The sequence below is a fragment of the Xiphophorus hellerii genome, chromosome 12 (assembly GCF_003331165.1).
Source record: "Xiphophorus hellerii strain 12219 chromosome 12, Xiphophorus_hellerii-4.1, whole genome shotgun sequence".
NCBI classification, from domain to species: Eukaryota; Metazoa; Chordata; class Actinopteri; order Cyprinodontiformes; family Poeciliidae; genus Xiphophorus; species Xiphophorus hellerii.
In genome coordinates, this window is record NC_045683.1 from 33940539 (window position 1) to 34084717 (window position 144179).

At 42.2% G+C, this 144179-nt stretch overlaps 5 protein-coding genes and 3 long non-coding RNA genes across 15 annotated transcripts in view; 5 read left to right on the top strand and 3 right to left on the bottom strand.

The window, feature by feature from the left end:
- Positions 1-17168: 17168 nt before the first annotated feature.
- LOC116729486 (uncharacterized) lies at positions 17169-17979 on the top strand. The gene is made up of 2 exons (XR_004341164.1): positions 17169-17414; positions 17497-17979. It is a non-coding gene; the product is annotated as an uncharacterized LOC116729486 (long non-coding RNA).
- Positions 17980-30591: 12612 nt separating this feature from the next.
- ydjc (YdjC chitooligosaccharide deacetylase homolog) lies at positions 30592-76715 on the bottom strand. The gene is made up of 6 exons (XM_032578635.1): positions 76600-76715; positions 75924-76100; positions 69775-69934; positions 42582-42681; positions 41336-41513; positions 30592-32274 (listed from the first exon to the last, which is right to left on the bottom strand). The coding sequence occupies exons 2-6, from the start codon at positions 76085-76087 to the stop codon at positions 31944-31946; spliced, it is 933 nt and encodes a 310-aa protein (XP_032434526.1). The 5' UTR covers positions 76088-76100; positions 76600-76715; the 3' UTR covers positions 30592-31943.
- On the top strand, positions 57284-58666 carry LOC116729834 (uncharacterized). Its single transcript, XM_032578637.1, has 2 exons — positions 57284-58318; positions 58400-58666. The coding sequence occupies exons 1-2, from the start codon at positions 57790-57792 to the stop codon at positions 58528-58530; spliced, it is 660 nt and encodes a 219-aa protein (XP_032434528.1). The 5' UTR covers positions 57284-57789; the 3' UTR covers positions 58531-58666.
- Positions 76716-77997: 1282 nt separating the features above from the next.
- Positions 77998-79398, top strand: LOC116729216 (uncharacterized). 2 transcript variants are annotated; one of them, XR_004341108.1, is made up of 5 exons: positions 77998-78263; positions 78569-78766; positions 78890-79027; positions 79134-79239; positions 79331-79398. It is a non-coding gene; the product is annotated as an uncharacterized LOC116729216 (long non-coding RNA). The 2 variants fall into 2 exon arrangements; XR_004341109.1 differs by having other exon boundaries at positions 79134-79215; positions 79331-79372.
- A 1288-nt stretch (positions 79399-80686) lies between these two features.
- Positions 80687-110437, top strand: LOC116729163 (neural proliferation differentiation and control protein 1). 2 transcript variants are annotated; one of them, XM_032577531.1, is made up of 10 exons: positions 80687-81042; positions 97314-97481; positions 104836-104925; positions 105013-105210; positions 105692-105758; positions 105863-105938; positions 106396-106475; positions 106595-106691; positions 107428-107531; positions 109938-110099. In XM_032577531.1, the coding sequence occupies exons 1-9, from the start codon at positions 80973-80975 to the stop codon at positions 107497-107499; spliced, it is 918 nt and encodes a 305-aa protein (XP_032433422.1). In that variant the 5' UTR covers positions 80687-80972; the 3' UTR covers positions 107500-107531; positions 109938-110099. The 2 variants fall into 2 exon arrangements, with proteins under 2 accessions (XP_032433422.1, XP_032433421.1); XM_032577530.1 differs by having other exon boundaries at positions 80691-81042; positions 107428-107495; positions 109938-110437.
- An 11433-nt stretch (positions 110438-121870) lies between these two features.
- LOC116729164 (alpha-(1,3)-fucosyltransferase 7) lies at positions 121871-122920 on the bottom strand. The gene has a single exon (XM_032577532.1). It carries the CDS (start codon positions 122918-122920, stop codon positions 121871-121873), a length of 1050 nt encoding a protein of 349 aa, XP_032433423.1.
- A 9930-nt stretch (positions 122921-132850) lies between these two features.
- Positions 132851-134762, bottom strand: LOC116729168 (uncharacterized). Its single transcript, XR_004341096.1, has 2 exons — positions 134363-134762; positions 132851-133398 (listed from the first exon to the last, which is right to left on the bottom strand). It is a non-coding gene; the product is annotated as an uncharacterized LOC116729168 (long non-coding RNA).
- Positions 134763-134786: 24 nt separating this feature from the next.
- Positions 134787-144179, top strand: part of abca2 (ATP-binding cassette, sub-family A (ABC1), member 2) — a 180724-nt gene continuing 171331 nt past the window's right edge. For 4 of the 6 annotated variants that reach the window (XM_032577521.1, XM_032577517.1, XM_032577519.1 and 1 more), the window contains exon 1: positions 134787-135105. In XM_032577521.1, coding sequence (XP_032433412.1) covers positions 135040-135105 — 66 coding nt within the window. In that variant the 5' untranslated portion in view covers positions 134787-135039. The remainder of the gene's footprint in view (positions 135106-144179) is intronic. The other 2 variants (XM_032577520.1, XM_032577522.1) reach the window with 1 other exon arrangement.

Genomic DNA, 144179 nt, shown 5'->3' on the forward strand with positions numbered 1-144179 from the left:
ATGACAACAGCGTCAGTCTTGGGGTCCTATTTAGGTCCCACAACGACAATTTAGCTGACCCTAATATTTCCCGTGTTTTGTTTTGGTCATTATTATTACACTTATTGTTGAGATGTGTGTGATAGGTGTGAGTATCAGACATTATAGCAATACGGAATAAATCGCGTCCCGTATTGGACAACAACAACCGCCTGTCGTTTTAGGGTTACAACCCTCTTGTTGATATACTGACATTACTTACCTTCTGTCTTTCAACCACTTTGAAAAGCTTTTATTTGTCTCTCCAACATCTTTATCCCTCCCCCTCTTCAGTTTGCTGTTTGTGCCAAAATGCGCCTCAGCACGTTCTCGAAGGGCCGCTGCCCAAGCTACCTGTAGAGGAGGGGAGAGCGGCTGGCAGGGAGGGGTCGCCTAATCAGTGCTGTTCCTCTGTTATTGATCATTTCATACACAAACAGCTGTTAAGTACATAAAATGCTGACTAGAAAAAAAAATTCCCCACATCGTTTTTGCGCCCCCTCTAGTGCAGCGCCCCTATGCGTTGCATACACTGCATAGCCACCTTTGCGCCACTGTCTACCATAACTAACTGACACCTGCTGGCCTCAGGTTTGCAACCAGCTTGTGACTGGTTTAAATACACAGGAAGACAATCAGGGGAAACAAGAACCGTAGTAATATGAAAATGAAATTTGATATTGTTGATTTACTGCAAAAGGACTCGGGAAGCAGAGGATATCAGGCTATATTTGATTTTTTGAAACAGAGTAAGTTAGGATATAATAGGATAATAGGATGTAGTTTTGTTTTTTTGTCATGTGGTCCACACTCCTTACCAGTTGGTGGCGGTAATGCTCACCTAACGTTTTTTGCCAACCGCCAATAAATTTCAAGAAGAAGAACTAATGAAGGGGTAGACCAGACAGCACAGAGACTCCACAGAACACAGAAACCTAAACAAACACACGGAAAAACTCAAATCCTCACATTATTTACTTATATAGCTACAAGGTCATAGAAATAACACGGGTTAGTTCATTGTTAGTGATAGCATTGCTATCATAGATTAATTACTTAAGAGAGCACAATTCACTATTTACCCGGCAGAAACAAGTCGTCAGCCATTTAATGCTTCTTCTGATCCTAAATGCTTGACCCAACTTGAAACTAAATGATTGTATTCTCCAGGCTTTTGAAAACTTTCTTCTGGCTCGTCGTATACTATGAACTCTGCAGCTCCAGATAGTTAGTTATGTGGATCGCCTCGATGTCGGGTAAATCCTCAAGATTATAAGACAAGTCTTTTTTACCGAGATAATACTGATCATATTCTAAATATATGCGTAAATTTTCGAGATGCCTTATCTGTTCCAGCCTATTTAGGGCATTAGCGTACTCGTGATCAATTTTGCTTTGTTTTGAACGGGAGAAATCCACTTCCGGACCTCCATCTGAATTTCGCGCGTCATCTGGGTCACGTGTCTGAAACCCAGCAATTACTGGCACAGAGAAGAGGCAGGGGGACTTGATTTTTTTTTTTGGCCTATTATCTCTCTCATCTTCTATTTTCATGACATAGTGAAAATAACACATCCTCAAAAAAGTTACATACTGCAGCTTTAAGGAACTGCTTAGTTTATCTATGCCATGGGCCAGTCGTAAATCTGATCAGCATTACATTGTGTTTTTAGATAGAATAGAATAGAAGTACTTTATTCATCCCTGCAGGGAAATTACTTCGCAGTTACAGCATAGAGACAAGACACAATAACAACTACCACTGAGTAGTAGTTGTAGATAAAATAAAAAATAAAATATAAAATGCTATAAATTGTAAAATATAAAATGCTGTTAATATAAAAAGCAACTTAAGAGCAGTCCTTGCAAAGATTCAAAAAATGCAGATATATATATGTAAATATATGTACAGCAAGTGTGCCACAGTGCAGTTGTGCGAAATCGGACTGATTAGTGCAGAACACTGATTTAGCTTTTATTGTACAGTGAGATGGCATGTGGCAGGAAGGATTTCCTGTATCTGTCCCTACGACAGCGGAGCTGGAGCAGCCTATGTGAGAAGGTGCTCCGCTGTCTGTCCACTATGTGGTGGAGAGGGTGCTGTTTATTGTCCATAATAGACAGAACCTTCTTCAGTGTCCTCCTCTCCACCACAGTTTCCAGGGACTCCAGCCTTAGTCCCAGTACAGAGCCAGCTTTCCTGATGATCCCCTAACTACTGACTTAATTCGGATTAAACAGAAGTGCAAATAGTTGATATGAATTTTAATTGTATTTTTTTGATTTGTTGTTTTTATGATTCTATAGTTGTGGGTTTAAATAACATTACACTGGCGATGTCTTCCCGTAACATATATTTACCCAGTAATATTTTTATATTTCCTGTCAACTTATCTTATAATGCAAAAACACGATGGACCGCCTTGGTGCCTCGACCACAGGCCTTAGCAAGTTTTCTGGGGGAAACCCTGGGTACATCTCAAATGTACACTTCAGGCTTTTTGGATAGCTCAAATTAAGTGCATAGATCAACCCATAAAGCATCACACATGCATGGTTGACTCACTGCAGGTTATGGAGAACTTCCAGCACAACACCAAGTCAGCAAAGTGTCCGTTACCTGGACCATCAGGACCATGATCCTCTGCTTAGACAGTGTAGATGTCCTTGGTTTTCTCTGCCTCTCTGGATTTAATGTTGTGAAATAGAAAGAGAACAGAATGATGGATTGTGTAATCCTAACCATGACACCCAAAATCTAAGCAGCTCATCCTTAGGCCAACTGAGTTAATTTGAAGATATTTCTTTAAAGTCAGCATATATGCATCCATGAGATGGATGCAAGTTCATCCACTAAACTTAAGACCTCTGATCACCTCCTTAAAACCTGAAAAAAAGAAAGAAAAAGTCACAAGGATGCACTTTGTGTTCCTGTTAACATGAGATTATACACAGCATGCTATCAAATTGTTCACTCTTCTATCAAAATGACAACAATAACAAACTGACAATTAGACTTTACTGTAGCAGTCTTGTTCTCACTCGTTTATGGGTTGATCCACCACTGATGGTAAGGTTTTGTGCATGGAAGAATTTCTGGGGAGACTGCAGAGACTGCTCTTTTCCCAATGAAGCCGCTGACCTGCCAGAAAAAATGAATTCAACAAAACACCACCTAATAAAAAGAAACAGGCATATAACAATATCTTGTGGACAAAGCTAAAACTATCCGGCTTGCTTACTAGTTATTTCACAAGTGTTCTGCAAGAGCCAACTCCTATGGAAGAATTTCGGCTCTGAAAAGAGATGAAAGTCCCAGTTCCATTTTTGTCTTCATTGTCAAGAAACGGTGTGAGGTGGAGTGGTGAGGCAGATGCAGCGGACCCAGGTATGAAGAATATGAAGATTTAATGAAGAAAAACCAGGCAAAACTACGAACAGCAGGCACATGGAAACACTGACGACACAGAAGCTAACATTGACGAAAAATTGACGAGGACCCGACGAGGAACAAGGAACACAGGTGGAGTTAAATACATGGGAGGGTAATGACAGAACGAGACACACCTGGGAACAATCAAGGGAAGGACAGGACAACGAAGAGACTTAAGGACACAGAAAACTCTAACTAAACACAGAAAAACACAGATCCTGACAGTACCCCCCCCTCAAGGGCAGCTACCAGACGCCCACAAAACAAAAACACAACAAGGGTGGGTGGAGGGGCGCCGGACGGCGGGCTAGAGTCCAAAATAACACAAAACAACCCACCGTTGTGGGCGGAAACCCAGGGAGGGCCAAGAGTCCAAAAACAACAAAAAACTACCCACAGGGTGGGCGGAGGCAAAGGAGGCGGGAACCACGGAGGTGGTCTGGCGGTCGTCCGCGGCGGCGGGAACCACGGAGGCGGTCCGGCGGTCGTCCGCGGCGCTGGAGGCGGGAACCACAGAGGCGGTCCGGCGGCCGTCCGCGGCGCTGGAGGCGGGAACCACAGAGGCGGTCCGGCGGCGGTCCGGCGGCCGTCCGCGGCGCTGGAGGCGGGAACCCCGGAGGCGGTCCGGCGGCTGTCCGCGGCGCTGGAGGTGGCGATGAGTCCCGGGGGCCGCCCACAGACGGCGACGACGAGCCCCCCGAGGCAGGGTCTCTGGTGGAGCACAGGGGGTCTCGGTCGGAGCACAAGGGGTCTCGGTCGGAACGCTGGGGGTCTGGGTCTCGGGTGGAACGCTGGGGGTCTCGGTCTCGGGTGGAACGCTGGGGGTCTCGGGTGGAACGCTGGGGGTCTCGGTCTCGGGTGGAACGCTGGGGGTCTCGGGTGGAACACTGGGGGTCTCGGTCTCGGACGGAACGCAGAGGGTCAGGGTCTCGGGTGGAACGCAGGGAGTCTCGGTAGGAACGCAGGGAGTCTCGGTAGGAACACTGGGAGTCTCGGTCGGAACACTGGGAGTCTCGGTCGGAACACTGGGAGTCTCGGTCGGAACACTGGGAGTCTCGGTCTCGGTCGGAACACTGGGAGTCTCTGGAGGAACGCAGGGAGTCAGGGTCGGAACGCAGGGAGTCAGGGTCGGAACGCAGAGGGTCAGAGTCGGAATGCAGGGAGTCTCAGAAGGAACGCTGGGGGTCTGGGTCTCGGAAGGAACACTGGGAGTCTCGGAAGGAACACTGGGAGTCTCGGAAGGAACACTGGGAGTCTCGGAAGGTGCGCCGGCTGGAACGCCGGCTGATTCGGCCTCGGGTGCGCCGGCTGGAACGCCGGCTGATTCGGCCTCGGGTGCGCCGGCTGGAACGCCGGCTGATTCGGCCTCGGGTGCGCCGGCTGGAACGCCGGCTGATTCGGCCTCGGGTGCGCCGGCTGGAGGTGAGCCGGAGCGGAGCCTCGGGGCCGGCTGCGGGGGCGAGCCGGAGCGGAGCCTGGGAACCGGCTGCGGGGGCGAGCCGGAGCGGAGCCTGGGAACCGGCTGCGGGGGCGAGCCGCAGCGAAGCCTGGGAAACGGCTGCGGGGGCGAGCCGCAGCGAAGCCTTGGAAACGGCTGCGGGGGCGAGCTGCAGCGGAGCCTGGGAACCGGCTGCGGGGGCAAGCTGCAGCGGAGCCTGGGAACCGGCTGCGGGGGCGAGCCGGAGCGGAGCCTGGGAACCGGCAGCGGAGGTGACAGCTCCGGAAGGCGACGAGGGGCCGGGTCCACCGGCGGCTCACGTCGCTGTCTCCGGGCTGACAGCGGAGGTGACGGATCCGGAAGGCGACGAGGGGCCGGGTCCACCGGCGGCTCACGTCGCTGTCTCCGGGCTGACCGTGGAGGTGGCGGCTCCGGAAAGCGACGAGGGGCCGGGTCTGCCGGCGGCTCACGTCGCTGTCTCCGGGCAGACAGCGGAGGTGGCGGCTCCGGAAAGCGACGAGGGGCCGGCTCCACCGGCGGCTCAGGTCGCTGGCTTCCCGGACGGAGGTATCGACGGGGGCCGTATCCGGGGGGTGCCAACACCAGTCTTGTCCCCCGGAATAGCTCCCGCTGCAGGTCGGCGAGGGCTTCAGTCAGCTCCCTCTCCTCCCTGCCGGATCTCCGCCTCGGTCCGCTCCGCCTTTTGGGAGGGAACCTCACTCCAGCTGCGTCCATTTTGCGCAGCCTCACCGTTCGGTCTGGTCGGGTCCTTCTGTCAAGAAACGGTGTGAGGTGGAGTGGTGAGGCAGATGCAGCGGACCCAGGTATGAAGAATATGAAGATTTAATGAAGAAAAACCAGGCAAAACTACGAACAGCAGGCACATGGAAACACTGACGACACAGAAGCTAACATTGACGAAAAATTGACGAGGACCCGACGAGGAACAAGGAACACAGGTGGAGTTAAATACATGGGAGGGTAATGACAGAACGAGACACACCTGGGAACAATCAAGGGAAGGACAGGACAACGAAGAGACTTAAGGACACAGAAAACTCTAACTAAACACAGAAAAACACAGATCCTGACATTCATGTTAGATTTCACTTAGTCTTTGTAAGTTTTATTTTGTATCTTATTGTCATTTTATTTGTCAGTTTTTGGTAACTGAGTTTTTTGTTTTGTTTCGTTTTTGTAATGGGGATGTCATATTTTTTCCATGTTCTTTCTCATGTTTGTTTGTTTGTTGGTTGTTCTGTTAAAAAAAACAATAAAAAAGAAAGTTGCAAAAAAGAAAAAAAACCTCATGGCATTCTTGTTCAGATTAAGCAAATGATTTTAATGTTATTTCATTCTTTTCATACGTTTTGCAGCTCAGTGTTTCCAAGCCAGAGGTAATGGTTTACTATTTGTTAGCGACAACAATTCAGCTACTGTCAGAAATGCATTATATGTTTCCTGATTGTGTGAAGTATGGTCAGATTTAAGTAAAATATTTTCCTAAAATAAAAGGAGTTAGTTGAAACATTGTCCATCTGTTGACCAGTATGAATTTGCAGTATTTGCATCTGTTGCGATTTAAACTCGACTGACCAAAACGTGTGAGCGCACGAACAGGAAATCAGCCAACACAGAATAACCAGAGTTTACTTTTTTTATTCTTTTTTAGCGCTAAAAAAGAAAGAGACGCTTACCCTTACAGGCTAATTTGTTGTAAAATGAATATGACCGAATTTACACAGCATCTGATCAAAAACGGAAGAATCACTGGTTATATCTAAAAACACGCCCAGTGGTTGCCTGATGTCGTACGTCAGCTAAGTTGCTATTTCTACAAAGGCCTTTGTGTAAAAGTGAAGAATTCCATGTGTGTAACATACTGTGTGTGCGTGTCCTTGATAAGCGTCTCAACACATCCTATTACAAAGATTAAAATAGTGTCACCTAAATTGTGTAGCAACACAGAACCAAAATCTTTGAACATCTTACGGTTTTGGAAGAAATCATTGCACTTGAAGAAAACCTGTACCTGTACATTATTGCTGTAAGGCATCAATACCAATGTTATAACACTTTGATCTATGAGACAGATTGTCTGTTCTGGAATTTAAATGATTTGTTTTGCTGCTATTGTGCTAAGTTTTTTTTTATTCTTAAATGAATAATGATGTATGCAACTTTGCACCTTTTGTGGATTTGGATTGAAAGTACAGGAGGACTTCAGCCTTGGTTAATAAAATCGTATTCTTTAACTTCCCATCACAGTAAAACAAAGCTACAATTACTGGGTGTAATTGATGCAATTGTACCACCGTAGACAATTCCTCAGTGCTTTCTTCTCTCTGGAAAGGGACATGCTGCCGTTTGCACTATTTTCCTGCCTTATATTGATTGCTATTATGGTCAATCCAATGGGCACAATGGAATTCTGTCAGCAAATGCAGGTTAATTATCTCAGGGTCAGCTACTATAGAATTGTCACAAAAACCTTGTTCTTCTCTTTATGTGTGGCACTAAACTGCAAACTTAATATATTAGACCATCTTTATTTGACAAATAGTCTTTTGTATCTGTAAAGTTAAAGATTCTTTAACTTACATTAATACATTTCCAACAGCCCCAATAACACAAAGTTTGTCTGTCATTTTAAATTTTTAGTGCATCAAATATGAACAGTAGACAATGTGATAACATAAAAATACAAACTGATAAAATGCTAAAAACTTTTAAAAGCTATATCCTTTTCATTTAACACAACTGTCAGATATTTGACTGGCTTAAGATAAATTGGCCTTATAAGAAGATGCAGAGGCCTATTGATGGGAGGAACCAAGGTAATAGAATTGATCCTGGATATTGTGTTTACTTTCTGCAGGGACTCCAGTGAATCGAATTCCTATCATGGCAAAGCAGGTGCTGGATCTCTACATGCTCTACAAGCTCGTCACAGAAAAAGGCGGCTTAGTGGAAGTCATCAATAAAAAGATATGGCGTGAGATTACCAAAGGCCTCCATCTCCCAACCTCTATTACTAGTGCAGCATTTACTCTCCGAACACAGTAAGTATGACTAGTTTTAGATAAGCTTCAACAAGAATATTTTTAAGACTAGATGTGTTATTCATATGTGAGACATCCTTTTTATTTACAGTCTGTAAAAAGAAAGAACATTCCTTTCAAATACTAAAATTGTACATAATGCTGTATTTTGTGTTGTAATATAACAGCTAATGGCAACTGGAATCTGTCAGACATTCCTCAGTGCTTTCTTGTTTGTGTTTAAATCTAAATTAATTTAGAATCAGGACAGATCATTGCATTTCTATTTAACAGCATCTGTAGAAAGTATTCACCCCCTTGGATCTCTTACTTTTTTATTGCTTAAACAAATCAATCATGATAAACAAACTTTTCCGTTTTTAACAAAAGAAACTACAAAAATTCCATTAATGTTAAAGTGAAAACAAATTTCTACAAAGTACAGACTGTTAAATAAAGATATGTGACAAACAATAAGTGATTGGATAAATGTTAACACCCTTCAAGTCAATATCTAGTAGCTGCACCTTACCTGCAGTCACAACAGTTTTTCTGGCTAGGTCTCAATCAGGTTTCACATCTGGATGGTGCAATTTTACCCCTTCTTTGCAAAACTGTTCCAGCTCTTTCAGGTTGCGTGGTGAACTTTTAAAGTTCAGCCACAAATTCTATTTCAGATTCAGGTCTGGGTTTTGACTCAGAAAAAATCCACCTTATAGTCAGCATCTATAATTTCTGTGTAAACTAAGTAAAATGAGGAAGGGAGGGGGTTAGTGGAGAGCACCGGAGTTGAGCCTTTTTTCATTCGGTGTCATCAACAGAAAGAGAAAAAGGCCGGAAGAGACGATAATGCTGATAATTAAAATGACGTCGATAGTTTTAATTTATCGTACGATTAATCGATTTACTGTTTATCGCGACAGGCCTATGTGTGACATGTTGCTTGATCCAGGCAAATATATCTAATATATCAAATATATTTATAACTGTAACTGAATTTCATGCAATGTCCACTACCATAGAAATTTTCTTTCACTTTACACTGACTTGGAATGGGTGGTGGTGTGTGATTCTGTGCTCACCACTGGTTTGTTCAAAATAGAGCTGACTACCTAGTTAGGGTAGGGTAGAGTAGTTACCCTAACCCATCCTTCTATTACCTCCACAACCGATTCAGTAAGGGGAGTGGGAGAATCCTTTTTATATTACAAGTAAATTTTAACACTCAGATAGTATTTTGACACTACAAACTAATATTGAAAGATGCCTCATTGTTCAAAGGAAATTGTGTACTGTTTGATGCAGGTATATGAAGTACCTCTATCCATATGAATGTGAAAAGCAGGGACTGAGCTCTCCTGGTGAACTTCAAGCAGCAATAGACAGCAACCGTCGGGAGAGCCGTAGGCAGAACTACAGTTCTACCATCTTCAGCTATTCTGTCGCAGGCCCACAGACTTCTCTCCCAACAACAAAAATACAGCCACATGTACCAATGCTTTCTCACCAAAGCAACGTTATCACCCAGGCTCCTTCTGTCAAAAGAGGTAAGATACTTGTTACCAACTTGAGACCAGATTAAGACAGATACTTGTGCTAAAACATTTCAACTAATTTTAAAGAGCCAGTATTATCCAGGCACCTAGTGCCAACTGATAGCACAATCAAGTGACTATAGGCGCTTTTCCACCAGCAAGTGGCGCTCTAGCCAGTTAGTGTGTGGTTTGGTTCTACTGCAGGTAGTGAGCTTTTCCATTATCTGCTCTGTTTCTCAGTATCGTAGACTGGCTGTGAGCAGCAACTCTCATCAATGGAGAACCTCGAGGTTGTGGTTCAGATGGACTGAACCACAACCTCATTTTGTCTTATAGAAATTCATTGTGACATAATGATAAAGACTCAGATCAGCTGATTATTTCGAAACACATATACATAAAATTACATTCTGGCACTTTATTTTTAAAATGCAATGTAAAGGTTTAGCCATGCATGAACTTTTATTATTATTATTATTATTATTATTATTATTATTATTATTATTATTATTATTATTATTATTATTATTATTATCCAGGAAGGAAAAGTTCACATCACAAGCTAATGTAAATAAATTGGTTAATAAATTGGTTTTGCGGCTTGGTCGCCCTTGAGTTGTGACACTAGCAGCTTACCAGGCTTATCTCCAAGCTTAAAATTCCTTTGCAAATATGTTCAAAGTGAGTTACTAACCTGTCTGCTCACAATTCAATTCATTACATTCATACAGGGGCGCTGTCAGGAATCTTGGGCCCCATGACAAAAAATTAAATTGGGCCCCCCCACGCAGCTGCTGTTACAATTTTTTATAATATTCTTTAATTTTTTTTAGAAATAGTCTATCTGACCTATCAAAAGCGTCACAATTTTAAAGGCTTGCCTTGCTTTCTTTGGTCCAATACTGATAACTAGCACAATATTTACTGCTCGTGAATTTTACATGCAACAGTCCACATACAGTGTGCAAGTAGGTTGCTTAAATTTTTTCTATCAGTTTTAGATTACTGAAATGTCTCTCCCCACGAGCAACAGTAAAAGGCAACATGCAAAATATACATGAAGCAATACAGACTTCTCAAAAATGCTATGTAGTTGCATTTTATTCAAGCCTCAATATATAACTTTAATAAAAAATGTTTTCTTCATATTTGTTAAAGCTGGCACCATTACAGATAATCTGTGAATAGATCAATCTCCTCCACCTGCTCCCTGAGCTGCTATTCCTGGCTAAAGTAATGCAACGTTCTGAAACAAAACAACCAATCAGAACCAGGAGGAGGGTCTTAGCACTGTCAATTAACCTCATTCACTCACTGCTAAATGTGCTAATGGTGGAAAAACAACTTATCATTACATAAAAAATTTTTATCTGCTGTCATTGCTAACTAGACTGAGCATTCACAACAGGCTGTGCTAGCTACAGCATAGCACAGAGCGAGGGGGAGAAAGGATGAGCAGCCACATGAGATTGTGATTGACAGCACTAAAATTCTCCTGCCTCTGATTGGTTGTTTCTAGAACGCACTGGGACACGGCAGAGGAAATAATTTTTTCACAAATGATCTCTCATGCCATACTGTCACAACATAATGAGTTTTAACAAATATGTAAAAAAATTTTTTTTATAAAAGTTACATACTGCAGCTTTAATTCCACTTAGGAGAGGACGGGTCAGGAGGGACGTGGGTTAGAGCTGCTGCTGACTGACTCATCTGTTGTTAAGTGGTAAAAGGTACAGGTACATGTTCAATATATGAATATGTTGGTAATTCCTTTCCTTAATTCATTAAATGCTAGTGAAAAGGAGGCAAACAGTCTGTAGCTAAGCTAACTATGCTGAATGGTTGATAATCTCACACAGTCTACCCACCACTCAGAGAAACACTGGGTTACAAATTGACACTTTACCCCTTTCTCTCTCTGTCTCTCTAATTTTTTTTTAAACCTAACTTTATTAGTTTTCTTAGCAGCACAGTAACAACCACAGTAGTTCTTGTCGTCTACTGACTGCTGCTGAACATGTCACCATCAAGCGCTCCAAGCAGGAACGAACCATTTCATGCAGATCCAGGGGGGTTCAGGGCAAATGTGTTCTTTTTGGTCTGGGAGGGAGAACATTTGATTTTTACTGCTAAAAACAATTTTAGAAAACACAGTATAATTAATTTTGTAATTGACAGGGACCCATTTTTTTACTTTCTATGAAAAAAAAATTGTGGAGGGCCCCCTGTTGGTCAGGGGCCCTTGGAATTGTCATAACTTTCCCCCCCTATGTGGCACCCTTGCATTCATATCTAAGTTGAAGTATTTCATGAAAAGTATTGTTTAGGGGAGAGAGGAAGCTTCAGTAATGAATACAGAGAATGATGATGGTTTACATGCATTCAGTTCTAATTGGCACCAGCCAGCATCTGGTTGGTGAAGCAAAAAACTACTTTGTGAAAGTTTTCTGCCCAGTAATAATGCATTAGATTGGGTAGAGCCAGAGACACCCTTTTTCTGTCTCAGATGGAACCTCATACAGATTCTGGGGTGTACATCACCCCAGGTGAACAAAGACTGGAATACTCTGAAAGAGATATATAAATCTTGGCAATATACTCATTTTAATATGCTACTATGTATTACAATTTAAATTCTGTTCTAAAGAAAGGGAAGGGCCAATCATTTTCTGTAATTTGGAGTGCAGTTATTAATAGGAAAACATTCACTCTTTAGGAAGTTCAACTTATATCTTGAAAATTTACTAAAACTGTGAGGATTTGGTTTTCTGTGTGTCAATTTAGTTCATATGTTGTCTCATCTGCCCCTGATTGATCCCAGCGGTGCCTTGTTTCCCCTGATTACCTTCCCTGTGTATTTAATCCCACCTATGTCTGTGTTGTTCTGCTGAGGGACTTTCAATGCTCATGTGGGCAATGTCAGTGAGACCTGGAGGGGTGTGGCTGGGCAGAATGGGCCCCCCTGATCTGAATCCGAGTGGTGTTCTGTTGTTGGACTTCTGTGCTCATCATGGATTGTCTATAACGAACACCATGTTCAGGCATAAGGGAGTCCATATGTGCACTTGGCAACAGGATACCCTAGGCTGCAGTTTGGTGATCGACTTTGTTGTCGTTTCGTCGAATCTGCGGCCGTATATCTTGGACACTCGGGTGAAGAGAGGTGCGGAGCTGTCCACTGACCACTACCTGGTGGTGGGGAAGGATGCCAATCAGATCTGGCCTCAACAAACGTGTTGTGAGGGTCTGCTGGGAACGTCTGGCAGAAACTCCCGTGAGACGGCGGTTTAACTCCCATCTCCGGCAGAACTTTGAACACGTTCCGGGGGAAGTATTGAGTCTGAGCGGATCATTATTCCGCATCTCCATTGTCGAGGCGGTTTATCGGAGCTGTTGGTTGCCGCCTGTCGCGGCGGCAATCTTTGAATCCGCTGGTGGGCACCAAAGGTGAGAGATGGAGTCCTATCGGGCGTTTTGGCCTGTGGGACTCCAGAAGCAGCCGATGGGTACTGACAGCCCAAGTGGCATGCAGCTCGGGTGGTTGCTTAGGCAAATACTTGGGCATGAGAGGAGTTTGGAGAGGCCATGGAGAAAGACTTCTGCACAACTTCGAGGCAATTCTGGTCCACTATCTGGAGTCTCAGAAGGGGAAAGAAGTACAGAACCAACACAGTTTATAGTGGGGATGGTGTGCTGCTGACCTCAACTCAGGACATTGTGTTCTGGTGGGCAGAATACTTCCCACCAACATGCCTTCCATTTAGAAAGCAGAGCCTGGGGTCTGTGGGTCGGGCGCTCCTATCTCTGGGGATGAGATTGCCGAGGTGTTAAAGAGCTCCTCAGTGGCAAGGACCTGGGGGTGGATGAGATTTGCTGCGACTCTGCAATATTGCATGGACATAGGGGGTAGTTCCCCTGGATTAGAAGGACAGGATAGTGATCCCCCTTTTCAAAAAGGCGGCTGTCCCACCTACAGAGGGTTCACACTCTTAAGCTTTCCCTGGTAAAGTCTATTCAGGGGTCCTGGAGAGGAGGGTCTGTTGGATAGTTGAACTTCGGATTCAGGAAGAGCAGTGTGGTCATGGAACACTGGACCAGCTCTACACCCTCAGCAGGTTGTAGAGAACACACATATATATGTGTGGGGGTGGGCGTGTGTGTGTGTGGGCGTGTGTGTGGACATATCTCTTATCCTGTCACTGTGTGTGTCAGCATAACATAAAGCCCTGTCTGTCATACAACAATCATCAGGTTGTATGATTTGGATGATAAATTCAAGTTGTCTTGCTAGGAATGCTATGAGTATGCATAGATCTCAGCAGTGATCCAGGTCTGGCAGTCAGTGGGATCCTGACTTCTTTGTGAATTACTGGCTTCTGACCAGGGTGGTGCCATAGTTTTGGATTCTAAAGGTCCCAATATACTTGAGCATACTAGGGCATTCAAAGAGGTCGGCATGTAGTTGAAGTGGACTCAACGCGGACATCAGCGCAAAGGTTAATTTTTATGACACCATACGAGTGCTCTGTGTCACACAGTAAACTTCTCAACGGGAAACAGTGTTTACAAGCCCATAACCCTTCACTACACATAACAATATGTAACAAAATATGATGCTAACTTATAACAATTATACATAACAACATGAACCTAAAAAAGGACTAAAACACAGAATCATTACATTTTGTATGGAAAAGCAATTTCTGGACTGAGCTAAGCTCTTGAATCCTAAAAATCACTCCCTTTAGTTTTTTTTTTGGGGGGGGGGGGGTGTCTTGGAAGAAAATATTAACCATTTGTGACTGTATTTGTAATGGTTCTCAGTTGTGTGCTATGATAGAGGTCTTCCATAACTCATATCTTTTTATAATTGTGTCTCCAGAACACTTAATAAATTTATTATCCTGTCACTCTCCAAATTCTCGCAATACTGCTCTTGCTTTTTCTATTTCTTTTCTAAATGCTCATATTGAGTTTTCCTCTCTGCCCCTGTGCTTTCTCTCTTGACAGATGATAGACAAGAGTCCATATTGAACCTGTCTACCAACGGCATTAACAGCATCAACATGTCAATAGAAATAAATGGAGTTGTCTACACAGGTAAATAGAGGAGTCTTTTGCTGGTGTAATTGCAGTGAGGAAACTCAATAAGTTATAGCAGCACCCTAGTGTTGAGTCCTTTACACAATTTGATGTCTTTTCTATAAAATCCAGCCTGATGAAGCAGCAGCCCTACAGAGTTTAAAAAGTTAGAAATCTTGAAAAGGGACCTTTGGATTTCAGGTCGAAGGAGCTTGGTGTGTGTGTGTCTGTGGGAGAGAGAGCGTAAAACATTTGGCAGCCTTCATATCCATTGTATGTCTTCTTTTTAAACGGGGTATTATGCATTTATGACGATAGGAAATGTATAACACTGCATTCACATATGTATACATATGCATATACGTACATATGCATATATATATATATATATATATATATATATACAGTACAGACCAAAAGTTTGGACACACCTTCTAATTCAATGGGTTTTCTTTATTTTCATGACCATTTATAAGGCAAGAAATCCCACTTATTAACCTGACAGGGCACACCTATGAAGTGAAAACCATTTCAGGTGACTACCTCTTGAAGCTCATCAAGAAAATGCAGAGTGTGTGCAAAGCAGTAATCACAGCAAAAGGTTGCTACTTTGAAGAAACTAGAATATAAGGGCTATTTTCAGTTGTTTTACACTTTTTTGTTTAGTGCATATTTCCACATGTGTTATTCATAGTTTTGATGCCTTCAGTGTGAATCTACAATGTCAATAGTTATGAAAATAAAGGAAACTCATTGAATTAAAAGGTGTGTCCAAACTTTTGGTCTGTACTGTATATATATATATATATATATATATATATATATATATATATATATATATATATTGGGCACACTCATGAATAATGATATCTATCTATCTATCTATCTATCTATCGCCTCAGACCGTAAGCCATCACCAGGTAAATGAAGTAGTTGTTGCTTGCCTTCGAGTCCTGCTAACCCCTCAACATGACAGAACCATCTGGCCAATCGGACTCTGCAGCACAACTACGGACCGTGCTGTCCGAACAGGGTGTCCTCTTGGGCAGGCATGATGCCACCAATAATGTCGTGTTGCATCAGCTGAACTCCATGCTTCAGTATTTACATCAAATGGCTAATCAAATCCAGACTTTACAGGACAGGTTTCCTCCAGCTAACCCTGCTCCGGCTCCTGTTCCAGCCCCCACTCTGGCTTCAACTTCAGCTGCTTCTGCGCCACCTCTGTCCTGTGACGTCATCACGCCCACTCCTGAACATTACTCAGGTGAGCTAGAGAAAAGCAAGGGTTTCCTGCTTCAATGTACGTTAGCTTTTCGCCGCTCCCCACACTCATTTCCCGATGACGCCAGCAAGATTTCTTTTATTTTCTGTTACTAAGGGATCGAGCGCTTAGATGGGCGGAGACCGTAGTTGATGAAGAGAACCTCATATATTGAGGAATTTATTGAGCTCTTCAAACAAACATTCTGTCCCAAGGTTGGTGAAGAAGCTGCCTCAAAAAGAATCTGGAATTTAAGACAAGGGAATAGATCAGTGGCTGATTTTGCCATTGATTTTCGCACCATTGGAACAGAATCAGGTTGGAATGAACCAGCTCTTACAGGAGCTTTCCAACATGCCCTGAACGACAAACTGAAAGATGAGCAGGCATGCCGAGATGAACCTGGCTGTCTAGACGAACTAATTAACCTGGCCATCAAGATAGATAACAGGATTAGAGATAGATCCCGACCCTCAAATCCCCGGCCTTCTCTGCCTCCCATTAGGAGAGGTTCTCCCAGCCCTGACTCGCCCAATCCTCCAATCCAGAACCCACCAGAACCCATGCAGGTAGGCCGAGCCCGGCTAAGTCCAGAGGAATGGCAGCGTCGTATATCCTCAGGTTGTTGTCTTTACTGCGAGTCCTCTCAACATTTCATCTCCTCTTGTCCAGTACACAAAAAAAAGCCCTAGCCCGCCAGTAGGTCTGGGGGTCCTGGCGGGCGGATCTAAAGAGAATGATTACCTCCAGCTAAGTCTTCCTGCTGTTCTCACTATCCAGCATGATTCCTACCCCTTCCAAGCCTTAGTAGACTCAGGTTCTGAGCAAAATCTCATACACCCTGATCTAGAATTTGATCTGAATATCAAATTCCGGTCCAGGCATGACCTTCCCCCCTGCAGGTGGCTGCCTTGGACTGTAGTCCTATGGCCAACATAACCCACCAAACTGACCCAGTTTCCCTCCACATCTCTGGCACTCACCAAGAATACATTAAATGCTTTGCGTTTCCCATTAAGGGTGCCCCTCTGGTTCTTGGATTCTCCTGGCTCTGCAAACACAACCCCCACATTAACTGGGCCGATGCTCGCATTGACTCATGGAGCCCTTATTGTCTCAACCAATGCTGCAATCTGCTAAGCCATCTCTGCCTTCAGAGCCGCCCCAGCCCATTGGTGAACCTGATCTAACTAATGTTCCTAAAGAATACAATGACCTCCACCGGGTATTCAGTAAAGATCTCGCCCAGTCTCTCCCTCCTCATCGCCCCTATGACTGCTGCATAGACCTTCTTCCTGGAGCCCCACTTCCTTCCAGCCGTTTGTTTAATATCTCTAAGCAAGAGAGGCAAACTATGGAATAGTATTAAAATGACTCACTTAAAGCAGGTCTCTGTTGGATTCCGGGGTTTTTGGGGGTTTTTCGTGTCTGGGTCCTTTTTCGGCTAGTCACTAGCCTTCCACCAGATGGTGCCACAGACTGCTTTTCTTGGCGGGGCGTGCCGACCTCCAACACACCTGTTCGGCATCTCCTCATCATCTCTGGAGCTCAAGAGGAGCTGACTGCCGGTTCTTCGATGCCTGAGTGTTTGCCAGCAATGGTAGTCAGAGCCCTCCAGCGAAAGTTCTTTGTTCACTTGAGTAACTTCCCGAGTAATTCCTCTCATTGTTCTCCTCCTCCAGGTGTCCTCCTCGAGACGCTGAGTTCCTTTGTTAAGGGATTATTTCCCCCTGGTTTTCCGGAACCCATTCCCTCGTGACGCCGTGGAGACTACCCACTGGTTGCCCGAGTCCCCGCACCTTCCCTTGGAAACGCCGTTCGTCAGTCGGAACACTCCTCTGTCTCCAGCCCGCCAGATCCTGCCTGTCCGCCTTCTGCCGCCAGCTCCTGGACCCAGCTGGTTCTCAGACAAGCCCGGATCCATTGAGAAGACCCTTTGGACTAAACGACCTCGATCCAACAGTTAAACCCTCCCGGACTTTCACCATCTACTCTGCAAGTAAGATCAGTCCGTTTCTCATTCCCTCACTCCCTTTTCCGACGCCCTCGAACTCACCTTCTCTCTGTTGCCTCCATAGTGTGCCGCATTTCCCGAGAGCCGTATTTCCTGGAGCAGACACACCTCTGCTGATTTTCTGATTATTCAATAAACCATTTTTACTGATTATCCGTTTCCCTGTGGTGTTCTGCATGTGGGCTAGAAAAGTAGACCCCAACATGACAGTCTCATCCGTCCCTCTTCTTGCCCCCTTGGTACAGGATTCTTCTTTGTGACTGTAAAAGATAATACTCTCCCGCCGTGTATCGATTATAGAGGGCTCAACCAAATCACTGTAAAGAATAAATATTCTCTCCCTCTCTTGTCCTCAGTTTTTGAACCAGTTCACCAAGCCTCCATCTTCTCCAAGCTCGATCTGCGCAACGCCTATCATCTTATTCGCATTCAAGAGGGCGACGAATGGAAAACTGCATTCAAAACCCATATTGGTCACTTTGAGTACTTGGTCATGCCCTTTTGGTCTCTGCAATGTCCCTGCCACTTTTCAGAACCTGGTCAATGAATGACTTTCTCAATGTTTTTGTTTTTGTCTACATTGACGATACTCTCATCTTCTCCAACAGCCTGGATGAACACCGCAAGCATGTCAGGTTGGTCCTCCAAAGGTTGATGGAGAACCGGCTCTTCGTCAAGGCTGAGAAGTGTCAGTTCCATGTTTCTTCCATCACCTTCCTCGGTTACGTGTTTGAGGGTGGACAGGTGAAGACGGACCCAGCTAAGATCAAGGCTATAGAGGAGTGGCCTGTTCCGAACTCCAAAAAGCAACTCCAGTGCTTTCTGGGGTTCGCTAACTTTTACCGCCGTTTCATCCGGAACTTTAGTGTCATCGCAGCTCCTCTCACTATTCTAACTTCCACCAAACAACCCTTCAGATGGATAACGGAGGCAAATCTCGCTTTTGGTGAGCTAAAAAGAAGGTTTGTGGATGCTCCAATTCTTATTCACCCTGACCCTTCTGCTCAATTCACAGTTGAAGTTGATGCATCTGAGACTGGTGTGGGAGCCATCCTGTCCCAGCGTTCTCCCAGAGATGGCAAGCTCCATCCGTGTGCCTTTTTCTCCAAGAAGTTTACCACCACAGAGAGCAGGTACGACATTGGTGATCAGGAGCTTCTTGCCATAAAGCTGGCTCTTGAGGAGTGGAGACACTGGCTTGAGGGTACAGAGCTCCCGGTCATCATCTGGACTGACCATAATAATCTGGCTCATCTTCAGTCTGCTAAACGCCTGAACCCACGCCAGTATCGTTGGTCTCTCTTCTTCTCCCGCTTCAACCTCAACATCACCTACCACCCTGGTTCCAAGAACACTAAGCCAGATGCTCTCTCCAGACTCCACTCCCCAGATGACCCTTCTGAGGCCTCTGGAGCCATACTCCCAGCCACCTGCACCACTGGGTCCCTCACCTGGGACTTGGAGAGAGCCATCCAGGAGGCCCTCACCTCTGATCCAGACCCAGGAGGAGGACTCCCCAACCGCCAGTATGTCCCAACCTCCATCCAGGCCTGTGCCATCCATTGGGCACACTCATCAGGTTTCTCTGGCCATCCTGGTATAAGCCATACCCTGCGCTGTTCATGTGCCTCCAATCCCTAATCTTGGAGTGTCCACTTACCGTGGGTGGTTTACGCCCATAACTCGCACATCTCATCTCCATCTGGGTTATCTCCATTCGAGGCCTCACAAGGATTTCAACCATCTCTTCTACCTACATCCTTCCCAGATACTGTCATTCCATCAGTCGGGCATCACATACAGAACTGTCAACATATTTGGCACCAGACTAAGGCTGCCCTTCAAAGAACTTCTGCCCAAAATAAGCATCTCGCAGATAGGAAGAGAGTTCCTGCTCCCACTTTCTCACCCGGCCAAAGAATTTGGCTATCGTCTAAAATCTTTCCACTAAAATCATGTTCCCACAAGTTATCCCCCAGGTTTCTGAGTCCGTTCATTGTTGAAATCATCATTATCCCATCTGCAGTCTGCCTTAAGTTGCCTTCTCATTTCCGTGTCCATCCAGTGTTTCATGTTTCTCAGATCAAGCCTACATCTCTAGTCCTTTGTGCCCTCCTTCCAAGCTCCCTCCACCTGCCCGGATTATTGATGGTCACCTGGCCTACTCCGTCCGTCGCATTGTAGATGTGCGTCCTCATGGGCGGGGTAGAAAGTACCTAGTTGACTGGGCGGAATATGGTCCAGAGGAGAGGTCCTGGGTCCCATTTTCCTTTATATTGGACCCATCCCTCATATCCTCTTTTGAACTCTCCGCTGCATCTTCTTCAGGTCGACCGCCAGGAGGCGTCCTTTTGGGGGGGGGTGTACTGTTGGGTTCTGCAGGGCAGGGGAGTGTACATTTACAGGGTGGCAGGCTGACGGGATCCAGCTGGTGCTCATCATCACCAATCAGCAAAGGCCTTAAATAGGAGCGGCTTCCCTGAGGCAGATGCCAGATGGTTTTGCTTCCACAGTGGTACACTCTAGCTCTCTGTGCTGCATTTACTGTGTTTAACTTGTTTCTGATTTCTCTCCCATCTATTCCTTCCTCATAGAACCAGCTCTGACCACTTCCTGGTGCTCATACTAACCCTCAGACTGTAAGCCACCACCAGGTTACACCATCATTCTCTTCATTTACTTCCCTGTTTTACTTCCCTTTTCTCAGTTCCTCCTCTGGCCCGGTTCCTCCCTGCTGCCACAGATCAACACCTCTCCATTCTCTCTCCATTGCACTTAACTAATTCAATAAATCAGTAAACTGTGTTTGGTGTCCGTAGTTGTTGCTTGCCTTCGAGTCATGCTAACCCCTCAACATGACAGATGCTGCAGTAATCAATGCAACTAAAGATAAACACATGGATGAGTTTCTCTAGATCTAGTATAGGTCTGTGCGGCCTGTAGTTCATGAGAAAAGAAGTTACAGTCACCTCTTCAAAACCTCAGTTCCTCCGTGTATTTCTGCGCTTCATCCCTTCTATGGACAAGTGAGGGAGTTAACCCCAGCAGTAATCCCTTGTCAATAATACCTTGTCTCACTCTTTAAGGGCTGTGCTGTCACCACCATCGCCATGAATCCTTGAAACAGAAGTTGCCTGTTCAATTTCTGGTCTGTTCGCCCTTGTTGTTTGTGTCCCTGAGCATCTTGCCTGCTGTTGTTGGTCAGAAGGGCCGACGGCGCAAAATTAGTCTCTCTTCTGTTAGCCTATCCCAGAGCAGCTGTAGCTGCAATCTAGTAGCTTTCCATCATCATTGTGTGAATGTTCCCCTGGAGGTTTCAATTTGGGATATAAAGAGCATTATAAATATTATTATTTCTTGTTCTAAAAATAACCATTAGGTCACTTTCTTAGGGTAAAAACTGCTGTAAGGTTAAGTAAGGTGAATTAGCCTTCTTTGTTTTCAAGCTACAAATGTTTAATAGAAAATCTTGACTGTAATGATTGTAAGTTGGAAAGTAAACAGAGTCTTATGTCAGGAGTGTATGGCATCTACAACACATGTTTCATTTTTCTTCTTTTTAGGTGTCCTCCTTTCCCAGCAGTCAACAGTGGCAGGGACTATGGAACACCGCAGGAAGCAGAGTAACACTGAGGGAAAGCCCCTGGCAACATTTTTCCAACCCTCTTGTTTCTCTTACTCTACTGTTTCTCTTCATGGACAAAGAAACTCTTCCAAGTGACCTGAATGAACCAAATTAGGATTCGCTCCTTTGTTCTTCAAGACAAAAAGACTGCCATCTGAGCAGGAACATTTCAACACCATGATATTTTTAAGCTTTTTGGCCATCTACCCCTGATTCCAGAAGGATCTTATCATACACCAATGATACTTTTACAACACCTTTGATCAATTTCTTTACTATCCTTTGAAGAAAGAAACATGAACACAAATATAGCGCAGCAAACACAGCTACACAGCAAACATCTTACAAAATGACTTTTGTAACCATTTAGTTTCATGTGCTCATTAGAAATGTTGCTCAAATTAACTGATTACAAAAATTTCTGTCAACCATGGCTTTTGCTTCAATGTTGAGACATTTTTACCACACAAAAGAGTAGTGTAGTAAAAACACATTATTCTTTGAAAGAATTGCTGTACCTGCTACTATCTCACTATAATGACATACTATATCATTATATTTGTATTTATTATCTCATTATTAAATTATTATTATTATAGCTAAGTCATCATATCAAGTCATTATGAAGAGATTTTTTTATCACAGTGGAAGAAACAGGCTTCCATACTTTACTTTACTTTCCATACTTGATTCTTTTTACTTTTCCTTATGCAGCCAAGCCATCCTCATAAATCAATTGGAATATTAACTATAAAAGTTCACAAATAAAAACCCATTATAGATTAATTACACAGATGTTTTAAAGTTTTTAGGTTTAATGATTTCTTAGTTGCAGCTAATAAAATCATGGCATTTAAGATTAGAATATTACATCAACAGTGAAGAATATGTGTGATACCTGCTTAAAGCTTATTTTCAAAAGATACTTTTAATCTAACATACAAGACTCATCGGCACTCATTCTAATTTATTAAATATTACGTACTATGAAACTTGTACATTTTGTCAGTTTTGGTCCTCCAAAGAATCTAACTTTGTACCACAGGACAAACAAAAACACTTTAGTGTGTCTTTCAGTAGTATGTCATTTTGTCAAGGACCAACAGAAATCTATGGCTTTTTAACACAGTGTTAATTTTAAGCATGACTTACCAGCAGAATGATAATCAATAGGGAAGCAATAAAACAGGGGTGGCGAACAAGTTAGACACAAAGAGCCGAAATCTTTAACTGTGAAAGTCCAAGAGCCACACCACGCGCTGACCTGCCAAGACAGACACACACACATGCGCACCAAAACACACATAATTAAAACCATATATTTTTCTAATAACACACTCCTCTTCTTACAACATAACCCTCAAGTGTCCACCCTCAACACACACATCAAATGCAGCTTAGCCAGAGGTAATACAGCAACTACCCTGGAGGTCAGACACCCCCCTCTCCACACACACACAGGCACTGCTCTCTCTATCCCTCGCTCTGACACACGCAACTAATGAACACACTTCAGATACATAGATAGGGCCTGTATAATGTAAATTGATCAATATTGAAATATTCACACAGGCATGTTTAGTCAGATGGTATTTTTTTCAAACTACATCACAGAGTTTCTTACCTTGCTGGAGGTGATGGGGTGATAATCTCAGTGGGATTTCTGGCATCTCTTGTTTCTAGTAATCCTCTGCAAATCAGGTTGGTATTCAGTTGTAGCCACTCGGAGCAGTTCCTTTACGTGAGTGTCAGTCAGAACGGACCGATGCTTGGACTTCACGTGTTTCAAGGTAGAAAACAGGGATTCGCAGACATATGTTGAGGAGAACATCGACAGCAGTTTGAGGGCGGCTCTTTTTACACACGGGTATTTTTCAGTTGGCACAACTCTCCAAAACGCAACAGGGCCTTCTTTCAAAAGAGATTTCAGTCTGTCATCCTCGCGTAGCTCAATCATCTCCAGTTCACTCGCTGCCTCATCAGTGACAAGCGGGGATTTGAGGCAGTCTGCCTCTGCATTAAAAGGGTCGATGAGAAGAGCGATCTGTGGTCTTTTCTGCTGCAGGTCCTCAAAACGCGAAGTAATGCTCCCGTACAGTTGCGCAAGCATTTTCACGTACTGACCCATATTCATTCTAATGCCAGCCTTCTGCTGGGCGCTGCGCAATGAAGGAAAATGGGACAGATTGCCATTTTGAATGTGCACTTTGAACAGCTTCACCTTGTTAACAAAGGAGAATACACTTTGTGTCAGATCAGGAAGAGTTTTTAATTTCCCCTGCAGGTCCAGGTTTAGTTTGTCCAAGTGTGAAACCATGTCCACTAAGAAAGCCAAATCCATAAGCCATTTGGGGTCTGAGAGCTGAGGGTAACTTTTGTTCTTTTCTGCCATAAACAATTTTACTGGTTCCAAAAGCTCCAAAAAGCGTGAAACCACTTTACCTCTTGAGAGCCATCTTACAGCGCAGTGCAGTGGCAAGTCACCTGGCAAGTCTCCGTCTAGGTCAGCAATGAGATTTTTGAACTGTCGGTGAGTAAGGGCATGCGTGCGGATGTAGTTCACAATCTCCATCATAGGTTTCATGACGTGGTCTAAATTCAGTGTTTTAGACACGAGTTGCTCCCGGTGGATGATGCAGTGAAAATTCCAAAAATCGGGGAAGAGGTCATCACCCTTACAAAGGCCCACAAGGCCGTTCACAGAACCAATCATCGATGGCGCTCCATCCGTGGCTATTGCGGTGAGTTTTTCTAAAGACATATTCGCTGTTTTGAATACTTCCATCATTGCTTCTTTTACGTCAGTGCCGCGAGTTCTGTCTTTTAATGGGACAATATCGAGAAGCTCTTCTTTCACCACGCAGTCCTCAGAAATCATTCGTACAAATATTGCCAACTGTGGCTTGTCCTGTATGTCGCATGACTCGTCTAATGCTACACTAAAATAAGCACATGCGTTCAGGTCTGCATGTAGATCAGATTCAAGCGCATTATTTATGTCTGATATTCTGGTTTCAACTGTGTGTCGTGACATCTGGAGATCAGTGATGGAATCTTTGAGTTGTTTGTTATCTGGAGCCAAAATGTCAATTAAATCTACAAAACACTGTTTTAAAAACTCGCCTTCGTTGTATGGTTTTTTAGCACGGGCAATATTCCATGCCACTTTATAGGATGCAAGTGTCACAGCTTCTCCACGCTTGGTCAATTGCTGAAACATTTGAGACTGTCTTTTTACCTGGCTTTTCAATGTGCTCAATTTTTGCTTCCGTAGTTCAGTACCTTTGGGGAAATCCTTGTCAATATTAGCATGGAGTGTGCTAAAATGACGCTGAAGGTTTGAAGCCTTGTAATGTGATATCGTGGTATCGCATAATAAACAGAGCGATTTGCCATTCCGTTCAATAAAAAAGTAAGCATCTTCCCATTCTTCCAGAAATGTCCTGTGTTCATCGTCATATTTTCGTTTAGCTTTGCATTTTGCCATTTTTACAAAGAAGGCAAGTCTGCGGTCTGCATGCATATAAAATGTTTACCTAATTTCCCGGCATGAGACGTAATCCGCGCATATGATTGGCGGTCACTTACGTCTTACGTCTCATAAAAAACACCCAATCTGTCAAATTAATTTATTAATTTTAAAATATTATTATTTGTTTTTAATAACCCCTGATGGATTTAAGTGTGTTTAAGATATAAAAAAAAAGAAGAAAAGAAACATGAAACGAGGAAAGAGCCACAGTATATAGAAAATATGGTAACAGGCAAAGAGCCGCATTCTTATTGGTCGAGAGCCGCATGCGGCTCGAGAGCCGCGTGTTCGCCACCCCTGCAATAAAACATGGCAAGGATTCAATCTGTGGAAAGAATTAGATGAAGTTGTTAACAGATGATGGAAAAATGTCAGTAAGTGTTTTTTGAGACAAATATCACTTGCAACAATCAAGCATGTCTTATCAGTTTTTTGTTTTGTTTTGTTTTTTTACATATATTGAATATAACAAATTGTCTAGCTGCACAGTTTGTTGTTTTATTAGTTCCTTTTGTAAACTTAATGATTTTCTTAATGATTTAAAAATAGAGAAAGTATAATACCCCAATGACCCCAATGATGAACGGCACCATTGGACTTCGTGTTCCCTCGCCCGGACGCTGGTCACCGGGGCCCCACTCTGGAGCCAGGCCTGGAGGGGGGGCACGATGGTGTGCATACATCTGCCATAGCTTTTGATTTTAAATGGGTAGAATATTCAGATGAAGTGATCTTCTTGTGGTTTCGTCGTGTATATAAATTGTTCCAATGCTATGCTAAGCATAACTCTTCAGCTTCCACTTCAGTCCTGTCACTCAAATAATATTATCCAATATATTTAACATTAACACAACCTGCTGTAGTTTTCGGTTTGTAAACATAATGGTAGCAATTTTGGACGCGTAGCACCAACAGATAGACTTAGCTATCTATCCGTGCTACGGTAGGAAAATCTGACGAGGCAGCACTGATAGTCAGAACACCAGACCCCCGCAATCTTGGGAAAGTTTAGATTTGAGCTACCTAGCTCAATTAGCTGTGGCTCTGCAGCACAAACTAAAAACCCTCCAGTAAGTAAATACTTAAAGGAAAAGACATGTAACAACTTTAATTTACTTTCACTGCTCAATAGGAAGAAACACATTAACAATAAAAATCAGACTGCAGTTCGTTATTTCATTACTTTGGCTGAATCATGATAAACTGCCTCATTATACCATAAATCAAAACTAGCTAAACTGCTACGTTGGTTTCATAGACTTGGCTCCTTTTTCTGTCGAAGGTAGCCAATATTTCAATTATATTTAGCTCTCTAACTTTAAGTTATGATACTCCCAGATATTCAATTTCTACATATTTATAGGTTCTCTGCCATCCAGGACATGGAAAAACAAACAAACAAAATATTAAAGTTTAAAGCAACTTAAGTTATAATTTAAATAACACATAACTTGTATTGAGAACCACTGCAATAAATCAATATTTATGAGGACTTTTATTAAGTCGAGTCACTCATTAAAACTTGTTTTTAGTCAGAGCCTTAAATTTTTGTAAAAGTGTAGCTGAGTCAAGATCGGTGAACCTGAACCAAACTCATATCTAATCAACATTTGAATCTTAATTTGGCTTCTATGGGTCTCAACAGGTTGTTTACTGAGAAAAACATATTTGATATGCATTGCTACATACTAGTCATTTTTGGTGGTGCAGATTGAACACAATAAAAAAACTTTAAAAAAGTTAAACCACATTTTACGTTACATTTGATTGTAACTTTGCCAACCACCCCCGCAAAAATTACTCTTAAAAAATTTCTGTTTATGGTCCCTCCCCCAATAATGAGATGGGATTTACGCCCCCATGCAAACACTGTACATTACTATATAAATAAGATAAATTATGGAAAATCAGTTCATACATTAAATGTTTTTTGGCCATTTTATTGGCGACGCACAGACAGGACGAGCATGCTACCATAGAATGGCAGCCAGTGCAGTTAGTGAGAGGCTGATCAATCCCAGGTGAGGCTCAACTCGCTGCTGCCTCACCGGCTTCGCTTCTGAGCATTTGAATGGGAAAATGGGAAAATTCAGCAATTTTGAAGAAAAAATAATCAAAATTGGTTAAGCTACATAAAAAAATAAATACTTTACAGTACAAACCACATGGTGAAAATAGCAATATAAATTATTTTATTATATATTATTTTCCAGGTTGACAGGTGAGGCTCTGCCTCCCCTGACCGCACATCACTGATGCATATATATATACATACATATATATCACAGGGTTTCCCCCAGAAAACTTGCTGAGCCCGGTGGTCGGGGCTTGGAGGCGGTCCACCATGTTTTTATATTAAAAGATGTTGACAGGAAATGTAAAAATATTACTGGGTAAATGTATGTTACTGGACAACATTGCCAGTGAAACTATTTAAACCCACAACAGAATCTTAAAACAAACAAAAAAAAATACAACTAAAATGAATATCAATTATTTGCACTTCTGTTTAATCCAAATGAAGTCAGCAGCTCCATCAGGCCCCCAGGGATTCAGGGGCCCATAATGCTAATATTTTAATACAGACCACAGATACATAAATGTAACATTTGTTTATTGAGATGATTAATGCTGCTAAATTTGATTTAATAGTTTCAGCATACATAAATTAAAAGATTTTAAATTATTTATTATTTAAATGTAAGACTTAAAGGATCTGGCAAGTTTACTTTGTAAAAGTTGAAAGAACAATATTCATATTTAGATTGTTTTGTTACCACAGCAACAATCTGATGGTCTGAGTTTAATCTTTGAGTTTGACCTCTGTTCACAAATACAAATGAGTAAACTGCAATTATAACTGATTGTTTTTACGTTGGCCGGTTAAACTACTCCCTCTCTCCCAGATGTCACTAAATCTAACACAGAAGTTGTTAGAGGTGCTGATGTTTTTAGCAGCAAGAGGGGCCCCTAAATCAAATTTTGCTCAAGGCCTCCTACAGACTTGGACCGGCTTTCCATGACGAGTTAAATGTGCTACAAACAGGAGATTTAATTTAATGATGCTAATGTGGCTTTAGTAGCTCTTCCATTTTGTGTCTGTTGAATTTTTAATAAGCGTCACAGAAATTGCTTTGGTTGCCCAAATTTAAGGGACGAGTTTCTCTGATCTTCGTGCGGCCGCGCGCATTTACTCTGGCTGACTAAGTGGACAAAGCATTTGATATGGTTTGATGCTTAGTGTAACCAGAAAAATAATACCAAAAATAATAATAAAGTAATATAAAGCCAGGGTGATGCATGACTCCTCACCAGACTGAACCTGACTCCACTGGCTAAATATATACATGTATATATATATATATATATATATATATATATATATATATATGTATATATATATACATGTATATATATATATATATATACATGTATATATATACACTGCTCAAAAAAATAAAGGGAACACTTAAACAACACAATATAACTCCAAGTAAATCAAACTTCTGTGAAATCAAACTGTCCACTTAGGAAGCAACACTGATTGACAATCAATTTCACCTGCTGTTGTGCAGATGGAATAGGCAACAGGTGGAAATTATTGGCAATTAGCAAGACACACTCAATAAAGGAGTGGTTCTGCAGTTGGGACCACAGACCACTTCTCAGTACCTATGCTGTCTGGCTGATGTTTTGGTCAGTTTTGAATGTTGGTGGTGCTTTCACACTCGTGGTAGCATGAGACGGATTCCACAACCCACACAAGTGGCTCAGGTAGTGCAGCTCATCCAGGATGGCACATCAATGTGAGCTGTGGCAAGAAGGTTTGCTGTGTCTGTCAGCGTAGTGTCCAGAGGCTGGAGGCGCTACCAGGAGACAGGCCAGTACACCAGGAGGCCGTAGGAGGGCAACAACCCAGCAGCAGGACCGCTACCTCCGCCTTTGTGCAAGAAGGAACAGGAGGAGCACTGCCAGAGCCCTGCAAAATGACCTCCAGCAGGCCACAAATGTACATGTGTCTGCACAAACGGTTAGAAACCGACTCCATGAGGATGGTATGAGGGCCCGACGTCCACAGATGGGGGTTGTGCTCACAGCCCAACACCGTGCAGGACGCTTGGCATTTGCCAGAGAACACCAGGATTGGCAAATTCGCCACTGGCGCCTTGTGCTCTTCACAGATGAAAGCAGGTTCACACTGAGCACATGTGACAGACGTGACAGAGTCTGGAGACGCCGTGGAGAGCGGTCTGCTGCCTGCAACATCCTTCAGCATGACCGGTTTGGCAGTGGGTCAGTAATGGTGTGGGGTGGCATTTCTTTGGAGGGCCGCACAGCCCTCCATGTGCTCACCAGAGGTAGCCTGACTGCCATTAGGTACCGAGATGAGATCCTCAGACCCCTTGTGAGACCATATGCTGGTGCGGTTGGCCCTGGGTTCCTCCTAATGCAGGACAATGCTAGACCTCATGTGGCTGGAGTGTGTCAGCAGTTCCTGCAAGATGAAGGCATCGAAGCTATGGACTGGCCAGCTCGTTCCCCAGACCTGAATCCGATTGAGCACCTCTGGGACATCATGTCTCGCTCCATCCACCAACGTCACGTTGCACCACAGACTGTCCAGGAGTTGGCGGATGCTTTAGTCCAGGTCTGGGAGGAGATCCCTCAGGAGACCATCCGCCACCTCATCAGGAGCATGCCCAGGCGTTGTAGGGAGGTCATACAGGCACGTGGAGGCCACACACAATACTGAGCCTCATTTTGACTTGTTTTAAGGACATTACATTAGAGTTGGATCAGCGTGTAGTGTTATTTCACTTTAATTTTGTGTGTGGCTCCAAATCCAGGCCTCCATTGGTTAATAAATTTGATTTCCATTGATGATTTTTGTGTGATTTTGTTGTCAGCACATTCAACTTTGTACAGAACAAAGTATTCAATGAGAATATTTCTTTCATTCAGATCTAGGATGTGTTATTTGAGTGTTCCCTTTATTTTTTTGAGCAGTATATATAGGGCCTGCAGTTTAAACGATTTCAAGTATTTGTTTGTTTATTGTTACATAATTTGGGCTTCCAGCTCATTAAGTCCACAAAAGCAGGAATTAAAATTTAGAATACTCTGAAGAAATCAGCCCAAATTTCACAGGGTATGAATGTTGCAAATTGAGTGTGACACACTAATCATCTACTAAAGTCAAAGCACCACCAGGTGTTATTAAATTGCTTGAGTTTGGTTCAATTGTCTCAGTTCCGTTCATTATGGAGAAGACTTGATACCCTCCATAGGATGGATAAGCCACAAAAGTTCATAGCTAAGGATGCTGGCTGTCCACAGAGAGCTGTGTCCAAGCATGTCAATGGAAATCTAGTGATACGGCAACATTTGGCAGGAGAAGTTGCAACAGCCAAAGAGATGATCGTGGATTAAATGATCAAATCGAGAAGATTCAACAATCTGGCAGAGATCCATAAAGAGTCACAACTTCAAAAACCACTGCAGAATGCTATGAGGGAGAAGAGATCAATTACTTTTTTAAGGATTATCTCTTTTATGTTAGGTCATACCAAAAGTTTTAATACATGTAAAATCTTTTTTTTTTTTTTAATTACACGCTGCAGCTTTTAGCAGACATTTGGTGAGATTTCACTGCCGAGTGGAGGTTGAGTGGCACTACGTCTGTGAAATATTATTTATCAATAGCGCATGGCGGCAGTCCAACAGCGAGAGTAGAACCAGGATTTTACACAACTATCACGATGACTCAAATTATTTTTCGGGTTATTCATTTAGCCTTCTGATTGTCATGCTCATTCAGCTGAGAGTTGGTCCAGGTGCGCTGCTTTACTTGCTGTCTGATCGCTGCAGGTGTCTTTTTTTTCTGTTTGCCTTTCTTTTTACTGTTACTAAGTGAACATGGTGGTGGTACTGACTGTATTTTATTGCAAAGTGTTATGGTTTTCAACCTCTATTTTAAAATCATTAAGAAAATCACTAAGTTTACAAAGGAAACTGATGGATACACTAAATTCAAAAATATATATTTTATAAAATAGACTACTCTGTGTTTGACCATTTTTTTGTCCTCCCAACTGACTACACTACCTCTGAGATGTGTGAGTCAAGGCACATATCTTGACTCTCAATGTGTTGAGCACTGATGATGCACATAAAATCTGATGCAGATTGGTTGATGTATGAAGGAGGTTTAGCTGTTGGAATAATCTACAGGGAGCAGTGGAGTCAAATTACAATTTAAGGCAACTGGGCTCATTAGAAGTTAAAGGTAAATCATATGAAGTTTGGTGCAAATCAGATGATGCATGTGTGATTTAGAGTCAAATGTATGTGAATGGCAACAGATTGGAATTCGCCATTAAGCCACGCCCACATGCTCCAGCCAGCAGCTCATGTTGCGAGAAGGATTTACCAACATGTTCTATTCCATTAAGTACATGTTTAAATCTGCATTAATCATAGAGTAAAAAGAAAAAAAAAACAGTAGGAAAAAGGCAACTTCCTCCTAGGGGGATAAGTGGGTGAGTTGATGTCACCAATTGATCATGTGTATGTGATAAACTTGTGATAAGTTATAACAAAGAAAGTTTGATCCAGCTGGGAGCTACCTTTTTAATGCTGTCATCATAAATAAGGAAGCATTAAAAATAATTGTAGAACATGACCTTTTAGACTGTATTCATCTAGTTTAACTTCCTAAGTTATACTTTCTTTTATATATTTAAAAGTAATTCGATTTCATCCAAACAAAATTATTTAAGAAATTCCCTCTGGTTACCTGACCTATTTTAGTAAACAAAATGTTCCACATGGTTCAGGATTTGAAGTTCTTGTAATTAAACCTTTCAGGCTCAATTAGTATTAGAAACATCTCTGATGACTCTACATATATAAACTTTATCCACAAGTGTAAAACTGTACTATTCCATGACAACAGTTGTCAAAGGTCTCTAAAACCACAGAGTTGGACTCCCTCCTGGCAGTAAAGCTCCAGGACAGATGGGCTTCTGAGCATATTCAGCTCATGTTCTCTTTCAGCAGACTGGGAGAAGTCATCTGGGCCCTCCCCACAGCCACCTTCATCAGGATGACTTGGGTAACCTGGATGAACCATAAGCTCTGCTGTGACGACTGGTTGATGAAGGCCAGGTGATCTTCTGGAGATGGTGTTAGAAGTTCTTGTTCCCAAAGCTTGCTTGAGAGCCCTCTGCAGGCTCGAAACTGACATGTTCTGACCCATGGTGGAGAGTCCCAAGTACACGTCTGGCCACCTGCAAACATTATAAAGTATTACAATATTACAACAAAAGGGGGAATAAGAGCTCTAAAAGGAAACAAATTAAATCAACCCACAACATTCAACAATATACAGTGCACCCAGAAAGTATTCTCACATTTTTCAAAAAAATAAAAAAATTATATATACAGTATATATTTGCAAAAATTAACACCAGCATATGGGTATAACAGACAAAAGAGTCATCTCTCGTTTATTCAAGAGAAGAGCTGTTGGCTCTTGGAGCTGTGGAGGAAGTATCGAGGCTGCAAGACTGAGGCTAAGCTACAGATTAGGCTTGCTGACAACCAAAAGAGTTTTAAACCATCACTTCTCTGTGTGAATGTAGGGAACATCAACTCACTACTCAGTGAGATGGATGATGGGACAGTACAGTTTTCAATCCGGTCTGCTGTCCAGGTGAGGAGAGGAAAAGCTTCCAGAAGGAAGGTAGAAACTCCACCTCTTATGATGGAAATAGTGTTTCTGGGAGTCTTCCAGTTATGGAATGTAGAGAGAGGACACAAGCGAGAGGACTCCTAGTTAACCCTATACTTCTTTCCTATTTCATTGATCCTTACTTTCCATTTTCGACTTAAGAGTTAGCATTAGTTTGTGTTAAGACTATTCCATCCAAAATGAGCAACTCTAAGAATTTTAAATCATCTACAGGTGCTTAATCTCCCCCAGCATGTGCTGCAGGGAGGCTAGCATCATCTTTTACTACACCTGGTGAGCCTGTTGTCTGCATGTCTGAAGTCTGCATGTCAGCCTTAACTATGGCTGAGCCATGCAAAATATTTGAAATAATGTGAAGGCTTATTAGCAGTGCACGTTTTAATGATTTCCTTGCTTCTTTGGATGGGTGACCCTGATATTGGTCATTTGAGGGGACCAATACCAATAATGATATTGGTCATTATCGACATATCTACATATGTAGATCTACATATGTAGATATGTAGATCTACATATCTACATATGTAGATATGTAGATATATCATATCTACATATGATATGTATGTATCATATGTAGATATGATACATACATATCATATCTACATGAATGTTTGGGTCTTTTGACACACCCAAACATTCTTTGGGTGTGTCAAAAGATTGTTCTAAGAACATTCTTTTGACACACCCACATTGTCCAGCCAGTAGACAGTGTTGACAAAATATTTCAGCATCACATTATTGTATGTCAGACACAGGATTAAATCTACATGAATCAAAGACATCCAGCAGCAAAACAGGTGGCATTCATTTCAAAGAGAGTGGGGTTAAGGTGGTGTCACCAGTTGACTAGTGCTGGTCTGTTATGACACAAAAAGTGTGATGCAGCTGGGAGATTGTATGAGGAAGTTATTCCACCTTGATGTTTTATGGCAAATGGTCAGATCTTGATGCTTGACTACGCTTGCATGCTTTGATGCAGCCAAAAGCTTTTCATAACTTTTCCTCTTCAATGCCTCAAAAATCTGCTGAGTGATTCTGAAGTCTGCATGTCAAAAGATTTGGGATGAGTTCGCTCAGATACATATGTAAAGGAGACAAAATTATGTCTTTGATAAAAATTGGCCAACCACTTGTTTGAGACTTTTTTTGTGGATTTTGACAAGTTACATGTGTTTTTATATGTTTGTGTCACGTGGTAGATATCAGATACCTGGTAAGAGAAAAAGTAACCCTTGGTCTCAAAAATGTTGGACACCCCTGATCTAATGTGTGTGCTAGGCATCTTCTTTCTGATTAAATTTACTGTTGGATTCATGTCTGAGTTTTTGGATTCCAGGTTCTATTGATAAGTGGTCTCCATTTGTACCAGTCAAATCCAAATCAAAACAAGTTCTACTGTTTGCTTAACTCTGCATGAAATAGTTTTATAGGTATATATGCAAGACAAATAAATACTGACAATATTGTTTTTATGTACCATATTGTTTATTTAATCAATGTTGGAGTAAATTAAATATCTTACTCCTTTTCACTTCTTTAAAACCCCTTAATCCTGACCCCCTAAATCACCCAAATTAAATCAGCTGCTGTTCTTGAACAATTTGGACTACATGCAAAAGCTTGGTCTCTTTATGAAGATGACAAGCTAAATTTTCTATTTTTGCAGTCAAAAATACTTTAACTGTAAGTAGTTTGTAGCTATTGTAATATAAAAGAAATTGAAAAATTTTGCTTCACCCAGATTTTTCATTTTTATTTCTTGTAAATGCACATTGAGTGTTGAATGTATGGACTGGAAAATACAATAAATCTGTAGAATAAAGTATTCTGCTCATGGATTTCAAGACTGATCAAAGTAGCACAAAAAAGAAATGTCATTTTTGACATGTTTATTTTTGAGGATGTACAGGTGTTGTCCAAGTGTGCCATTTGGAGTCTCCATTTGGAGTCTCCAGATGTCACACTTGGACAACATCTGATATACAAACTTCAAGTGACTGTAACTCCTCAGTGCTTCAACATACAGTCATCAATGAGGCTCTAAGGAAAGATAATGACCAGAGGAATCCTCTGGTAGACACAACATTACTGATAGTGGAAATTACTTATAATTATATAAATAATATAGCATATCTGGGGGGGCAGGGAAGGTTAGCGTACAGTCAGACCTCCTCCCCCTTCTTGCAATAAGGGGGGAAGGGTTCGTCTGAGCGTTTTGAGATTAGACCTCTACATTGTGTAGGAGTTTGCAAAATGATGTCCATTGGGAAAGCAAGGACTGATGTTACGAACAAAGTCTTGAATCTGGAGATATCAGAATAGTGAGGAACGCTATAAATTAAATTTAGAGGAAATAGCATCAAAGGTAGCAAAAATATCATCTATATAAAGGTCACTAAATTTACTTAAGCCTGCTCTGGCATTGGGCAAAGATAGGATTTAATATGGATAGCAGGAAAACATGGTTGTCACATATGGGACTGTAGATAGAGAAGTTTGTCATATTGAAGTGTTGTCTAAATTGTGACCATATTTTTAGGGTGGAGATTACAACTGGGCATGAAGAATGTTGCTTAGGATAGAGAGGAAGCTTTGAGGTAACTAATGCAGGGAAAGATGATGGCTTACATGGATTCAGTTCTAATTGGCGCCAGTCAACATCTGGTTGTTGGAGCAAACAGACTACTTTTTGTAGGTTTTCTGCCCAGTAATAATACAACAGGTTAGGTAGAGCCATTGGGTCTTCCTTGGGTCTCTGAAGAAATGCCTATTGATTCTGAGGTGTTTATTACTCCTCATGAACGAGGACAGCTGTTTATCAATAAATCTGAAGAACGATTTTGGGAGAAAAACTGGAATACTCTGAAAGAGCTACATAAATCTTGGCAAAATGTTCATTTTAACACATGCTACTTTGCCAGCTAGAGATAAATTTAGGACACTCAACTTCTGGAAGTCGTGTTTAAGATTATTAAGTAGAGGGGTGACATTTTTTTCAAACGGATCAGATCCTCTCGCGTCACATTGACTCCCAAATATTTGAATCCTCTTCTAGAGAGAGAGAAGGGCAAGTCAGTTTCTGTAATTTGACGTGTGGAGTTATTAATTGGAAACCATTCACTCTTTAGGAAGTTCAACTTATATCCTGAAAATTTACCAAAGCGGTTTAGCAAGCTCACAATGTTGGAGATGGATGATACTGGGTCCTAGATGTAGAGTAATAAGCGTATAAGGACAGCTGATGTTTCAGCTGTTTTCTATAAATTCCCTTAAACCCCCGTGAAGTCTTAAGCATAATTGAAAGTGGCTCAATAGCCAAAACGAAGAGGAGCGGACTGAGAGGACAACCCTGCTGGGCACCCCTGGATAAAGAAAAGGGCCTAGACCTTAGTCTGTTAGTGATTATACTTGCTTTGGGTCATGTATACAACAGTTGTACCCATGATGTAAATTTGGGCCCTAACCCAAATTTGCCAATTTGCTACCTATTTGCCAATACTGCAAATAGGTAGGGCCACTCGACCTGGTGGAATGCCTTCTCCGCATTGAAGGAGACCACAACCTCGGGGGTCTCCCCCAATGAAGGAGAATGAACAACACCAATAAGCCTGCGTATATTAGAGAAAGAGTGGCGACCCCTCATGAACCCAGTTTGATCTGAGGAGATTATGTCTGCAATCGCCGCATCCAGTCTCATAGCCAGAAGTTTAGCTAAGATTTTAACGTCTCCATTTAGGAATGAAATAGGCCTGTAGGAAGCGCAGTCTGTTGGATTTTAACCATGTTTTAGTAAGAGTATAATGTTAGCTTCTGTAAGGGTCTGTGGCAAGGTTCCCTGTGTCATGAAGTGCGGGTGTGAGGTGGTGAGGCAGAGGCAGCGGACCCAGGTTAGATGAATGATGAATTTAATGAAGAAAACTTAGTCCAAAACAACGAGCAGCAGGCACATGGAAACACTGACGACACAGAAGCTAACATTGACGAAAAATTGACGAGGACCCGACGAGGAACAAGGAACACAGGTGGAGTTAAATACATGGGAGGGTAATGACAGAACGAGACACACCTGGGAACAATCAAGGGAAGGACAGGACAACGAAGAGACGCAAGGACACAAAAAACTCTAAATGAACACAGAAAAACACAGATCCTGACAGTACCCCCCCCTCAAGGGCGGCTACCAGACGCCCACAAAACAAAAAACACAACAAGGGTGGGCGGAGGGGCGCCGGACGGGGGGCCAGAGTCCAGAAAAAACATAAAACAACCCACCGTTGTGGGCGGAAACACAGAGAGGGCCAAGAGTCCAAAAACAACAAAAAACTACCCACAAGGTGGGCGGAGGCAAAGGAGGCGGGAACCACGGAGGTGGTCCGGCGGTCGCCCGCGGCGGCGGGAACCACGGAGGCGGTCCGGCGGTCGTCCGCGGCGATGGAGGCGGGAACCACAGAGGCGGTCCGGAGGTCGTCCGCGGCGCTGGAGGCGGGAACCACAGAGGCGGTCCGGCGGCCGTCCGCGGCGCTGGAGGCGGGAACCACAGAGGCGGTCCGGCGGCCGTCCGCGGCGCTGGAGGCGGGAACCACGGAGGCGGTCCGGCGGCCGTCCGCGGCGCTGGAGGCGGGAACCACGGAGGCGGTCCGGCGGCCGTCCGCGGCGCTGGAGGCGGGAACCACGGAGGATGGGACCCCAGGAGGCGGTCCAGCGGCCGTCCGCGGCCCTGGAGGTGGCGATGATGAGCCCCGGGGGCCGCCCACAGACGGCGATGACGAGCCCCCCGAGGTCGGGTCTCTGGTGGAGCACAGGGGGTCTCGGTCGGCGCACAAGGGGTCTCGGTCGGAACGCTGGGGGTCTGAGTCTCGGGTGGAACGCTGGGGGTCTGGGTCTCGGAAGGAACACTGGGAGTCTCGGAAGGTGCGCCGGCTGGAACGCCGGCTGATTCGGCCTCGGGTGCGCCGGCTGGAGGTGAGCCGGAGCGAGCCTCGGGGCCGGCTGCGGGGGCGAGCCGGAGCGGAGCCTGGGAACCGGCTGTGGGGGCGAGCCGCAGCGAAACCTTGGAAACGGCTGCGGGGGCGAGCCGCAGCGAAGCCTGGGAACCGGCTGCGGGGGCGAGCCGCAGCGAAGCCTTGGAACCGGCTGCGGGGGCGAGCCGCAGCGAAGCCTTGGAAACGGCTGCGGGGGCGAGCCGCAGCGAAGCCTTGGAAACGGCTGCGGGGGCGAGCCGCAGCGAAGCCTGGGAACCGGCTGCGGGGGCGAGCCGGAGCGGAGCCTGGGAACCGGCAGCGGAGGTGACTGCTCCGGAAGGCGACGAGGGGCCGGGTCCACCGGCGGCTCACGTCGCTGTCTCCGGGCCGACCGTGGAGGTGGCGGCTCCGGAAAGTGACGAGGGGCCGGGTCCACCGGCGGCTCACGTCGCCGTCTGTGAGCTGGTCGCGGAGGTGGCGGCTCAGGAAAGTGACGAGGGGCCGGATCTGCCGGCGGCTCACGTCGCTGACCTCCCGGACGGAGGAATCGACGGGGGCCGTATCCGGGGGGTGCCAACACCAGTCTCGTCCCCCGGAAAAGCTCCCGCTGCAAGTCGGCAAGAGCCTCCGCCAGCTCCCTGTCCTCCCTGCCGGACCTCCGCCACAGGCCGCTCTGCCCTTTAGGCGGTAACCTCACTGCAGCTGGGTCCATCATAGCAGCCTCACCTTTCGGTCTGGTCGGGTCCTACTGTCATGAAGTGCGGGTGTGAGGTGGTGAGGCAGAGGCAGCGGACCCAGGTTAGATGAATGATGAATTTAATGAAGAAAACTTAGTCCAAAACAACGAGCAGCAGGCACATGGAAACACTGACGACACAGAAGCTAACATTGACGAAAAATTGACGAGGACCCGACGAGGAACAAGGAACACAGGTGGAGTTAAATACATGGGAGGGTAATGACAGAACGAGACACACCTGGGAACAATCAAGGGAAGGACAGGACAACGAAGAGACGCAAGGACACAAAAAACTCTAAATGAACACAGAAAAACACAGATCCTGACACCCTGATCCAGTGAGTGGTAAACATTTCAAGTAAAAGAGGTGCTAACTTGGATGAGAATTTTTTTATAGAATTCGATTTTATAGCCATCTGGTCCAGGGGCCTTGCCACTCTGCATTGCTGAGATAGAATTGATGACTTCACTAAGAGTAAGGGGCTTATCCATATCCCTCTCCCTAGCAGGGATATCCAAGCAGTCTAGAAAATTATTCATATCTGAATTATCCTCTGGGAATTGTGATGACTATAGATCAGAATCAAATTTCTCAAAGACTTGATTTATTTCAGCTGGATCAACAGTTTGCTCATCAGAGGTCTTTTGGATCTGTGATATGAGCTGCGCCGCCGACCGGCTTTTAAGTCAGTGGGCCACAATAATAGCTAATAATAATATAATAAAAATTATATAACAATAATATTTATAATAAGGGGCATGTTTGAGTACATGCATACATGCGAGAACATACTCAGGTGTATGGATATACAGTATGTCCCTTATGAGAAAAACGGTGCATCCACTTGAAACTGAAATATTATTTTATCCAGTCGTTCAGTGCAGAGTACGTAGGTGCATAACTCAGTAATTTATTAGAGTATTATCTTTTCCTCTTCCCTGAATTATTTTGCCCTCTTTTTCCATCCCCCCCCCAAACTAAGTCTACTGGCTGATGTTTGTTTATTTTGCAACGCAGCGGTCGTAGAACACCCGGGCTTCCTCCGGCGTTTCAATTAAGTGGATTTCTCCCTTAAATGTAACTTTAAGACAGGCAGGGAAAAGAAGACGAAATGACACACCTCTCTGGCAAAGAGCTCCTTTAACATCGTTGAATATCGACCTTTTCTTTGCAAGAGCGATGCTGAGATCTGGAGATATTCTCAAGGTGGTTCCCTGATGCTTCACTTCGTGCTGCCTGGACCATCTTAAAGCGACTTCCTTCTCTTGGTATCGATGGAATGCAAGGATGAAGGGTCGCGGCGGATGTCCTGCTGTGGGCTTGGGTTCAGCTGTGCGGTGAGCACGCTCCAATTCTGGGGGAGAAGGAAATATGTTGTCCCCCATAGCATCCTTTAGCAACTTGGAGATAAACGTAGTTGGATCCTGGTTGTCTTCAGGTATGTTAAGTATGCGTAGATTGGATCTGCGAGATCAATTTTCCAGGTTTTCCAGGCGTTCCAGCAAGGTTGTGTTTTGGGCCTGGAGAGTTTTAACGGCAGCTTCAGCTTCGCATATGAGTTGAAAGTTATTGCCTGCCAGGCTTTCTGCTACTACAAGGCAGCCCTGAAAAAAGCCCACTTTGTCTCACAGTCCATCTACAGATGCTTGCAGAGTCCGAATCGACTCTTGAATTAATGTGGTCACATCCTCTTTAAAGTTGTTCCACTGCTTAGATTAGTTCTGTGACCAGTTGGGACATGGAAACAAGATCTCCGCATTTACTTTCGCCAGGTGGTTCAGTGTCGGAGGAAGCCACGGCCATTGAGGCTACCTTGCTAGCTATGCTATTCATTCGCCTGGTTGAAGTAGAAAGCTTTTGTTGTTTAGGATTATCACTGGCCATTATATCGTCACAAGGGTTCAGGAACGGTGCTTCTGTCAGTCCGGTGCTTTAAAGAAATTTAAAGAAAGTTGGCCGAGAACTCCTTCACCCTGCTTCCTTCTTCTACATTGCCAAACCGGAAGTCCCCCCCCACTTCTAACGGTATGCTAAACCCCTCAGTCCCCTCCTCACCTTTCCTCCAGCGTCCCATTCCCTTGACCCTCCATTCTCGCTCTTCAGTTCGCTTTACCCCCATCACTCTGACTGTAGCAGGGGACGATTAAAAGTTTCCAGTATTCTCAAATCCAAAACTTGTCAGCACTCTTATGGCCATAATCATCCACTCCAGTGAATTGTGAAGTTCTGCTGAAGAAACACATCCGGTTTGAACACGTTCTGACAACATGTCTCTCCGTGGCTCTCTGTTGGTGAGAAAACGTCCTATAAACACAGTTACGCATGATGGCGCAGAGCCTGACTTTGACGCAGCAAAGGTGCACACATTACGCGTGTTTATGCATGCAGCTGGTGGATTCATGTCAAAACAAACCCCAAAATGCTTTGTATTCTTAAGACAGGACACGTGTTGGCTACACATCAGTGGCTTTAGATTAAGTCTCCAAGTTGACCAGTCAGAAATATTCCAGAAAGAATACAGGCATGTCAAAATGAGCTCAAGTCGCTCTCTGGATATTATTGGCTTGGAAAAAGCCATTTCATAACATTATTGGTCGAATGTGGTATCAATCAAAAGGGGGGCTCTAGGCTGTCCAATAAAAGCATCAAAATGGACACCGGCAGAGTTTAAACCCTTAAATCTCAACCCCGGAAAATACAATGGAAAAACTTGACATATGCCACATTTGATGGCTCTCCCCCCTCTTTTCTAGCATCTCTTCTCTCCAGCAATGTAAGCATGTGTGTTTTGAAACTAAGGAGAACCCAAGCTGAAAACAAAAAGCAAAAAAAAAAAAAAAGAAAAATAGCAAACCAGAAGATGCTTTATCTTTGGCTCATAAAAACACAAATATACCTGATTCCATGGTGTTTGAAGACAGGGATTGAGTCCAGGGCATCCTTTTCCACTTCCATGTAAAAAGTGTGGAGGTGTGCTGGCACCCACGGACAGTTGTGCAAACCTGGCTCCATTGGAACACGAGTGAATGGAATCCTTACGTCAGAGAGGACCTGTGCAAACACTTCACGAACATCTGGACAGTATAAACAATACAACAGAACTAAATCTTCTTGCCATCAAGTTCATTTCAAACTATTTTTGTGGCTCCTAATTACAACAAGTGGCAGCCCAAAGCACTTTACAAAATCTCCAAAAACCCAAATCATATAAATAAAATCAAATAATCTTGTTTATTCCAATTCAGTCCAATTGTGTAGTCACTTTCAGAAATGGTTACACACAGTCCAAAATTATCAATGTAAGTGACAATGTCCACTTACATAGTATCCACTTACATAATGGACATTGTCAAAATTTCCCACATTGGACAACAAGCATCTTATTTACATCTTATCGGACTTCTGCTGAGAGGCTGAGCAACGTGGTTTCATGGCCCTGTGATGTCACCGCCTTCACTTCACTCATGTCTTTGTTTTGCCCTTTGTTTTGTCTGAATGTTGCCTCCCTGTGTCCTAATGTGTCCTTTCTCTGATTTTTATTTTTTATTTTGTTACAAACTGTGGAGTACTCACTTTTTACCCAGAAAAAGAATTAGAACAAACTTAGAATCCAGAAAAAATTCTTCCAGAACAGGAACATTTAGTTTTTATTATTACTTAGAAACTGTGGAGTACTCATTACTTTTACAAATTTAGAGCACACTTAGAAAGTCCAGAGAATACTTACTTACACTTATTTAGCAAGCCAGAACAGGGATTAGAACTTGGAACCCAAAAAAACTCCCTTAGCAACTACTTTTTAGACTCCTATTCTTCTAAACCAGAAAAGGAATTAGACCAGAGGATACTTACTTATACTTATCTACCAACCCTGAATAGGAGTATCTAGTTTATTTACTTTGGATCAACATTATTAGCTTTTTCTTCTTTTGCTCTTTCCTTTGGTTTGTTATTTTTTGTATTTCCTTTTAATTAATGTAACGCACTTTGTATTGCCTTGTTGCTGAAAATATGCTATATAAATAAAATTACCCTTACTTTACCTTACTTATATCCACTCAGAAGTAGTTGGTATTTTATTGGAATGCCATTTAGATTAGTTCACACATAAAAAAACTGAAGTGCTAACCATTTTGCAATACCTGGCAGAACATGAACATGCTGGTGTCCGTCCATGTGATGAGGCAGGTGACCTGTCAGTTCTATAAAGCGCCTGACTTGGGCCCTCAGCTCCAGCTCTACCTGGGAACAAACCCAAAATAAAAATGAGAAAAACTTCAAAAGAAATCAATTTTTTTTGTATCACGTTAGTGACCCATAAACCTGAGTTACATTTACTGTCACTTACATTTTCTTCACCACAGAAGCAAATTTATATATGTTATCTTTAGATAGCAATAAGTTGATTAGGATGAGGAAAAACATGAAGAATTTGCATTCTCATTTTTCTTTGGTTGTTCTGAAAAGGGCTGTATAGAAGGAAGAAATTTAGATTTTCTGAATGTGAATTCGTTCAGAAAATGAATGAATTTTCTGAATGATGTGGATGTGTGAATACATCCACTGATGCATGTAGACACATTATCAGTGATGTTCCCGGAATCATTGGGTGTTTCGGGTCTTTCAACATCATACTCCCACTTCCATGGATGATCAGTCCACAGCTTGTTTCAAGATGGCTAACTAGCTACATTCACTCTCCAGTTCTCCTCTCTTAAGCCACAACCATCTTGAAGCCCTCTCTGCTGTTTCAGTGGTGCTAAGGACGGCTCTCCTTCTGCATTCTCCCTTGATGCCAAGTCTACTCAAGGCTCTGGCGAAAGAGTGAGCTGCAAAACCTTTGCAACTAAACTCAAGTGGTGAAGCAGCTCACTCTCCAACCTGCCCCGTTACAGTGACTGACCGACCCTACATACTTAGAGATTTTTCTTGAAGGCTTCTTTCAAGTGACATTCCCATGGGACTGTCAGCTCCAGCAGCACAACTTTTTACCTGCCATAAAAATGTGCAGCAGCCACGCAAACCTTCTTTGTGGACAATGACAAACGACAAACTACCAGAACTCACCTAAATACACTGAAACCTAAGTCCACTGTCAAGAAAACTGGCATGGGGTTGTGAGATCTTTCCAGGTACACGCAGAAAAGGTGCATAAAGGCCTGAGAGAAATAAAGCAATCTTGTGGTTTGATTAAAGTAATAATTAAGTTGAATATGTATGAATACAATTGATAATACATGTTAAGTAATCACTCAATAACTTTCTGAAATGTATTTCTGAAAGATGATCTGTAATGGTAATAACAGTGTAATGATTATGTTTGATGATTTATAATAAGTGAGAGATGTGATTGATTTATAATAAGTGAGAGATGTGATTAAGTCTTAATGAATATCAAAGCTGTGATGATTTGCAAATCGATTCAAATGGGTTTAATACAGGTTGACAGATATTATAGTGAGTTATAGAAAAAGAGAGGAAGTTATAATAAAAAAGTCAGCATGATGGGTGAGGTCCTGCTGTCAGGATATGTCGCAAGTTGGGGAAGGATGGGACTTTCCACAAGAGTCAGCGAACAGGTTGGGGACCGTCGGTGCTTTCCACGAGACTCAGCAGATGTTCAGAAAGTCACGTAGACCAAGCTCCCCATACACACATATGGGTGAAAAAAGTATAAAAGAGGACTGAAAAGAGGAAGCAACCGTTCTTAGTCCGCGGCGCTGGAGACGAGTCAACACGGAGAAGCAGATTGAGGAACAGCAGGGAACCGCACCTCGGAGCCATGGGGAAGTTGAGACTTCGCGCCGCTAAGAAGGGACAAGATCCTACCGCCCCAGCCCTGGCTCCTGACTCGATCGTCGGCCCTGCCTCAACCCAACGATCTCAAACTCTGCAGCAGACTTGGAGAAAAGACAAAGGTCCCCGAGGGACAAAGAGCTGGGTTTTCGAAGGATTTGGACCCGTTCTACTTTGCTTCTATTCTAAGGGGGATTTTTCCACAAAGGACAAAGACTCTGACCAAGGATTCTGAATGGTTCTGTTGACAAGATCCACCACCAACTGGGTGTGAGTTGAATCTGCTCCCAAAAAGTCCATCTCAGAATTTGCGACATAGGTTAGGGAAAAGAGACAGGATAGTATGGTTATACATGTTGATTTTATTATACTGCTCTTGAATTATATACAATTGATTATTGATTTGTATGTCACATATCCTTGCTTAAGCTTGCTAAATAAATTTATACTATAAAATTCTAATGAGGTTGGTGGACATTGGGATTAATTGAGTCATTTAATTATTTTTCAGTTCTTTTGATTGAGGTAAAACTAATGTACATGATTCTAGTAAATAGGTGGCTTCATAATTTCCTTTAGCGAGTGTAAATAATGACCCTGGGACTTATATCTAAGTCACTAAATTTAATCTAGCCGGTTCCAAGAGCGAGTTATATTTTAGGAAGCGAGCTACCGTTAACAGAAGTGGTTATTGGAATTATGCAGCTGCGAGGGCTACTCAGCTGATTGTTTCTTAACTGTAAAGGGTTGTAACTTCTGGATCGGAGGTAGTTAGAGCTAGACAAATCGCTTTCGCCACCAGTTTGAATAGATTATCTCTTATAGATCTCTTTTAGGGTAATACCCAGGTCTTAGAGATTTTCCGGACCTGTTAGACAGAGAACTGGTCAGTAGTCAGCCTGGGAGAGTTGTGAGGAGTGGGCGGGACTGGCTATTGCGCAATAACAGACACCACACACAAAATAAATTAACAAAAATTAAAGGATGTGAAAACCTCACTCCAATGTAAATAGTAATTTCTCTCAGTTTTTGTCACACAAAGAAATAACGAATTGGTCTGTGTGCCAAAGCGCAAATCTCAGCTGACTGCTCTGCTGTTCAAACAAGCATTTGCACTTGAATCTCTTTCTTTTTTCTATTTGGAATTTTTTCTTAATTTTTTTTTTCTTTTAGGTGACTTTATGTGCCCTGAAAGCAAGCACCTATTAATAAAACATATAACTATTTTTACAATAGTTGTAATAACAACTGTTCAGCTATCAGAGATGCGCTCTGACAGCTGAAGGAGGAACAGCTTGTCCTGCTCTCTCTCGTCTTTACTGATAACTTTGCCTGGGAGTTATTTTTAAACTGACAGTTTTTATAGTTATATTTACATTTTCGACATCATAACTGGATTACTTCAAACCTAATGACTGGGGGATTTTCTTACTTTTATTTTTATCTTACTTTTCTTCACCTCCAAATTGAACCAGGGCAAAATGCCTCCGGCCTGGCGTGCCGTGGTGGCGTAGGGGTTAGCGCGACCCACATTTGGAGGCCTCAAGTCCTTGACGCGGCTGTCGCGGGTTCGACTCCCGGATCCGGCGACGTTTACCGCATGTCTTCCCCCCTCTCCTTCCCCCTTTCCTGTCAGCCTACTTCATGAAAAAGGGACTCTAGAGCCCACAAAAAAAGACCCCCTGGAGGGGTTTAAAAAAAAAAAAAAAAAAAAATGCTTCCGGCCGACCCCAGGGACATTAGCAGTATTATACAACGACTTCAGTCTATAGAAATGAACATTCAACAGCTGGAGGTGAACTTTGAGATAAATGCTACCTGTGGAAATGAGACAACTCTTCCTCAAATCAACGAAGAGGCCGTACGCCTCGCATCAAGCAGCCCACCCTGGAACGCTCTGGGTGCCAAGCCAAAGCAAAAGTCTCACACTGCAGATCCGATGAGGCGACTGACAGGGAGAACCCCTCACCTGGACGAATCAGCGTGGCCGGCTCTGAGCCGAAACCCACCTTCAACTTCAACACCTGCTCCACCAAAGAAAAACAAACAAGCAGCTGCAACCAAAACGGTTCCACCGACCCTGCTCCCCAGGACAAAGCGACCAGCCCGAGCCTCAAAACATTCTGACTCTGTGGGAATCCCACTGAAAAACAGATTTTCTGTACTCCAGCCTGAGCCTCTGAGTGAAACCTCGCTTTCAAACATCAACAATGAGGCAAGACCAACACATCCATCCCCCAAAGCTCCAAAGGACAAAGCGACTACCAGGAAAACGAAAGGTATGCCAAAAGTGCTTATTGTTGGAGATGAGGCAGTAAATGGAATCAGTCACGTTTGCAATCCCAAGAAAACAAGAGTGATTTCTTTTCCTGGTGACACTGTATCTGATTTAACTCGTAAAGTTCTCTCTCTAACCACTGATCAGCCAGATATTGAGACTTTAGTTGTGAATGTTGGAGCCAACGATGTGTCAAAGCAGAAATCTGAGATTCTGAAAAAGGACTTTATCACTCTTTTGAACACTATGGGAAAATTAAAAATGAAGTTATTTCCAGTGGTGGGAAGTAACGAAGTACAAGTACTTCGTTACTGTACTTAAGTACAATTTTCATGTATCTGTACTTTACTTAAGTAGATTTAATAATGGGTACTTTCTACTTTTACTCCACTACATTTTACAGTAAGTATCTGTACTTTCTACTTCACTACATTTCTACAAAAGTGTCGCGTTACTCGTTACATCCAAGTCGCACTGCTCTCTTTTTGTCCGTTAAAATATGAAGTTCAGGGACTTTAAGGTGGCGCCGTAAAATCCAAGCAATAACCTGACTTAGTGTCTGTTGTCACCCATCGCCTCCCCCTTTACTAGCACGCGGAGCTCCAGACATGCGCAGTGGTTTCCTCTGAGCGGGAGAAGATGTCTAACTAATCGATAATAGCTGCATAAATCATAAGATATGACGACATGTAAAACCAGCAGCGTTTCGCTTTCACAGACGGCGGGACTTTGTCCAACTTTTAGTGTCACTTGGAAGGAAAGCTTAAAGAAAGGTAAGATCTGTGGACGTGATGCTAGCAAAGCTAGCTGTACTGAGACACATGTTGCATCTGCGATGAAAAAAAGTTGTCACTCATGCGCTGAATTATTGTGTGGATTCAGGAACGATCCGATTCTTCTGGACGGATCTTTACTAAGGTTGATGGGACTGAAGCCTCACTGAGAGCCGTTCTTTGTTCTTGTATACACTGCAATAGCTATATATATATATATATACACACACACACATTTATTTAATTGCCGAATAAGTAAAAGTTGAACGTATGAACACAGAGCATGCTCATTGATTGATTTTGTCTCCTGTCATGGTGGCAAACATGCAGTGGGAGGGAGGATGAGAACAGTCATGGTGCTCCTTCTGATTGTTGCGCCGTTGGACAGTGTTCATAGTGTTGTTGTAATGTTACAATTACAACTGTAATTGTAACATAGCAATTACAGTTAATTGCTATGTTTCATGGTTTAATGATGCAGACAGTTGTGGTTTCTGACATGGGCAATATGGGCAACCGCCCAGGGCGTTATTTTTATAGGGATGGCAGGCGACCTCTGCGGATTGTAGCACAGCGATGAAAGCAAAACAGAATGAAATGAGTTGTAATTGATACTGGTTAAATATATTTCAGCTCTAAGTATTTATATCTAGGTGTTTTTATGGAAATGTGGATCTTTCAGATCAATCTGAGAACCAATTTTGATAGGTGCACTTCATTTTATTGTGTCATGTAGCGCAGGGCGCTGGTCTTGGTCTCGTGTTCAGTGGTCTTGACTACAACTCTGCTACGTGGCTCCTCGATTGCATGTCTTCCCCCCCACACCTTCGTTCCATCCCCTTTCAGTTGGATTTATTTCTAAATAAATGTCACTAATGAAGTTCATGCTACGTTAGGACAGGAAATAAAATGTTTCCATCCCTGAAATTATGATGCATAGAATCACATATCTAAGTCTAAACTCTTACAGAGAATAAACACAATAAGAACATGTTTAATCTGTGACATTGTTTATTAAAATGGCACATTTATGATGTATTCAAATTAAATACTATCGGCACACTTAATGATATTAGCGATTAGGTTATGTATTCAGCAAGTACTTTTACTTTTAATACTTAAGTATTTTTAAAAGCCAGTACTTTTTTACTTTTACTTAAGTAAAATGTTAATGTGGTACTTTGACTTTTACTTGAGTACATTTTTGCCTGTGTATTTGTACTTTTACTTAAGTACATTTTTTGAGTACTTTCTCCACCACTGGTTATTTCTCAGTGGTCCAATTCTATCACCTCAATGGGGAGATGAAAAACACTCCAGACAGAGCGACTGGTTCCCTTCCTCCTTCCCCCCTCCCTCTCTGCTCATCCACTCATTCACAGGATTCACAAGATACCTTTGAAAAAGAAATGTCTTCTGGACCGGAGTTTCTTAAATTTACAGATGGAATGAACCAACAGGTTCGCCTTGGCACGTCTCTCCTTAGCGGTCACGTAGCAGACCTCACTTCATCTAAGCCACCTGCCTCTGACTTCAGAGGATCCATCACTCTGCGTCTCTGAGGTCTGAGGCCGGGGTCCAGACTTTATCTTTACACCTGTCTTACTCCAGAATGTGTCTGGCCCCCCGGCACTGCAGAACAGGACATTACCTGTCTGGATCACTACAAGAAAATGTACAAGAAACATAAACATAAAATACAGCTGTTTTAATTCAAACCTCAGACTGAAGAACTTTTGGCCTCCAAGTCACTAAAACTAGCTCTTTTAAATACCAGATCTCTCTGTGCTAAAGCTCTATTAATTGATGATTTCATCACTGAGCATAATATCGATGTTATGTTTCTGACATGGTTGAATGAATGACAATAATGAATCGATCGTACTAATTGAATCTGCGCCTCCTAACTACAATTTCTTCAGTGAGAATAGAAAACACAAAAAAGGAGGAGGCGTGGCTTCAATATTTAAGAATACCATAAATTGTAGTAAAATCTCTTTGGGTCTCTTCACCTCTTTTGAGTATCTTGGAATTGAGGTTAAAGGCCACAAATGAACTTTGACACTAACTTTATATAAAACTCCAACATACGTGGAAAACTTCTTTACTGACTTTAATGAGCTTCTATCTCTTATATGTATTAATTATGATTGGTAAATAATTGTCAGTGATTTCAACATTCATGTTGACAACCCCCAAGACAGAGGGGCAAAAAAGCTCACTAATATTTTTAAGACTTTTGGTCTAACACAACATGTCAAACAAGCAACACACACTCAAGGACACACACTGGACCTGGTTATCAGTAAGGGTGTGAATATTTCCAATGTCTCTGTAACTGATGTCGCCCTGTCGGATCACTTCCTGTTATCTTTGAAAATTCTTTATCCGTTAACCCACTTGGACAAACAACTACTGTCACAAAAAGTTCTTTCAAAGAAAAAACAGCAGAAACATTTAATCAAATCTACTCTTCTTCCTCACCCTTAAGCTGTAATGATGTAAATAAGTTGGTAAATGATTTTCAGTCTAAAGTTTCAGATATTATTGATTCCATTAAAGTGAAGGTTGTGTCTGGTAGGAAGAAATCTCCATGGATCTCCAAGACAACTGCCACAGGGCCCAACGAAAACTCAACTTCATGTTTATTATGACATCTATAAAGAAAAGACTATATAACTGTCACTCAACACTAAAACATGAAAGGGAAGCTTGAGCTTTATTTGCGACAGTTGACAGGCTCACAAACCCTCCTATGATGTTACCGCTTGAATTTCAATCTAATGCAGCCTGCAACAGGTTTTCCAGCTTCTTTTCAGAGAAAATTTTTAAAAATCAGAGGATTAATCTGTACATCCATACTAAATCCAGTACCAATGCTATGCCCAAACAAAACAAATACAGAAAAAAATACCCAATTTCAACTACTTAATTATAAAAGCCTAGAAGAAATTATAAGTCAATTAAGCTCAAGCTAATGCTGTCTGGATATCCTACCCTCACATTTCTTTAAGAAGTTCCTGTCTATCATTGCTAATGATCTGGTCCAAATAGTAAACTCGTCACTCTCATCAGGTGTTTTCTTTCAAGCTTTAAAATCAGCAGGTGTCAAACCACTGATAAAAAAAGAACAATCTGGACAAATCACTACTGCAGAATTACAGGCCGACCTCCAACCTCCCATTCATCAGCAAAGTTATTGAAAAAGCTGTTTGAACAGTTAAATGGCTTCCTAATGATAACCAACTGCTTTGACGTCTTACAGTCTGGTTTCTGGTCATACAACAATATGATGGCAACTACAACATCCTGGACCAGGGAGGGTGTTTGCAGAGATACCAGGTGTTACGTGGATGTGAAGCAGTGCGCCACCATCAGAGATATTGTGTTGAGTGCAAGAGGTGGAAAGCTCACCCTCTCCTACCCAGGATGGTAGCCCTCCCTCCAGCCGTACTGTGTTGTTTTGGGCTGTACACCATCAAGATCCAAAGCAGTAACAAGAAAAGGTGGGGAATAGTTTTTAAATGTCTAACTACAATAGCAGTCCACCTTGACTTGATTCCCAGTATGGACACAGATGCATTCTTAATGTCTCTGAGACGCTTTATGGCCAGGCATGGGAAACCCACGGAGATTCTCTGAGACTAGGGGACAAACGTCAGAGGAGGAGAACGTGAGCTCAGGAAGCATTTCAAGCTCTTCATCCTGACTTTAAAGAGCAGCAAGCTTGCCAGCAAATCAAGTTTACCTTCAACCCTCCTGGTTCCCCACACTTTAAAGGTTGCTGGGAATGTGAAATTCGCTCACTATAGTCTGCTCTTCAAGTCATCATTTTAGCCCAAATCATCACTGAAGAGGTGCTGCACACTGTTTGGACTAAAATTGAGGGGATGCTCTATTCAAAACCCCTGAGATACACCTCATTTGAAGTAGAGGATCCTGACCCTGTGACCTCCCAACTATCTTCCTCATGGGGTAACGGGATGCCTCACTTCCGCAAGTGATCTACTACAGCCCAGAGATTCTTGGGGGGGGGGGGGGGGATGGAGGCACAGACAAATTCTAGCTGACCATTTCTGGCAAAATTTCCTGAAGTTTTACCTGCCAAGACTTCAAGCCCACCAGAAGTGGCAGACTGAATCAGCCAGTCTACAAGTAGAAGATCTGCTACACTTAGGTGGACCCGTGGCAAGACTTGTCAGCCTGCCTGCCTTCCCCAAGGACAATTAATCACCTCTTTGTATTCAGCCGTTTTTGTTGTTTGTAATCACAGGTAAATACAGGGGCGGCTGTGAAAAAGGCCGCCTAAAAAAAACTTTCATACTGGGCCCTTTAGGGCAGTGGTTCCCAAAGATTTTCTTCTGGGCCCCCGCAGTGGTTCCCAAAGATTTTCTGGGCCCCCCTATGGATTACACCCCCCCCCCCTAAAAAAAAAGAAAAGAAAAAAAAATCAACTGGGCACACATCGTTGAACCAGACATAAACCTATACACATTTTATTTTCAAACTCCACTGAAGTTTATTTCAGACTAGTTTGTTTTGTTTCAGACAAAACAAACTACAAACCATCTTTACAGTGAAACACTTTTGTGTAACTCTTTTTTTTTCATTCATCCATACCGCTTCCCCCACCCCTCCTGCAATGGCACTGCGCCCCACACTTTGGGAACCACTGCTTTAGGGGATCAGCAAGCAGCCTGCAGACAAGGAAAAGGACAGATGAAAAAAGAGCTGCAGAATATTTTTTTTACCGTTCAGATTTTGTGTAACTTAACTCACTGTCTGGAGTTTGTTGTAATCAGCTTTTAATTTGTGTGTGTGTTAATGCAAGTAAGTGACGTTGGAAGTTAAGAACATTGTTTACTTAGTCGAATATAGCAGTTTTTACTCTTATTTGATAGCATGCTTTGTTCACGTGCACATTTAATAAGAGCTATAGTACATGGGTTGTCATGTGGTGTAATTACTTAGAAACTGCATATTTAATATTGCAGTCATTTAATAATTGTGATATTATTTCAGTCATTTATTTATGGATTACTCAGACACTGATGCTGTATTTGTTATGTTCCGGGGTTCTCTGGTTCTCTTGGTGGGGTTTTCCTGTCCGCCTCTTACCACCAGATGGCGACAAGTTCCGGTTGGAGTGCGGTGGTGTCATCAGCCACAGCTGTCATCAATTACCCTCATCAGCGGAGCATACTTAAGGAGTTGACCGCCAGTCCAGCGTCGCCTGAGTGTTTGCCAGTCACGGTACCTCTGAGCCCCCTTGAGCCCTGTCTCTGTGTTCCTCGTTGCCTTGAGCCTTCTAGTGATTCTCTTTGTGTTCCTCTGTTGCCTTCAGGTGATCCCTTTGACACTCTGGACCCGTGGACCAGAGCCTGGCAGCTTTCCTGGTTTCAGAACCTCTCTCGTGACGCCGTGGAAGATACCCACTGGTTGCCCGAGTTCCCAGACTCACCTCTCCGTTGTTTTGCAAGTATCTCCTGGACCCCACGGCTGGCGGTCGAACCACTCCGCTGTGTCTCCGTTGCACCCGAGCCTACCTGTCCGTTCTCCGCCGCACTCCCCCGTTTGTTCCTGGACCCACTAAGAGACTGAGACCCTGGACATACTCAGTTACCCTCCAAGATTCAGATCCAACCACCACCAAGTAAGAACAACCTGTGTTTCATCTGAGTTCTCCATATTCCCACGACCCCTGAACTCACCAGTCTGCTTTTTCCCCTCGCAGTGAACCACTGCTGCCTGTTACAGTTGATTCCCTGGACCAGACCACCTTCCCACACTCTGATAATTGTGTACCTTAATAAATCACTTAAACTGATTCTTACTCTCCTGTCTTGTGTTCTGCATGTGGGCTAGAAACCTTTAACCCATCATGACAGAACACTCAGGCCAACAAATCAGCCCAGCAGACGCAATCCGGAGAGCATTATCAGAACAACAATCATTATTACAAACCCATGAACATGCCTTAAGAGAGCTAAGCAGAATCCAAACCGAAACAAACCAACAGTTGTCTGAATTAACCCGCTGTCTTCGAGGTTCTACCCCTCAGACTTCTCCTCCAGATCCAGATCCCGCTCCAGCTCCTGATCCAGTTCCAGTGATCCAACCCACGTTTTCGGAAGTCCGTCCACCCATGCCCGAACGATTCACAGGTGAGCTGAGCAAATGCAATGGTTTTCTCCTGCAATGCTCAATCACCTTCAATCACTCCCCGAGAAGTTTTTTTCACGATAGTTCCAAGATCGCATACGTCCTGTCCTTGCTGTCGGGCCGAGCTTTATATGGGCCGAAGCTCGTTTCCCGGATCCTGCAAACTATGGTTGTTCTTTCGATGTGTTCATAAAGGAGTTCAGACAAGTGTTTAGTCAAGACGCTGACAAGTCGTTTAATTCCCGAGAGCTATGGAATATTAAACAGGGACGTAGAACTGTGGCGGATTTCTCCGTCGATTTCCGCATTAAGGCTGCAGCTACGGGCTGGAACCCAGCCGCACTTAAGAGCGCTTTTTATAACGCGCTAAATGATAATATTAAGGATGAGTTGGCTACTTGTGAAGAACCAAGGACACTAGAAGAACTAATTAGCCAGACCATCCGACTTAATCACAGGATCCGGTCCCGCACTATAGATCGGGGTCGTAGGAGCCAACCGTTTAAACACCTCGGTGGCTCCGCTCCCGCTTCGGCGTTTTCTCCACCACGAGTTTCGCAGGAGTCAGAACCCATGCAAGTGGGACGAACTCGCCTGACACCGGAGGAACGCCAGCGGCGCATCTCTGCCCGCCTGTGTATTTATTGTGGTTCTCCAGGTCATTTCCTCGCCAAATGCCCGGTCCGTTTAAACCTCCCGGTCCGCCAGTAGAGGCGAGGAGGTTGGCGGACCATCCCAATAAAATAGACTCTCCTTGCTTACTGTTGCCCGCTACTATCATGGTTCAAACCCAGTCTTATCCTTTTTCCGCCCTTGTCGACTCGGGTTGCGAGCAGAACCTGATCGATGAATCCTTGGTTAAACAAATGGAATTAGAGACTGAACGACTACCCATTCCGCTGCGAGTCACCGCCCTTGATGGGAAGACGCTGCCACAAATCACACATAAAACCAAGCCTCTCCACCTCATCATTTCTGGTAACCACAGTGAGTTTATTTCATTTTTTGTTTTTCCGTCAGCCAGCTCCCCCATAATTTTAGGTTTTCATTGGTTACAACTTCACAACCCACAAATAAACTGGTCCGAAAGAAACATTGAATCCTGGTCCATCTCGTGCCATTCATCTTGTCTCCGCTCAGCCGTTCCCCCAGGTCCGTCACCGGCAGAGCCACAGGAGGCGGATCCAGCTGATCTCCCCGCTATCCCCGCCGAATACCACGATCTCGCCCCAGTGTTCAGTAAGTCCAAGGCTCTTTCTCTCCCTCCTCACCGTCCTTATGACTGTTCGATAGACCTCCTGCCTGGTGCTCCGTTACCCACCAGCCGCCTATATAATATATCACGTCCCGAAAGAGAAACTATGGAGAAATATATTAAGGAATCCGTGGCAGCCGGTATAATCCGCCCATCATCGTCTCCCCTGGGAGCTGGGTTTTTCTTTGTGGGGAAGAAAGATGGTTCCCTGAGACCCTGCATAGACTATAGAGCAGGGGTGGGCAATCCTGGTCCTCGAGGGCCGGTGTCCTGCAACTCTTAGATGTCTCCCTGGTCCAACACACCTGAATCCAACAGCTGAATCACCTCCTAAGTGCAGTCAAGTTCTCCAGAGTCCTGCTAACGACCTCATTATTTGACTCAGGTGTGTTGAAGTAGAGATGCATCTAAAAGTTGCAGGACACCGGCCCTCGAGGACCAGGAGTGCCCACCCCTGCTATAGAGGGTTAAACAATATCACAATTAAAAATAAATACCCCCTGCCATTATTATCATCGGCCTTCGAACCTGTGCAGGGCGCTACAGTTTTCTCCAAACTCGACTTAAGAAACGCCTATCATCTTCTGCGTATACGGCAAGGCGATGAGTGGAAGACTGCGTTTAAGACCCCTATTGGCCATTTCGAGTACTGCGTTATGCCCTTTGGTTTATCTAATGCACCCGCCTTCTTCCAAGCCCTGGTTAATGACGTCTTGAGAGATTTTTTGAACATCTTTGTGTTTGTATACCTGGATGACATTCTCATTTATTCACAGACATTAGAGGAACACAAACGCCACGTCCGCATGGTCCTGCAAAGGTTACTCGAGAACAAACTATTCGTCAAGGCTGAAAAATGTGAGTTCCACAAGTCGTCAGTTTCTTTCCTGGGGTTCATATTAGGGGACGGGCAGGTGCGGCCAACCGAGGAAAAGATCCGAGCAGTCCTGGAATGGCCTACACCTGAAACCCGCAAACAGCTCCAGCGTTTCCTTGGTTTTGCTAATTTTTACCGCCGCTTTATCAGGAACTATAGTCAGACAGCTTTACCGCTAACTGCTCTAACCTCATCTAAGATCCCTTTTAGTTGGACTCCGGAGGCAGAAGTGGCGTTCTCACGCCTCAAGGCCCTCTTCGCCAACGCACCCATCCTTGTTCAGCCAGATCCATCGAAACAGTTTATCGTTGAAGTTGACGCCTCAGACACCGGAGTCGGTGCAGTTTTATCCCAGATCTCCTCTCGTGACAATAAAACTCACCCTTGTGCCTTCTATTCACGCAGATTATCCCCTCCAGAGAGGAACTATGATGTGGGAGACCGGGAGCTGTTGGCCATTAAGTTGGCCCTGGAGGAATGGAGACATTGGCTGGAGGGAGCAGAGCACCCAGTTCTGGTCTGGACCGATCATAAGAACTTGTCCTACATTCAGTCTGCCCGGAGGCTCAACCCACGTCAATCACGCTGGTCACTGTTCTTCTCCCGGTTCAACCTCTCCGTCTCATATCGTCCAGGGTCTCGCAACGTCAAACCTGACGCACTTTCCCGCCTTTACTCACCTGATGATTCCGAGAAGATTCCGGCCACCATTCTTCCTCCCAGCTGTACAGTCGCCACAGTTACCTGGGAGATCGAAGAAATCATTAAACAAGCTCAGATAGCTGAACCAACACCCGCCTCCTGTCCACCCAAGAAGCTCTTCGTCCCCGTCTCAGTCCGAGCCCGTTTTCGTCGCTGGATCCATGCCTCCAAGTTCTCAGCACATCCCGGAATCAGCCGCACAATCGCACTAGTCAACAGCAAGTTTTGGTGGCCATCTGTTCATAAAGATGTCAGTGAATACGTCCAAGCCTGCACCACCTGCTCCAGAAATAAAACATCTCATCAACCTCCGTCTGGTTTCCTGCAACCTCTCCCCATTCCCAAACGACCATGGTCCCACATAGCCATAGATTTTGTTACCAGCTTACCTCCTTCCAAGGGCATGACCACCATCCTCTCCATCGTCGACCGTTTCTCCAAGGCCTGCCATTTCGTTCCCCTCCGTAAATTACCCACAGCTTTCCAAACCGCACAACTCCTGGTCAAGCACGTTTTCCGGCTCCATGGCATCCCACGAGAGATCCTTTCAGACCGAGGTCCCCAGTTCATTTCCCAGGTTTGGAAAAGTTTCTGTTCTACTCTCAATGCATCTGTTTCTCTCACGTCCGGTTTTCATCCCCAGACCAACGGTCAAACTGAACGGCTCAATCAGGACCTTGAAACCACCCTCCGCTGCTTCACCTCCACCAACCCCTCCGACTGGTCCCGATTCCTTCCTTGGGTGGAGTACGCTCACAACAGCCACGTTTCAGCAGCTACCGGTATGTCCCCGTTTGAAGCATCCATTGGTTATCAACCCCCTCTGCTACCCTCAGAGGAAGAGGATATTTCCGTCACGTCCGTCCGTCACCACATTCGCCGTTGCCATAAGATTTGGAACACCATCATCCATAACCTCCACCGAACAGCAGAACGTAATAAGCGTCAGGCTGACCGTAAGCGGAGGCCCGCACCATTATACACCCCTGGTCAACAGGTATGGCTCTCTTCACGCGACATCCCCCTCAAATCCATTTCCAAGAAACTCTCTCCCCGCTATATTGGTCCGTTCCCCATCGAAGCTGTAATCAGTCCATCTGCTGTTCGTCTCCGTCTGCCCGCCTCCCTCCGCGTCCATCCCACCTTCCACGTGTCTCAGATTAAGCCCGTCCAGACCAGTACGCTCTGCCCTCCGGCCGAACCCCCTCCACCCCCCCGTGACATTGATGGTCATCTTGCCTACACCGTCCGCCGGATCGTGGACTCCCGTCGGCGAGGTCGCGGCTGGCAGTACCTCGTCGATTGGGAGGGCTACGGTCCGGAGGAGCGTTCCTGGATCCCTGGGTCGTTCATCTTAGATCGTTCCCTCATCTCCGACTATCGCTCCTCGTTGCCGTCCAGCTCTTCTAGGCCGCCAGGTGGCGACCGTTGAGGGGGGGGGTACTGTTATGTTCCGGGGTTCTCTGGTTCTCTTGGTGGGGTTTTCCTGTCCGCCTCTTACCACCAGATGGCGACAAGTTCCGGTTGGAGTGCGGTGGTGTCATCAGCCACAGCTGTCATCAATTACCCTCATCAGCGGAGCATACTTAAGGAGTTGACCGCCAGTCCAGCGTCGCCTGAGTGTTTGCCAGTCACGGTACCTCTGAGCCCCCTTGAGCCCTGTCTCTGTGTTCCTCGTTGCCTTGAGCCTTCTAGTGATTCTCTTTGTGTTCCTCTGTTGCCTTCAGGTGATCCCTTTGACACTCTGGACCCGTGGACCAGAGCCTGGCAGCTTTCCTGGTTTCAGAACCTCCCTCGTGACGCCGTGGAAGATACCCACTGGTTGCCCGAGTTCCCAGACTCACCTCTCCGTTGTTTTGCAAGTATCTCCTGGACCCCACGGCTGGCGGTCGAACCACTCCGCTGTGTCTCCGTTGCACCCGAGCCTACCTGTCCGTTCTCCGCCGCACTCCCCCGTTTGTTCCTGGACCCACTAAGAGACCGAGACCCTGGACATACTCAGTTACCCTCCAAGATTCAGATCCAACCACCACCAAGTAAGAACAACCTGTGTTTCATCTGAGTTCTCCATATTCCCACGACCCCTGAACTCACCAGTCTGCTTTTTCCCCTCGCAGTGAACCACTGCTGCCTGTTACAGTTGATTCCCTGGACCAGACCACCTTCCCACACTCTGATAATTGTGTACCTTAATAAATCACTTAAACTGATTCTTACTCTCCTGTCTTGTGTTCTGCATGTGGGCTAGAAACCTTTAACCCATCATGACAGTATTATTATTTATCTGTTGTAGCACCACACAGTTAAGTCAAATTAAGAAATAAATAGCAAGGTCAAGTTAAACCCACTCTATGTTTCTTTGGAGTCCTGACCAGACTCACCACAGTGATTTGAACATTTCAACCAGCAAATTATAGTCCCTATCTTTTACTGCATACATCCAAGTACAAATGTTTTACTTGAGTTTTCTTTCTTTTCCAGAACTAGTATTATATATTTTTGTATATATTATGTACTTCAAATATTTGATGTAATTAGTAATTCTGTGAAGTGGGAGATAGTGGTACTGTGGTGGTGCAGGGGTAAGGCATAACCCACCTATGCACTGTAAATGCAAACACTGTATTTAATTCAAAATAGTAAGTAGTCTTAAATCAGTTAAAATTGCTATCAACACTCAATTTTAGTAAGTTACTTGGACTTAGGAAAAGTGGATGAAAAATCTCTCTAACTCACTCTGCTTGAGCTGAGTTAACTTAGAAAGAGGACCTTTTTGATGAATGTGCTTGTTTCTGTTTTGGAATGTACTTCAACCCTACACTGTTAGCCTTTGCTGTATTTTCTACAGTTAAATACCACAAAATGCCCAGTAAAACTACCATAAGACATCTTTACAAGTAGTTACTGTAATTTGCATTGCATTATGGGTATAGTACATAGTATTACAGTAACTTACTGTATGTTTTGAAGTTGCAGTAATTTACTGTTTACACATTACAGTAGTGGTACTGTACTTATAATATACAGTAAGAATTATATTTGATTTCCAACGGTCATCATAGCTGCTTCATCGTGGTTCCCTGTTTCTGTATTTTTACTCCTTTAGTGGTTAACATATTTTTAGGCAGAAAGAGAGCATGTATTTTGGTTTTTTCACATCCTAGCTAACATTAACATGCAGTTTATCTAGCTGCGTCATCAAGCGTGGCTTCGCTTCCAACTTTTTTCTGATGACGTTTGTTTTAAACTCCGAAGCTTTTTCTCTCCAAGTGCAAGTGCAGCCCTGTCGCCGTGCTGTGGGCTCACACTGCTTCAGCTCTTCAAGACAGGTAAAAAACCACTTCTTAGAAAACTGTTTGAAGCCAAAACCTAGTCTGGAAATGTACATTTTAGATGGAGTTAACGTAACTTATAGCATCATGCTATAATGCTATAACTTAGCATTATAGCATGAGCTCGTTTGTGCTGGTTAGCCTGGTAACATAACGTTACCTTTACATTACTAACTCTGGTGTTTTATATAACTGGCATATTGCAACGTTATAAGTTACGTGTCTGTAAATGAGGTGAAAGATAGGAAAATATGATGGTGTTAGTCTTTGAGCTGGTTCGGAATTAACGTTAGCTAAGGTGCTAATTTTACCGTTGAAGGTTTTAGCTTGACCTTTTGCCGCTTAATCTTCCTCGGGCGGCTTTGGGTTGAGATGAGCTCAGTGCTGAGTGTCTGTTAGCATTGTTGTTACATCCTTTGTCGAACAATATAACCTTAACTGATGATTGATCCCCCCCCCCCCGCCCCCACACCCCACCTTTTTTTTTTTTTTTTTACATCTAATGACTGTTCATTTGTCTAAACCATGATCTTACAAATGTTAAAATTGCAGATTAGCTACGTAGGTCAGCAAGGATGAATTCTAACGTTGTTCTTTTTTTTCTTTTCTTCAGATAACTTTTTTTTTTAACTCCCAAGATTTTTCCCTCCAAGTGGCTGTTCAGTTCTGTCCTGCTGACTGCTAACATAGCTTCAGCTCTTCAAAAGACAAGACAACAGGTAAAAAGACAGCTCTTCAAACATATTTGAAGCCACAAAATAGTCTGGAAATGTAGAGGAGCAGCTAACCTAATCTATAACTTTGAGCTTGCTACAGCTGGTTAGCCAGCTAAGGTACCATTACATCTCCAACATAGTGTATAAGAGTCTGTAAATGAGGACAAAGGTGAAAAACATTAAAGTGGTTTCTGTTATTTTTTGAGTTTGTTCAGCCACAGTGGCAGGTGGACAAAAAAGTTAATTTCCAACCCTGGTTACATATAAGGACTGTTCACATGTTTAAACCATGCTCCTGTAAATTTAAAGTTAAGTCAGTACTAACAGGTGCAACTATGTACAGGTGTAAATTCTGCAGCATTTCTACTTCAGAATTTACGGAATTTTGTAGTCATGTGAATAAACATCAACACACAGCTAATTATCGGTTTGTATGTGGAATAGAGCAATGTCCTGCTTCCTTCAGAACATTTTCTGCATTCAGGTCCCACATGCACAGGAGTCACCGCCATTGCAGAAGTCAAGACTGAACACTTGTGGAATGTAATGCTTTAAAAAATGCATTTAGCCCCACAAACTGTCATTCACATCCACTGTTTCAGAGTGGTAGCAGGATGTAGGGGTAAAGTCTAGTCTAGTCTCCGGGATGAGGTTCTCAAAAACCTGTTGTAATCTGGGTGAACTGGCCCTTTAAATATAAATTACTACCAGTAATTCATATTTAAGAGAGTTTTCCTTTTATGTTTTAAAGGTATCTTCCACCAAGATGTCTGTTGAAATGGAAATGACCTTACCCACTACACCAAGGGTAATCATGCTTGGTAAGAGGAATATTTTCTATCACTATAATTTTTTTGTAGCAATGTATGTAATTGTTATGGTAGTCTGTACTTTTACTCACTAGCGTTAGCCTGACAAGGGTTTGTCTATTTTAGGAAATAGCTTGATGTTTGCAACCCGGTGGATGGTCAGTATGGAGGAGAAGGTATTTTTCAAGCCTGAGCAACTACATGACTTTGCCAGCGTCCTTGCTGTCTTTCTTGGGTCATATTATGTCTTCAATCTGGAGTATCAGGAGTCAGCATCCACCACACTGGAGATGATACAATGGCAAGTACTCTACACCAAGCCATTTATGAATTAAATTTAATGACAGTTTGACTGATGATGAAGAATCATAGCTGATTGCTGTATTGTACGTCTTCATTACAAAATACATTTAATATATTTTATTTCTGTTAAAAGATTCTTTGTGAGGATCAATCCAGATGTTGGTACCAAATGCACAGCCAAAGTCGGTACAAGCCGCAAGACGGGAAGTCTTGTCAAGAGGAAAGTAGTCAGTGTCAACTCCCAGATCACCACCTTCTTCCAACGACTCGCTGAATTTGAATGGAGGACTTCCAACTAGGTAAGTATTTTACCAAATGTAAATGTTTATTATTTTGTTGTCTTTTCCTCCTATCTTGCATGCTCTGACTTTACTTTAGCCTTTTTAATATGATTTTAATGATTATTTATAAATGGCATGTGATTCCTTCACAATAGCCCTTTAGAGTAGCCTGCATCTTTTCTGTGTCCGTGGTAAAAAGTGGATGTCGCTGCATCTCTTAATAAATCACAGAAATGTATAAGTGTGTAGTCGTTTAAGTGTGGTGTATTTTTATACCATGCAGTTTTCAGTTTATTAGGCACACCTTTGCAGTAATCCGTCAGCACCAACAAAATGACTAAAAAGATTGTTGTACTTCATCGTCCCCTTGGGGACATTTGTAGTACGCAATCTTTTGAATTACTGAAGACTGACTAACTGCTTTTGCCATAAACAATCCAAAAACCTGAAGTGAAGCCAGTCCTGCTCATTCTTTATGCAGCTTCTATTATCACTTCAGTCCAATTGATTTTTTTTAAACAAATTATCAACTTAATGCTGCTTTATGACAAAGATTTTATGCATTTGAACATTGTCACTTCAGCTTAATTTGTCAACCTTCCTGTCGATTTGAAAATGTAGATAACTTCCTGACCATCTCATGACCTCCCACATTGTCTGTCTTATTCTTTACAGTTCAGCTTCCACAAGATGGATCCCACTGATTTTGTTTGACGAATGGAATAAAAGTTCTTCTGATGTAGGAAATGTGTTCTATGGTTTTGTTGTTTTATAGCACATTATATTGTATTGTGACATTGTTCTTTATGACATTGCGAATATGTAAATGGATTTTATTTCTACAAATCTGCTGAAAATAAATACCTGTTATTCACAGTACTTGGACTAAAAGTTCTTTTATGAAATTTTTCGGTTTATGGTAAAATATTCTTATATTAAAAAAATGTAAACTTTAATTTACAGTAAAACTCTGACATTATGTTGTGAAACAAGTTTACAGTAGACCAGCTTTCCTATAAAATACAATTACAGTAAAGCAGTTATAACTGTAAAGCACACTCAAAGTAAAAATTAACTGTGAAATATAACAGTAAAGGTACTGTAGAATTGTAATTACAGTAACTTGCTGGTAACAGTGTTGCCAGTAAGTTACTGTAAAATTACAATAAAAGGTCTAACAGTGTAGTTAAAGAGAAAAGGTAAAGGATGGAAGAAAATTGCTGCAGCTAAAATTAAGTATTGCTTTGGTTTTTATAAATATTATTAGCTTTTGGTATCTTTGCCAATTTTATAATTGTCTTATTTTTACTAAACTTAATTTTATTTCTATTTTATCATTTATCTACTTCGGATGTGTTTGTTGTGAAGCACTTCGATAAGCTGAGGCTTTTGTAAACTTTGACTTTACTTTCATAATACTACATCCAAGTGCAAAGTGCTTTACTTGAGTTTTCTTCTTTTTGTGTTACCTTCCACTTCTTCATATTACAGTATATGTACTGTATATTACTATATTCATTCATTACACACAAACTGATATATTTCAAATGCTTATTTTTGTTTAATGTCGACGATTACTAGTGACAAATAAAACCCCAAATTTAGCATCTCTGAAAATTTTAATATTACTTAACACCAATAAAAAAAAGATAGTTATAAATGTTGACCAAATGAAAAATATGAACATGAAAAGTATGAGCATGTACAGCACTCAGTACTTAGTTGGGGCTCCTTTTGTCTTAATTACAGCAGCAATGCAGCGTGGCATGGAGTCCATCAGTCTGTGGCACTGCTCAGGTGTTATGTGAGCCCAGGTTGCTCTGATAGTGACCTTCAGCTCTTCAGTCTGGAGTATCACATCTTCCTCTTCACAATATCCCATAGATTTTCTATTGAGACAAGTTTGCTGGCTAATTAAGAACAGGGATGCCATGGTCCTTAAACCAGGAACTGGTAGCTTTGGCACTGTGTGGATGCAAAGTCCTGTTGGAAAATGACATTTCCATCTCCATAAAGCTGGTCAGCAGCAGGAAGCATGAAATGCTCTAAAACTTCCTGGAGGGGTAGGGTTAGGTGGCTGTGTTGACCTTGAGCCCCAGAAAACACAGCTGACTAACACCAGCAGATGACATGGCACCCAAACCGTCACTGACTGGGGAAACTTTGAATGGACCTCAAGCAACATGGATTCTGTGCCTCTGCTCTCTTCCTCCAGACTCTGGGACCTTGAGTTCTAAAGGAAATGCAAAATTTTCATCAAAGAACATAACTTTGGACCACTGAGCAGCTGTCCAGTCCTTTTTCTCTTCAGCTCAGGTGAGACACTTCTGATGCCGTCTCTTGTTCAGGAGTGGCTTGACACAAAGAATGCAACAGCTGAAATCCATGTCTTGCATGTCTGTGTGTGGTGGTTCTTATAGCACTCCAGCTGCAGTCCACTCTTTGTGAATCTTCCCCACATTTTTAAATAGATTTTGTTTCACAATTCTCTTCAGGGTGTGGGTATCCCGACTAGTTGTACACTTTTTCCCTACCACATCTTTTCCTTTCTTTCACCTCTCTGTGAATGTCTTTGGACACAGAGCTCTGTGAACAGCCAGCCTCTTTAAAGACCTTTGAGTGTTTTGAGATAATTAGCTGATTAACTTTAGGTTTAGTATCTTCAATATTAAACCTTTCCAAAACATTCTAATTTTCTGAGATACTGAATTTGGGGTTTTCATTAGTTGTCAGTTTTAATCATCAACATTAAAGTAATAAACAATTGAAATATATCAGTCTGTGTGTAATGAATGAATATAATATACAAGTTTCACTTTTTGAATGGAATTGCTGACATAAATCAACTTTTTCACAATATTCTAATTTTATGACCAGCACCTATTCAGGTGCTGGTCAGTGGAGTTTGGCCAGTAAGGTATCCCACAATGCATTGGGCCACCAGCAACAGCAACTAATTAAACCACTTTATTTGTCACAAAAATTAGTTTTAAGATGAAAACATAGACTCCAAAGCTTCATCAATGCAGTCAGTTAATAAAGAATAAGGCTACTTTCAGAGGCTACTTATTAGCTAGTTTTTAGCAATTACATTTGCATGAAACTGCACCTTGAGTTGTATGCTCATTTTCATGACAAGGCTACTGCCTAATGGAGTAGCCTTGCATACACTTTTTAGTGTTTGTTTTACTTTTTTAAAAATGAACAAACTATCACTGTTTTCCAGTTTTCCTATGTGTGCTTTAATTGTAACTTTCACTGGTAATAATTTACAACACATCTCTAACATAAATTAAATTTATCAACACCATCAGAGCTGAGGCCACTAGTGACAGGTGACGGTGAATTGGAGAGCAAACCTGCAGGGCTATCGATGTGTCTTGCAGGATTTTCCTCAAGTGACAGTCACAGCAAATTTTTATATCAAAGTGACCAGACTGAAGCTGCATATTTTCCTCTCTTCCACTAGCATTTCATACTTTACCAGTGCACCTTAATAAACTCATAAACGTGTCAAAGTTGTGTTAATGGGCCAAGCTATTTTTGTATGTGGGATAGGGTGTTTGTGATTACTACTGCACAGACAATTAAGAAGAAAAAATTAAAAAGGTAAATTGTAACTTCAATATTGGACCAACATTCTTTTCTACAAACAGCTCTTTTTTTTTTTACTTTTTACTTTCAAAAACTGTTTTATATCAACACATGCACATGTCCGCCCCTGTCACAACTCACAATTCACATCTTATTTACACAGATTATTCCAGACATTTCACCCACACCAAGCAAACTGGTCGTACAATTCCAGCTCTGCCAAAAGTCTTCCAGGGAATGTTGATGGAGGAAACAGTCCAACAGAGATACATTTCCTTCAGATAGACATCAGACCCATTAAGAGACACTTATAGTCATCAACATCCATGGATATATACATTACAATAATTACAGTGATAGGGACACCAGTAGACATAATGAGAATACAAACTAAAGCAATAAAAGTACACAAAGATAATAATACAAAATAAATTTGAACGGTACACAAACAAATAGAGGTGTCAAGGTTACAATATGAAATTAGTTATAGGTCTCCCTTTTGTTTCAAAGGTCTCCATCTTGAGTTGTAGTTTTGAGGTTGTTTTTTCCATGGTGTAGACTTTTCTAATTCTATCTCTCCACTCTGTAATATTGGGAGGCCGTGGCCTCAACCAAGCATATGTTATACATTTCTTCGCAATCATAAGCAAAATTCTGATCAAGTATTTATTGTTTTTGTCGATCATGTCCGAGGTAATTATTCCTAAAATATAAACAGATGTATCCAAATCCAAATAGATACCTAAAATATTTTTTATATCTGTTTGCACCTCCTTCCAAAACTCGAGCACCTTCGGACAGTCCCAAAATATATGGGTAAAATCCCCCAACCTTTCCACAATTTCTCCAACAAAGCCGAGATGTTTTACCATAATTAGATGTGATAACCGGGGTGTTAAAGTAACGCATCTTAACCTTCCAGTCAAATTCCCTCCATGTCGGGCTGTTAGTTAATTTGTGTCCAGATCTAAATGTTTCTTCCCACTCTTCATCTGTTATTATTATATTAGCCTCCAGTTCCCACTTCTCCTTAATTTCCTTATTATTAACACTGGATTCATATTGCAGGCTTTTGTATAGTTTTGAGATCAGGCCCTTTGTTGATTCACCTTTTGCTATTGATAATAAAATTTCTTCAGTCTTGGTCATATCTGTTGAGATTTTTTGCCATTCACTATGATTCTGGAGATAATGTCTAAGTTGCAAGTATCTGTAAAAATCTGGTTTTTGTAGATTAAATTCCCTTTGGATTTGTTCAAAAGATTTCATTATTGATCCATTAAAAAGCTGTGCTATAAATACCAGTCCCCCTTTTGTCCATCTCTCAAAACCTGTATCCATAGTAGCTGGGGTAAAATCTGGAATCTTCGCTATTTTTACAATTTTTGATATTGAGTCAGGAAAATTTAATTTCTTTTTTATTCTTGACCAAATGTTAATCGTTTCCTTAATCCAGCAATTTTGAGATTTCTTTGAACCCTCCTTGTTGTAAAGGGCAGTGACTCTAGGGACAGATTTGGGCAGGCTCTTTGCTCCATATCTACCCATACTGTCTCTTGATCCTTTGCTAACCATAGAGCTATGGCTCTCAGTTGAGCAGCCCAATAATAGTTCTTTAATTCCGGTAAACCTAACCCTCCATTATTCTTTGAGGACTGGAGTATTTTAAATTTGATTCTTGCCTTTTTATTTTGCCATACAAACCTTGATATTCTTTTATCCATTTCTTTAAAAAAGGAGTTAGGAATGGTAACTGGGAGTGATTGGAATACAAACAGTAGTCTTGGTAATACATTCATTCTGACTGTTTCTACCCTCCCCCCGAGGGTCAATGGTAGGATCTCCCATCTTTCTAGGTCTTTTATAATTTCCTTCTTCAGCTTCTCATAATTTGCTTTGAATAATTGTGAAGTTCGAGGTGTGATAATTATACCCAAGTATCTAAATCCTTTATCAGTCCATTTGAACTTTACTTTATCTTTTAGCTGTGTTGGGCATTCCCCTGATACCATCATTGCTACTGATTTACTTTCGTTACTCGCATACCCAGAGATATTTCCATATTCTTTAAGGCTTTCTAGTAGAGCTGGTACTGACCGGAGTGGTTCTGTTAGGAGTACTAATAGATTGTCGGCAAACAGTGATATTTTATGTTCCACCCCTCCCTCGTCTCTTATTCCCTGGATTTGTTTATTCTGTCTTATTGCTTCTTATTAACCGCGAATAGTAGAGGGCTTAGACAGTCCCCCTGTCTAACTCCTCTGTTGAGATCAAAAAATTCTGAACAGTACCCATTAATTCGAGTTCGGGATTTTGGATTTTTATAGATTACTTTCACCCATTTAACAAATTGCTGTGAAAATCCAAATCTCAATAATGTCTGGTATAGAAAACTCCATTTTACCCTGTCAAAAGTCTTTTGGGCATCTAAACTAATTAAAAGGGAGGATTGTGATTTAAATTTTGTATATGACATTACATTTAATATTCTTCTAATATTGTTTGCTCCCTGCCTCCCCGGAATAAATCCCGTTTGGTCTGGTTTAATCAATTTAGCTTTAAATTTTTCCATTCGTTTTGCCATTATACTTGTTGGTATTTTTAAATCGTTGCATAATAAGCTCACGGGTCTATAGCCTTCACACACAGTTGGGTCTTTACCTTCTGTATAGATTACCGATATAATGGCTTCAGACCATAATTTAGGGGGGCCCCCCTCCGTTAGTGCATAGTTGAATACCTTACATAATACTGGCATTAGTTCTTCCCTAAATGTTTTGTAGAATTCCCCTGGCAGTCCATCTGTCCCCGGGGATTTGTTGTTTTTGAGGTTTTTAATAACATTCATAATTTCCATGGAACAAAATACCTATTGCTATTTTTATTCCCACTCACGCTCACAATCCCACAGTTTAAAACGATGTAGACAGCATTTTAATGGGCTTCTGGCACCAGGCTCTGTACACCTCTTTCACGGAATTTCGAGCAGAGACTCCGCCGTCCCTCACGGATTTTTTGTGCAATTCTATGGTACCTGTTAGTGTCTAGAATTTACAGGGTTTGTGTTACGCGCAGTGACCCTCAGTCACTCGCTGTTTTTCTTCCTGCACGGGGCTCCATACACCTCTCACGGAATTTCGCTCTGGGACTCCGCCGTCCCTCACGGATTTTTGTGCAATTTCAACATAGAATCAACAATCAAAACATGACATTAAGTCAAGTTCCATCATTAAATTTGTAATTGATTACATTTCAAATACAATCCTAAACAGGAGGGTTTTTAGTTGAGATTTAATAGTTGAGAAGTCAGTGTTTCAGCTGTTTTACAGTTTTCTGGAAGTTTGTTCCAAATTTGTGGTGAATAGATGCTGAAAGCTGCTTCTCCTCTTGTGGTTCTGGTTCTGGATGCAGAGCAGACCAGAACCAGAAGACCTGAGAAGTCTGGAAGGTTGATACAACAACAGCAGGTCTTTAATATATTGTGGTGCCAAGAGGTTCAGTGATTTATAAACTAACAACAGTATTTTAAAGTCTATTCTTTGAGCTACAGGGAGCCAGTGGAGGGACTTTAAAACTGGTGTTATGTGCTCTACCTTCCTGGTTTTAGTCAGAATGCGAGCAGCAGCATTCTGGATCAGCCGCAGCTGAAGGATTGATTTGTTGGACAGACCTGTGAAGACGCTGTTGCAATAATCAATACGACTGAAGATAAACGCATGGATGAGTTTCTCTAGATCTGGCTGAGACATTAGTCCTTTAATCCTGGAAATGTTCTTCAGGGGATAGAAGGCCGACTTTGTGACTGTCTTTATAATAGTAGAGTATTCCTGAAAAAGGTATTCAGGCATCCAGACCCCCTCTCGAAATAATAATGTTGCTACCTTAATTCCTTTCACACCTTTTTAAAAACTATAAGCATCAACAAGTCATAAGCAAACATAAAAATCTGCTGTGTCAAGTCCAAGGTCTTGAGAGTTGTTCAATTTAAAAACCTGAAAATTAAAATACCATTGTAAAACCTCCTACACTTCTGGGTTTTCTCTTTGTTTTCTTACTTTTAGATATGCAATTGTTTGTTTTTTTTAATTACTTATATATGGAAAATATGTTCCTATTGTTTACCGCAGGCATGAACACCGTGCACTTCATGAAGCCGCTGTGCCTCAAAAAGCCCAATGATTTGTGAAACAGCTAAAAACAAAGAGAAGCAGGACCCGTGATACCATATGCAGATCTGACTTAATCAAGTCAATCATGCAAAGCTCAATTTCCCCATGGAACAACAAATAAATAAATTTTCTATTCTATTTGCAGTACTCTTTAAGATCAAATGTATAATCCCATCCAAGCACTAATTTCTGAGGGCAAGAGAACCAATATTTCAGTGCAAAGAATAAATAATAAAATAAATAAAATGTCAAATAATAAAACAAAAAATTAGGCCTTTTCATTTGTACCTGGTTCATGCTGAGCTGGCCTTTCTCCAAGGCCTGGCGAAAACCCATCTTTCCATGGAAGAAGCCTTGAGGGTTAACCAGTGTGGAAATCTGCTGGAGGTGCTGATACACAGGGGTGCCCTCAGACAGGTTGGCATGGAGGCCAATGGGGATTTTGTGTCTAATTTAAGAGATCAAATTAAAAAAATTAAGATGAGAAGAACAGTTATTCACCTTATGTGAATAACATAAGATAAAAATGCACAATTTAAAGAAAACTGTGCATTTTCTTTAATATCTTAATGGTCCTCTGTAAGGTTTCCTGAGACTTAATTTGGTGTTTCTACATAATAAAAATTAACAGAAATAAACATCTCTATCAAGATTAATACCAACTTTGCTAGTACATTTTGTTTAAAACAACTCTGTTTTACTTAAGTACTTTACAAGTCAGACACATAACTTTAGCAAAATACATCAAAGAAATATGAAGAAATAGCATAAAATCCACAAATTATGGACGGTTGAAAGCAGAGACCTAAATAAAAAGACCAAAATGTTGCTATATAAGAACAATTCAAATTCAATTTGTACTTTCACCTTTTTAAAATCCCCAGTGGCTGAGCAATATATGGTATGCATATTTCAGTAATTTCAAGAGAGCGCTAATTATTGACTGTGTTGTGATCTGTGTTTTTCTGTGTATTTATTTCGGGTTCTCTGTGTCTGAGTCTCCATGTTGTCCTGCCTCCCCTTGATTAGTTCCGAGGTGTGTCTCATTCCCTGATTACCTCCTGTGTATTTAGTGTCACCTGTGTCTCTGTCGGGTCCTCGTCTCATTTGGCGTCTAGTCTCTGTCGTATGCACCAGTCTGTCTTCCTGTCCTTCAATTACCTGTTGCTACCGGCGTTGAGCCTTGGCTTCCGCTCAGCCGTGCTGCCAGGTGTTTGGACTGTGTATTCTGGATTATTTTAAATTTAAACCTTCATTACTCATCTTACCTGGGTCTACAAGCATCTGCCTCACCTCCACCTCACACCGCACCTCATGACAGACTTGCCTTTGTTTTTAGCTTTCCTTTGGGAATATTTTGTAAAACCTTCCAAACTGAATGCAATAGCTGGGTTTCCTCCAGAAAACTTGCTAAGCCTGGTGGTCAGGGCACCGAGGCAGTCCTCCGGGGTTTTGTATTAAAAGATGTGGTAAAACTTTATTTGACGGGTTGTGAATAAGACTGTCATAACACTGTCATGAACATGACATAACACCTGTTATGAACATGAGTAAGTCTTCATGAATAACTGTTGTCATAAAGTGTCATTCGGTAAATCATGACCAAATGACTTACCGAGTTAACCCTATGTCAACTTTAACACAAAGTTGACATTATTCAAAATGTCTTTGTTATGACAACTTGACATTAATCAAGAAATTATGATCTGACATAAATTTGTTATAAAAGTATTACTGATTAAACTCTAGCTTTAATAACATAAAGCTACACAATTTTTAAAGTTAAGTCATAACAAAGACATTTTGAATAATGTCAACTTTGTATTAAAAGTGTCATAATTTACCGAATGACACTTTATGACAACAGTTATAAATATTCATGAAGACTTACTCATGTTCATGACAGGTGTTATGTCATATTTATGACAGTGTTATGACAGTCTTATTCACAACCCATCAAAGAAAGTGTTACCAAAGATGTTAAGTTGACAGGAAACGTAAAATATTACTAAATTATATGCTAGTAGGTTGACAGACTGGCGACCTGTCCAGGGTGTACCCTGCCTCTCGTCCGAAACGTTCGCTGGAGATAGGAACCAGCACCCCTCACCTTGTGACCCCACTAGGGACAAGGGTGTACAAAAAATGGATGGATGGATGGATATGTTAATTATATGAACTTAGAGAATATTAATGAAGCTAAATTTGATTTAATGGTTTCAGCATAGATAAATTAAAAGATATTAAATTGTTTAACATTTAAATTTAAGATTTTAAGAAGCTGGCAAATTTACTTTGCAAAAGTTCAGAGAACAATCTTCATAGTTAGATTGTAGTTACAATCTGATGCTCTCAGTTTAATCTTTGAGTTTTAACTGTTCATAAATACATCTTAGTAAACTACAATTATCACTGGCTGCTTTTAAACTTTGCCAATTAAACTAGGCTCCTCTCCCAGATTTCACTAAATCCATGGTGAAATACTGTTAGTGGTACTGATGTTCTTAACATCAAGAGGGGCCCCTAAGTCAAATTAGGCTCAAGGCCTAATTCAACATTGGAAAAGCCCTAAATGATGAGCTAGACCCGCTGCACTGAGCATCTCTGCAGCTGATTGTAGATTTAATCTATGTGGCTTTAGAATCTCTTCTTTTCTGTCTGTTGAGTTTTTAATGAGCGCCACAGAAACTGTTTTGGTTCCCTGAGCTTCTTGGGACAAATTGTTGTGATCGCAGTGTGGCTGCACAGCAACTTTACTTGTCTTTAAGTAGACAAAGCATTTGATATGCATTGTGTCAACGCAAAAAGTAAATATATATATATATATATATATATATATATATATATATATATATATATATATATACAGTATATACTGTATATATATATATATATATATATATATATATATATATATATTAGTGGCGTGTGGTGAGGTTCATAGCTGGTGAGGCACTGACTTAATCATAGTCAGATATATATGTCTAGGCCTGTCACGATAAAAGATTTTGCTGAGCGATTAATTGCCTCAAAAATTTTGTGATAAACGATAATATTGTTTGAAGACCTTTTTACACTGATTTAATGGAAATGACATAATAATGCATGTGATTTCTCGCCAAAGATAGATACACTTTATTTTCAAAAGAACACTAAACACTTGAACTGATAAACAAAATAAACAAAACAACCAAAAACAAAAATAAAATGGATTCTCAGTCTCCATTAACAAAAAATGTACTTGAAAAGAAACTAAACAACATAAAGCCAAAGTGGAAATAAATACTGCATTCAACCAAAAGAGTGCAGATTATGAAGTCTGTATATTATGTTGCCCTTCAGTAATAATTACATTTAAATAGAGAAGATGGGCACATCGACTACCTGATGCAATAGTTCACACTACATGATTTTTTGCCCTGATTTTCCCCTTACGACAATCTTAGATCATTGGGCGTTCTCTAAGATTGTTTCTTGCGATTTCGTAACCGATCATCCTGTAGTGTGTGGTGTGTTATGGTAGATCGTCGTTGCCGCTCCGATCTAAATCAGGGGTTTTCCCCGACTGAGAGAGTTAACGCAGCCTGTTGAATGTGACAGGCAGCCAATCAGAAAGCGCGGATTCTCCTCCGCGGTTTCTGAGGGGAAATTACAGAGGGGAATCCCAAACAGCTGACAAGGCGCAACCCGAAGTCCAGCGGACATTGGAGATGATATGTGGAAACAACATTAATGTTTATTCATCATTTCGTGCAAAGAATATAGAAATGACAAGAGGAGGAGTTGGAGAGAAATTACTACCGCAGTTGATAAACCCGGTAACTTTTCAGCTGTTCTTCGTTAACGTGACATAAATAGGTTCTAATGATTTTCATTCAGTCAGGACTTTACGCTGACACTAGCCACATGCATTGCAGGTAGATTGTAGTAAAGCATTGATTAATGCCTGGTTTTAAAATTAGTTCACTGGACTTGTAGCCATTATTTTGTGCCCATTGTTGGACACCACACGGCACGATCGAACCCGATTGAACAGTTATACATAGGATTTCTGTCGGCTACTGTGTGGTCTGTCAGGTTTTGAAAATGGGCCGACAATCGGCCGACAGCTCTAAGATCGTTTAGTGTGCGCTTTCCTTAGTGTAATCACTAAGGAAATGAGGAAGGGAGGAGTCAGTGGAGAGCATCGGAGTTGAGCCTTTTTTCATTCAGTGTCATCAACAGAAAGAGAAAAAGGCCAGAAGAGACGATAATGCCGATAATTAAAATGACGTCGATAGTTTTAATTTATCATGCGATTAATTGATTTATCGTTTATCGCGACAGGCCTACATACTGTATATCAGCATATACATCAAATAAGACAAAAACTTTTAGGACCTTATGTATAAAAGTGTGCGCAACACTAAAACTTGGTGTAAGGACAAATTTATAAAGGTGTGGCACACACAAAAAATTCAGGTGTATAAAATTGTGCGCATGAAAGTTTTAATTTCCCCCCCTGCCCTATACCACATTGGACCAGCCCTGCATGAAGAGCTAAATCAGTTGCTCTGCACATCTCTCTATTGGATGCAGAGGGACAAAGAAATAGATTTAATTTATGAGGCGCTAGTAGAGACCAAGGTTTTCCATTTTCCAACTGCTGAATTTTTAATAAGCGCCACACAGACTCGATTGGCAGTTTTAAGGAATGGGCTGTCCTGATCTTGGCGGGGCACCAAGTAACTCTGTGGCGCTGCAAAAAAAAAAGAAAAAACAGCATGCTGCATGATGATGAGGTGTGACAGTTCCTCCACAGGCTGAATCCCCACTCCACTAACGCACAGTCACACCGAGCCACACATACCAAACAGGACCACACAGGTTCTGGAGCTACATAAGCTGCCATCCTTTTTAAGGATCCCTGGTTATTCCAGCAAGACAATGCCAAACCACATTCTGTATGTATTAAATTACAACAGCATGGCCTGGGAAAATGTTATGGTTAATATGATTATTAGCTGAATCTATGCATAGCAGTATTATGATTCTTGTGTGATGCTTGAGCTCATGAAAAATACTTCTGAAGGAGTTTAGTTTCTCTGGCCTTAACATTACCATGAATTGTTTTTTTATCTCTCATGGCTCCTAGTGAAAGAAGACGTGCACTCGCTGTCTGTTCTGTAACCAAGTAGATTATCAAACTATGTGAATGTTATGAACCTCTCCCTATAAAACTGTAAGCTGTGTTCTGCTCCAGGCTCTTTCTCCTGACTGGGATCAGTGAGCAGAGACTTCGAACGCTGTAAAGCCTTTCCAATACCAATTAAGAATATATTCTTTCTCTGGTTCTTGAAACAATTTTGCCTCACTCTTTGTTAAAGGAAAATTTCCACAACAATAGTAAAAGAGTGCAGGTACTAGACTGGCCTGTCTGCAGTCCAGACCTGTCTCCTATTTAAAAGGTATGGCGCATTATGAAGCACAAAATATAACAACAGTGACCCTACATTGCTGAGCAACAAAAGTCGCACATCAATCAAAAATGGGAAAGAAATTCACATACAAAGCTCCAACAATTAAGCTTAAACTTGAAGCAAACAGAGTGTTGTTAAAAGGAAAGGTAATGTAACAAAATGGTAAGCATGGCCCCGTCCCAACTTTTTTGGAACGTGTTGCAGGTAACAAAATCCAAGAAAGGGAATATTTACAACAACAAAAAAAAACACATTTGAAAATTAAATATCTTGTCTTTACAGTGAATTCAACTAAGTATAGGTTGAAAATGATTCTGCTTTTATTTATGTTTTGGAACTAGAATTTATTGTTGGCACAATGAGATTAAAGTCAGCTCCAGCAGCGCAAACAAATAAACATAAATGTGATGACGTTATTTACAATATTAAATCAGCTAAATTTATATATTCATTCATACACACATAAAACCACCTCATAAATAGTGCATGTGAGCGTTGAGGGTGTTAATTGCTTTTAGGAAGAAGATGTTTTTGAGTCTGTTTTTCTTTTTACACAACATCCCAACATCATTAGAATTGTAGTTTATGGGAAGTCGGGGATTTTTTTCCCCTGATTGCTAGAGAATATTTTAAGATGCCAATGCCAGGATTCCTCTAGCTCATATTTACTATTATGAATGATTCAAGGAGCTTGTGAGATATCACCTTCACACGTGAACTGGTCACCACAGACTCTGACATAAAGCCACTTCAAAGTTCAATGTGCATTTAGTGAGAATTAAGAGCATTAATTAATTAAAATGTAAGTAATGTTAGCTAAATATTAAATTAATTTGATGTTAAATGTTAAAAATGTTATTTAAAGGAGCAAAATCGGGGGTAGGAGAAAACCTAAATTCCTAATCAGTTTGTATCTTTAAAATCTTGCCTAACCATGCTTGTGTTAGAATCTTAAAAAATATTGTGGAACAACGCTACCTGCGAGCCAGGCCAGCTGCCTCTTTGGCAGCCGAGGCATTAACAAGCAGGGATACATTGGAAATGCCTCCGGCCAAAAAGCAATCCACAATCCCCTGGTTCCTTCTCGAGCAGTAGCCAAAATCGTCTCCTGTGATCACCATCAATAATCTTGGCAGAGGCATTTCTTGGAAGTTTCTGAGGTGGATACACAGAACAGAGACTAAATGTAACATTCAGGTGACCATTATGCAATAGATTTGGTTGGTTCTTCCTATTAGTTTAGCTATATGCCTCGATATTACCTGCTTGTCTTTAATGTTGTTTTATTGTAAAGATATTACTATTTATGAAATCAATGGTATGATTACTTTTGACTCGTCTGTTATACGTTTTCTTATTTTTGTTCACAAGTTTTGTGCTATAATTCTCTCTATGACGTGCAAAAGTATAAAAACTGATTAAAGCGCAACTGAAACGTCAACACAATACTCGTCCCGGAAGAAGATTAATTGGAAAACCATTTATATTTGTTGACACGACTTGTTAGTTTGTAATACAACTGACGTAAAATCTTTTCGAAACGGAAACAAGGAAATTGTTTTAAAACGGCATCGCAGGAAACGAGATATTTTCTTTACGAAAACAAAATACGGTGATATGAGAATTGGGTGTAGAGGAAAGGAATTCAACTTACCAATTAAATCCAAAACCGGTATTAAGTTGCCACAGTAGCTTATGAATGCTACTCCGGTAAGATGGAAAAAATACAAGCTTGCTTCCTACTAGCTTTCTTCGAAGATAGAATATGGTATATACAGGGAAACACTGCCACCTGCTGAAATAAGGACGCGTTCTCCTCCACAAACTAGGACAGAACTATTAAGTATTTTAAATCTTTCCAGTTGAAAGTCATACACGGATTTGTTACGTGAACAATAAATCAATAAACTGAAATAACGTTTTCCCTTGACTACCTCCTCTTTTTTTTAAAACCGACGCGTTAATATAACTGCCATCTTTCAACGGTTTATCGCTACTACTTGGAGCATGTCAGTCTATTGCAGAAATGTGTTCATATTCCTGTCGATATGTTGACTTTGTTTTGAATCATTAGAAATATCAACTGGCATGTAGAATATAAAGGCAAGTACTTCTATTCAAATAAATTAATCTTTCAAAACCAATGCTGTCATCTCAGTAGATTGGAAAAATTCAACATTGGTAAACTATTTAGCAATTGCATGATACTTTTCAGAGGAAGTCAAAAAGTGTTAACACACACACACGCACACATATGTATATCCTAGTAAAAAAAGTTTACTTTAGTATATTTCAAACAAGGGTACTACCTATAAATACAGTATATATGAAGTATACTAAAAGTATGCTTGCACCAATTTCGACATCATTCCTTTAAACACACTTAAATATAATTATACCAAAATACACTTTTAAGAAATATATTAAATAAAGGTATACTTTTACCAATACTTTAAGTGAACAAAATATGTATTTGCCCAAGTGTTAATATACACTATTGCAAATATAATATTTAAAATATTTAAAATATCTGTCAAAGATATTTTGTGTATATTTTAAAATATATGCTCAAAATAGATTTTTTTTAAATTCACTTAACGCTTTCTTTAAATTATTAATTTCAGTATATCTTAAATTACATCTCAGTATATACTTTAAGCTAATAAAGTATGCCTTTTTAGGTGCCTTAATAATCTTTTACTATTATTGTTAAAATGACAAAGAATAAAAAAAATAATAATCCTTATAGCGAAGCTTGATGTAATGTTTAACAAAGTAACTAATGTGCTCATGCCTCATTAAACACTGACAGTTTAGTGACAGAGGTGCTATAACAAAAACAATACTTGTCCTTAACATTAAATGTAGCAGGTATCTTCAATTTTACATCTCTCCGAATATGATCTGTTGTTTTCAGTTTTTTAACTAAAACACGGAAGCTGTCTTTGCCTAATATATTTTCAGAAGTATGATGGAAAATCTGTTGGTAAACTGCATTAGCTGCAGTTCACACTCCAGACCAGATGGTGGCGGTAATGCACACTTTCAGTTTGTCTGAAAAGCGCAAAAGAAGAAGAAAAGCCATGAAGATAGAGAAGATAACAGATCCTGTCCAAATTCGCCATTTTTATACGCATAATATTGAATTAAAAGTAGAGAGGACTTTTATAATACTTAGTAATTTTGGTAAATTCAAGATGGTGACGTCCTAGTCCGAGTTAGACAACACAACAACAGGACAACAACCGATGGAAATGAAATGTGGGTCACAAAAGGAGCCTAAAGAGACGAAGGCTGCTAGCGTGTTACCATCTGGTGGTAAGTTTGCTTCAAAGTGCTAATTATCTTTGTTTAATTATAAACAGTGCAGTACATGTATAAAGAAACTTATGTTGGTTTCAGCAATAATTATTTTATCATTTGTATTGGGATTTTTATGATTATTACTATAACAGTCATTCAGCTTCATGTTATAACTGCATGGAGGCTGTTTGTTGCGACTTGATATAGTCTTCTTCATAAACTCAACCTGGTTTTAATTAAGCTCATTATGCGAAAGAGACTTTGATATTGTGAGGCTGTTATAACTCATCATTGTTTTTATCTTCAACATATTTTTGCAGTCTAAGCAAATTAAGATGAAAGAGGAAGCCAGTGAACAAGAATTAGAAAACCTAAAGACTTTCCTGTCTCAGAAGAGGCTCTGGCTCCACCAGATCACCAACCAGTTCTGAGGATGAACCTCCACATCGTCTTCATGGTGGAAGGCTCTTTGTTTTTTTACACTGAGCAGCTGGCCACATTTTTAACAGCAAAAACTGGTATGTAACCAACACTAAGTTCTTAATAAACATGATTTGATAAAAAAATAATTGGACAGAATTTATTCCCCTCGTTAATCTACCATTTCTCGTTCATACATTTTATTCATTGTTATCTTTCAGGGCCCTGTGATGGACTGGTGACCTGTCCAGGGTGAACCCCGCCTCTCATCTGATGACTGCTAGAGATGGGCACCACCAGCCCCCCTCACCACCATGCAAGGATCAGAGTGTTCAGATCATGGATGGAAAGATTTTAAGGTACTTTGTCTCCCTTAAATCCACTTAAAACAACTTCATAGTTAATGCCAGCATCAGCTGATTTTATGATATTGCTGAGTATTTTTTCTACTTCTAACATAAACAGGCAAAGAAGTCACCCAGAAATGTTTTTCCACACCAGGCATCCGGTCCCAATCATTGCCAGTTCTGATGATGCCACATACATAGTGAGTCCACAACGTCTAAAAATTGTAAGTCTTGTGTTTTTCTTTGCCGTTTTTCTGTACTCTTTAAAATGCAAGTGCTTTCTCTGTTTAATTGCTCTATTGTACTTTTTTGTAGGTTTCTGTAAAGTGCAGTGGTCCAGTGAATGGGAATGTTCTGCTGATCCTCACTGTTCTTAGGAAGGAGAAATGTCAGTTTGTCTGGAGTAATACTGGAATACTGTGACATTAAATTAAAACAATACTCCTTGGTGAAACATTTTCTCTAAAGTGTATCTATTTTTTATTGTGCTAATTTTCATAAGCATATTGTCTGTAAACTTTGAATATATTGACAATTTGTACAATTCTGGGATAGTATATTGTCAATGTACTCTTGAAAAATGTGGGTAAAACTTTATTTGACGGGGTGTGAATAAGACTGACATTATACTGTCATAAACATAACACCTGTTAGGAACATACTAACAGGTGTCATGAAGTGTCATTCAGTAAATAATGACACTTTTAATAAAAAGTTGCTTTAAAAGTTGGATGACAGGTGTTATGTCAGTCTTATGCACACCCCATCAAATAAATGTTACCAAAATGTCAATATATTGAATACACAATGTAATTTGTTTTAGTTGGAAAGTGTGTTGTAGTTGATCCTTCTGTTTTCTTTTAGCCTAATATGTTTGCAGTACTGTAGTGTGTATGAAGCATGTAATGTACAAAGTGGCAAAGCAGAATAATAAAAGACATTAAGTAACTAAAAATTGTACTTAAGTAACAATTATAATAAACCAATAGTGTAATTGTAGCATACTGTAATCACACTAATATATAAAATATGTAATGCCAATATACTGAAAATACATTCTAAATATAGTTTAAATGTAATTCAATCACAAAAATAGTACACTCAAAATATACTAATCAAGCATGTTTATATTACATAAAAAGCAAAATATTGTCCAAAAAAAGTATCTTGAAGTATGCTTAGTACACTTTAAATTCTATTAAAGTACACTAAGCACAAAGTTGTTCCTAAGTGAACTTGAAGTATACTCATGATTAGTCTGAGTTAAAGTAAGCTCAAGTATGTTAAAATATAACATACTTAGTACATTAATTTTTCACCAGGGTCTATATATACATAGAGAGAGAGACAGACAGAGAGAGAGAAAGAAAATAACATTAACTGGGGCATTTAACTTTACCAGACTTTTTCTTTTACTACTGCAACATGTCAGCTCATTTTACTAAATACTTGTCAGAATGCCCAGTCATTCTGAACTATTACGTAGCCAGGTTGCACCAATTACAGACGGTTCACTTTTACATTTTACATTTTGGACCAAACTTTCCAATAAAGACTGTTTCAACTAATTATTTAGCTGTTCTGTCTGCAGTAAGTAACTACTTTTATCCTGTCAGTATGTGTGAACATGAGATATCTGTATTCAGCTACCTGTGGGCAGTAGAGGAAGCAGCGTCTTTGCGTCACACGCTTCTGATCTTTTACCAGAGCTCAGTGGCAGCAGCAGAAGAAGAGTCAAGAGGATCAGATAGATCCGCAACACAACAGACCCGCTCCGATTTGCTTCTGTTTCCTACGCTCGACAGAGGTTCTCCCTCCCTTAGGCGCCAGGGGATGGAGGGATGATCCACACCGACTCCCCTCCGCAAGATCTTCCTCCTCTTCTCCCTCCTTCTCCTCCTCTTCCTCCGCCTATTCTGTACTTCGATCCTCGCGCGCCGCTGGAGCTGTGGCCTGGATGCGGACTCCGATGCTCGGCAGAACTGCGGTGTTTGCGGCCCTGTTGGCCCTCAGTACCTGCCTAACAGGTAAGAAAGAGCCGTCGGGGCTGCTGGGTGGTGTCAGGAGCTAGGTGAGCTATCCTGAGAGCTTTCTGAATGCTGCTATGCTGCTGTAGATTACTGAGGTCAGTGTGTCCGTTACACTGATATGGCTCCATCGTATTTGGATACTATCTTCAGTCTACAGTAGGCTACACTTTAGCTGCTGGCTTTCATTCCTGTCCAGCTGGTCAGCGTTGAATAAAGTCTATATTTTGTTGTTTTATTTTGTTTTTTGACAACAACAAAAATATGTGAAAATACCATGTTAAATTGTTTTCCTTGTCCTTTAGAGTGGCAGTTAACTGTTCCTCACACAAATCAAGCAGAACTTGATCCACATATTTGTTTTTCATGTTCATCCACTAGATTAAAGGAGTATTCTGTAGTCAAATCAAGCTAATACAGTTAACGACTTCATCAAATTATTCATAAATTGCTCTTGGTTTCTTAGTTTTGGGGGACATAATTGAGCTTTGTGAGTTTAAATTGCACTCCATGGAGAGGACAAGCAACTGTGAAATTTGTTAGTGTAAGAAAAATATTAATAGACAGTATCAGAACATTTAAAGCATGCCTGAAGTTGAGAACAGAAATGTTTCAGTAGAAGATTTTATGGTGGTATTCTTATTACTGCCCCATCATCAGAGGATGACTAGAGAGTTAAAGTACCATATTAAAAATGGTCAAATGAGTCTATCAGAGAAATGTCAGTACGGAACCTTTTCAGTTATGGAGCTTTTGGGCCTCTAAGTACATGCTGTCACAACCAATGGCCGTTCCCAAGCTGGTGCCATGGTGGCTGTCTCTCCTTGTGACGTGAGTCTTATTTGTGCCAAGAAGAAAGTATGACAGAGTTCCTGCTAGGAATGAGAAAGGAAACAGAGGAGCTTAGGGAATGGCCAGGAGGATATGTTTTCATCATGCAGGACCTGTGTAGGGCTCTGTTATCAGTTGGGGGTGAGGGCTTTGACCATCATCTGGCTGCTCTCTGGAACACATTCCTGTGTCAACTGAAGAGCTTGAGTGTGATGTTACCATATCTTTGTAATGGAGACTGGGCATTTCTTTTCAAGACCTCTTCAGTGGTAGGTATGTGGGTTTTCCTTCAACTATTTTGTGGTAGTATTGTGATAATAATGGAAATTATTATAAAAATGTTTATTTCTTCTTTGTAGTTTTTCTTTAGGTAACTGAATGGCTATTATTGCTTTTTACGTGTCCTGTTCAACAGTGTGGACATTGATGCCTGTTACGACCTGGCTCGTTGAGCCCTAACAATAAACAGGGAGACACGGACTTCAACAATAATTACGCTCTTTATTGAGCCCCAAACATAAAAGAAAACTAAGGCAAATAAGCAGGCGGCCCCTGTGGCCAATGGTCGAAGCAAAGTTGGGGTGGGCAGACAAGACAGGCAAGAGCCAGCCTGAAAAGCGGAGCCGGGCGGAGAAGTCAGCTCAGCCCCAAGCGAGCTTCACCAGACCCCCTGACAAATAGGAGCACGGTTCTTATATAGCCAGGAAACACGGGGCCCAAGCGGATCCTGGATGACACTACTTCCAGTATGTCTTGAAAATAAAGAACAATTAATGTAAAGGGACGAACCCCCTCATGTAAAGTGGAGGGGTCGTCACAATGCCTAATTCACGAGACAAGATTTTTAATCCAATTTCCCCCTTCTGAGAATCTTAATTTAAGGAGGGGGAGGCTCTTAAGATAATTGTAAGAGATATTCTGCCATGTGTTGTTGTGTTGAGAGTGATTTAGTCCACTCAAAGGGTCATTGGAACCACTCCAGTCTAAAATCAGGATATTCAACATGTTGGACTGTCTCAGTCAGGTAAATGAAATGTATAGCCAATCACAAACTGAGCCTGGAAAATACATAATACTGCATAGCAAAAAAAAAAAACAATCATCAACTATCTAAATATGTAGATGAGTATAACTTATCTCCAGACCAATGGGGATTGAGGCCAAATTATGCAACAATCACTACTCTTCTGGCTGCTGTGGTGGTACAGTAAAGCACAACCTATGCAACAAGGCCTTAGTTCTTGACATGGCTGTCACAGGTTCAAGTCCCAACCTGATGACCTTTGCTGCATGTCTTCCCCCTCTCTCATTACCCATCTTCCTGTTGGGTCCTGTCAAATAAAGGCCACTAGAGCCAATAAAATATTTAAAACAAATAATAATCACTGCTCTTCTTAATCATAACAACATCCAATCAGTTTCTGATAGCAGGATATTTGCAGTTGCAATGTTCATTGACCTGGCCAAAGCATTTGACATGGTTGGTCACTATCTAACTTTAGATCAATTCTCTCAGTCTCTCTACGATTCTTTATTTTTGAACTCTTTTAGTCAATCTAGAAGTCAGTGTACTTCCTTCCAGGACAGCCAGTCTGACTTCAAGATAATTGAAAAAGGGGCACCTCAAGTTTCATCACTAGGTCTTTTGGTATTATCCATCTTCTTTAATGATCATTCACAAATCTGTTCTGACTTATATGCAGATGATTTACGTCTCCATTTCTGACATCTCATGATTTTATTATTTTTTTTACAATCCAAATTTAATCTAGTCCAAAAGTGGTTTTCTCCAAATAAGTTTTTTCAGTATAAGAATAATTATATTCTATGTTATTTTGGATTCAACCAAATGAATATACCACCTGTTCCTTTAAACAGGTGGTACATTCATTTCCTAGCAAGAACAACATTATGAAAAGGTGATGAATTTAAATATTTAGTCCTTTGGCTTGACTCACGATTGTCCTTTATACCTAAAGTCACTTAATTGTTTCTGATAAATGTTTCTCCCTTTCAGTTTGTAAAAGAGTTGTTACACAACTGATTCTGCCAATTCTTGATTATGCAGATCAGTTCACAATGTAGTCAGAGAAAAACATTTTTTTTTACATCAAGAATTTTGAAAGAAATTAATCGTCATGCAATTCAGCTTAAGCTCCATCAGTTTGGAATAACCTGCCTCTCTCACTTAGATCTACCACGTCTGTCCAGAAATTTTCTATTCTTACTGATTTTAAATACCTTGGACCTGCTTTCAATACTCACAAAGGCTAATTTATTTTGGACTTGTTAACTTATATGTACAGGTTTACTGTGATAAACCTGTCTCCCTAAACTGGCTAGATTAGGGAGAAGTATCAAGTATGCGTGGTTGTGAGAGTGTGTGTGGATTTTCTGTGTTTAAATGTTTTGTATATATTATTATTATTATTATTATATTTGTTTTGTAATGACACCCTTGAAAATGAGACCTCAAACTGTTATCGTAGAAATACTGTACACCAATTTAAATGAGCTCCGAAATATATAACAGATAAATAAGACTGTGAGTCAAATCAAATGCAGAGTTAATGATGCTTGTTTTGAGTAAAATACAGCGGAGCAAATTTCTGTCTTACAGCTGACCTAAAAAGACACAAAGCACAGTTCAGTACTGTCTGGAGAGGAGAAACCTGCTGAAGGGAAATTTAACTGCTGATCAATATGTCTGCTTCTGCTTTATAAAACCTATGTTGTATTTTCACTTGGGTCACATTGGCGTTTCCTTCTTTTGTCTGCTCTGTGCTCAGACTTGATTTTTTTTTCTTCACTGCTTTAGAAATATATTCTTAACTAGACATAGTAGATATTCTCCTTTGTAAATTTTCAGATATCATTGATTCTATTACCCCCATTAAAGCAAAGGTAGTGTCTGGGAGGAGCGAGTCTCCATGGAGAAATGCACAAACAGGTAGATCTGCTAGACAACTTTGCCATAGGGCCGAACGTAAATGGTGTAAGACTCAACTTCACGTTTATTAAGAAACCTACGATAGACTGCGTAGCTATCACTCAACACTTAAACATGCCAGGGAAACGTTCTTTGCAGATATCATAAGTAAAAACATTAACAAAGCTTGAGCAACAGTTGACAGGCTCACAAACCTTCCAGTGATGTTACCGCTTGAATTTCAATCTAATGCAGCCTGCAACTGATTTGCCAGCTTTTTTGAAAGAGAAAATTTTAAAAACCAGAAGTTTAATCTGCAAACCCACACTAAATCCAGCACCAATGCTATGCTCAAACATAAAAATGCAGAAAAATGACCCAATTTTAACCACTGCCCCTTTTCCACCTGCTCTACTTCAGCAGCTCGGCCCGGCCCGGTTCTGCTCGGAGTGAACGCGTTTCCACAGATCTGGTGTTTTGACTATCAGTGCTGCCTCGTCAAATTTTCCTACCGTAGCACGGATAGATAGCTAAGTCTATCTGTTGGTGCTACGCGTCCAAAATTGCTACCATTATGTTTACAAACCGAAAACTACAGCAGGTTGTGTTAATGTTAAATATATTGGATAATATTATTTGAGTGACAGGACTGAAGTGGAAGCTGAAGAGTTATGCTTAGCATAGCATTGGAACAATTTATATACACGACGAAACCACAAGAAGATCACTTCATCTGAATATTCTACCCATTTAAAATCAAAAGCTATGGCAGATGTATGCACCAATCCTTTTATTAGAATATCTTACATTTAAAAAAAATTAATTACAAAAGTGTTTGTAAGAATGAAACACATGGAAAACAGGTTTTTATTGGAATTAAATTAAACACAAAAATCTACAAATACTGATCACCGCAACTCTTTTTTGCGTATTAATCCATTGTATGACAGTCTTTATCAGATGCAGCGCAGCCACAATGTGTCCACCGAACTGCACAGGTCACTGTGCTCCTGAAATGATAGGATATGATTAATGTACACTAATATTACACGGCTATTACACAGCTTCAATCCCACATCTTGCTACCAACATCTATTTAGCAAGATTTAATAAAAAGAGAGTGTAATTAGACTAAAAATATTTTAAAATATAGGGACAAAATAGCCCTATGAAGTAATACAGCAGCCAGTGGAAACACTCGCAAAGCAAGCTGAGTAGAGCCGAGCCGAGCCGGTGTAAAAGGGGCATACTTAACTCTAAAAACCTAGAAGAAATTATAAGTCAATTAAGCTCAAGCTAATGCTGTCTGGATATCCTAAGTACACATTTCTTTAAGAAGTTCCTGGCTATCATTGCTAATGATCTGGTCCAAATAGTAAACTCGTCACTCTCATCAGGTGTTTTCCTTCAGGCTTTAAAATCAGCAGGTGTCAAACCACTGATAAAAAAAGAACAATCTGGACAAATCACTACTGCAGAATTACAGGCCGACCTCCAACCTCCCATTCATCAGCAAAGTTATTGAAAAAGCTGTTTGAACAGTTAAATGGCTTCCTAATGATAACCAACTGCTTTGACGTCTTACAGTCTGGTTTCTGGTCTCACCACAGCACAGAGACTGGCCTAGTCAAAGTGTTTAATGATATCCATATAAACACAGACTGTGGAAGAAATACAGCGGTGGTTCTGTTAGACCTCAGTGCAGCTTTTGACCCTGTTGACCATGACATATTCCTGAAACGACTGGAGAGTTGGGTTGGACTCTCTGGTCCAGAACTCAACCCTATTGTTACATGAACAATAGGGATTTCTTTGTTTCAATAGGAAACTTCTCATCGAAGCGGACAGAAGCCACATGTGGGGTACCCCAAGGTACAATCCTAGGACCCCTCTTATTCAATATCTACATGATCCCATTTGCTCAAGTTATAACAGGAAGTAAGATTAGCTACCATAACTAGTCGGCCTTCTGAAGAACATTTCCAGGATTAGAGGACTAATGTCTCAGCTAGATCTAGAGAAACTCATCCATGTGTTCATCTTTAGTCGCATTGATTACTGCAGCAGCGTCTTCACAGGTCTGCCCAACAAATCAATCCTCCAGCTGCAGCTGATCCAGAACGCTGCAGCTGCTGTTCTGACTAAAACCAGGAAGATGGAGCACATCACCCCAGTTTTAAAGTCCTTCCACTGGCTCCCTGTAGCTCAGAGAATAAACTATAAAATACTGTTAGTTTATAAATCACTGAATGGTTTAGCACCACAATATATTAAAGATCTGTTGTTGTTGTATCAACTTTTCAAACATCTCAGGTCTTCTGGTTCTGGTTCTGTCATGAAGCGGTGTGGTGTTGGTGGTGAGGCAGGCGCAGCGGACCCAGGTCAGATGAAAATGATGATTTTTAATTATAAATAAGTCCAGAAACACGGCAGCTCGCACAGAGACACACCGACGACGAACAGACTAGACATTGACGAGGACCCGACGAGGAACAAGGAACACAGGTGGAGTTAAATACACGGGAGGGTAATCACAGAGACGAGACACACCTGGGAACAATCAAGGGGAGGACAGGACAACGAAGAGACTAAGGACACAGAAAACTCTAAATAAACACAGAAAAACACAGATCCTGACAGTACCCCCCCCTCAAGGGCGGCTACCAGACGCCCAAAAAACAAAAACACAACAAGGGTGGGCGGAGGGGCGCTGGACGGGGGGCCAGAGTCCAGAAAAAACAAAAAACAACCCACCATCGTGGGCGGAAACACAAGAAGGGTCAAGAGTCCAAAAACAAACAAAAAACTACCCACAGGGTGGGCGGAGGCAAAGGAGGCAGGAACCACGGAGGTGGTCCGGCGGTCGTCCGCGGCGGCGGGAACCACGGAGGCGGTCCGGCGGCCGTCCGCGGCGCTGGAGGCGGGAACCACGGAGGCGGTCCGGCGGCCGTCCGCGGCGCTGGAGGCGGGAACCACGGAGGCGGTCCGGCGGCCGTCCGCGGCGCTGGAGGCGGGAACTACGGAGGCCGTCCGGCGGCCGTCCGCGGCGCTGGAGGTGGCGATGAGTCCCGGGGGCCGCCCACAGACGGCGACGACGAGCCCCCCGAGGCAGGGTCTCTGGTGGAGCACAGGGGGTCTCGGTCGGAACGCTGGGGGTCTCGGTCGGAACGCAGGGAGTCTCGGTCTCGGGTGGAACGCCGGGAGTCTCGGTCTCGGGTGGAACGCCGGGAGTCTCGGTCTCGGGTGGAACGCTGGAGGTCAGGGTCTCAGGAGGAACGCAGGAGGTCAGGGTCTCAGGAGGAACGCAGAAAGTCAGGGTCTCAGGAGGAACGCAGAAAGTCAGGGTCTCAGGAGGAACGCAGAAAGTCAGGGTCTCAGGAGGAACGCAGGGGGTCTCGGTCTCGGGTGGAACGCAGGGAGTCTCGGTCTCGGGTGGAACGCAGGGAGTCTCGGTCTCGGGTGGAACGCAGGGAGTCTCGGTCTCGGGTGGAACGCAGGGAGTCTCGGTCTCGGGTGGAACGCAGGGAGTCTCGGTCTCGGGTGGAACGCAGGGAGTCTCGGAAGGAATGCTGGGGGTCTGGGTCTCGGAAGGAACACTGGGAGTCTCGGAAGGTGCGCCGGCTGGAACGCCGGCTGATTCGGCCTCGGGTGCGCCGGCTGGAACGCCGTCTGATTCGGCCTCGGGTGCGCCGGCTGGAACGCCGGCTGAAACCGGCCGCGTAGGCGAGCCGCAGCGAAGCCTTGGAACCGGCCGCGGAGGCGAGCCGCAGCGAAGCCTTGGAACCGGCCGCGGAGGCGAGCCGCAGCGAAGCCTTGGAACCGGCCGCGGAGGCGAGCCGCAGCGAAGCCTTGGAACCGGCCGCGGGGGCGAGCCGCAGCGAAGCCTTGGAACCGGCCGCGGGGGCGAGCCGCAGCGAAGCCTTGGAACCGGCCGCGGGGGCGAGCCGCAGCGAAGCCTTGGAACCGGCCGCGGGGGCGAGCCGCAGCGAAGCCTTGGAACCGGCCGCGGGGGCGAGCCGCAGCGAAGCCTTGGAACCGGCCGCGGGGGCGAGCCGCAGCGAAGCCTTGGAAACGGCTGCGGGGGCGAGCCGGAGCGGAGCCTGGGAACCGGCAGCGGAGGTGACAGCTCCGGAAGGCGACGAGGGGCCGGGTCCACCGGCGGCTCACGTCGCTATCTCCGGGCCGACCGAGGAGGTGGCGGCTCCGGAAAGCGACGAGGGGCCGGGTCTGCCGGCGGCTCACGTCGCTGTCTCCGGGCTGAACGCGGAGGTGACGGATCCGGAAGGCGACGAGGGGCCGGGTTCACCGGCGGCTCACGTCGCTGTCTCCCCCGGCGTGAGTAACGGCGGGGGCCGAATCCGGAGGGCTTTGGGGTGGTGACTGGTAGGATCTGGCGGCTAATCGCCAGGGTGTAGTCCGACTCCAGTCCCAACTCTTCCAGCAGCAGCGGAGATGGCAGGATCTCTACGTCCCTGTAGAGATCCCGCTGAGCCAACTCCAACTGCTGCTGGAACCATACCTCCGGGTCATGCTGGGCCATATGCTGCATTCTCACCGTTCGGTATGGTCGGGTCCTTCTGTCATGAAGCGGTGTGGTGTTGGTGGTGAGGCAGGCGCAGCGGACCCAGGTCAGATGAAAATGATGATTTTTAATTATAAATAAGTCCAGAAACACGGCAGCTCGCACAGAGACACACCGACGACGAACAGACTAGACATTGACGAGGACCCGACGAGGAACAAGGAACACAGGTGGAGTTAAATACACGGGAGGGTAATCACAGAGACGAGACACACCTGGGAACAATCAAGGGGAGGACAGGACAACGAAGAGACTAAGGACACAGAAAACTCTAAATAAACACAGAAAAACACAGATCCTGACAGGTTCTGCTCTGCATCCCCAGAACCAGAACCAAACATGGAGAAGCAGCATTCAGCTTCTATGCATCACAAATCTGGAACAAACTTCCAGAAAACTGCAAACAACTGAAACACTGAGTGCCTACAAATGTAGATTAAAATCCCACCTGTTTAGAGTTGCTTTTGAAACATAACCATGAAACATTAACCAATAATCTGATGTATAAAATGTAATATTGTTGACTGTGTCTTCTATGACTTTGTATTTCTGTGTTTTATGATGTAAAGCACTTTGAAATGCTTTGCTGCTGAAAGGTGCTATACAGATAAAATTTGCTTTTATTCAGTCTTGGAGCTCGTCTTCCTCTCTAACAAATAGGATCTTCATGGCTCAGAGAAATAGGGCACTAGCAGGGTATTATCTTGTCTTCTGCTCGGCAACATCCTGCGATAAAGCTTTTCATAGATTAGTGGGTTCAGTTCACTTTTCATCAAAATGCTGTTGAATCTCTGATGTTTCAAAGTTTGACATGTCTTGCATGTCTTTCAGCTACAAGACATGCAGCAACAATTTTTTAAAAGACTTTTTTGGGTCAGGCTGTCTTCATTTGAGAATGGTTAGAAATTAAAGTGAGTAATGAGAGAGGGAGAAGACATGAGGCAAAGGTCGCCAGGCCGGAACTTGAACCTGTGACGTCGCATTGAGGACTAAGGTCTTCATACGTGGGGTGTGCTTTACCCCTGGGCCACCACAGCACCCCAACATGCAGCAACTCTAACATCTATTTTCCTGCCGTGTATTTGTGAAGAGCAACTACATGACAATTGTTCTCGTGCCTGCCTTTTAATGTGAAATTCCTGCTTGAGACAAACCATTCAAGATTTGTGTATTCTTGCAGTGAGTCACCTCCCTCTGATGATGTCACTGCCCTCAGTTGCCATGGCAGTTGTCATAGCAACCCATGTCCAGGTTTCCTGTGGAGCTGGGAGTGATCTTAATGAGGAAACTAAAGCAAAGGGGTTAATATTGATGGCAGACCGAAAATGATGTGGCTGGAGCACCTCCAGAACCTGTTCAGTCCACTTCAGCCTCACACCCCTGCTGCTATCTGGACAGTGTGTTCAGTCACACCAAAACAAGTTCTATAAAAACATATAACAGCATATTGGAATGTACAGATAAATCGGCCAGGCAATAAATTGGCCTGATTTTCTTATTTTTGGGAGATCTTTGATCAGCCAACATTTACATATAAAGTCAATTTTATCCACCGATCCTATCTACCTTGGCAAAAGTCTGAAAATGAACCACAGTCTTTTATTGCTCTGCTGTCTGACTGACAAACCCGCTTGCAGTTAACAACAGTCGCCTCATTGTTGCCAACTCAGCAACTTTCTTGTTATATTTAGCAACATTTCAGACAAAAAAAATAAGTATCAGCCAAAATCAGAATCAGCAGGTGTTAAGATGCAATACGTTTTTCTTTAATGTTTTGAATTCTAGAGTGTGTAAATGAACCTTTGTGTGAAATGTTTATCTTGTGGGTGTGTCATTGTAGCTGCCATCTAAGGAACCTGCTGAGGAGGAGGCCCGCCTCAAACCCACCTTATTCCGAGCCCCCGTGAGGCTTTGCGTGATTTATCGGTGCGACTTCCACCGCAAACAGCCATCCATTTGTTTACATGTTAGCAACTCGCTAACCGGCTTTCGTCAGAGGTTTCAGGCTATAAAGAATGTAGGAACTCCAGCTATTACAGCTTACATGTGGCAATATTGTTTTACCGCTACCTACAGCTAATGCGGGGAGGCATGGCGACTTGAAGAAATGGCCACAAATAACCTGCACTAACATAGTTAGCTACTTCACTGACTCAGTTACTTCGGATGGCTTTTTATTCACACAATGAAATGAGCACACATAAAAGCATTTTGGGTTCTCGGTTCAAATTTAGCATTTTTAGCCAAATTCTTTTTGTTTCCTAAACTACCGCTTTTGTTTTGGGAGCCGTTCAAGACACACCTGTTTCTGCCACTAATTAAACTTGGTCTGATTATTAAAGTGCAACCATGAACAGCACAACAGTTACCCGAGCTCCGCAAGGGCAGACACTTTCCAGTTTCAAGATGCTCTTTATAACAGGTCAATGTGTGATTCGGTTCGGTTCGAGTCCAGTGGGGAGATTCTCCATATTACGGTCTGGAGCGCAGCAGCTGCGGTCATTTCTCCGCTGATTTGCAGCGACACTCAGCAACGGAGAACCTCCAGGTTCTGGTTGTGATGGACTAAATAAACCCAGATATGTTATTTTGTCTTATAAAAATGCATTGCTGGCCCAAACATAATGATAAAACACACTTGCTGCAGCCACTTCATGAACTTTATTATTTTTTGAATTCAAACGAAAGATAAAATTCACATCACACCAAGCTAATATTATGTAGTTCTGGTGTTTTACACTGTCGGCGCAGAACGTCAGCTCAGATCTCTGACCAGCTTCTCTGCTTTTCTCTTCTTTATTACTGTCAGTTCTTCAGAGAAACGAGCTGCTAGCAGCGCTGCTAATTCACGGTCATGAAGTGCAGTTGTAGAATGGTGAGGATAGAAGCGGAGGACCCAGGTTCAGTGTAATAATGATGATGGTTTTAATGATGACATACAAAATACAAGAAAATCCAGGTAGCACAGGTGAGCAGAAGGCTAGGAACTCAGAACTGGTAGCAACTGGATTAACTAAAAAAAACAGGCTCTGGGGAGACACAGGCTGACACCACAGTATAGACAAGGAGTAGGGAACACAGTTGATTAAATACATCAGGGAACATGAGACACAGCTGGGAGCAATCAAGGGGTAGACAGGACAACACAGAGACTCAACTGAACACAGAAACCTAAATTAATACACAGAAAAACTAAATCCTTACATTCACAGTCATTCTGTTACTAAACTCACAATTATGATCCTCTGTACTGAGCAGCTCTCTGATAGCAGACGGTGTGTCCATAAACAAGCTTTATTAAATATTGTATTATAACCGAAAAGAGAGATGTAACTTCTATCATAAATATAGATTAGCAAAACATCCCTACAAATTACAGTGAAATACTGCTACATCCGGTGGGCTCCGGAAGTAAGACCCATAATTTCCACAGTAAACCACCCAGGAATAAGGTGGATAAAGGAGCAGTGATAAGAGCTGGAGTTTGATTGGCCAGCTTAAGTTGAGAAGGCAGGGATAAGTATGCAGGTGGACTGTAGTGACTATTTGTCAAAAAAACCTAAGAGTTCAAGGTTTTTGAAGTAATTCAACTCAAATAGCCACTTGATGCACCATGGGTTTCTTTCTTATGCAGTTCCAAAAAGATCAAAAGTCAAAAATTCCGTTTCTTTCTTTGTTTATTCCACAGTTGCAGGTAAAACATTTTACAAGCAAAGGAGCCCTTGCTGTATTGTTTGGCTACTTGATTGTCTCACCGGGTGACTGACTGAGTGGTGACTAGACTGGCTGTATAGACTGACTGTCAAAGTAGCTCCTAAAAAAACCATGTGACCCCCACATCTGCATAAAGAACTCCTTAATGCCTATGTATTTATTCGTGAAACACCCATGTCCCAAACTGAAATTAACTAATTAAACAAATTTCTAGTCAGCAAACTTATTCTAAATAACTAAAATCAAACAAAAAATCTAATTATAGATCAACCAGAAAGCATGTAAATAAAAATAATCAAAATTCTAAGATTTGGGGCATGCCGTGGTGGCGTAGTGGTTAGCGCGACCTGTATTTGGAGGCCTTGAGTCCTCGACGCAGCTGTCGTGGGTTCGACTCCCCCCCTCTCCTTCCCCGTTTCCTGTCAGCCTACTATCATATAAGGGACACTAGAGCCCACAAAAAGACCCCCTGGAGGGGTAAAAAAAAAAAAAATTCTAAGATTTAACTGAAAATAGAGAAATAGCTCCTACATGGACTTATTGATGTAGCAAGAAGATTGATGGAAGGGCTGCCATTTTTTAATTCTACTGTGTTGTTGGAAGCTTCATAAACCAGTTTTGTTTGCTGTACAGTGAAGTTTACTGACTTTTTCTTTCAACACAACACCTCTTAGCATAAGAAAGTCTTTAGTCAATCGGGATCTTTGTACAGGCAGTGTCATGAAGTGCGGTGGTGAAGGTGGTGAGGCAGACGCTGTAGACCCAGGTTGTAGTGAAAGATGGTAATTTTAATAATAAGTCATGCTCCAAACAGTCCATAAAGTTCTGGTGGCACAGCTGAGCAGAAGCCAGGGCTCACACCGGTAGCAACAGAAATTATACTTGGCAAACAAACAGGCAAACAGAAATGATGCGACAAACGACGAGGACCCGACAAAACACAGAGACACAGGTGACACTAAATACACAGGAGGTAATTAGGGAACGAGAAACACCTGGGAGCAATCAAGGGGAAGACAGGACAACACGAAGACACAGGAAACTCAAAATAAACACACAGAAAAACACGGAACATGACAGGCAGTTCTTATTTTCATTTGAAAAAAAAAAACAGACTAGTTTTTTTTCATTTATTAAACCAAGATGAGAAATCGGACCCGAACTGAACCGAACTTTTATCCAATTTATGATTTTGTGCACAAAATGAAAATGGAAAAAACAGAAAACGAGTGCTCAGTTTCAGTTTTGTTTGTTACTAATTAGACAAGTGACCTGACTCAGAAGTTCTCTCTGCCCCTCTTACCAGGGCCAACCCAAAGCATATGCAAACTAAACTGCCACTTAGGGCCCCTGGGCAAAAATTTGGACAAAAAGAAAAGTAAAAACATTAATTGCTCTTGGGGGGCCCTGGTGCAGCTTCACCAGTTATATGAGCTGCAATGGAGAGCATCCAAACCTCCAAAGCACCGGCAGAAGATAAGTTAGCAAAACAATGTCACAAAAAAGGACTTATCCATCAGGGAGAGAGAAAGGAAAGAGGAAGAAGAGTGACAATAGTCACAGTGGGGTGAATATTGTTAACTTCAAACATGCAGACATGACCTGGTGGGCCGGTCAGTCACACCTCTCACTGCAGAGCAGACGAGGACCGTGGCTGATTTTTAAACCTTTTCTGAGATAGATAAGATCAGTGGATAAGATTGGCTTCACAAGCAAGTATTGGCTGGCCAATAAATGCATTCTATATGACACATGAATATAGAATATAATGTAAACAGCACTGTCAGAGCTGCAATAAGTTTATAGCAGGTGTATGAATGATCTGATCATCTGACTGTTGATTGCAGCAATCCACATTATTAGCAAAAATAATGCTAATAATTATTTTGGATTTAGTTCATCCAAACTGAGGCTTCTTTTGGAGCAGCATAGCTCTGCTAACATGGCCCCAAAACCACATGTTGCTCAGGGTTAACCCTAACCCTAACCCATGGAGGCTTGGGCCAGCCCTGCCGCTTACACAGGAGCCATTTAGACATTATACAGACTGCAGACAGACAATCTTGATCGTTTCACGGACATTTGGTCACTCAAGAAGAGTAGCCTGAGTTTTTATTTCAGTTTGTTTTATTTTGAAAAGCCAGAGCCTGGGGGCTTTCCACAGCAGGCAGCAGCCATACCTGTCTCTTCTCCAGACCTGAGCCAACAAGATGGCCTCCATTGCACTGCGCCAGCAGCGGTAAATAGAAGTGAGTACACTATTAACTTGTCACAAAAAGTGCTTTAAGATGTTTTTAGGTGAGAAAGTAGCCCTTATAGCTATATCTATCCACTTAGTTAATCCAAAATGAAGTTTCTTTTGGAGCAGCCTAGCTCCACTAAAATGGCTGGACAGCTGCAGGCTTGGCTGACACACTTCCCCACTAACTGCGACCTGATCTCATCAAGTCACTCTGTCTTTTTCCGCTGCTTGTTACCTGTTCTTAGCGGCTCAAAGTGCAATATGAAGTGTTTGTGTTTGTATATCTACCATTTGATACGTGTATCAAAATATAACAATCTTCTCTGGAGATTTCGATACTTCTGAAGATATTAGTATCTTCTAAACTTTGACACACTGTTTTCTTCCAATTCCAATTATTAATATTCCCTTGTGAATTTTTTTAATTTGTAAATGCATATTATTTTGTGTGTGTGTGAGAGAGAGAAAGAAATATACACTTCCCTTCGACTGGCTTCTTATGTGCAGTGTGAACTTGCTTCATTATTATTTATTTTTTATTGTTCCAGGCAGGCAGCTGTTCAGGAGGAGAGGCCACAGCTCCAGGTTTGGATGCAGCTTCAAAGAATCTCCCAGTGATTCTCCTGCTGACCTGCCACTGTCTCCTCATGTTTTATCAACTTAAATTGTAGGAATATTTTTTCATAATTCCCCAAATATGGGCTGACTATCTGCTTGTTTGATATTCTAATAAATAAATTTTTATGAAAACATTTTATCTTTGCTTGTTTTGTAAAATATGAGTTTACAATCCGATACAAAATAAGAGAAATTAATAAGTCCTGTAAATAATAAGTACTGTTGGTGCTTCAAGTTGTGAAGCACCAACTCTGGCTAAAAATAGGTTGATAAAAAAATAAATGTGAAATAATTCTTTTAACGTTTGCTGCTCATAAATCCAGAGCAAAGGAATAATGTACAGTACTTTAAAGCTGTTCATTATGTTTAATCAGTTGAGACCGATAATTATAAGTAAATAGTCTCATGAAGGGAGCAAAGGTTTTTATTTCTATTGGGCAGTCATACTTCACTGATAAAAGTGTGAAAAAGTATCGTGAAGTGGTAAACCATGGAATAGGATAAGGGCCCCTTAACATTTGGCTAACACCAACTGATGTTTTATTTTAGATTAAAGTCAGAATTCTGAGGGGGTTTTTTCCTAATCCTCTTCCATAGGTAAACATTTAGTTAGTTAATCTTTTAATAATCCAATAACATTGGCACATTATTTCAAACATTTCCTGCTTAGGAAATACCTACATTTTTATTGTATATTTTAAATAATCATACTTTTCTGCATGCTTGATCATAATGCTGAACTCTAATTGGTGTAATTTGTAAGACCCTAAACACTGGTGATACAGTTGGTGCAGAACTTTCTTTTCAACTGTTGGTTCAATGAAAGCATAAATAATGGCTGTTTCTTAAAAAAAATGTCTAGAATCATTATTATAAAGCTGTTGTGGCTACTCTTGCATCATAATAAAGTCCAAAAAACAAAAAATGCCAGAGTAGTTTCTCAGGAGGAGGTTTTCGACTCACTCAAAATAAAAAGCACTCGCGGAGAGTTTTCTGGTTTCAAAAAGAATATTTTCTTTACTTAAAAAAAATTAAATAGAAATATTCTCTGCATTGACTTCATACAAAAAATGTCAATATAAACTTTAATTTTGTGGTAGAAAAACTGTTTCACTCCTTCACCAAACAATCAGTTAAGCACAACAGGAGGCTGACTGACAAGGAAGAAGGTCTAAGCACAACAGATAAATAACAATAGCTCTACCATTTGCATAATCTTGGGTCTGTAACATTAATAGTTTAGCAAAAATAAATTAATCTAAATAAAAGCACAGTTGTTTGTGTTGTTGCAATTTAAAACATAAGCACCTGAGACATTTGAGCATGTCCAACCTGTGCTGTGTCTTCCTCCTCAGGTTCTAACTTATGTCCTCGCAGTTTGGACTGTGCCCGAGCAGGACGGCACTTCTGCCGACAAGGCAGCTCACACTGCGGGCCCTGCCTGTACCCTCTGGTGGAGGATCATCATGGCCGCTGTGTTGACATGAGAAGACATCTTCATCATTCTGCTCAGGCTGCTAAAGGTAGATGATTGGAAAACTGCTGGCAACAAGTCAGACACAATTTCTTTCTTTCCTAGCTGAATATTATGGTTTTAAAACTTGAAGTAAACCAAGTTTTAAATTTAGCAACCCCAGTTACATTAGCAACTGGGGTTTCTAATGTAACTAAAAGCAACCCCAGTTGTTGCAATTCTTTTGTCTTTATTGGCAGGTTGAATTATTTCAGTTTTTGCTGAGTCAGATTGAGGTCCAGACAGAACATGTTGCTGTTTCTGAGCATTATTCTTCTGAGAATGTCACCTTCCCTCTTCTTTACCCTGATGTGTAGCACTTTGTCATAAATATCTGAGGAGTTATGTTTGAAACACAAAGAGGTAGCTATTTAGCCTCTAATGTGGGAAATACTTTTACAGTATAACATGCATGTTGCTAGACTTTGTGTGGGATTAGTTGCTGACTATTTACACAGAACATTCGATACCAACAACAGCTGGCATAAGGAGATTTAAACAGTTAATGGTAATGTGTCTTATTGCACACAAAAGGTGAGAGTTTCCTGGATCTCTGAATGCTGAGTAATTAGTGTTTATTCAGTTCATTTACTCTCCAAAGACATGTCATTATGAAGTTATGCCAAAATCTAGAACACAATCCATGGAGGGAAGCCTGACCTTCCTCAGCCATAGCAGTGCAGGTCTGTACATCCTGGAGGTTTTTGACAGCAGAACCTTTCAGTCGGAGATTAGGACTGCATGCTTCCCAACATAAGCCCTGATTTCAAACCATATTTTCTAATTACCACTAAAGGATTGAAAGGGGTTTGGATGAGAAGGAATTCAGGTCAAATCTGCCAGCCTATGAGATTTCTTTGTTTTAGGTTTGACAGTAATCAGTGGTGTTTTATTCAGGCCATAATAAAACTGAACCTGTCATGTTTGAGGGTAGGCTTCTGACCCACATGCAGAATCAGACCCAGGAAGCAACAGTAAGTTAAGAATTTATTTACAAAATAAAATCACAAGTGTCTTGCAGGTGATCCTTTGGACCGAATCCGGGGTTCGTCTGGAAGCGGAGAGATGGGTCAATGATCGTGCGAGGGGTGGACAGAATGTCTGATCGGACAGCAGGAGAAATTAGCTTATGTCTCCTGGAAGGCTTCTCAATGGGAGGGGGGAAGGAGCAGTTTGAATCCAGGCAACCAATCGGGAGGTCCGATGTAAGTTTCTCCGAGGAATGAACTGTGGGCTGGAGCGGGCAGGCAGGTGAGGTTCGGAGCTACAGGTGGGATTACGAGTTTGGGGTCTGGCTTGTACCTGGGAATGGGAGACAGAGAACGAGTGAGGGAAGCAGACAACAAGCTCAGGTTTTCTCAAGAAGGTCACAAATAACTAGAGTTTCTCAGGAGAAGGTCTAGCGAGCTAGAGACTACCGTGACGAAGTAATCATCCAGTGGAGAGGTGAGGTCTGGCAGCTCCTTAAATCCTCTCTGGCTGATGATCCCAACAAGCTGCAGGTGCGCCGCTTTGCTCCAGGCCGCTCCTAGCAGGGAGCCAATGGGAGAGACACTTTCATAAACCCAGATCTTGACAATATCCCCCCACCCCCTCAACGGCCACCACCTGGAGGCCAAGATGACCAGGATGAACGAGAAGCCTCAAAATTATGGAGCAACTGCGGATAAAAGATGAAGGAACGGGGGACTCAGCACTGTTCCTCAGGGCCATAACCCTTCCAGTCCACCAGGTACTGGAAACCTCTACCACGACATCAAATACCCATGATACAGCGTGCCATGTATGTGGGGCCCCCCCCCATCAATGTCCCGGGGGTTTGGAAGGAGGGCACAAAGGACTTGAGACAACGATCTTAATCAAAGAGATGTGGAAAACTGAGTGGATTCGTAAACCGTTAGGGAGCTTGAGACGTACTGAGGTGGGGCTGAGAATTGAGGATATCTCGTAGGGTCCAGTGAACCTGGGAGACAGCTTTTTATTAAAAGATTTCAGTGTTATGTCCTTGGTAGAGAGCCATACCTTTTGACCAGGCTGGTATTGAGGTGCAGGGATCCTCCTCCTGTCAGCTAGGTGCCGATTCTGAGATGCAGAGCGGTTGAGGGCAGCGATGGTTTGATCCCAGATGGGCCAGCATCGGCGGAGATGGTGCTGGACGGAAGTGACGGAGAGTTCTTGTTTCTGTGAAGGATATAATGGTGGCTGGTAACCAAGGGAAGATTCAAACGGTGATAACCCAGTAGCTGATGAGACATGACAGTTATGAGCATATTCAATCCAGGGTAGCTGTGAACTCCAAGAGGTGGGGTTAGAGGTGCACACACAGCAGAGAGAGACCTCAAGTTTGTGATTCAGCCGCTCAGTTTGGCCATTTGTTTGTGGGTGAAAACCAGAACTGAGCACCACCCTGGCCGCCAATGCCCTCCCAAACTCCTTCCAGCGCTTGGAAACAAACTGGGGACCTCGGTCAGACAGGATTTTAAGGGGGGTTCCATGAAGACGAAAAACATGTTTAATGAGGAGCTGAGCAGTCTCTTGCGAGGAGGGGAGTTTTTGTAATGGGATGAGGTGACAAGCCTTTGAAAACTGGTTGATTAGAGTGAGGATGGTAGTGAAACCCTTAGAAAATGGCAAACCAGTAACAAAGTTGAGAACTATGTGAAACCAGGGTTGGCGAGAGGTTGGAGCAGCCCACTGGGGGGCTGATTGCAGCCTTACTTCTGGCACAGACTAAACAAGTACATAACTTTTAACGTTGGCATATGGATTAGGCCACCAGAAGTAATGACAATTAGTGCAGGCATGCAATTGATTCCAGGATGACAGGAGAATTTAGCAGTGTGAGCCCAATGGACGAGTTTTGATCTGACTGCGGCGGGAACATAGATTGTGTTAGGAGGTCCAGACCCTGGGTCTGGTTCTAGTCTTTGAGCTTCTTGAATCTCCCTTTGGATGTCCCAACACAGAGCCCCAACTACACAAGACTGAGGGATAATGTTAGCGATGGTTTCTTCATGGTCTGGGCAGAATTGTCTAGAGAGAGGATCAGGTTTAGCATTTTTGGAACCAGGTCTATATGAAATGATGAAGTTGAAACGAGAGAAAAAAAGTGACCAAAGTGACTGTCTTGGGTTGAGGCGCTTGGCCTCATGCAGGTAGGCCAGATTCTTGTGGTCAGTCCAGACATTGAAGGGATGTTTGGCCCCCTCTAACCAATGTCGTCACTTTTCTAAAGCTAATTTGATAGCTAAGAGCTCCTTGTCCCCCACATCATAATTTCTCTCAACTTGAGATAAAGGATGGGAAAAAAAAGGCACGAGGATGGAGCTTTTTGTCTGGGGGGGAACTTTGAGAGAGGACAGCCCCAACACCAGTATCTGAGGCGTCAACCTCCAGAATGAAGTGTCTGGATGGATTTGACTGAGTGAGAATGGGAGCAGTGGAAAACCTCTTCCTGAGATCATTAAAGGCTTTGTCAGCCTCAGAGGACCAGACAAATGGTTTCTTAATGGATGTTAGACTGCTAAGTGGTAGGGCAGTCTGACTATAATTCCTTATGAAACAGCAGTAAAAATTGGCAAAACACAAAAACCGTTGCAACTGTTTACAGGACGAGGGAGTGGGCCAGTCAAGAACGGCTTGAATCTTCTCTGGGTCTGACTTCACCTGCCCGCTCTCAAGGACAAACCCAAGGAAGGTGAGGGAAGAGGCATGAAACTCGCATTTCTCTGCTTTGACATACAACTGATTTTCCAGCAGGTGCTGAAGGACCAACTGGACATGCCTTCTGTGCCTTCAAGGGATCTGGAAAATATGAGTATGTCATCAAGATACACAAATACAAAATGCTTCAGGTAGTCTCTAAGAACATCATTAACAAGTGCCTGGAAAACGTCTGGCGCGTTCATAAGCCCAAAGGGCATTACCAAATATTCAAAATGTCCTAGGGGGGTTTTGAATGTCGTCTTATAGTCATCACCTTCTCTTATCCTGATGAGGTGATAAGCATTTCTTAAATCCAGTTTTGTGAACATGATGGCCCCCTGTATCGGTTCAAAAGCTGCAGTGAGGAGTGGCAACGGATATTTGTTTTTAACTGTAATCTGATTGAGACCACAATAATCAATGCAAGGACAGAGTGTTCCATCCTTCTTGCCCACAAAGAAAATCCCAGCACCTACAGGAGATGAAAACTAGCGAATTATGCCTGCAGCAAGAGATTCGTTAGCATATTTATCCATACTCTCTCTTTCAGGTCCGGATAAGTTGTAGAGACGGCTGGAGGGGAGTGGAGCGCCAGGTAAGAGGTCGTTGGTACAGTCGTAGGGTCTGTGTGGTGGTAATGATGAGGCTCAAGATTTACTGAAGACTCTGTGCAGATCATGATATTCAGAAGGTACCTTTGAGAGAGTTGAGGGGCTAACCTGCTCCTCAGGGCATGGTGGCCGTGAGGGGCCCATAGCAGATTGAAGGCAGGAAGCAAGACAACTAGAGCTCCATGACTCCACCCTATTTTCTCGCCAATTGATATGAGGGTTATGAAGAGACAACCAAGGGAAGTTGAGGACAATTGAATTCTGAGGGGAAGGAAACAAAAAAGGTAAGAGTCTCCCAAAGGTTACCAGAAACCAAAAGATTAATGGGCCTTGTTTTATGACCTGGGCAATGGCTTTCCATCAAGAGCTGACACCTGGATTGGGGCTGAGAGGAGGATAACAGGAATCTGAAGTTGATTTACCAGGTTCTCGTCAAGGAGGTTTTGTTCTTACCCTGAGTCAACCAGGGCGTAGGTCTGGAAATGGGTCTGATTATCAACAAGAGCACAAGCGAGTGTAACACAGGAATCAAATTTCTTGCCTCCACCCACCAGTACTTCCGAGCCTACCGGGGGACTCTGCCTTTTAATTGCAGAGGACAGGAAGCCACAGAGTGACCCAACTGGCTACAATATAGGCAAGCTCCAATTTTCATACAGCGCTGCATTCTTCAGGTGATAACCTTGCTCGGCCAATTTGCATGGGTTCCTCTGTGACTGGATCTGAACTGCTGTTAGAAGAGGACGGAATGGGAGAAAAAAATTGGTGCAGTAACAGGGAGGGGCCATCTCTTACAGCGGGACCGTTCTCGGACCCTGTTGTCAATCTTAATAGCCTGAGAAATCAAAATCTCCAATGTCTCAGGCTCATCACGATAGGCCAATTCATCCTTCAGTGGTTTGTTTAAAGCTTGGAGGAAAGCACCTTTAAGAGCCTCATCATTCCAGCCAGAAGAGGCTGCTAAAGTGTGAAAGTCATTTGCAAAACCAGCTACTTATTGATTTCCTTGTTTAAAACTCCATAACTTCTTGGTGATCTCAGAACTTGACTCGGCATATCCAAAGGGCTGTTTGAAGTCGGAAATAAAATTAGTGAATGAACTCTGCAAAAGTGTCTGTTGTGGGTATTTGGCTTCAGCCCACCTTAATGCGCTTCCTTGAAGTAATCCAACAATGTAGGAGATGCGGGAGGGGTCATCAGGAAAAGATTCGGGTGAACGAGAAAAGACTAATGAACACTGTAGAAGGAAACCCCAGATCTGCCGATTTCACCCGAAAAAGGTTCTGGCGTGGGAGAGACAGCGTCTCTAAAACGGGATGGAGATGGAACTTGTACCGGGACGGCCGCTGCACTGGCTGGTGCGCCGGCTGGGTGAGGAGGTGGACCTAGAGCAGAAAGTTTACTATCAATATCCTGGAAAAGTTCCGCCAAACGATCCAATCGCTGGTTCTAATGAATCTGGTGGTTAGAGAGAGAGTTTAGGAGGTCTTTGTGTCTGACTAGGACTGCTAACGGAGATCCTGCTGAGTCAGACTGTTGACCGGATGATTCTGTCATGTTCGAGGGTAGGCTTCTGACCCACATGCAGAATCAGACCCAGGAAGCAACAGTAAGTTAAGAATTTATTTACAAAATAAAATCACAATTGTCTTGCAGGTGATCCTTTGGACCAAATCCGGGGTTCGTCTGGAAGCGGAGAGATGGGTCAATGACCGTGCGAGGGGTGGACAGAATGTCTGATCGGACAGCAGGAGAAATTAGCTTATGTCTCCTGGAAGGCTTCTCAATGGGAGGGGGGAAGGAGCAGTTTGGATCCAGGCAACCAATCGGGAGGTCCGAGGTAAGTTTCTCCGAGGAATGAACTGTGGGCTGGAGCGGGCAGGCAGGTGAGGTTCGGAGCTACAGGTGGGATTACGAGTTTGGGGTCTGGCTTGTACCTGGGAATGGGAGACAGAGAACGAGTGAGGGAAGCAGACAACAAGCTCAGGTTTTCTCAAGAAGGTCACAAATAACTAGAGTTTCTCAGGAGGTCTAGCGAGCTAGAGACTACCGTGAGGAAGTAATCATCCAGTGGAGAGGTGAGGTCTGGCAGTTCCTTAAATCCTCTTTGGCTGATGATCCCAACAAGCTGCAGGTGCGCCGCTTTGCTCCAGGCCGCTCCTAGCAGGGAGCCAATGGGAGAGACACTTTCATAAACCCAGATTCTGACAGAACCAAAACTGAAGTGGTTAATCCAATGCAAACAATTACATTTTTAAACAGCTATATTGGTTTGGATAGCTTTTTCTAATCTTGATAAATGAAATCATCATTTTAAAACTACTTTTTGTATTTACTTTGGTTAATTATGACTAATACTGACACTTGTTTGATGATCTGAAACATTTAAAGGTGACATAAAAGCAACATAAGAACTCTGTTAGAGACCATGTGTGGCTGTAGTCCTGTAAAAAACTATATAGTGACTAAACATACCTGCAGCCAACCGAATGCATGGTGACCTTTAACGGTGATGAAGTTTGGTAAACCCTTAAATGCAGTTTGTTAAATAAAGCTTTATCAACTTAATTGAATAGGTAACATAATAAGTAATTTATTCAAGTCATTTACCCAAGTTATCTTTCACAATTCATTCTGTCTTAGGTTTAAACCATTAGGAGAATCAAAAGGCCTTAATAAGTCCTAAATTTAATTTGACAGAGACATCACACTGTGTGAGAAGATGGATGAATGGATGGATGGATGGATGGATGGATGAACATCATTCAATTTCCTGTTGTCTGCTAAACTTTGATTCTGTACTAAATACTAATTCATTTTTAAATGGTTTATAATTGTAAACCACTATGTTTGGTTTGGAAGTTCTTCCTGTTGTAACAACTTCCAAACCAAACAGTGCTGTCAGTGCGATCTGTTAATGGGTTCTCTGATTGGAAAATAGGTCTGATTTTTAGTTTGTGGCCAATCAGCAATTTGGCCAGTCAAACATAAAATGGGTTAATCCCAGTCACTAACTGATTTCTGATTTTAACCTTTGCTTTGCTGCAGGTAAGGTGAGGGCTTACCCTGAGCTGGATGAGGAGATTGACATCCTGTCGGGCATCATCAGTGAGCAGAGATCCGAGTCCAAGATGCCAGGTACCTGAAAGTCTTCATCTGTTTTAGTTCCGCACCTCAACATGGTTGCTTCTAGATTTGGTCCAAGCTCGTCTCCATGTGTCTCAGTCCCACCCTCCCAGGACATGAAGGCAGAGCAGCTCATCAGGCCGATCTCCAAACACAGAGGATCCCCCACAGACCAGCCCACCAGCCTGAGCATCACACTCAGCACTACAAGTGCACCTTCCACTACCAACTACAGCCCTGGTCGGCTGGACGAGCCCCGCATCACCACCTACCCCCCCAATGACCAAGTGTTTCTCAGTAAGTCTCTGTTAGCCATGAAGTAATGACTGTGACCCTGAGGAGAGCTCAGAATGACAGTCACTTCAGGAGATGAAGTTTTTATTCTCATTAGGAGCTTTGCTAGGAAATCCCCTTCCTGATTCAGCAGGTAGTTGGAATTTAAGCGGAAGGATGGATGCAGGAGAGCAAAGACGCAGAATCCTTCTGATTATCCATCCTCAGTGCAGGCAGGATCAATCCTACATCCAATAAACATCCATCTTCTTGACTTAAAGAAACATTAACAACATCAACAAGCTCAACTTGTGTGTCTCAGATCAAAGATGTTCTTTGTGAGTGTTGCCTTGTGACTGGGCTGATCCACTGCAGACCTTTGGTTCTGCCACACTGCTGTCTTCAGTGTGGAGGCTGCAGCGTCCAGAGATCACGTCTTCCTCTGACAGTCAGAGACCTGCAGCTCATTCCCTCCTTCTCATCTTCTGTTGCTATGTGTTCTCAGTTATGACCAGTGTGATCATCACAGTATGCTTGCTGGTCTTGGTCATATCTGGAATCTGCTGTGTGAGGTAAGACTTCTGTAATTTGTTGCATGCTTAGCTATCTTTGTATGTGTCAGAAGATGGGTGTCAGCTCCAAGTGTGTTTCATCAATGTTTGATTTCTGGTTTCAGAATGGTGAGAGACGCATATCTGGAAGCTCAGAAGTTGGACTATCCTGCATGTGAAACCCAAAACTTTGGAAACTTTGTGAGTAGGACTTGGGAAGGAGGATAAAAACACTGAAGTTCCACAGCAAAATGTGTAATTATGCTCCAGCAGCTTAGAATTTCATGTGTTTTATGTCAATTTGCTTGTACAAATGATCAAAAAAAAGTCTTAGTGGCACTCATGTCGACAGTGAGATAACTATTTGTTTCTTTCTATGAAAAGTTTCTTTTGTAGCTTTCAAACCGCTTTTTACCACTGCTAGACATGGAAAGATAACTCCAATCGAACTTTCTCAACGTCTGAATGATTTTCATTGCTTACATGATTTAATGTTTCTTCATGTCCCCAGCAACTGCTTACGTAAAGGCATAAAGCAAGTATTTATAAGGCCACCGCCCTTTAACCAGCATGTGCAGTAAAGACACATGCTCCTGTAAAGAAAATATCATCTGTATAGTTTGACAGCTTGTTGATCTGGCTTTCTGCTGTCTTTTAGCCTGGGGACCAGAAACTGGCCCACAGTGCCCAGATGTACCACTACCAGCACCAGAAACAACAGATGCTTTCCCTGCAGCAGTAAGTCACCTGCTGGGCCTCATTGTTTCTTCATGTTCCTGTCCCTGCCCACTCGGCCTTGTCAGGTCTGTGTTTTCTCTGTTACATGTTGGATGACTCTGGGTGTTTGACCTATGCAGACACAGGGATGAGCTCAGACCACCTGACACAGGAACATCGACAGATGAGGAGAATGATGGAGATTTCACCGTCTACGAGTGTCCTGGGCTGGCACCAGTAAGCAAACACACCATTTAACGTGCTATCTGGACTTTGATGGTTGAAAATGAACTATGGTGGCGACCAGCAAGTCATCAGATGAGCTCTGGTGGAGCCAGCTGCACATTGTTAGAAAAAATACAAATCCTCCTACCACCTTCTGTCGTCTTCTTTTTGTGGTTGCTTCAGTGGTAGCATTTGAATGTTGATCATGTAACTCGGGTGATGTAAAAAATAAATAAATAAAAGCATTTCCCTGGCAGTTTTCTGTTTGAAGTTGGCGTGTTTCCATTAAGCTAATTTATTTTTGGAACTTCAATTTGCACAGTTTTATGGTTAAGAGAAGTGTATCTATTGAGAATGACATCAAAGAGAGACTGGGAAAGTTTGTGTGAGGCTGTTCAACTCCCACACTGAAGAAGACACCTTTAGTGGTCTTAGTGTGCAGGAGGAAGATGAAGATGGCAATAGATCTTTTTTTTCCTGGTGGGCTACTGTGTTTGTTTTTAAGCAGATATAATAATATTTATCAGAGCCAAATAAACACAGTAGACAATGAAAAGTTGTTGGTAATAGATGACTTTATTTCATCAGTTGCCAAAGCAGGTATTGCATATTTTTTTAAATATATATAAACTGCATTTTACTCTCTGAATAAATTGAGTACAAAACTGCACTTTTTGAAAAAGCAAAGTAAAATATATTTATTCATGCAAGCATGGTCTCTTGTTAATTAAATTGTGTTGTTGTTCAGACAGGAGAGATGGAGGTGAAGAACCCGCTGTTTGACGACGCCAACCTTTACCTACACAGATTCCACAAGTAAATCCGGACCCTCACACTGGAAGTGCATCACCTGTGTGTACTGCTCCCTGAATTCACATCCACACACACTCTCCACATGCACTGCTACACTCAACCAAGTCCATGTGGAGAGCAAGATTGTCTCCCTGTAAAGGGGGAGGAGGAGGAGGAGGAGGAGAAGGAGGAAGAACATGTGAAATGTTGGGTTCATGACTGAAGCTGACTGACTGTGAGTCTCATGCTCTGCAGCCTTGCTCTGTTCTGTTTCATCTTCAGTGCAGCTGTGAGTGTGTGTGTGTTGGCTCTGAAGGAAACGCGTGGACTGACTGTGTGTTGATCAGCTGGAGCAGAGTGCAGTGCAGGAGCCTGCTGAAGCCACCAGGTGGCAGTATCACTCTGAGCTGATTTCTGGCTGTCGGTTTTGATTCCTCAGTAAATGCTCTTTTCTTCCCCGAGTTTTAACCACAATTTGTGGTTTTACTATGAGGTTTTGCTTTGATTTTAAAAAGGAGTGTTTTTAATGTTTGATGAGTGTGAATGCATGCAGCATCCTCACTTGTGTCAGAATGTTATGTAGCCACTGTTCTCAGCCTAGCAAAGTGACTGAGAACATCCACTGTATCGTCCATGTAACAAATCATTCAATATGCATTTCTAGTTTTTTCCAAGTTGGTACCTCAAACTTGCTGCTAATGTTTATCCTATACATAAACTGTATGAAAACGATTTCAAGGTCATTTGAAACAGGATGGAGCTCTGAACCAGAGAGTCCATCCTGTACACAAGGTATTGACTACCATGGCTTGTCCTCATGGTTTAGTGATGTTTAAATAGCAGATGATGGAACAGGGCAGATTGGTCTGTCACTGCCTGAATGCTGGGACAAACTCTGCTGCTGCTTTCTTTATTTTCAGAGACTAAGCAGGTGATAGGAGCCGGGCCACTCGAGTCCAAACACATATCCAGGATATTTCTAGTTTTTACTTCAAGATGGGGGCGGTTTTTTGGTGAGGCATGTGGGAAATCTGAATGATGCATCAATCAGATTTTGGGGGCCATTTTTTATAAAAGCTCAGGCCTGCTGTTAAACAACTCTGATTTTTCTTTAAAAATTACAAAAATATATATAAACTGCATTAAAAAGGTGTGTTCTTTAGTCTTTCTGGCAATAGACGACCAAAACTTCCACCATCCAACCAATAAATTCAAATGAATATTGCAAATGTGATGGTTAAAATTAAACTAATTACATACACTAAATTAGACTGCATGAAAATGCATATAGTGCATTTCTGAGTTATAGAATACAAAAACTTTCAATCATTTGATCATTGAATTTCATCCCTAATTACAGATTTGCTACAGTCTGTAATGAAATGATTCATCAGCTCTTTGATTTGTTTAACTTCTGACCAATCATAAACTGATTGACTTTAATGGGTCAGGATGACAAATATATAAATACGTAAATACATGGTGTGCTGTATCCACTTAGAAACTCTAAAATTATTCATTTTACTTTTACCATAAAAATAATGGAAATTCTAATGATGTTATTTCATTTTTTTATTATTATTATTAAAATGTTAGATTTTTTTTATGTGTGCAAGCCTGTTTTATTCAAATGGTCACATATATGAACTATTATTTAAGAATGTTTTTGGTCACTGAATTATGGCCCTTTTGGTCCACCGTACCTGCTGTGAGCAATCCAGAGCAGAGGCTGCATCAGGCTATAAGTACGAAGGAGAAATTGCTGTAAAAAGAGATTTAACATCTGACTGTCTTTATTATCTTTGAACAGTGAATAGTTGGAGTAGTTATACTGGCCAGCTGCTAACAGCCGTATCTCTCAGGTCGATGTTGCATCTCTAGTAAAAACACAGATGTCTTCATCCTGCTGAGTCCTTACTGAGAAAAGCTTTTTAAAGTGTGACTGTTTTTACTGATACCATTTTTAAATACAGAAGTTAATTTTAAAAGCTGAGTTTAAGCTGCCCAGATTAAAGAATTGAGGAACAAAGTTGAAACCTAACAGGATGTTGAAAATCCAACATTGTTTTTTTGCAGTTGTTTAGATTTTCTCTGTTTTCAGAGAAAACCAGAGAGCATTCAGGTTCCCTCCAGCTCTGCAGAGAGGTGTTGGGGTCGATGACTCCGATACAGCCAACAATGATTTAAAAGCATGACCAAACTGAATCGACACAGAAACATGTAGGGATTTTTTTCTGACTGTTGCTTTGTGGACTCAGCAATCTGACGACTGAATGAATATTCATTAAACACTTCTAGTGCTCAGACATTTAGATATATTTAAAATAGCTGTCTTGTTTCAGTGATGTGTTTGAATAGAACTAACTGTGTCTGCTGCTATGCTGCTATGACCACTGTTACCCCCTCAACCTCAGATCGATGTTCTCTGCCTTTCCTTTGCTGAAGACGAGCTCCTCTGCTCCACAGGCTCACATGTCTGAGTCTGAAGGTTCCTGCCTGCCTCTTTGCATCTGCTCCGGAACAGAGCTCAGCCAGGATGGGCACCAGAGACACTTTGAAGCAGGAATCTGGAGATGAAGCCTTGGCTCTGTCTCACCATCAGTGAAGATGTGAAGGAGCTCGTCAAATACACAAACCCCTCCAGCAGACGTGTGGTTTATCCAGATTGACAGAGCTTGTGGAGCAAAACGGACAGTTCATGGGGCATGCAAAGCAAAGATCAAATTGTCATGTTGCCTTTTTATTTATTTTTATGTTCTTTTTTCCCTCTGCTGAAAGCTAAACACAAATCCCTGCTGATTTTTCTTTAGGTTGTTCTCTTCCGGATTAACAATTCTGTAAAGGAGCTTTAGAACAATACAACCTGTCTTTGGCCTCTTTATATGTTCTCCGTATGTTTAGCTTGCATGTGCATATATCAAAGCTGTAATAAAATAAATAAATATTTATAAGATCTTAAGTGTAAACTGCTTTTGTCCTTTCATTTTTTGTAAGAAACAGATATGAATCTCCTTTTGAACTCTGTGTCTAGGAAACAGTTTAGTCATATGTAAAGGGAAAAGTAAATCATACACACCCTCCATACACAGGCTGGATGTGTGTTTTTAATCCATGAAGACCCACATCCAGCTGAGGGTCTGAGATGATCTGACCCTCAGCTGACCCCACCTCTCAGTGAGTGCAAGAAGAAACCAAGAAAAAAAAAACAATGAGGGAGTTGGGGGGTGTTAATATCATATTCTGTTGTACAACACAAATTAAAAGTACCAACAAATATTGTTGTATTCCTGTAGGATGGGATTTTGCTGACCCTACATGGAAATGTGTGGAAGTTGTATGTTTCTTATTGTAGACAGTGGCCAAAATGCAGCATATGGTGAACAGAAGGGAAATATTTACAGAAGTGCATAAGAATATGTAATAATGGTGGAAATGCCATAACTATTATTAATATATCTATGTTAGCAGATGCATTGTCTGCGGTCTCACACAGTCTGTCAGTTTAAACCACTAAGAATTTATTCATTTTCAACAAGTAAACAGCTATAGGACACATCTGCTAGGAGAGGGAACTTCTACTGATGGTACCACAGAACCACAGAAAGTATCCTGAACCAGCCCTTAAAACATGCCGACAAAGCATACAAAACTGTTAAAGCTATGAAATATATGAACAAAGACTATTATATGTACAGTTTGGGTAGGTCTTCATTTACTTTGGCTTTTTTGTCATTTTTATGCAAACCAAATTTTAAACGTGGCATGGAAAAAAACATTGGCTTGCGTTAGAGTTCATGCAGCTTCAGTGTAAATGCCCGAGAACAAAATATTCATCTACTTACTACAACATTTCATAGGAATGGCTGAGATGGTGTAGTTCGTTATACACTTATCATAAGGTAAAGTTTCTCTCAAGTAAAAAAATAAGCCAATGAGCTTTTTAAAAAGCAAACATTTTGAGGGAAACCTTAAGTAAATGTGCGAACAAAGGTTGGATTCTGTTTAGCTGAGGTACTGCAACAAGCAACAAGCGCAGATTTGAAAGTGGAACACAGCTTCTGTCGTATTTTTGACGAGTCAAACATATCATCTGTTTCATTTTTCAGGGGAATGACTTGGAACAGACTAATAACAGATGACAAATCCCAAAAATTCACATAAAACCTAGAAACTCACTGCTTACATCAGTGTTTCCCAACCCTGGTCTTCAAGGCTCACTGCCCTGCATGGTTTAGGTATTTCCTTGCTTCAGTCCAGCTGATTTCAATTGATGACTGATTAACAGACGTTTGTTGAACTGCAATCAGTTGAATCAGGAACATTAAAGCAGGGAAACCTCTGAAACATGTAAGACAGTGAGGACCAGGGTAGGGAAACACTGGCTTATGCCATGGTAAATCTAACGTACAACACAGATTCTCAAATTGTTATGATCAAATTACATACTGTCATTATGTGAAGTAGCAAAAGGGCACTACCATAACACAGGGACTGATGCATATTCAGCTGTTATGGAGGGGCCTGGAGGAGCAGAAAAACAGTTGACTTTTTGTGAACAACTAAGCTGAGCTTAGCCAGGAGGACGGTTGTTCAACAGCTTCACAGTAACTGAACAAAATCTGTAAGTTAGCAGGCAGCACTTGGAGGCCTGATTATCTGACAAGGCAAGATTGGATGGGGATCAGGGAGCTGAACTTTATGCATACTTCATGAGCTATGAGGAGGATTCTGTGTAATACTGTCAAAAGGGAAAAATGGCTGCATTGCTGGTTTAATCTGAGTCTTGAACTGCATGTTTTGTTTTATTGCACTACCTTGAACGATGTATAAGCTGATGCTGCAAAATAATCTAACTCTAATTTGTAATATGCAAGTGTTGTAGACTTCTGCCCAGGTCTCCTGTGGAAGGACTTCAGGTGACAGAAGGTTGATTTTGTAAGCATCTTTATGTGGCTCTGAAGGTTCAAGTCAGAGTCCATCACCACACATATTGATTTGTTCTAATCATCTGCTCAACAATTGGAATTGGTTTGTAGTCTCCTGGTGTATTGTATTGAATAAATGTAAATATTAAACAGGAGGAACCACATGATGAAGCCTGGAGTATCCTACATGTGATTTCTGTCCACTCCAATAAGAATTTGTCATGTTGGGTTCAAGTCTTTTGACCCACATACAGAGCACAAACACTGTATATGTTTGTGCTCAGATAAATCTTTATCTGATTTCTTTATCTAAGAAATCAGCTAAAGCTTATTTTGAACAAAGATGAATTGCGAGATATGTGGTTCTTGTCCTGTGGGTGGAAAGCTGGGGTCGTCAGAACACTGAGGTTAGTTGGAGAGAACATGTACTGTAAGTTGATGGTAAACCAGACTGATCGGATTCTGAGAAATGGAATGATCGTACTTGGTTGGAAGATGAGTTTCTACCAGGGGTAGAAGTACTGTGGTCTCCAGGGATTTGGTCTCTTTGTAGGGAGTTCTTGAAATGATCCAGGTTTCGGTGTTTGGTCTTGATAGAGTGTTCTTTGAAGATTGATGGACCAGGCTTGCGGACAGGTAAGTTCTTGTGAGAAGGAGCGGTCCGATAGCCAGCCGTGACACGAGGAACTGTCAGAGAATCTTCAGCCAAGAAGGAGATGGATTCTGGCAACCAGTGGTTAAGATCCATGGCATCATGAGAGGAATCCAGAATGCAAGGAACTCTGGCTACTAGTGATGGGCTATCTGAAGCCAGGCTTCGAGGCTTGTGTCGTCTTGTTGAAAACCACGTGACTGGCAACAAATGAGGCCTCGCATTGCATGGGTCACGTGACTGCTTCATTTTGCGTGTCGGTTTTCAAAATAAAGGCGTGATGAGCCGCTGCTTCTCGAGTTATTGTATTTGATCGCATCAGGGGAGTATTTGTCTTCAGCAGTGGCCGAAATAAAAGGAACCTTTTATAGTTCATGTGTATTAATGATTTTGATGATGGCATTCATCAAAATGTAATGTTTGTTATTGATTTTCTCAATTGTTGATTATGGTATATTTTATGACATTATATTTGTTTGTTTTTTATTATGTAAAGCACTTTGAAACCTCAATGTTGCTGAAATATGCTACACAAATGAACTTGATTGAAATGGAGCCAGCAAGAAGAAAAAATCTGACATCTGCGAATACTTTGAGATAATCATTCACAAGATTCTTAAATAAAAAATAATTAAACCCTTCACCTCCAAAATTCTCACCTTCTTGAAATTTCCACTTCTTTGTTCTGGAAAAATATATCAGTCTTGCACAGCAGAACCAGACTAAAGCTGTTGGAAGAGTAAAATTCTGGCCTGATGAGTAAAAATATAAGGGATCAGATCAGAGAGCCAATAGGAATCCAAGAAAAAGAGAAATTTTGAAGAATTTTAGTTTTTAGGAGGCAAATCAAAACTCAAAGAATACTGTCTGCCCCAACAAGCACCGCACTCCGAATACACTAAAACAAATGTCTATTGTCAAATCAGTCGATTACAAAAGAAAACAGCCACTGACAGTCAACATATACCAGGATTGACTACAAATCATTTTAATAACTAAAAAAGATTAGTTAAATAGGATTTAACTGACTCTCCTGTTACTAAACATGAGTTTGACAAATATTTTGTGACAATATTGCATGTACTAATTGTTTTTAAATATGTCTGTGTGAGTGACAAGGCTGTCACAGTTTGAACAGCAGATGTCACTAGTGAGAAATGAATGAACCACCGAGTAACGAACCTTTGGGCAAAGCAATGGGCCGGAAGCTTCATTGCTTCATGAGGCTTCATTTGGCCATCACTACTGGCTACACCAGTGCTTCTCAATTCCAGTCCTCAGGCACCCCTGTTCTACAAGTTTTAGATGTGCCTCCATACTAGAACAGCTGATTCAAATGATTGCATGACATCTTCTGTAGCCACCAAGTACTGCAGAAGCCTGTTAATCACCCAAAGATTCAATCCAGGTGTGTGGCAGAAGGGAAACACCTAAAACATGCAGGGCAGGGGGGCCTGAGGACCGGAACTGAGAAACACTGGGCTACACAGTGGGTAAAATCTAGTGATGTTACGTGATGTGCCGAGGCTTCGAGGCGTGTGTCGAGTAATGGAGGGGTCGTTTCCGTAAAGCGCGTATCGAAGCTTGCTTCATTTAGGGGAGGAGCCGAAAACGATGACGTCCGAAGCCTCGCTGCCCGGCTGTACCACGTGACTGCTTCAGGAAGTGGCTCAGAGTTTGGCGCGGGGTTTGACAGCTTTAGAAACCCCACAGGCTCCATTCAAAATGTGGGTTGTTGTAGGCGAGTTGCAGTCAGTTGAGAGAGTGGATAGAGTTTTGATAGTTTGGATACCAGAGTTTGGATAGTGGTTATTTAGTTTGAGACAGTTAGTTTGGTGTTTGGAGAGTTTAGGAGAGAGAGAGAGAGAGAGAGAGAGAGATAGGAGATTTAGGAGCGCGAGGACAGGATAGGAGTAGGATGGAGCCGGCGAGAAAGAGGAGGATTTCTCCTATGTGGGAACATTTTGATTTGATAAGCCCTAACAAGGTAAGGTGAACTGAACATTTGCAGATGCATTAGGTTTGCTTATGAGGAACTGTATTTTTCACTGTTTCTTATTTTCTGTAAAGGTGAGGTGTTTATTGTGCTCCAAGGAGTTGGGGTACAATAATAACACCTCATCCATGTAGTGTCAAAAAAGAGAAATCGTTTGAAACCAAAAACTGTGGAGAAATTGTTGTTTCTTAATAAAAATGCATGAAATCATCCAAGTTACACAAGCATTAGCCTATTCACTACCTCCTCCCTAGTTCCACAAGCACTTTCAGTGTCCTCTGCCTGATTAAGCCCAGGCCATTTTTCTAGAGTCACAGAAAAACATTATTACACAACATGCCATATCACATGACACTACTATTTTGGGAATAATTACACACAGAGAATACATTCAAACAATATTTTATTATACACATATGTGTATACATAATTTATGTAGACAAATGATTTTGTCCTACACCTTTTGTGAAGTCATTCCCAAGAGCCATAATAGACAAAAATTCAATGCATCACACGTGTTAAGATACAGCTGGCTGTGATTATACACCTGGCCAGTAGGTGGTTTCGTGTGCACATGAAGTTTCAAGAAATGAACCCTTTCTCAAACCAGTTGGCTCAAGTGGTTCAATGCCTCACGAGGCTTCATCTCACCATCACTAGTAAAATCCAAGGCGCCACAAGGAAACACCTGAGAGGAAAGCAACAGGTAAGTGTTACAAGACATAATTAGTGAAATCTAGACTCGACTAGTCTCAGAGGGGTGCAGAGTACCATAACAGGCAAACACTCAGGAGCTGTAGTCCTGGCAGGCCGCTCCTCATATACTCCTAGATGACGAAGTAGATTGATTACAGTTGTGCTGAATCCAGACAGCCAGCATGCCCTCAGGGATGAGCAGCCTTTTGACACCATCTAGTGGATGATGAAGGAAGCCACAAACAAAAGAGACTCCCCACAATGACCCAAAACCCCAGTTCCCAACAGAAATTACCTTTTGACAGAAAGATGTCCCTGTGATTCAAACAGTTGAATGCTGGACCAGAGAGTCTGACCCAACTCTTGTCATTTCAATGTCAAAAGCTGTCCTGAGGTTCAAACAAAACCACTACTGTTCTTCCACATTCTGTGTTTATGTAGACATCATTGAACACTTTGACTAGGCCAGGCTCAGTACTGTGGTGAGCATGAAAATCAGACCGAAAAACGTCAATGTGGTAGGTCATTGTTAAGAAGGCTTTTACCTGGTCAAACTCAGCTTTTTCTGTCACTTTGCTGAACAAATGGAAGTTGGCCTGTACAGCAATGGTGACTTCTCCAGATTGTAAATTGATAAGTGTTCAAACTATGGTAATAACTGGTTTATATGAAAGTGTGTACAAATGGGATTTAAAGAGTTTTAATGTTTGTACAGACCTAATATCTATTTTAAATTCTTTATTTGCTCATTCTGTGTGGGTTGACTCATTTTAAAGCACTGAACTGTGAGCTTTTCGCATGGTACCTTGCACGTAATACAGTTTGCTTTACAGAAATTGTTATTTTGCTTAAAAGTCTAACTAAAATAGACAGTGCAGAGTGACAAATCTGTTATTCACAGCATTAATAATGTCACTTAGTTACCCAATTTTTGGGTGAAACTGTCAAGAGTCCAATCTGATCCAAATAGACCTAAGAGCTTCACATAATGTATTCTTTTGCAAGAACTATGTCATGAATTGTGGTAAGAATGAGACGGTGGACCCAGGTTGCGGTGAAAAATTGTTTTATTGGTGATTAATGAAGTTCACAAAGTCCAGGCACCACAGAAGAGCAAAAAGGCAAAGAAGCTCAGACACTAGTAGCAACTGGAAAGGCACAACACAGGAACTAGGTAGACACAGGCTGATATCAGACAAGGACAAGAGAGGGAGCAGGCAGTGTTGTAGTTAAGACCATCTAACCCGAGACCGAGTCAAGACCAAGACCAACGCCCCGCTCTACACAACACAATAAAATGTGAAATATGATTTTTTAAAAACTGCTTCTCAAATTGATCTGAAAGATCCACATTTTCCTAAGAACACCTAGATATTAAATGCTTAGAGCTGAAATAAATTATAATTATCAATTCAAATTCTTCTTTGTTCTGCTTTGCTTCCGTCTCTGAGTCATAATCTGCAGAGGTCTCATGTCGCCCCTAACAAGATAACGCCCTGGGTGGTTGCTCATATCGCCTGTGTCAGAAACCACCACTGTCTGCACCACTAAACATAGCAATCATGACAATGCACTAACGGTAAACAGTCAACTATGAATACTGTCCAAGGAGCAACAAGCAAAAAATAATCAGGCAAAAGGAGAACCGTGACTGTTCTTGTTCTCTCCCGCTGCATGAAGCCAGACAGCAGATGACAGGTGACGAAACTAATCAAAGAGCAATGAGCATGCGCTGTGTATTATCTTACGTTCTTGTATTTTATTTATTTGATGATTAAATAAACATATCTATTTAATAAAATAGAATAATAATAACTGCTGCGGAGCACTACAAAGACAAAGAACGGTCCTCAGTGAGACTCCAGTCCAGAGGGGCGCTGGATGGAGGACCAGAGTCCAAAGAAAGAATACAAGTACACAGAATAACTCAATCCAATACAAAAATGGACAGCGGCCGGGAGGCCCCACGGACCTGTGTACGGACCCACAAAGAGGAGCTGGGCGACGTCCCAGAGGCCGACTGGAGCCACGAAGAGGTGCTGGAACAGGTAAGCTCACCTCTGGTTCTTGCTCTGGGAGGCTAGCAGGTTCAGGCTTAGGCTAACTGGAAAAGCACAACACAGGAACTAGACAGACACAGGCTGACATCAACTAAATCCTCACAGATTAAGAGTGCTGACAACAGTTGGAACCTTACAAATGTGAGACACTGAACATAAAATTCAATAACTGTGTTTGCAATTTCTTGAACAAAATTCCTACAAAAGCTACAAGCTATCACAGTAAGTACTACAAAATGTAAGAGTATTAATAGATCTTTTTAAGTGTGTGATTGTAACATGTCCTTTATATACAGACACATTTAAAGATAGAGTGAGTGATTATGGAAGCAAACAGTTTAAATCTAGCTAAGTCAAAGATAAATTACTTTAAAAATACTCCTGGATGTGTTGATGAATATAAGTGTCTCTTAACAGGTCCAATGTCTATCTGAAGGAAATGTATCTCTGTTGGACTGTTTCCTCCATCAACATTCCCTGGAAGACTTTTGGCAGAGCTGGAATTGTACGACCAGTTTGCTTGGTGTGGGTGAAATGTCTGGAATGGTCTGCGTAAATAAGATGTGAATTGTGACCTTGGTGGACATGTGTATATGTTGATATAAAACAGTTATTGAAAATAAAAAGTTCAACAACAAAAAAACAACTCCTGGATGGCTGCATATGATTACTACAAAAACAAACCACTTTATTGCAGCTGCCTCCATTTCACCAGAAGTTGCTGACACAATCACTCCTATGTAGTAAACAGTTTTGTTCTTTTTCTGATGCAGGTAAGGTGGAAATAGTTGACAAACAACAACAACAAAAAAACAACTTATGATTCAGATACTTTTCTGTCAGGATCTGTGTTTTTCCGTGTTTAGTTAGAGTTTTTTGTGTCCTTGAGTCTCTTCGTTGTCCTGTCCTCCCCTTGATTGTTCCCAGGTGTGTCTCGTTCTGTGATTACCCTCCCGTGTATTTAACTCCACCTGTGTTCCTTGTTCCTCGTCGGGTCCTCGTCAATGTTTCGTCAACGTCAATGTCTAGCCTTGTTGTCGTCAGTTTGTCCATGTGCCTGCTGCTCGTTGTTAGACTTATTTATTATTAAAATTCATCATTCATCATACCTGGGTCCGCTGCGTCTGCCTCACCACCAACACCGCACCGTAATTCCTGACAGTAGGACCCGACCAGACCGAAAGGTGAGGCTGCTATTATGGACCCAGCTGGAGTGCGGAGGCGGAGATCCGGCAGGGAGGACAGGGCGCTGGCTGACGCTCTCGCCGAGCTGCAGCGGGAGCTTTTCCGAGGGACAAGACTGGTGTTGGCGCCCCCCGGATTCGGCCCGCGTCGGTTCCTCCGTCCGGGTAGTCAGCGACGTGAGCCGCCGGTGGAGCCGGCCCCTCGTCGCTTTCCGGAAACACCACCTCCGCTGCCTGCCCGGAGACAGCGACGTGAGCCGCCGGTGGAGCCGGCCCCTCGTCGCTTTCCGGAAACACCTCCTCCGCTGTCTGCCCGGAGACAGCGACGTGAGCCGCCGGTGGAGCCGGCCCCTCGTCGCTTTCCGGAAACACCTCCTCCGCTGTCTGCCCGGAGACAGCGACGTGAGCCGCCGGCAGACCCGGCCCCTCGTCGCTTTCCGGAGCCGCCACCTCCACGGTCAGCCCGGAGACAGCGACGTGAGCCGCCGGCAGACCCGGCCCCTCGTCGCTTTCCGGAGCCGCCACCTCCACGGTCAGCCCGGAGACAGCGACGTGAGCCGCCGGTGGACCCGGCCCCTCGTCGCCTTCCGGAGCTGTCACCCCCGCAGCCGGTTCCAAGGCTTCGCTGCGGCTCGCCCCCGCGGCCGGTTCCAAGGCTTCGCTGCGGCTCGCCCCCGCGGCCGGTTCCAAGGCTTCGCTGCGGCTCGCCCCCGCGGCCGGTTCCAAGGCTTCGCTGCGGCTCGCCCCCGCGGCCGGTTCCAAGGCTTCGCTGCGGCTCGCCTCCGCGGCCGGTTCCAAGGCTTCGCTGCGGCTCGCCTCCGCGGCCGGTTCCAAGGCTTCGCTCCGGCGCACCCGAGGCCGAGTCAGCCGGCGTTCCAGCCGGCGCACCCGAGGCCGAGTCAGCCGGCGTTCCAGCCGGCGCACCCGAGGCCGAGTCAGCCGGCGTTCCAGCCGGCGCACCCGAGGCCGAGTCAGCCGGCGTTCCAGCCGGCGCACCCGAGGCCGAGTCAGCCGGCGTTCCAGCCGGCGTTCCTTCCGAGACTCCCAGTGTTCCTTCCGAGACTCTCAGTGTTCCTTCCGAGACTCTCTGCGTTCCGACTCAGACTCTCTGCGTTCCTCCTGAGACCCTGACCTCCAGCGTTCCTCCTGAGACCCTGACCTCCAGCGTTCCTCCTGAGACCCTGACCTCCAGCGTTCCTCCTGAGACCCTGACCTTCTGCGTTCCTCCTGAGACCCTGACCTTCTGCGTTCCTCCTGAGACCCTGACCTTCTGCGTTCCTCCTGAGACGCTGACCTCCAGCGTTCCTCCAGAGACCCTGACCTCCAGCGTTCCTCCAGAGACCCTGACCTCCAGCGTTCCTCCAGAGACCCTGACCTCCAGCGTTCCTCCAGAGACCCTGACCTCCAGCGTTCCACCCGAGACCGAGACTCCCTGCGTTCCACCCGAGACCGAGACTCCCTGCGTTCCACCCGAGACCGAGACTCCCTGCGTTCCACCCGAGACCGAGACTCCCTGCGTTCCACCCGAGACCGAGACCCCCAGCGTTCCGACCGAGACCCCCTGTGCTCCACCAGAGACCCTGCCTCGGGGGGCTCGTCGTCGCCGTCTGTGGGCGGTCCCCGGGACTCATCGCCACCTCCAGCGCCGCGGACGGCCGCCGGACCGCCTCCGTGGTTCCCGCCTCCAGCGCCGCGGACGGCCGCCGGACCGCCTCCGTGGTTCCCGCCTCCAGCGCCGCGGACGGCCGCCGGACCGCCTCCGTGGTTCCCGCCTCCAGCGCCGCGGACGGCCGCCGGACCGCCTCCGTGGTTCCCGCCTCCAGCGCCGCGGACGGCCGCCGGACTACCTCCGTGGTTCCCGCCTCCGGGGTTCCCGTCTCCGTGGTTCCCGCCTCCAGCGCCGCGGACGGCCGCCGGACCGCCTCCGTGGTTCCCGCCTCCAGCGCCGCGGACGGCCGCCGGACCGCCTCCGTGGTTCCCGCCGCCGCGGACGACCACCGGACCACCTCCGTGGTTCCTGCCTCCTTTGTCTCCGCCCACCCTGTGGGTAGTTTTTTGTTTGTTTATGGACTCTTGGCCCTTCTTGTGTTTCCGCCCACGATGGTGGGTAGTTTTTTGTTTTTCTGGACTCTGGCCCCCCGTCCAGCGCCCCTCCGCCCACCCTTGTTGTGTTTTTGTTTTTTCTGGACTCTGGCCCCCCATCCGGCGCCCCTCCGCCCACCCTTGTTGTGGTTTTTTTTTTGGGCGTCTGGTAGCCGCCCTTGAGGGGGGGGTACTGTCAGGATCTGTGTTTTTCCGTGTTTAGTTAGAGTTTTTTGTGTCCTTGAGTCTCTTCGTTGTCCTGTCCTCCCCTTGATTGTTCCCAGGTGTGTCTCGTTCTGTGATTACCCTCCCGTGTATTTAACTCCACCTGTGTTCCTTGTTCCTCGTCGGGTCCTCGTCAATGTTTCGTCAACGTCAATGTCTAGCCTTGTTGTCGTCAGTTTGTCCATGTGCCTGCTGCTCGTTGTTAGACTTATTTATTATTAAAATTCATCATTCATCATACCTGGGTCCGCTGCGTCTGCCTCACCACCAACACCGCACCGTAATTCATGACATTTTCAAACTTTTGCAGCTCGACGGGACCCTTTTTTTTCCCCAATTTAAGTAATTGGAAAAGAAAGATTTCAACAATTTTTCTGGTTCATTAATTCCATTTTGGAAACATGTCTGTGGGTAAATGTTTTTCTTTAAACATTTTCTCACTTCTGCATTTTTACACATCTAGCTCTGTCAACCATTAAGATATGGTGAAGTTTCTTACTGTTTATAGGACCTTCGTGTCTGACCAAAGAAACATGACGTTTTGCATCTTCCTGCAGTCAGCCAGCAGTGTTAGGAGTATCATCTGTTAACCCAGCCGTCCAGGTCCTGGTAAACCTTCCTGGTTGGTAAACTGGGGTACTTAAGGCAGATCCGACACAGTCTTTCTCTCCAGTCTGTGTAGGTTTTAATCCTGTGAGTCTTGTGCCACTTGAAGTACTCCTCATAGGCTTGCTTGTCTGCAGCCACATGATTCAGGTAAGCAGCCAGTTCTACTACACTCTTAAAATCAGCAACATGGATGAAGGAATGAGGCGGAGCCACTTCTTCATAGGTGGGCCTGCTAGGGCCAAGAACTACTGGAATGGTCCCTGCTTGGAATGCATTCCTCCACAGCTTCTCACTGATATAGTCTTTTGCCTCTGAGTTTTCAAAAGACAAGTAGAACAGACATTTAGAGATGGTGGGCAGCAATCTATCGTCTGGGAGAGGCTTCTTCTTCCACTTTCCGTACACCTGGATGGGGATGTACTTCTGCAGACTTTGGTAAATATCAACACGGGTCTGGTTGGGCTTGGATTTGCTAACCACCCAGCTTGCAAAGCAGGAACGCTTTAAAGCACTTTGAAAACCTTGCATTCCAGCTCCTGGAAGGGTCTCTCCATAAGGAACGGTAACATCCGCGTCCCGTCTGTAGCTCATCGTCCAATTAAACACACCATTAAGCCGCTTGACATTTGCATTGTTGACTGGAGGCTCCATGGATAGCCACACCCAGCCCTGGGCCGTTGGCCGAGGCAGGTGCATTGGCAGAGCCGACGCAGCGTTGCTTAATTCCTGGTGGTGGAATACAACTATATCTGCAGTTGGGTAGGCGGATCTGTCATCAGTGAGGAAACAGTGGCCAATGCCGTACATCTCTAGACATTTGTTCCCTCTGAGACTGTAGGACTGTCCAAATGGCCAGTGCCACAGCAAGATGCTGAGATTCCTCTGAGAAGCAGGCACAGGGTACTGCTGGACATAAAGCATCTGGATGACCAAGTTGTGATAAAGCAGCAATGGGAGGGAGCTGAGGAGGAGGAGGATGACAGCGAGGAGGAACAATGGTCTGAGCCCACATGCCACCATGGCTGCTGGGTGTGATCCACGTCGAAAGGTCACAATTTACTGGAATGGAACACTTGAATGGAAGGAAGAGTGAATCAGAGAGATTGTATTCTCACATGTTCATTGATGCTTAAACAGCAGAGTAACCTATATCAACAACAGAAACTTCCATACCACTGGTCAGTGGTAGCTGACACAACCAGTCTGTTATGTTTTAAAGACTTGTTTCAGACAACAAATTATTCTGGTTATCAGTTTGTGCTGGATCCAGTGTCACCCCTGTGTTTTCATTATTGGTTCTGCTAATTAAACACTAAAAAGAGCTGAAAAGATTGAACAGTGGAAACATAACGTATCTTGGTTATTTTGATCTAACAGCGCATTTCTGAATTCTCCTTATTGTGTGTCACACCATTAAGACCAATTGTAAAATGAAACTGACAGGTTGCATATTTGATACTTGCTCACAGCTCTTTTTGATAAAAACCCTTCATTTAAAACAGACACAGACACACAGCTTCCAGAACTAAATCTATAGCTAAGCTAATTTTTGCTGGTAAATAAAATCAAGAGTTTGGTGGAGATAATATAGCTTACCTTCCAGAGATGGTACTAGGCAGCAGGCGCCTTGCTGGCAGGTTATGGCGTTGTCCTCCTCTGGTAGAGGAAATCCTGCCTACAGAGACTTTTTGACTCATCTTTTGCTTCACCCTCTCAGTTTCTTGTGGTGTACCCATCTCTTTACATCCTCTATATCTGGTCAACAACACTGAGTGTCACAGTCTTTACGGGGATTTTAGGACATTTCTTATTTTTGTATTATTTTGTATACTGTGAATTCTTAGTTCTTTTTTCTAGTCATTTTTTTTTTCTTTGTCAGGTTCATAACGTTAGTATTAGTTTTCCATCTACTGACTTCCTCGTCCACGTTAGTATGTCCTCTGTTTACCAGATTCCTATGTTTTCCTCTGTAATTAGTTTAAGGTAGTCTGTGTGTTTCACATTCTCATTGACTCCATGGGACTGCTTGGCTCTCAGCTGCAACAGATCAGTTCTTCTGATCACCTCTTTTCGGCAGTTTTATCATTGACTTTGTAGTGTTTGAAAATAGTTTATATCTTTATATCTCAGTATCACACAAAAGCTGAGGCCATTGTGCTATGAGTGAAGTAGAGTCTGGACACACAAATGGACCTTTTGGAATGACCTGGAACGGGTCACAGCACAAAAAACATTGAGTTTGAAAAACACGTTTATCTGTTTATCTATGGATTCAGTTTTCTTGAAGGCATGAGGAAGATTCCAGAGGCACAAGGAGACAAATAAGATGTCAGTGTGGAATATGTGAATGTTCTAACATGCTCACGTTGGAAAACAGGTGTTGGGCGGAGCTCTATAAAGAGGGACGCTGTCCAGAGAACGGGTGGGACTTTATTGGCTTTGTCCCTCTGACCGGTCTCTAAATTCTCACTAACTCTGTAATGTTTAACTAACATTAATCTATGCATTTTGGGCTTGCTTAACCTGCATATGCATTGGTTAATAACTGCACTTATTTATTTAAGTCTGTCTTACAGAGTCTTCACTTATGCATCCCACAGAGGCACATTACAGACAACCACAAAAATATACTTAAATTTTAACTAATTTATTGTTGAATTCTTGGGTTCTCTGATTACTGGCCTCTGGTTGTCTTTCCAGGTTTTCTGTTCCTCCTGTTCTCTCCATTGTTTCTCCGCTTTGGATTTGTTTCTGTGGGTTTTGTGCAATTTATTTTCCTCGCTAAGTCAACATAACCTTAACCCTGCTTGCCTTCTCTCTGCATTTGAATCCTCACCGTGCAAACAAAATGACATTATGTGAATATTTGTTTCCTGTACAGCTATCTTAAATTTGTGTTATTTGGTTTTTCTGTCTATTAATCATATTATTATATACAGTGGTATGACAAGGTTTTTTCCTATTCAGAGTTCTGCTGTTTTTGTCTTTTTTCCATTTCAATTTTCACATTTTTCAACAAAGTTTAATAACAGAAAAGTGCATGACAGAGTAAATACAATACAAATGTTTTCAGTTGAGGACTTCATTTACTAAAGGATATGCATTACTTAATAACTGCATTTATTAAAGGATAAAAGCTATCCAAAACATGCTGAAATATTCTTACTGTATAATTTTAGAAGTTCTGGGTCATTTAAACACTGTTGTGGTAGTGAGATGCTATCCGCCTTCAGGAGCTAGAATTTTGTTTTCTAGCAGAAAATCCTGAAGGAGAATGCTATTAGTTATTGAACTTAAGTATGGACATAGTAAGTCATCCTTGCATTGCAATGCACAGTCTCTCTTGAAAACAAAGGTTTTTAAACCATTCACGCTAGATTGAATTTAAGCAATTATGAAAAGAGTAATTTGAAGAACTAAAATCACTTTAATCAGTGATGTAAAAGACTGCCAGTTACCACAGACACTTGTTGCCAGGGCAGCATGACCGACCTTTAGGTTACAGTTACATTTTAACACAGGGCCAGTTTTCTTGTGGATAAAAACTCTCTTTGGAAACTGTGTTTTACATTTACTCAGGTTATCTTACTGTAATGTTTAAAGGTGTTTAATGATCTAAAGCATTTGACAAAAAGCAAAAACTGATGAAATTTAGAAGAGGTTAATACAGTTTGTTAGAACAGTGTTTCCCAACCCTGGTCCTCAAGGCTCACTGCCCTGCATGGTTTAGGTATTTCCTTGCTTCAGTCCAGCTGATTTCAATTGATGACTGATTAACAGGCATTTGTTGAACTGCAATCAGTTGAATCAGGAACATTAAAGCAGGGAAACCTCTAAAACATGTAAGACAGTGTGCCTTGAGGACCAGGGTAGGGAAACACTGTGTTAGAGGATAGACGAAACCTTGGCAGTCCCTGCAGCACTTCCGACTCATGCCACCCACTTTCACAAGTTGTAACTGACTTGTGAAATAGCTCTAGCACCTATTCTTTTTCAGAATTAGTGGCACTTTACATCATTACTGATTTATCTTCATGCATCTGCCCTTCCCTTTCCTGTTCTTGCTGCACTGCAGAGGTAGAGGGCCCTGAGTTAAACGACTGCAGAAAAACACAAACCACAGCACAACTACTGAAAGCAGTAGTATAGCTCCAGGGTCTGCATGTATTTGAAATCCAGAACACAACAACATGATTGAGAAACTCTGCCTGTGTCCTGCAGCTACACACTTAATTCCTGTGTCTTCTAAGCCAGTGTTTCCCTACCCTGGTCCTCAAGGCACACTGTCCTACATGTTTTAGAGGTTTCCCTGCTTTAATGTTCCTGATTCAACTGATTGCAGTTCAACAAATGTCTGTTAATCAGTCATCAATTGAAATCAGCTGGACTGAAGCAAGGAAATACCTAAACCATCCAGGGCAGTGAGCCTTGAAGACCAGGGTTAGGAAACACTGTTCTAAGGAGATGACGCTTACTTGATTTTCTTCATCTCTGTGGGCTTTGTTTTGAGGTTTTGGTTTCCTGTGTTGTGTATCATGTTCTTGTTTACCTTGGTCTTGTTGGTTCTGCTCTTAATTTGATCCTGAAAGCTTTACCCTACCACAGGAGCGCTGTGTGGCGTCCTGCAGCTCTGTTCCATGCGATCTTCACTATGCCGGCCGCATGCTGCCTGAGAACACTGAGGTGTCTGGCCTCTGTGTTCTCAGATGTTAATGGCTTTACTTTGTTGGGTGGGCTTCTGCCTGGCTATTTTGGGTTTCTGTTTGGTTGGTAGGTGACATCGATCTTGTTTTGTTGATGTCTGTCTTGCTGCCTCCATCCCAAATTGTTCAAGGGCTTAGCTGTCATTGAGAGTCAGTTGAACTCCTTTGGCCCCACCATCCATCATTAAACAAATACATATAAGCTGATATGTTTATATTCAATAAGCATTCAATTTATTGAGTTTGAAGTTTGAAAATATGTATAAAAATAATGTAGTGAAAACTAAAACGTGCCTAATAATTGTGCACACAGTGCATTCTCGATTTCTTTCTTTCAGACTTCAAGGGTTATTTCTTGGCATAACTGATTTATTTTTTTGAGTAGATGCAGATCTCTACTTTTGAGTAGATGCAAATCTCTAGCTGGTGGTAGATTTTTTTTTTGTCAGTGGTGAGGACTCTGAGTGTGTGTGTGTGCTTGTTATAGGGCCCAAAACCCAGCTCCCATATGAAGAGGTGCTATTTATGGGTTAGGAGTCAGGTTTAGGAGTAAGGTGTGAATTGAGTTTAGGTTGGTTTTAGGGTAATAGTCAGGGTTAGGCTCTAGAAAGGAATAAAAAATGAATTCACGTCAATGTAAAGTCTCCGTGAAGACAGACAGACATACTTTGTATGTGATTTTATTTTCAGTTTCGCTGCTAAGACCGAGTTTCAGTCCTGACTGTTTGTTCATACCCTGTTTGTTCAAACCCTATCGTTTAATAATCGTTTAAAATTGCATACTGCTGGCTCATGTACAGACCTTCAGTTGTATCCTAATTCTAAAAGGATCCTCCACATATAAAGTCCATAATAACCTAATTCTATTGTACATCAGAAATCTGATTGGTCCACATGTTACTACCAGAGCACTTTGCTGCAGGTTTACTGCTGGTTTCTGGATGTTCTTACTGTAGAGTGGGAAGCAACCGGCTCCCAGTTTGTTTGCTTTTAAGAGTAAAACTTTCCTTTTAAATGATACTGCTTGTTAAGGTTAGCTACAGCCTCAAAAATATTGCACACATCTTAATAGCATACATTTTTGATTTTCCAAAATATCTTCCCTTACAAAAAGTCCAACATCTTGAGGAGTCCAGAAAAGTTCCGTAGGGCTATAGTGTGAATGCTCTAGTAATTCACAATATTATTAGTAATTATCACTACTGACAGCATTGATTAGCTGCTAGTATATTTCTATAGTGTTATTAATGTCTGTTTTACTCTTAATGTGGTTGTTTTTGTATTAAAACTGTTTAGCATTTAACCGTTAGTCTTGAGCTTTGACCAGTTAGTTAGTTTGAGTAAATGAAGTTCTACGTCATTTAAATTTAAAAAGCACTTATGACAGAGGGAATAAATGCTGATATTTAGGTCTTTTTACTCACTTGTGTTAATTGTTATATTGTGGAAGTCAGCAGAAAAAGACAAAAATATAATTTGTGTCTTGTTTTATTCTCAATGTCTTCCAACCAAAAATAGAATGTAGGACAACCGTTGGTGTCTTCTAACCTCACCTTCTCCCGTTCACAATAAGAGTATACATTCGGGTGTGAAATATATACATTGTATCCGCCACACAGGCCCCCCCTGTTGCAAATTAAATACAGTTTATTGGTTTCATAAGTTCCTTTGGACAAAGATAGTCAGTTTATTTTATTATACAAAAATGACCACATTAAAAGTAAAAGTCTATGCTGGCCCTGGAAACCTCAAAGCTAAGGGACAATTAAACCCAATTAAATAACATTAGACATTATTTTATTCCTCCCATAATTGATGGAGATAGTCAGATATTATTTATAATATATAAAGGTCTTGTTTATATCATTTAATTAGCTCTACTAACCCTAACCCTAACCCTTAAGAAAATTTAAAAATATGGTGTTTTATAAGCCAGTTTATCTTTTAAGGTGCCAGTAATGCCAGCATTAATAGTAAATAATAAAGACTTTGTGTTAGTTATGTTACCACCCCACGCCACTAGAGGCAGTAATAGACCCGAAAAGATACGGCTATGGGGCAGATTTAGAGGTACACAGACCCCCATAGACATGAATTCGTAGAATAGACTCTTTGCACCTGCTGCGCTGATGTCACAACCGCATGCGCAAATGCGGCTCTCTTTTTTCCGCTTTGAGTTACCATGACAGCTAGAAAAGACAAAGTCGTATTTCAGACGCAAATAAAACAATACTATGAACATTGCTGTCTTCCAAATATAATGGGCTTTTAAGTTTTCATGGATTTCCAAGCGGTCCTGAATTAAGAAGACGGTGGCTTGTAAATATTCGTCGCTACCAGTTAAAGCTAACGCTGCACAGAAAAGTTTGCAGCCTTCACTTTACTCCGGATCAACTTCATCAGCCTAAAGAAGAAGGTAAAGGAGCCTCCTGTGTTATTTCCATGGAATCACTTCTGTATTCAGCCTGAAAGAGCGAGTGTACGGGAACGAGAGAGCAGACCAGAGCCAGACAGCCGAACAACTGATCCGCCTGTACACACTGCTGTAAACACCGTCCTGCTTCACAAGAAGCATGCAAAACTAATAAAGCGAAGTAACACAGAAACCTTAAGGAACACGGCCATATTTTTCTAAAAGCAACAACTCTGAACCTGAACCGTCAGCTGAACTAGAACTCCGACACCAGAGCTGCTCTACTGTTAAGCTATGGGCTTGTTGTTCCTCAGGCTTCAGAAGCAAAAAGCCTGAACCGTAAAATCCCCGTTACTTGGTCTCTGACACTAACGACAATAAACGCACGTAATATACTTGAAAACAAGGTAAAAACATTGTCCGTTAGAATGGATGAAAAATGTTTAGATACTTAAATAGCACTGTTACAACCCCCCCCCCCCAAGACCACCAAGGGTAAATACTGGCACTGGATGTAACACAAAATAAAATATCTGGAGCAGTTGGATTCAGTCGAAAATAAAGATCACAGCAAGATTATCCACAGTCTCAAACAAAGTCAGTTCACCGACATGATCACACCAGATCAAGGCCCAGGAAAAGAAAAGGGATCCGACATCTCAGGTTTGGAGCTCTTTATGGGGTGGCTGACGAGCTCCAACACATTACACCTGTGGCAGCCAGGAGGAGCTGAAACACAAAGAAGAAGCTCTCTCATAAAGAGAGCCCCTAGAGGTCAGTGACCGTAACACCCTCCCCCATAAAATCCTTCATGAAATAAGAATATTTCATCATCATTTGTACTACAGTGAGGTAAGCAACATTATATCCTGGAAAGTACATCTGCTATCACATTTTCAGCCCCTTTCTTATGCCTGATGTCCAAATTATATTCTTGCGCCAGTAAAGCCCATCGCATTAACCGCTGGTTGTGGTTGTACATACGGTTTAGAAAGACTAATGGGTTATGGTCTGTATAGACTATAACAGGACTGGTTGAAAACACATACTTTGAAGAATCCAGAGGCCAACTTGGACTTTAGGTGAACATGATGTAAAGGTGCCGGTACATATGCCATTCCAATTCCTTGCACTATTGTATCTGCATTACAGGAGGTATCAGCATTAAATGGCAGAAAACTGGACAGGATGAACGACTGGGAACCACCGGTGTCCCTCAGTATCCTCACTGACTTCTCATCCTCAGGACGTCCTGTTAGGGAGACAAAACCATCAAAAATGAAGGGCTTAAAACAGTCATCAGGTTCACTCATATTTGAGAGTGGTGGGGAAAATCTCTGAGTCTTGACTAGGCCAACCCCTTTAGCTGGTTTTGGTGATTGGGGTGCTTGTTTACGTTTTAGGGCCAAACAGTCAGAAACAATATGCCCCATTTTATGACAATAAAAACATTGTCTCTCCCCTTTTGAAATTGGAGTGTTCTTAACTAGAGATTGTGGCACATCTTTCCATGTTTTGTCACGCGAAGGTTGGTCAAATTTACCCACAAAAATATTTTTGTGAGTAAGGGCAAATTCTTCAGCCAGTACAGCTGCCTCTTGTAAAGTGGAAGCTTTCTGCTCATTCAAGTACAAAACTGTACGATCTGGAAGGCAGTTTTTGTACTCCTCCAATAACATCAACTCACGTAATGAAGTAAAATCAGAAGTTTTAGTTGCCTGGCACCATCTGTCAAATAACATTCCTTTTTCTCTTGCAAACTCAACAAATGTTTGTGCAGAGGATTTTCTTAAGGCTCTAAACCGCTGCCTGTATGCCTCAGGCACCAACTCATATGCCCTGAGTATGGCAGCTTTAACTTTGACATACACTAGACTGTCTTCAATGGTGAGTGCTGCACACACTTCCTGTGCCTTACCAGTAAGTTTGCACTGCAACAAAAGGGACCAGACATCTGTGGGCCAGTGAAGGGCAACAGCAATACGTTCAAATGCATTAAAATATGCCTCCACCTCCGTCTCCCGAAATGGTGGGACCAGGGCAATATTTTTGCTGATGTCAAACGTAAAAGCTGCTGGAGAAGAGGAAGGTTTATTTGAGGGAATACTGATATTGTCTTCATCTTCGACAGAATCTGTAGTAGCAGCAGTCAGTTTATGAGACTGTAGCTCCAACTGACGCATTTTAATGGCAGTTTCAGCTTCAAGTCTTCTGCATTTAAGCTGGAACTCAAATTCATCCTTCCGTTCCCTTTCTTTGGCTTCAAGTTCTAGACGAACTAGACGTACCTTTAGGCGTGCCTCAACACTAGGATTTGAGGATTCAACAGAGAAAGGCTCAAACCGTGGGAGAGAGGCTGGTGGTTTTTCCCCCTCTGGTTTGGCAACAAAAGGTGGTGTCGTCACTCCCTCCTCAGCATAGACCTCAGGCTGATCAGCAGATTCAGAACAGGTGGTGTCCTCTTTATCCATTTCCACAGATAGAACTCCTTTTTCACCTAAGCTACTAATGATAAGAGATTTTAGATCATGTTTGAGCAAAGACTTTGAAACATTGATACCAAAATATGAAGCAATTTCAAATAAATCATCTTTTCTACAAACATCCAACTGTTGTACGGAAAGATTACCTAAAAAATCCTCCAAATTAAACTGTGCCATTTTCAAAAATAATCCCGGACGAGCCCCCACTTATGTTACAACCCCCCCCCAAGACCACCAAGGGTAAATACTGGCACTGGATGTAACACAAAATAAAATATCTGGAGCAGTTGGATTCAGTCGAAAATAAAGATAGTTTAATTGATAGTTCAACATAAAATCCAAGTCACAATAAACATGCACAGGGAAGCTTTAAGCTTCAGGGTCTCCAAGGCCAAAACAACAAACAAAACATCCCCCTTTTAATTATAAAATAAAAACACTTTCTAGAAGAGAAACTGAAAATAAAGTACAAAACCTGAACTCCCTGGCTAACCAAGAAACAGGAGAAAAACAGTTAAACAAAATGGCAGAGAACCCCTACCAGCTTCCACGGTGAAGAAAAACAAAATTATAACCACTTGAAGCTTCACACAAATGCTCACAGCAAGATTATCCACAGTCTCAAACAAAGTCAGTTCACCGACATGATCACACCAGATCAAGGCCCAGGAAAAGAAAAGGGATCCGACATCTCAGGTTTGGAGCTCTTTATGGGGTGGCTGACGAGCTCCAACACATTACACCTGTGGCAGCCAGGAGGAGCTGAAACACAAAGAAGAAGCTCTCTCATAAAGAGAGCCCCTAGAGGTCAGTGACCGTAACAAGCACATTTTTACAAGAAAAATGTCCAGCATAAGCTAAAGCTAATGTTAGCCACAAAGTTTAAAGAAAGTAAAACTCACCTTCGTATCTGTGTATAACGAGGCGAACATCTTAAAACCTTTCTCCAGCTTACTTGTCGGGGCTTCGGATCGGTGTTCACCATTAATTGTTACCTTGGACAAGCCCTGCAAACACCCAGTGTAAAGTGCCTTTTTCAATAGATCGGAAAAGATTGAGCCGCTTTTCCCCAAACGCTGAAGCGCAAAGAGCCCATTCGTAGAGGCCTCATGGAGCGGGTCGGCCCATTGCTGCGATACGTCACAGCGTCCGCCATATTGAATGTGGCCTATGTGCCGTAAGCTAATTCAAGGAAATGGACCAAACTTCAGAAAGTTCTACAAAGCATTTTAAGTTAATACCTGTAACTGACACATTTTCTCACACACTAATATATTTGGTAATCAAAGAAAGCACTAAAGACAGAGTTTTTAACTTTTGATATGATTATTTAATTATTTTGGGGGATTTCTGATAGAAATTATTCTGATAGCTTTCATATTGACATTGATGAACAGACACACACTTTTACAGTGTTTTATTAAAGAACACATATACATGATTCCATAATTTAATGTACATTTAACATTTCAAGACAAGAAAAAAAAAGTATTTTCTTGTATTTATTTTTTAATATATTATTGAAAAATGACTTAATTTATCAAAGTCATTGTTACCTGACAATGACTTTGATAAATCAGTCATTGTCAAACATTAAACGACATATTTTTCTTACTCTTTTTTCCTGAAAGAAAAAAAAAATTATTACAGTATATGTCAACTCTGCAATTGACAGCAAAGAGTGAAAATAATTCTAACAGAGTAAATTATTTTTATTTCATTACATAAGCTGCATTAATACAGTAATATTTCAGATTGACATATTTAAAAATACACAAAAAGTGAAAGAATAAAACACATTTATTTATTATACTGGGAACACTGGCCACAGGCAGGCCTTCAGTCTGCTGGTCAAACTGGGAGAACTCCAATGACTTCTGAGACGTCCTGGTACACAGGCTAAAGCCAAGGATAAAAGAGAAATTATCCAAAACTGTAATAGAAAATACATATCTGATTCCTTCACTTTCAAAAAAACATATTTTCAGCATGTTGGGGCTCTGACTCGTAGCACCTTTATAGTATAGCTAAATACCGGCATTGTGAAGCTGAGCTGTGAAACAGAGACTGAAGAACAGCAGCTCCAGCTCTGATCCTGACTGACCCTTTCCTCACAAAATCCCCTGGTCTTTAATGCACTTCCTCTCTAACAGCGTTTTCTCATCAGCTCTCTCTCATTAGAAAACACAGTATGAAAACGTTAGCTACACTACGAAAATTACAATCAGTGGTTACTTCGGGCCAATTTAGCTACATAGGAAATATTTCTCGGTTGTTTAGAAGCGGGTTGCTGGCTGCAAAGTCAAGTAGTTCTGCTCTTTCATCCTTACCTGTGAAATGTAATGCCAATGAATTCAGTTTGTATTGTAAAAAGGTTGAAACAAGTCCACACAGCACATGACTTAGGGAGCTCCGATCAGAGCGATCGGAGCTCTGCCACATGCAAGATGGCGGCGACGTAATAGCTCAGATCTAATTACATAATGATTTTGAAATGTTGTATGTTTTTTAATGAAGCCGGGAGTAATGCAGCACACAGAGCTTCAAATAAAATGGGTCCTTTATTTTTTTAGATGAAAAAGGACACTTTTCTCTCTCTTGATTTGCAAAGAAACAAATGAAATGAGGATCAATATAGGCCGAAAGAAATGACCCGTATTCTATCAATATAAAGCCTCAGCTTCAGTGAAAATGGCGGGCTCACGATGTAGTAACGTAGCTTTACATAAAAGCTGAACTCTAACAAAGGGTGTAATAAACGGCAGTGGCACTTCTAAAGGAGGACAAACAACGAAAAACATAACATTAACATCCTCTCTTTAGCTTTGTTCACGGAAGATAATTCAGCTTCGACATTAATTACCGAACACTTGGATTCTCTGCTTAGGTGGCCATATAGTCTTTTTTTTTCACCACGTCTCGGCACACAAAATGTGCTTCTCTTCCGTTTTTCTAGTTAGAGTGCCACGGTACATGCGCAAGAGGTTTTTTCTACTTCCGGTAATTTTAGACCTCTCTGTAAACAACAGCACCACATGCTGACAAAAACAAGAATTACAACCAGTCGGTGAAATAAAAACAAAACATGGTTTACAAAATACATTTTTGACATGTACCCATTTTTCACCTGGTTACATTAAATTGGAAAATGAAATTCGGATTTATGGATCTATTTTTCGTAAGGGTGCGTTTTATGTTGGAGCCTTTGTTTAGAAGAGCCATACAGGAAGCGGATGTGTTGCTTAACGTGATTAGCTTTACGACATCAGCTGCCGTTCCTACTTTGCTCTCTGGCTTCAAGTTCTAGCTGCTGCGTTTGGAAGCAGGACAGATCCACCGGGATATAGAGGACCACGGAAAGACAGAACACGACCCGAACCGGTCTTCCTCCAGGTTGCCGAGCCGCTGAAAGGCGTGCCGTTCCGGGCCGTGCCAGGCTCAGACGGGATGCGCTGGAAGAATCCTGCCGTCCAGCCACAGGCCACCGCTGGTGTGCTCATCTGGTAAATATAGGACACACCGAGGCAGGAGGGAGGCGAGATGGGCTTCCTGCACCAGCTGCATCTCCTGCTGTGGAAGAACATCTCTCTGAAGAGGAGAGGGCCGGTAAGAGCATTCTGCACCCGCACAACACAACACAACACCCCTCCCTCCTGTTGGGCTGTTACTGGGGAACCAGACGGGAATCGAGGGAGCCATCCTGAGCTCTGCTGCATCACCTGCTTCCGTTATTTAACCGGAGCCCGATTCGGAACCCGATCTGTTCTCAGATGATGACAGAGGCAGCCGGGTAGAGATGAGCCTGGGTTGGGCTCGTTTAGGCAGCTTTACTGCCTGAGCACCGCGCTGAGAGGAAGGAGGAAGTTGGCCACAGTGCTGTAAACAGGTTGTTGTTTGTGGAGAAATTACAGACTTGAGGAAAGCAGCTCAGCTCCAAGGTTAACATCAGCAAACTGTACTGCGTCTGTCTGTCTGGTTGTATGTCCTGCTTTAATGTAAATTCAGTTATTGAGAACTGACACAGCAGTTCTGTGTGTGAATATGAGATTTATATAATTCCAGCTCAGTTCACTCTGGGAGAGTGCTGGGACATGGTCATGATGGAAAAGACAGAGGTGGGAGAAAAATCTGGGTTCATTGCAATCAACAAGACATTAAAGTTTCTTGTCTCCTAAAATTTTGCTTCCCCTTATACCTTTATTTTTTTTTATTTGAAGATCCTTTCCATAAAATAACAATTAATTGAAATGGAAGCTGTTTTACAAAATGCACATTTTTAATTAAGGGCTCTAATTAATAAGCCATATATATGGCTGATATATATATGTTGATATCATATTGTTGATATCAACAATTTAATGAATAAATAAGTAGTCATATGAGCTGAAAAACAAAGATATTTATTATTTTCAATCTGTTATTCTACCATCAGATCAGTTTTATTATTTCCATCCATCTTTCCAGTGTTTCAGGAATGCCTGGTAATTCATAGAACTTTAAAAATGTGGATTGTGGATGCTGAGGTCTAAAAACAAAAACAAATGAAGTTGAAGGAAATTGATCAACTGTAGAAACATATTGAGGGATTATCAGTCGACGTCACGTTCAATCAGCCACTCTACTGCTCATGTCGCCTTCAGAACGCAGGCAAGAGTACATTATTCTAACTATTTAAACAATTTAAAATTAGGGTAATAAAATAATTCACAACTCGCAGCCAGTGCAGATCACTTCTCTTTACTCGGCGCAACTCCCACACGTACTTTGCGGCGTTTGCAGTTGTCAGAGGTTTTATTTTTAGCACATTGATTCTGTAACTTGCACTCCTCTCGCTCAGGCCGCTGCATTTTTAATTTTTGAAGGCTTAATTTATCACGTGCCTTGATAGATGCAACTACATCTTCTTTTTCCCTCCAACTGTGACGAAACTAGGATGAAATGATTTTATTTATTTTGCACATCAGATTATTGGTTAATGTTTCATGGTTATGTTTCAAAAGCAACTCTAAACAGGTGGGTTTTTAGTCTACATTTGTAGGCACTCAGTGTTTCAGTTGTTTGCAGTTTTCTGGAAGTTTGTTCCAGATTTGTGATGCATAGAAGCTGAATTCTGCTTCTCCATGTTTGGTTCTGGTTCTGGGGATGCAGAGCAGAACCAGAAGACCTGAGATGTTTGAAAAGTTGATACAACAACAACAGATCTTTAATATATTGTGGTGCTAAACCATTCAGTGATTTATAAACTAACAGTATTTTATAGTTTATTCTCTGAGCTACAGGGAGCCAGTGGAAGGACTTTAAAACTGGGGTGATGTGCTCCATCTTCCTGGTTTTAGTCAGAACAGCAGCTGCAGCGTTCTGGATCAGCTGCAGCTGGAGGATTGATTTGTTGGGCAGACCTGTGAAGACGCTGCTGCAGTAATCAATGCGACTAAAGATGAACACATGGATGAGTTTCTCTAGATCTAGCTGAGACATTAGTCCTCTAATCCTGGAAATGTTCTTCAGAATGCCGACTAGTTATGGTAGCTAATCTTACTTCCTGTTATAACTTGAGCAAATGGGATCATGTAGATATTGAATAAGAGGGGTCCTAGGATTGTACCTTGGGGTACCCCACATGTGGCTTCTGTCCGCTTCGATGAGAAGTTTCCTATTGAAACAAAGAAATCCCTATTGTTCATGTAACAATAGGGTTGAGTTCTGGACCAGAGAGTCCAACCCAACTCTCCAGTCGTTTCAGGAATATGTCATGGTCAACAGGGTCAAAAGCTGCACTGAGGTCTAACAGAACCACCGCTGTATTTCTTCCACAGTCTGTGTTTATATGGATATCATTAAACACTTTGACTAGGCCAGTCTATGTGCTGTGGTGAGACCAGAAACCAGACTGTAAGACGTCAAAGCAGTTGGTTATCATTAGGAAGCCATTTAACTGTTCAAACAGCTTTTTCAATAACTTTGCTGATGAATGGGAGGTTGGAGGTCGGCCTGTAATTCTGCAGTAGTGATTTGTCCAGATTGTTCTTTTTTTATCAGTGGTTTGACACCTGCTGATTTTAAAGCTTGAAGGAAAACACCTGATGAGAGTGACGAGTTTACTATTTGGACCAGATCATTAGCAATGATAGACAGGAACTTCTTAAAGAAATGTGTAGGTAGGATATCCAGACAGCATTAACTTGAGCTTAATTGACTTATAATTTCTTCTAGGCTTTTATAATTAAGTAGTTGAAATGGATTTTTTTTCTGCATTTGTTATGTTTTTGTATAGCATTGGTTCTAGACTTAGTGTGGATGTGCAGATTAATCAGATTTTTGTTTATTTTTTATTATGTACATATAAGGTGTGGGTCTGCAACCCGCTGCTCTGGAGCCGCATGCGGCTCTTTAGCGCTGCCCTAGTGGCTCTCTGGAGCTTTTTCAAAATGTTTGAAAATGGAAAAAGATGGGGGTGGGAAATATATTTTTTGTTTTAATATGGTTTCTGTTGGAGGACAAACATGACACAATCATTCTTAACGTTTTCCAATGCTATAAACATGTGTAGAATTAATATTAAATTTCAACATTTCTGTGAACGAAGATTTGCGTCATAGCCTGTGACGTTTCTTCCAGCTGGGCAGGTGGCTGTTGCAAACAACCTGACGGGTGTGTGTTGGGCCATGGAGAGCAAAGGGGAAAAGAGAAAAATAACTGAGGAGAGACTCTACAATTATTGGACTGAATCATTTGCATTCATTGCCAATGCGGAAGGATTACCTGAATGTTTGCTCTGCAGCGAGAAGTTGTCAAATAACGAAAAGAGTAAAAAGAGAATCGTACTTTTCGGACTATAGAGCACACCTTACTGTAAGCCGCACCTACAAATAAAATAAAAACAAAAAAACAAAAAGAATGGAAACTTACATACATAAACCGCACCGGGCTATAAGCCGCATGGTTCAAAGCGTGGGGAAAACTTAGCGGCTCATAGTCCGAAAAATACGGTAATGTGGAAAGACATTTCCAGGGAAGGTGCTGCATTAGCTGCTGCATCAAGATTAAAGTTACATCTTACAAGCCCGATGTTGAGAAGCTGGCCAGTGATGTCCGTGAACAGAAATCACATTAAACACTAAGAACACAATCCTTCCATAGGCACATATATTTAGTAACAAAGTGGTTGTTTTTATAAATTGATTAGTGATTTTTGTCAGTATATGTTTAGAATGACACTTAGCGATATTATTGTGTTTTGTTGCTCAGGTCCGAGGATGGCTGCGTGTCAAAAGAGAAGAAGATGCTGCTATGTTTTACCATTGCACTGACTTGCTTTCCAGGGAACAGAAAGTTTGATTTGCACAGAAATCAAACTTAAACTGTATTAATTTTATTTTATACTTTACATTTTAAAAGGGCTACTGCTTTATATCATACCTGCAGGTTGCGTTTTATTGCTCTCCGTTTGTTGCCCAGATAAGCGGCACGTTATGCACGTTCCGTTTAGTTGTTTTTTCAATCACACACTTTACAGTGATTATTTACAAAAAGCGATCGTAGTTATGCAAACTGCATTTGGGAGCAGATTTTCCGAGTTCCAAAAGGAAAAAAAAGACCCTTTCCCTGTCGATCTTCATAATAAAAATGACATCAAAAATCTGATTTCTTTATTGTATTTCTTTAATTTTATCAATGCAACGAAGCACAATACATTAATATTGTAACTGAAGGTAAACTTAAAGCACCATCGTACAACAGAGTCACGTGGTGTGTCATTCCGTCCTGGACACACTGCAGGGAAAATAAATATTTAATCATGAATGCTAATTATGTATACACTTAGTCGTTTTGATAATAGGCTAATGTAAACACTTAAAGCCTGTTTTGCCTTTATTATAAGCCTTATATAAGGCTTTCAATTTTTTGCGGCTCCAGACAGATTTGTTTTTTGTTTTTTTGGTCCAATATGGCTCTTTCAACATTTTGGGTTGCCGACCCCTGATATAAGGAAATGTATCTCATTGAGAGCTGATGATCTTACTGTGAACAAGTAGCAAGTGATATCTGACGTTTGGGCCATTTTCTCTCATCATTTATTGACTCACCTGCATTTAATGCTTCACATTACTGAACGCTTCTCATTCACTAATGTCAATTTAGTAGCATAACTTATTTTATCACACTGTGATAAACAAATTTAGTCCACTGACTAACAACATGCTAGCTAATGTTAAATAACCATGGTAACCAGTCAGTGTCTACACACTGGCCCAGCTCTTTCTGTAGTCAAGTTGCGCGCGCATTTGCTGTGTTTACAAGTAATTACTCTATACAAAAGAAAGTAAATAACACAGCATGGATAGCCTACAATGTAAATGCTAAAGTTGTTGGAACTTTTTTGCTTTGACCTAACATGTAAACTCAATTTTAGAAAACCTACTGAAGGATCCTTTGTATTTAAAAAGCGACTAAATACTGTATTTGTTGGACTATAAGAAGCTACTTTATTTCCCCACGCTTTGAACCATGCGGCTTATAGTCCGGTGCGGCTTTTCTGTGGATTTTAATTCAACCACCAGGGGGCTCTTTAGCAGGAAGTGAATCATTGGAAGTCAAAATTGGAAATCAAAGAAGAAAGGGCTACTTTTCATTTAGAACAAGCACATGCTAGCAGCAGGCACGACGGAGAAATGTTTTCAAACTCATACCCCCTCATCAAGGAAACAACACGAAGAAAAAGATGTCGCTTTTAAGTTGAGGACTATCGATCTGGCAGTGCAAGAGGGAAATAGTGCTCTTCAATGATGTGTGCCGTATTAAACAGTTTTGAGGACAATAACTAAAAAACTGACATTCACCTGTTATGTTTTCCTTCTGTAGTCTAAGCTAAGTGGTGCATGTGAGTCTGCACATTCTGAAGCTTTTAATCCTTTGTTGGATATCAGAAATGCTCTTCTCTGTCAACCAGTTTATTCCTGGGATGTTTGTGCTTTTTCTAAAGGCGCTTTTCCACTAGCCTGCCTCTAACCGGTTTGGTCTCGGTCCGCCTCGGCCAGATTAGTTTTCCATTAGCAGATCCGCCGCGGCTCAGCCCGGCTATTCTCAGATGTTAATACCTACTTCAGGGGTAGTACTACCAGGACCGATCGAGGTACTGCACCAAAACCATTTGACAGCTGACCTCATCTATGGATTAGCTGGTGATCGACATCACTGCCAACTCAAAAACAACCTTTAGCGTTTAGAATTTAACTTTAGATGTGGGCAGCAGACATGCTATCAGAGAGCTGTATGGAGGAGTTTAATTATGAGGATAACCAGGAGCAGCGGCAGGAACACATGCAGTATTTTGCAGCAGAATGACTGAATTAGCAGCTGTTAGCAGCTTGTTTCTCTGAAATATGGACAGTAGCTACTAAAGAAGAGAGACACGGTGCAGCTCTGGTCAGCTTTCTGATGGAGCTGCTGTTTTGCGTCAACTGTGTTAAACACCGGACCTACATAATATTAACTTGCGATGTAAAAAAATTTTTTTCATTTGGTTTAAAAAATAATAAAATTTATGCATGGCTATTGGTTTACATCTTTTGACTGCATTGCCTAAATCTAAAAGGTTGTAACTATATTTACATGCATAGCGAAATAATCAGCTGATATGGGCCTTCATCAACATGCAATGAATTTCTATAAGACAAAGTTAAATATCTGGGATTATTTTAGTCCATCAGAACCAGAACCTCGAGGTTCTCCAATACTGCAAAACTCAGCAGAGAGTTGAATACAGCTGCTGTTGCTCAAGTCCAGCCCACAATAGTGAGGAACAGACCGTATAATAGAAAAGTTCACTACCTGGGGTAGAACCGAAACGCACATTAACCAGTCGGTGCGTGAATTACCAGTGGAAAAGCACCTTAAGAGTTTAGGCTTCCTCTCTCCCCAGGCTGCTGGCTCTCTCCCTGTGCATGGACGTAGTTAGGACTGCTTTTTGTTTGGTTTTGGGTTTTTTTCTTTTTGTTTGAGGAGGAATGGAGAGTATTTTTAGCAAGTCTACCTGCTGACATCAGACTCAGGAGAGGCACAGGAGATACTCTGATAAGCTTCTGTTTTAATTATAGTAGCAGATGCGTCATTTCTGTCTAGATGAAGATGCCTGGGTCTGGCCTCATTAAATCTGTCCACAGAATTGATGACAGGAGCAGAATGAGCTAGTCAGCACTCAGCTAAGATGGCATCGGTCTCACAAACTGGACTATACTCTCATACACCAGGGAGTTCAGAAAGCAGAGGTACAGTAGATCCTGTAGAGATGCTCATGTTTCATAAAAGCGTTTTATGAAATGCATTAAATTAGTCATTTGAAATAATACAGACACATTTTATACTCAAGGAAATCGTCTTAATGAGAGGTTTCAGTAAAAGTCCTGCTTCTGTGGAGGTGATTGCTGCTAACCAAAGCAGAGTTCAGCCTCTGTTGGACGGATTCCGTTTCAATTTTAAGCTCATTTTTCCCCTGTTTCATACTTTCCCAGATAGATCTTTCTCTGTAGGTCAAATAAGATTAAATTTGAATCATTCAGCCATGATAACTTGGCGTCTCTGCTGCCCTATTGAAAAGAAATTTACTTTAGTATATTTCAAACATACTTACATTTGTGTAAGTACATTTTAAGTAGAGGTGTACCGATCGATTGGAGACCGATCATAATTGGCCGATTTTCGCGAAAAAGTGTCGGTGATCTTCGATCACTGTCTCTTGTTGCCGATCACCAAAACCGATCACCGGTATCTCAATTCGGAGCCTGTGTGTGCAGCTTGTCTTCTCTTTCCTTCGCACTGTGCAACAAATCCTAAGCCATGAGGTGTGAAACTATAACGCTCTGAGAGTGAATGGGGAAGTTTGCCTGTTGCGACGGGAAAATACCTTGGGGATGAAACACGTCAAAATGCATCAACACAACGAATCTAATATAACATTTACAAAACAAGCACTTAACAGAGTTTGACTAAATGGCTCACTGCAAAATTAAAAGACATCCAGAGCGGCCAGACAGCAGGTAAAGCAGCACACAACTACCAACTTGTCATTATTTGATAAAGACAGTGTTGTGAGATTAAGTGTACTACATATAAATATATAGGAAGTGTACGAAGAGCATGATTGTACCAATTTTGACATTATAACTTTAAACACACTTAAATATATTTGTACCACAATGGGCTCTTTGCACCTCAGCTTCCACGTTCGGGGAAAAGCGGCTCAATCGTTTCCGATCTATTGAAAAAGGCACTTTACACTGGGTGTTTGCAGGGCTTGTCCAAGGTAACAATTAATGATGTACATCGATCCGAAGCCCCGACAAGTAAGCTGGAGAAAGGTTTTAAGATGTTCGCCTCATTATACACAGATAGGAAGGTGAGTTTTACTTTCTTTAAACTTTGTGGCTAACATTAGCTTATGCTGGTAGGCAATATTCTCTGACATTTTTCTTGTAAAATGTGCTATTTAAGTATCTAAACATTTTTCATTGGTCTTTAGGCTGAAGAAGTTGATCCGGAGTGAAGTGAAGGCTGCAAACTTTTCTGTGCAGCGTTAGCTTTAACTGGTAGCCACCGTCTTCTTAATTCAAGACCGCTTGGAAATCCATGAAAACTTAAAAGCCCATTATATTTGGAAGACAGCAATGTTCATAGTATTGTTTTATTTGCGTCTGAAATACGACTTTGTCTTTTCTAGCTGTCATGGTAACTCAAAGCGGAAAAAAGAGAGCCGCATTTGCGCATGCGGTTGTGACATCAGCGCGGCAGGTGCAAAGAGCCCATAGACTTTTAAGAAATATATTAAATAAAAGTATACTTTAAGTGTACCTATTGTTTTATTGTGCTAATTTTCATAAGCATGTTGTTTATAAACTTTTAATATATTGACAGTTTGTACAATTCTGTGATAGTATATTGCCAATGTACTCTTGAAAAATGGTAATATATTGAAAGCACAATGTAATTTGTTTTAGTCGGAAAGTGTGTTGTAGTTGATCCTTCTGTTTTCTTTTAGCCTAATATGTTTGCAGTACTGTAGTGTGTATGAAGCATGTAATGTACAAAGTGGCCATAATAAAAGATATTGATAAGTAACTGAGAAGTGTACTTCATTAGCAATTATAATAAACCAATAGTGTAATTGTAGGATACTGTAATCACACTACTAATATATAAAATATGTAATGCCAATATACTGAAAATACATTCTAAATATAGTTTAAATGCAATTCAATCACAAAAATAGTACACTCAAAATATACTAATCAAGCATGTTTATATTACATAAAAAGCAAAATACTTAAAGTATACTAAGTGTAACTTGTTCCAAAAAAAAGCATGTGAAAGTACACTTGGTACACTTTAAACTGTGATTTTCTACAATTTAATCACTATTAAAATACACTAAGCACAAAATTTGTTGTTCCAAAATAACATACTTCAAGTACACTGATGATTAGTCTTATCAGTATTCTTGATAAGACTAAGACTTAGTCCGGCTTCAAGTATGATAAAATTTAACATACTTAGAATATTTATTTTTCACCAGGGTAGTGCGAAACAGCTAAAGTGTGGTTAGCTTTTTTGGCATGGCAACTTTAACTTTTGCAGTCCACTATGGTGGATGCTCATGTTCTTTGCCGATCAACTTGTACAATGGG

Bases quoted from the DNA above. Each gene is read 5' to 3' on its own strand.
- LOC116729163 (XM_032577530.1), top strand. From the start codon at position 80,973: ATGCGGACTCCGATGCTCGGCAGAACTGCGGTGTTTGCGGCCCTGTTG. The intron at 105,211-105,691 runs GTAAGTCTCTGT...ATGTGTTCTCAG, and splicing joins CAATGACCAAGTGTTTCTCA to TTATGACCAGTGTGATCATC. The intron at 105,939-106,395 runs GTGAGTAGGACT...GCTGTCTTTTAG, and splicing joins CCCAAAACTTTGGAAACTTT to CCTGGGGACCAGAAACTGGC.
- ydjc (XM_032578635.1), bottom strand. From the start codon at position 76,087: ATGCCTCTGCCAAGATTATTGATGGTGATCACAGGAGACGATTTTGGC. The intron at 69,935-75,923 runs GTAGCGTTGTTC...CTCTTAAATTAG, and splicing joins GCAGCTGGCCTGGCTCGCAG to ACACAAAATCCCCATTGGCC. The intron at 42,682-69,774 runs GTACAAATGAAA...GTTTGTTCCCAG, and splicing joins GCCAGCTCAGCATGAACCAG to GTAGAGCTGGAGCTGAGGGC.
- LOC116729834 (XM_032578637.1), top strand. From the start codon at position 57,790: ATGGCGACAAGTTCCGGTTGGAGTGCGGTGGTGTCATCAGCCACAGCT. The intron at 58,319-58,399 runs GTAAGAACAACC...TTCCCCTCGCAG, and splicing joins TCAGATCCAACCACCACCAA to TGAACCACTGCTGCCTGTTA.
- LOC116729164 (XM_032577532.1), bottom strand. From the start codon at position 122,920: ATGGTGGCATGTGGGCTCAGACCATTGTTCCTCCTCGCTGTCATCCTC.